This window comes from Limanda limanda, chromosome 2 (assembly GCF_963576545.1).
Source record: "Limanda limanda chromosome 2, fLimLim1.1, whole genome shotgun sequence".
Classification (NCBI taxonomy): Eukaryota; Metazoa; Chordata; class Actinopteri; order Pleuronectiformes; family Pleuronectidae; genus Limanda; species Limanda limanda.
In genome coordinates, this window is record NC_083637.1 from 20352496 (window position 1) to 20496674 (window position 144179).

General features: G+C 40.6%; 7 protein-coding genes across 7 annotated transcripts; 3 read left to right on the plus strand and 4 right to left on the minus strand.

Annotated features, from left to right (window-relative positions):
* The first annotated feature begins 2066 nt into the window (after positions 1 to 2066).
* On the plus strand, positions 2067 to 48921 carry LOC133024527 (cytoplasmic phosphatidylinositol transfer protein 1-like). Its single transcript, XM_061091671.1, has 10 exons — positions 2067 to 2187; positions 33279 to 33427; positions 37235 to 37323; positions 39610 to 39617; positions 40789 to 40860; positions 45022 to 45117; positions 46446 to 46601; positions 47107 to 47170; positions 48404 to 48543; positions 48854 to 48921. Exons 1-10 carry the CDS (start codon positions 2116 to 2118, stop codon positions 48857 to 48859), a joined length of 852 nt encoding a protein of 283 aa, XP_060947654.1. The 5' UTR covers positions 2067 to 2115; the 3' UTR covers positions 48860 to 48921.
* A 9014-nt stretch (positions 48922 to 57935) lies between these two features.
* Positions 57936 to 58886, minus strand: LOC133018649 (ecto-ADP-ribosyltransferase 4-like). The gene is made up of 2 exons (XM_061085066.1): positions 58780 to 58886; positions 57936 to 58668 (listed from the first exon to the last, which is right to left on the minus strand). The coding sequence occupies exons 1-2, from the start codon at positions 58884 to 58886 to the stop codon at positions 57936 to 57938; spliced, it is 840 nt and encodes a 279-aa protein (XP_060941049.1).
* Positions 58887 to 62642: 3756 nt separating this feature from the next.
* LOC133018658 (von Willebrand factor A domain-containing protein 7-like) lies at positions 62643 to 71214 on the plus strand. The gene is made up of 18 exons (XM_061085078.1): positions 62643 to 62831; positions 63133 to 63340; positions 63920 to 64005; positions 64441 to 64534; positions 64946 to 65074; positions 65174 to 65360; positions 66093 to 66262; positions 66438 to 66550; positions 66725 to 66841; positions 68240 to 68401; positions 68705 to 68840; positions 68953 to 69105; positions 69202 to 69294; positions 69394 to 69503; positions 69834 to 69998; positions 70205 to 70556; positions 70663 to 71096; positions 71143 to 71214. The coding sequence occupies exons 1-18, from the start codon at positions 62643 to 62645 to the stop codon at positions 71212 to 71214; spliced, it is 2970 nt and encodes a 989-aa protein (XP_060941061.1).
* A 4932-nt stretch (positions 71215 to 76146) lies between these two features.
* Positions 76147 to 79795, minus strand: ftr84 (finTRIM family, member 84). Its single transcript, XM_061092041.1, has 7 exons — positions 79223 to 79795; positions 78975 to 79070; positions 77991 to 78224; positions 77138 to 77294; positions 76977 to 77033; positions 76817 to 76870; positions 76147 to 76688 (listed from the first exon to the last, which is right to left on the minus strand). The coding sequence occupies exons 1-7, from the start codon at positions 79793 to 79795 to the stop codon at positions 76147 to 76149; spliced, it is 1713 nt and encodes a 570-aa protein (XP_060948024.1).
* A 4780-nt stretch (positions 79796 to 84575) lies between these two features.
* tppp2 (tubulin polymerization-promoting protein family member 2) lies at positions 84576 to 86358 on the plus strand. The gene is made up of 3 exons (XM_061094987.1): positions 84576 to 84766; positions 85245 to 85398; positions 86170 to 86358. The coding sequence occupies exons 1-3, from the start codon at positions 84576 to 84578 to the stop codon at positions 86356 to 86358; spliced, it is 534 nt and encodes a 177-aa protein (XP_060950970.1).
* A 2948-nt stretch (positions 86359 to 89306) lies between these two features.
* Positions 89307 to 90693, minus strand: LOC133018669 (ecto-ADP-ribosyltransferase 5-like). Its single transcript, XM_061085089.1, has 2 exons — positions 90688 to 90693; positions 89307 to 90095 (listed from the first exon to the last, which is right to left on the minus strand). Exons 1-2 carry the CDS (start codon positions 90691 to 90693, stop codon positions 89307 to 89309), a joined length of 795 nt encoding a protein of 264 aa, XP_060941072.1.
* Positions 90694 to 93813: 3120 nt separating this feature from the next.
* LOC133018680 (erythroblast NAD(P)(+)--arginine ADP-ribosyltransferase-like) lies at positions 93814 to 95480 on the minus strand. Its single transcript, XM_061085101.1, has 3 exons — positions 95457 to 95480; positions 95251 to 95327; positions 93814 to 94584 (listed from the first exon to the last, which is right to left on the minus strand). The coding sequence occupies exons 2-3, from the start codon at positions 95323 to 95325 to the stop codon at positions 93814 to 93816; spliced, it is 846 nt and encodes a 281-aa protein (XP_060941084.1). The 5' UTR covers positions 95326 to 95327; positions 95457 to 95480.
* Between the last annotated feature and the right edge of the window lie 48699 nt (positions 95481 to 144179).

Sequence of the window (144179 nt, forward strand, 5' to 3'; positions counted from 1 at the left end):
ATCGTTCTCTCCTGAGGACGTCCCCCTTTTCAAAAGGCATGTGCCACAAGGCCTCAGTTCCAGGTATCGAGAGGCACTCACAACATGGTAAATCTGTTTCATGTGCAATATTTAAATTTTTCTTCTCATCTTGACCTCTTAATTAAGATAGGCCGTCCTCTGTGCGGTTGTGTGTGTTTTTGTTTCTAACAATTACTCTACTGTTTGCTAAAGATACAGATGTCATGAAAGAAAATGTTAAAAAGAAACAAATACAGGAGCAAGAGATGTGATGGAGACACATCTCTGAAACAACACTTTTTGATGGTTACTGTGGGCTTTGTGGGCCACAGAGACACAAGCACAACGTCCAGCCAATGCGAGTAAACCCAATCTGAACCTGAATATATTTTCATTTCATCAGTGAGAAGCATCTGCTCGATTTCTGTTCAGCTAAGGTCGTCAAACGACCAGCAAACCACTCATGCTTGTAATAGAAAGGCAGCAACAGTGGCAGAATACAGATGGAGAGAAAACCACTAATGGACACTATTAGGCCTCCTTCACTGAGTCAAAGAGGGTGTATTTGAATTGCGTGCAATCAGCGCTTGTAATTTCTTTCATGAGAATTACACTCTGTGTGTAATTTGGCTGTCATAAGTGTGACTGGGGCCTTACAGCTGCAAAAGAGCCGGACTATAAATGCCCTATTTCACGGCTTTTACCTTTCTCTGACATTTTTAATACCGTTTTCAGACATGCACTGAACTCCTGACCTTCTCCTGAAACGTTTTGGAAGGGCTGTATGTGAAAATGCAAATGTCCTAGTCAGTTGCTCCGGACATTCTAGGAGCAATTGCAGGAGTTTTTCCTGCCAGCATCCCTAGTAAAATGTTCAAAGAATGTCTGAGTGAGCTCATGTGAGAATACAGCAAGGAAAGGTGATGAATTCACAGGGATACACGACAAAAACTGCAAAAGAAAATAAAGGATACAGTCCAGAAAACAACTCTTTTTAATGGAAATAATAATGAAATTCTGAAAGTGTTTGGTATAAAAAGAACACGTGTACAGTTGAGCCTTCATCAGTCTGACAGAGAAATGGAAAGAAAGAATTAAGCAGCAGTGAAACCGAGCCAAGCCAACATTTAACCTCTCTCTGAGGCAGGAATGTTTGGTCTGGTAATTAATATGATCTGGCTCTGTCTTGTCTCTGTGTAACTCCAAACATTTTCTCCTTCCAACTTTCTTGCCCTCTTCCCCCCTAGTGATGTCATCACACACACAACTACACACAGCTCCTCACACACATACGACCACTTCCACACGATCACACACACGATGACCCGGGATCAGCAGTGCAGATATTTTGGAAAAAGAGTGATTTCCTTGAAATAAAAATACATAATGGGGGCAGAGAGGAATTGCTGCTGGGCTGATTTGGCCTTAATAGGGCTTTGACGTCAGTGGGAGGAGAAACTGGACAGAGATGCATATTTTTGAAAGTTTCACTCGGGAGGAAGTAATGGAGCATTCCTTCCCTCAGCATTCCCTCTTGTTGCTGTTGCAGTGAAGTTGAGAACACTCAGCTCTCTGACTGAAGGTCCATAGGTGTGTGCTTGACAAATACTGTTATCAGTACATGGTGCTGTGAACCCAAACTGTAAAAACATCAAAGTTAATGGGATTTATTTGATTTTTCTCATGGAGTTTTGTGTGTGCAATAAAGCTGCCGAAGTTTTCTCTTACTCTTTTTTTTATCTTTTACATCCGTTTAAAACATTCAGGAATTCCTCAACTTGTCATTAAGTTTGATATCAGTTGATCATCCACAATGGCTCTAGTTTTGCCTTATCCTTCCGTGTATGCTGCGCTGATCGATTATTTAAGACCAAGTGTGTGTGTGTGTGAAAAAGTACATTTGCAGTGTGTTTGCAGACGGATGACGTAAGCAGCTGGTCAGGGAAATGGGAACAAGTCCAGAGGGCTGGGCCGTGTGCTGGGGCCGAACGCTGAGTTTCCTGCTCTGTTTGTTAACCTTCCCCCTTTCTTCACTGGGTGCCTTCTATGCTCTGAGAGGAGACGAGGGGAAAGAAATAAAGACATCAAGGCAGGAATACACAAGGAGACAGGAAGATGGGCTTAAAAAAAGAAAGACAAGAGAAGTTTGGGTTCAGCCGTCCGGACAACGTTGACAACTGGGGAGAGGTAACTTGTAGAAAACGGAGGGGATGCCTAACAGAAAGTTGGCCTCAAATACAGTAAAAATACACGTGGAGTACATTTCCACTCTGGTATGTTCAAGTAGCTGGAAAGCAATAGGATCCTTGTTTTCTAGGGAAACACGGGAAGGTTTTAAACCATGTTCTTCCTCTGTACAACAAATTTGCTCTTTCTTCTAATTAATAGAAGCAATATTTAGGAACATAACGAACTCTTAAAACTGTCTGATTTCAGATAGCTAAAGCCAGATGATGGATATGATGGTAATTTCATACATCATTTGCAGAACGACTCCACAGACCTTAGAAAGGGCAAGTGAAGCGGGAAAGTTCATAAAAAAACACTAATGAAGAAGAGCGAAATAAGATGCACTCCTGCAGAACATGTGGTTTAGGTGTGGCCTGTTTGTGGTCATCAGGCTGCAGTCATTACGCATCCTACTAAAACCAATGGTTTGAGGCTCTGTTTGCAATTATAATCAGAGTTATGAAGCCAGAAATTGGTTCAACGTCACGGAAAATCAGTTATGGGAACATATGGGTGTGGGCACATGGAGCTGCCTCCAGTGGTATGTATTTGAAGGCCGTGTGTGTGTGTGTGTGTATGTGTGAGAGAGTGCAAGTCTTTTATTAATTCACTGCAAACATTACGACTTTATTAACTATTAAAGTGACAACCGGAGACTTAGTTATTCGACAAATCTTACACATACCAGGAGAATTTACCCAAGGTTAATATTCTTACTTTGTAATTATTTTCACAGTTGATAACAAAGTGGTCTGATTGGGTGGGTGGGTGGGTGGTTGTTTACTGTTCAGTAAAGCCGAAGGCAATATGCGGGACATAGTGTTTGTTGTAAAAGAGTGCTTTCCTGTCACATCAGCACCTTTTTATTTAAGTCCAAATAAAGATACCCTTATTTTGTTTTCAGGGTGTTTTCTGAAATTCAGCGGTTTGTGTGTGACTGGCCTTACTGGGTCAAAGGTAAAAAATGTTAAGCTTGCTGGGTGTTTAGTGATCATCATCAGGTACTTTGAAAACTAAACATTATCTATGATGTGTTTTGTGATATAAAGTTCAGACCTGGTATTAACATCTGTCTCGGGTGATCCAATCACATGTGGACAGCTCTATAAGTGTGAACGCACCCAAGATGCCTTTATGACACATTTGAAATCGTATCACTGTGAGCCCAATAGATTGTTGGTGGCCAGTGCCGGTACAGATATTATATATTATATTTTTAAAATATGTAGCAATTATTCCTAAGAAATCCTTCAATCCAACCCTAAATGTAATTAGAGGCTTGACATCTTACATTTAACCATAAACTTAATTATAAATAACGTAAAATAAAAAGAAAATGCAAATACAGACAAATATATAAAGAACTGAAATATAACGTTTGCACTGATATATCTGGGACCACAACTTGTTCAGCCTCTTCTTGCAATGCTTGTTCTTTCTCTCCCTCCCTCTCTCTGCGACACAAACACATGACAACAGGCCCATCTGTCAGACTGGCTGAAAAAAACATAATTTGGTCTTTGTGAATAGAAATGATATGTCTGTTTATTTTCATTTAGAGAGGGGAAGTCAGATCCCATCACACGTGTTCGCAGGACGCACATGTGGAGACTCATTCGATTCCAGGTGTGAACTGATGCAATTGGAACTGTCCACTTACGACAACTGTTAAAACCGGGGTTTGAAACACTGTTGCTGCCTGTTCTTGCTCTTTTTAATATTGTTTTGACTACTCACCTGTCTGTTTCTGTTTTTCCTCTCTGCTGTGTGCGCTCGGCCTTGTATCAATGGACCCTGTTAGCGACACTGTTATGGAAACACTGTTAGTCTTCCTTTAGCCGCAGCCACATGGACAGACAGACAGACAGAAGGTCAAGGGCACTCAGACGGAAAGATGTGTTTTGGTTCATGTGGATACTGTGGCAGTGTTAGCTGCTAGCTTAGCAATCTTAGACCCTGTTCAGACCTGATATTAACATCTGTCCTGAGAGATCCGGTCACAAGTGGACTTTGTTAGGTACGTGTCTTCACACTTGTTATTACAATGTGTCCTGGACAGATTATCATTCTCACAATGAAAAGAATTTGGCCACATGTGTCCTGGACAACCTCTGAATGTGGCTTGAGTGATCGGATCCAAGGACATATCGAGGACGTACGTTAAGAACTGACTGTTTGTGAAGAAACACAATATTAATTTAAACAAAGTTGTGCATACACAAAAATAATAGTAAAGTAGTAAGATTTGAATGTAAGCCACGCCCATTTCAGGCTCATCACACACCCACAGACACAAATGTATATTTTCTGACGTACTCCGCTGTGGGGCCTCCTCTCAGATTGGGGCCTTGAAACTTGGTATAAAAATCTCCACATCTCCAAATATATAGTTTAAAAAAAAAGAAAGTCAAAGCCTTCTTTTCACCTGAAAGCTAGAGTTTCGTCTTGTAGAAATGATCCCAGGCTAACGCTGACTTTGAATGCACAGCCATCCATTAAGTAATAAAAGTCTCTCAAGTGATTTGCAAGGACTGAAATGTCTTGTCTTGGCTGCCTTTCTGACCACAGCACCTCATTCTTCCATCTCTATCTCAAACTAACACACAAACACACATACACACAAACACACACACACAGGTTCACAGGCACCAAATTGCTCTTCTCCAGAGCAAAAGAGACCTCTGCAAACCTTTAATGTAGTTATGTTTCGTTGCATAAGTCCATTGCAGTCCACTTCAATCCATTTATTCCAGTGAGTGTTTTGTTTCTCCCTCTCTCTCCTCGGTCTGTGAGCCTCCTATATGGGCCGTATCACAGCGGGACTGTTAAAACTTCATACCTTCAGTGGGTGAAATGTCACTCTTTGTGGAGGGTTACACTGCACCGGATGACCTTATATAGACAGAGAGGGGGAGAGAAGAGCTGTCGGCTTTATTTCAGTTGATTTTATATTATATATTATATTATTTGCTGCCTTTGATTTGAAATTATGTATTGTTTTGGAGGTTTTGTTCTCTTGTTCAATGGACATTTTTCTATTGTTACACAATTCATATCCTCATAACTTGGAACGCAGCGTCAGTGGCTCATCCCCCGTGAATCAATGGGGGAAACACTGGTCAACTTGGACTAGGGGCAGATGCACATAAAAAAATGTTCCTATTGTTCAGCTGTTTAAGTGAGTGTGTGTAGTTTTGTCGAGAAAGAAGTCCTCCTGCCGTGATCAAACATGGAGCTTGAAAAGACACCACAGAGAAACTGAGGTAACGTGAATATATTATATGTATGCATGTGAAACTTGAAACTTGACCTTACTTTAAAGACTCATTAGGTAAACGACTAAAGCCAGTGATGCAGCATCGTCTTATACAATCTCATAACAGGACATAGCTACATTGTTGAAAAGGCAGATTTAGTCCCATTGAAAGTTAGTAGCCAATTTGTTTAGCTTAAGACATGTTTTAAAGGGTGATGGGAGACATGGCTATGACACAATGTTGTACTACTTCAAATATTGGCAAGTCCTTATCTGTGGTATTCACTAAGTGTGGAACATGAAAATGGCAACAAGGTGGAACAATAGAGACCAATATCAACATGATCATTTATTGTTTTCATCCTATTCCTGCCTTTGACATTCAGGAAGCCTTTTTGCTTTTGCTGACATTTCAAATGTCATTTGTATAATGGAAATAGAGTCTGTGCGACTATAAGTTCACTTATTGTGAATGAAAGCTGCCAAGCCACTCTGATCCATAAAATGTTTCTCAAGTGCCAATGGGTGTTTGGAAAGAAAGTGGCAGATTCATCCAGATTCAGTATTTCTAGATAAATTTCATTTTTTCAGTCATGTTATCTGTGCATGCAGAGGATGAGTTAATACTCTTGACGCCATCAATACTTTCTTCCTGGATTTAAAGCATTTATACAAGAGGATTTGGATGTAATGTGGATTCATGTTCAAAACACACAGACAGACTCATTTATATGTGGCCCACAAGAGTAGAGGCAACAAACAAGGAGTCCAGTCAGGTCTGACTAATGTGGAGGACAGTGACTGGAGAGTAGTCGTGTGTTAAGATCATAAAATTATCTTGTTGCTCAACATTCCTGAAATACTGTCTCCCTGCTGACTGACATTATGTCGGACCCTGAAAGGTCTTTTTCTGTGTGTGTGCCTGCAGTAGTCGACACACTAATCTATTTGACCATTATATTGATTTATGGTTGTTAGTGTTTAATGTAGAGATCACAAAATAAAACCAAGTAAAAAACTACAGACTTGCTCTGCATGAACTTCGTCACCCCTGACATTTTCCCAGGACATTACCAAGGCAATCTCCATCAACCTCCAATTAACCAGTTCCTGGAAAATCCAGTAATTGTTTGCTTTCCAGAAAGCTCTGTAGCCTTCCAAAGACAGAATGAGGGGTGATTGGGGAGTGCTTTGGTTCCCATGTTGATGCACTGCCAGTGCCAACTGAAATCCTTTCAATGCTTCTGCGGCTCCTGAGACTTCAGACCTTTTATCCCTTACTCTGACTGTTTGTGCTGTTTAATGTGTTTGTGTGTCAGGGGGTTCGGAGCTGAAAAGTTTGGAATGGGACCAATTTGTTGTGTTTGAAAGTTGTAGAAGTGCACAAGTATTTCAGAAAAAAGGTGACACATTCAGATTGGTCATGATCATCGTTGAAGATTGTATTTGCAATTAGGCAATTTACTGGTGTCGTAAACAAACCAATGACTGGTATAGAATATCAGTATTCATCCCAGGTCTTTGTAGATACTGGCAGGATTGTTTTCAGTGACGATCACAACATCTTCACCCTGTGACTTTTGGTTTTACTAAGGATTTTGAATTAAACTAAACTCCAGTTAGCGTGAAATTACAGATTTTAAGAAGTACAAATACACTGAAAGTTAATGAGAGCAAATAACCCGCTGTCTTTTTCAGTGAAGCCCGAGGTTCACCCTCCCAATAGCAAGGCAGTCAGACTCTGTAAAGTAGAAACGGTTGTATTTATAGTTGACAGTGACGCATGAATATGGGTTCATGTACTGGTGATGAGAAGGTGATGCTGTGTCAACGCAGGTTGTAAATGACTGCACAGTTCCTCTCTCTAAGAAAACTTGGGGGGGGGGCGGCAAGAAACACATGATATCAATTTAAACAAAGATAATAGTAAAGTAGTAAGATTTCAATGTAAACCTCCACCATTTCAAGCTCATCAAACACACACACACGCACAGAAATGTATGTTTTCTGACGTACTCCGCTGGGGGGCCTCTCCCCCCCAGCACAAATCGCCTGCTCCCCCTGTTGCAACACCCCTGTGTGCACCTGTATAATCATTTAAACTTGGTTTAAACATCTCCACATCTCCATATATATAGTTACAAAGTCAAAGCCTTCTTTTCACCTGAAAGTCACAGTTTCCTCTTGTAGAAATGGTCCCAGGCTAACGCTGACTTTGAATGCACAGCCATCCATTAAGTAATAAAAGTTTCTCAAGTGATTTGCAAGGACTGAAATGTCTTGTCTTGATCACACTGTTAAAGTAATGAGAGTAAATGTAGCTCATTATTTCCAGAATCATGTTTATAAGGCAGTGCATGTGATAAGATTATAGGTCTGCAGGCTTGTTATACTTCAGTATTAATTCATCATAGCTTCAGATAAGTCAGTTTGGGTTAGAGAAGAGATTTTGAATTACATACCTTAAATTGTTTTACAAAATACATGTGTATCTGAGCATATGTCGACCATTTCCACACGTCTGTGCTTCTGTTTGTTGTTCTGTGTGTCATGGTTAGTGTAAACCTTATCTCCATTTGACCCATTGCCTCCCTGAGACCCCACCTGACACTTTTTCTCATCCTCTGAATGCCGATGACTGCTGACATCTCCTTGTTAAATTCCACGGGAAACATCGAAGCGTATGAGCCTGTAGCTAAAGAAAGACGTCCCTGTGTTTCTGCTGTTTATGCACAAGCCAGATTCCAATGCCCATGTTCATGTAGTTACACACGCAGGATGAAAGATTATTTTAACAACTGCGCTGTGATCACACACAGAGGCTAGACTATGGTTTAGCCCCCACGCCAATACTCACACACTTATAGATCCCATCAGTCGGCACAGTTCAGTTTATTTTGGGACTGATTTTGTGATGCTTAATGTGGCATAGTGTAAAAAAAATGCTCAGAACTTGTTGCATTTATAAAAGTATCTCATTAACACATTGCATTCTGGGGGAATCTAATGGGGAATGTAATATACCTATTTATGTATATTGAAGTTAACGCTTCATGTACTCAGTGAATCCATTATTTAAACTGCTTAGCTACACCTCACCCAGCCACGAGCTGTTTAGCTGCACTCTGCGCCAATTTAAACAGGATTAGATTCACAGTTGCGGGCTCTGTAATTTTAATTATTATCAATCCATCCACAGTTGCAATCCACTATGCATCTGCCATGTCAGATCTGAAGCAAATAACCCGCTGTTTTTTTCAGTGAAGCCCGAGGTTCACCCTCCCAATAGCAGGGCAGTCAGACTCTGTAAAGCAGAAACGGTTGTATTTATAGTTGACAGTGAAGCATGAATATTGGTTCATGTACTGGTGACAAGAAGGTGATGCTGTGTCAATGCAGGTTGTAAATGACTGCACCCAGTTCCTCTCTCTAAGAAAACTTGGGGGGAGGGGGGGCAAGAAACACATGATATCAATTTAAACAAAGATAATAGTAAAGTAGTAAGATTTCAATGTAAACCTCCACCATTTCAAGTAGGGATGCACCGATCCGCTTTTTTCACCTCCGATACCGATACCGATATCTGAGGTTTAGTATCGGCCGATACCGATCCGATACCGATACTAATTAAACAGTCGGATTCCCCTGGTCCGCACCAGTTCTAAGTCACCCGCGGGCGAGTTCACCACCATTGCAGCTCCGCCGGTTCCGTTCAAACTGAGCAGGGCGGGAGATCCGGACCGGGACCCGTCCGGCACCGGGCCGGCGGAGGGACCGGGAGCCGGACCGGGAGCGGGAGCCGGACCGGAACCCGGACCGGGAGCCGGACCGGGACCCGGAGAGGGACCCGGAGCGGGACCCGGACCGGGAGCCGGACCGGGAGCCGGACCCGGACCGGGGTTCACAGACGCCCGGGGGAAGCTAGTGGCGGCGGCGTGCGGAGTGGGCAAAGTTCCGGGTCCCGGTCCGGCTCCCGGTCCGGGTCCCGGTACCGGGGCAGCAGCACCAGCAGCCGGCAGCCCGGCTCCGGGGAGCACCGCGGCCCCGGTGGAGGCGGCTCGGCTCGCACCGGGAACCGGGGGAGAGGCGCCGGGCACTGTCGGCTCCGCACGGCGTGTTGCTTGCGTATGACGCCACTCACAGCGCACAGCATAGAATTACACAGAATAGATCAGCCGATATGGATCGGCCCATTGTCACCGATACCCGATCTAGAAATTTCTTCAATATCGGTACCGATACCGATACAAATATCGGATCGGTGCATCCCTAATTTCAAGCTCATCACACACACACGCACAGAAATGTATGTTTTCTGACGTACTCCGCTGGGGGGCCTCTCCCCCCCAGCGCAAATCGCCTATGTATAATCATTTAAACTTGGTTTAAACATCTCCACATCTCCATATATATAGTTACAAAGTCAAAGCCTTCTTTTCACCTGAAAGTCACAGTTTCCTCTTGTAAAAATGATCCCAGGCTAACGCTGACTTTGAATGCACAGCCATCCATTATGTAATAAAAGTTTCTCAAGTGATTTGCAAGGACTGAATGTCTTGTCTTGATCACAGCACCTCATTACTCCATCTCTCTCTCAAACTAACACACGCACGCACGCACACACACACACACACACAAACAAACAAAACTGCCCGTACAGTCAATCCTCTCAATATAATGTTCGGTTTAGTCTGTGCCATAAAGATGTTGATTTTATTCTGTAATGTTTTGGCCTTTGAAGTAGACTTGCAGTAGATTGTATTAAACAGTTTTATCAGTTTAAACAGTGATTATAATAGATTGCACACTAACCTTTAAATAAATATTTGGAACCTCTCTCCACACAAAGCAAGCTGAGTACAGATAGACAGATAACTGCTGCTAAGGAGAATGTATTCATGCCTCTGTACATTAGAATAATCAATCAATCTTTATTTATATAACCCATATTTACAATTCACAATTGGTCTCATAGGGCTTAACAAAGTATGATCATCTGTCCTTTACCCTCAACAAGAGTGAGGAACTACTAACCAATACAAGTCATAAACCTGCCCACAAACATCAAGAGCAAACTGATGTATCCAAAGAATAACCAAAAATATACTGTGTATGCATTAATTTGAGATCCTGTAAGGACCAATCAAATCTGTAAAGAATAATCTATGCCGCCTTTACTTACGAAAAGAGATATGTCCGTTTCAAACATCCATCCACTAGAGGGCAGCGCAGAGTCAAGAGTTTTTGACAACTACAAACATGTCGTCCGTGGGGGAGGTTATGATAATGTAGCTCTTAAGAAACAGAAATATCGACCAACTTACTGCTCAGCTTCATTTGTTTTATCGCTATCCGTAAGCTTTCAGAGGTCGTGCACAAATACCGATGAAATAAACGCACATTATAAACTCAAGCCTCTGTCAGACAAGCATGTATGAGCCTTAATACGTACATTTAAGTGAGAAATATGCTTTTGATCTGTCTGCCAATGATGTAAGCCTAAGTCCTGTTATCCTGCAAAACCCTTTTTGCAAGAGAATAACTTGATCCGTGCTTTCAGCTTCTTCTTATTCTATCTTCTCTGTGGCGAGCTTCATACCACAAACCACAGATCAGTGGGATGTCAGTGCAGTACCTGAGGGAATACTTCTTCAGAGTTCCATAGTAAATGACTTGTTGTTGAAATATACTTTCTGGCTGCTCATAAAAATCCTGAGATTAATGTTTGTTATGTCTGTTATGTGGTTTATTGGGCGTTGCATATCCTCCAGCATAGTTTTACAAAAGCTTCCTTCAAACTGAAATCTGAAGAAGGTCTTGATGTATCTTTCATCAGTAGACAAAGCAATGCTTAGATAGTAAAAGTCTGATGGTGGTGTTGTAAAAAGCAGGTTTCACTGATTACACAACAATAAAGGACACTTGTTAATTGAGTTTGAGAAATAAGTAGATTAATTACTGATGTAGTGAACTAAATCGAATGCACATATTTAACAGCAGAGGATGGAGTGACTTCAACCACAAAACCTTTTTCTTTTATAATACAAACACAAACAGGATGGTGTTGCATATCATGCCACTTCAGATTAATGGATGATACAATAATTATCGCAATAGCATTTCATCAATATTAATATAACAAAAGTCCAATATATGTGAATGTTATTTGCATTGTGTAGGCACAGTGACGAGGTATAACACATGACTGTCATACTTCAGATTTGTCATTCTCTGCGTTTAAACCCACAACCTTCCCTCTGGAGGAAAAATAGGTCTTTCAACTTAAAAGAAATAATAACATGCAATCTATCGTGATTATTAGCAATATCGACTGATATAAAAACCTTTTTCCCCTTGCTTCCAGGTTATTGGCAGACTTAAACTAAATTTGATGTGAACATGAAAAAGGTCTGATTAGAAAAGACACCAAGCGACTCCCTGGGAGGGGCCGTGGGTGGAGTGATTTTATTTTATTATCCCATTGTCAGCACTTGTCCCAGTTGTGCACGTGTTGGGATGGTGAATCAGGATTGTCACCAACAAGAAAACAAAAACATAAGGTGAGGCACACTTTCACTCATCCGTCCATGCATTCATTAAAACCTCCCCCAACACACACATACACCGAGTGTTTGTTAATTTTTACCTAATCAAGACACCCATTGAGATGAAACCCTTGTGGTTGTGGATTAATTGACAGCTCACTGAAGATAAATTACCCGGCTGCTCTTTGTGTTTGTCCATGTGAGTCTGCCTGAGTGTTAGTTTGTGGCCCAGAGTCGTCTCCAGCTACAACTATAATTAGCTGCTGTGTTTCGGTTGCCTTGGTAGCGCCACAAAGTCCTTGCCACTGTCACTCTGTGTGTGAGTGATATTGCCTTATAAAGTGCACAGTGGCATTTTCCCCTTATCTGTCAACTGCATGGCTCCACAGATGTGACATCTGGGACAAGTTACATGCAGACACAAAATGCTCAAACGGCTGCTCTTGGATCAGCACATGCCGCTTAGCTGAACAACAGCAAAAGCATAAAATAGATCCAAGGAGAGTTGTTTCCAGCAGAGCTTAATCAGTAGAGATGTCAAATTGATCAGGAATCATTCTTGCAGTCTTTTTAAAACTCCGTTCTTGCTTTAGATCAGCAGGAATGGTGCCGGTTTGGCACATCCTGGCAACATGGTGCCTGAGAATGTCACTCTAAGTCCTTATTCAAGTACGTCGCAGTGCATTCATTAAGAGCAAAACACTATTCAATCCAATACACTGGGATTTATGAGCGCCAATGTTCCAGCGTGTTCCCAAGGACTACAAAGCTTAGCACAGTAAAAATGTGGGCAGACTGCTCTTGGACGGATGTTCGTCTATGTCTTTGTGTCCCTACCTGGCATTAGCACTGATATAACATAAATAACAATTTGCAGACATAACAGTTCAGTGTGCTAAGTTTCAGCACCTGGGTCAGATTTATGAATCCCTTCTTCTGCTGCCAGACTCTCCAGCCTGTTAGAACAACAGACTTCCAATTTTCTGACTATGAATTAACTCCTTGCGAGTTTATGTGACATTACGTATAAATGCCTGTTTGCATTAACCAGGCAGTGTCACTGTAAAGTGAAATTCCTCTGTTGTCCAAGCCAGGATGAACTGAAATGAACCTCAGGCAACTAAACCCTCCACTTATCAGTTTGTTAGATATTGGTTTGAGGTAGTAAGGTTAAGGGATATCTCAAATTAAAGAAAATCTATTTGTGGAAATGAGCAGTTTCGAACAAGAACACATTGATTCATATGTGTTTAGGTCTCAAGATCTCCTATCAGTCTCCCATGCACACATACTTGCAGAGTCATACACTTAGCACCAGGTGAAGTTTAAAGGGTCAGTGCAAGTGTATCACAGTTAAGTTAAAGTGGAATATAAATTAGGTGGTAATTAATAGTAATGCTCTCAGCCAGTCTCATACCTTTCAAACATCTGAGCCAGTTGAAAGAGTGCCAGTGAAACTGAGTCAGAAAATGAAGACCATTCAGATGAGAAAAATAATGTTGTCCAGGAGGTTCAGCAGCAAATATGACTCATGTCGTCCCTGCACATTAACTTGAAATAGGCTGACCAGTTGTCCCTCTGCTCAGCATTTTCATCTTTTGTCCCATGTCTCATAAATTTTGATGATTTCCCACATTTTTTATTGGCTGTTTTCACACTGCAGTTTTCCGATGTCTGGCTTTTGTCCAATGGCAGTAAGGTAGAGAAGGCTGTCATCATGGGGCTGTGTTTGACGGGAGTTCAAATTGTGCAGATGTGAAAGCTAAAGATGACAGCTGAACTCCCATCAGTGGACTGTGGTAATTAGCTTTCATTGGCCATTTTTCCACGGTTTAAAATGACTTGTGGATGAAAACAAAGGCCGTGGCCAGGTTAAAGATGTGCTTTAGCCTGATTGGAGACTTTTTCGAGCGAATTAAAACAAATCATTGGTACAATTTCAACTTTATAAAAATGCGCACACCATTCTTTCTCCACTGGCCTCGGCTGCTCCAAAAAAAACGTTTATTGTTTTTGAGCCAGACTGATACAAAAAACTAAAATAATGGTCAAATTAGTATTTTATGACATATTGTACTTACAAGGCCCTCATTGATTTTCTCGGAGTCACTTCAGAGTTCCAATTAAAATACCAACCCCTCTAATCTAAGTGTGTTTGTGTGCTCTGCTGGGTACAGACGCACAGTGTCACATGGAGCAGTGCATTTCAAAGTCAGGAACATACCGTTGTCTTTGACCTACACTCATCTTTGTCCTGCCGTGAAAACTGAGCCCATAGTCTCCCTCATCACTCAGCAGCCCCCAGTGGAGCATTCGAGGAATAGATTCCTATCTGAAGTACTCAGGACTGGAATCTGTTCCTCCTCGTACGGATGCCTTTCCATCATCTCCACATCTCAGCTCACCTAACGCTGTCCAGTTCATGGAACTTTGAAATCTGCGTGTGCAGACGAGCAGCTGGATTTATTTTGCCTTGGCAGCTAACTGCTGCTTGTTGTGATAAAGAAATAATCATTGTTTCCTGTGTTTTTTTTTTACCTTCGTAAACAACCTCTGCAAACAACCTTCATTTGATTTCAATTTGTAATGGACTTTGTGAAGGTAGAACATGTTTTCAGAATAAATAATATGCAGTCTGATTGAGAGCTGAACATTTGTGATAGAAAATGGTTTAAATTATGGGTTTGTACCCTCATGGTTGAATGCACTTATTGTCAGTCGCTTTGGATAAAAGAGTCAGCTAAATGAAATGTAAGAATGTATGTCATTATTTATCATCTCAAATATTGTCTGTCTGATTCTGATAATACACTATTGATTGCTTGTCAATTCGGCAGACCATTTGTTGTGAACAGAACCTTTTCACCCCCGGGTTCACAAAGTTCACCATCTGAAATAAATCACTTATCGGATATCTGTATTGGTGCTGTTCTCTATTCAGAACGGACAGAGGTTTATAATTAAAAACACACTGAAGAGGTCGAAACCACTCATTTACATGATAATGATCTTTTCATTGCTCACACTCTTTTACTACAATCATGTGCTTGATGTGAGAGGGTGTGATGACCGAGAAAACGGCTGGTGAGAAAACCAGGCTCAGCTGACCGGCCGGGCCTGTCATCAGTGTGTGTGTAGAATTACACCGGCATGGACAGTAACACTATCTCAACTGTCATTATGCAATAGCCCATGCAGCGTGTGGCTCACAAACATATTTGCACCTGTAATGCACAGGTTATGAAAGAACGACAGAGACGTCAGTGGATAATTAAAGTAAGAGGGATAGAGATGGGGAGGGTAAGGAAGACAAATAGGAGATAGAGGGAATAAGGAGAAGTTTATGTTGTGCTCACCTGTTCATCAGTTATAGGCCTCATGTGATCTGATGTGAAAGCACCGGAGGACACAATTCAAATCTGATAATTCAGACCATATTCAGATATGGGACACGTGGCCACTTTCTCTTTACAGCATGAAAGGGAATACAGCACTTTCAAATTTGCTTTGCGCAGTGCATTGATTTTTTTCATCATTACTGTGAACTGATGTAGAGCTGACTGCTTGTGATCGGATCAGCCAGCTCACGTTATTGTTAGGTATGAACGGAGCAGGTGACGCGTGTTGAAATGTAAGCAGCTTTTTAAAAGAGTACCCTGCAAAGATAATGAGCCAAAGCTGAGCCCTATTGATACCCAAAGTCGTAACAGTCCGAATAGGACTTTTCCTTTTCTATCACGTAAAGCAAAGTTTGTCCATGCAGCCTGGTTCCGTACTTAAATAATTAGTTGCAAACCGGCTGACCCCCTCGGTGTTATACCTCCTAAATAAAGGCGACGTTTAAAGACTTGAGCCATAATATTTAAACCTTGAAAAAAATAGAAACACAAGTTTTTGGGAAAATACACAGAGAGAAAAAGGACTTAAAAACAGAGGACAAGAGTGGAGGAGGACGAAAGGAAAGGAAAGAAGAGGAGGCAGGCAAATTGACTGTCCTTGATAGAGTCTGACTTCAACCAGCGTGGCTAAAAATAGAACAACCCTGCTGCTAACACACACACAAGCACACGCACACACACACACACACACTAGGGATTCCCATCAAAGCTGCTCTCACCCATCCTGACCTTTTCATTTAAGGTATGTTCACTCACTCACCCTGACTTACTCATTCATAGCCTCCCTGCACCCCAGTCACCTGTGCTCCTGCATTCATAAACACTTATTAAAACACACACATACACTCACAAATACTTCTATTCATCTCCCTTCCCCACACATTCAGTACAGATAACCTGTCTTTAAACCACTCGTCTATGATTTATCCCTATGTATTATACTCCAACAACAACTGAGCAATGAAGTCAAGAAAAGGCTCATTAGAAAAGGACATGACCTGCTGTATGTGAGCACACAGCACAGACAGAGGAACATGCGGGAATAAAAGGCCCCATTGACAGTGTGTTAGTCATTTTGAACTAAATGCTTTGGTGGCGAGATGCCAAAAACCCACGACGGGAGAATACACTTTGAATAGACAAGCTTTAACCTTCTCAATTAACCTTTCGTAAAGTTTACTCTTGACCTGGTTAAAAGTAGTTGACAAAAACAATTTCACCTCAATTAGTTGCTCCATTTAGTTGCTGCTTTTGATTATTATTTAGACCTTAGAAGGGTGATGCTACACAAAGGCTGTTTGTGGGCCTCCCTCAGGATGCATGTGCTTTTCAGCGAGCTCTCAGCCTGAACGAGAGCTCAGAGCTAAGACCTGGTCTGATTCAGATGCAGCACCAGTGTGTCAAAAGTATCACAGCTCAACATTCTTGGAAATGTTCTCATTTGATTTCTTGCAAAATAACCAACACTATTTTGTTTACGTGTGGTCTTGTTGTCGCAATGAGGTTGCTGTCACCCAACCTGCAAACATGTACAAAACAAGTTAATTAGTGATGTTAAGCCAACATGTCAACAGTCCCAAAGGTAATGAGGGTGGAAAAGAACAGTGTTTGTTAGTATTTCAAAGGGAGGAAAAGGTGGTGGAGACGGATGCAAATGTACTCGGGTGAAACTGTGGTGCATAGACCCGCGTCTCTGTCTCCAAGCTGTCACTGTGCATTGTCTTTGTTTCCTGCTTGCGGTGTCCTCAGTGCACTAACGCTGCCTGTGTGTGTGTGTGTGTTGTGTGCATGGGTGTGAGCCCCTCAGAGCACTGACATAGAGAAGAGGAGGTGCTTGAAGTGACCACACAGTTGCTAAATCTATGCTACATTGTTTTCGTTTGAAAAGAGCATTCTTTAGCCTCAAGCCTTTTGGCTCCATATCAGTTTTAATCCCTATCCATACTAAAATGCTGGAAAACGCATATTATGTGACTACTCGCATATACACTGGGCATGCGTGTGTAGGTGTAAACAGGAAGTTATTGGCATCCTGCTGGACATGGGAATTGTCACAGATTGCTGAAATAATAGCTCTTGTCAGTACATAAATGCCATTATCTGACGCTTTTATCCACAGGGACCTCCAATTAGTCTATGTTGGGCAATTCAGGGGCTCAGCATCTTCCCAAGGACGCTTCGGCATGGACTGTTTTGAGGACGACCCTGCCCCCACCTTGTCCTTTGCATGTAAGGAGTAGTATCATTGTAAAATTAAGAATTTATTTTTACATCCGCTGTTGGAAAAGACAACAGGGTCAGCAACACTTGTGATTTATTATCAATGTTGCGTTTTGCACTAGCCGCCGAGGCATATGCCAGTTGTTTTCGTAGGGAACCGGGGGTCATGTGATAGGAGCATGACAAACCAGCAAAGGCAACATAATGACCAAAAAGACCAAATCAGCAAGCAGATGTTAGTGTCGTTTTCAAACTTCTCCATTTTGTAGTCTGGACACAAAGTGTATCCAGACCAGAGTTTAAGTGTTTTAAAAGGGAAACTATGTCGTATCACTGTAACCAAATGCTTTCACACCACAGACTTAGTTTTTACAACAACCCAACCAGATTCCAAACAGAAAAATTATAACGTGGTAAAATGTCACAGTGACAGAGGGAAAATAATTCCGCAAGGGTCTTAAAAAAATAAAAATACACCTTGACAATGAAAGACCGATTGAAGGGTCAAGAAGGAGAATAGCATGGAGGTGAAAGGAAAATTACATGATGAGAGAGGGGGGAAGTGAAAGGACATTAGAGAAGTGAAGGAAGTGGCAGACCACCACAGATGACACGATCACACTTAAAGAGAGAGAAGGGACAAAAAGACGCACACATGAAGTAAACAAAATGTGTCGAGTGGCATTTGGTCTTGTAAAAGCTCATAAAAGCCTTCAGCAAGCGAAGCTGCCTGAGTGCTCGGATGACACCGAGGGCACTCCGATCAGTGGACTCCTCTTCCTCATCTGCATCACTTGGCTTCAAGGCTCTCTAATGGTATTCAGTGTCCAATCATGAGATGTGTGTATATATATATATATCAAAGCTTTTGGCGCCCTGTTGCTTGAATTACATGAATACAGTTCAATCTACGTGTCAAGATATGCGGTGTTGATTGTGGTATGTGAAGCATTTCATGGCGATTTGATTGTATATATTGTTTTGGTTGGAATTTGGAAGTTGGGAAAGCTCATGTCTACATTTCCTTGACACCCTTTATTCATTATCTCCATTCTATTCTTGTTTTTCTTCATCGTAAGAGAATTATTTAAACAAGAATGAGTATATGAAGATGGATGATGGACTATTCAGAAATGTGGCCAAACTATCCTGTATCTGCCATCTTGACAATTTGGAGCCAGAGTCTGGACAGTCTCATCCCATTTTATTCCATCAAATGACAAATTAAAACCAAACTTTCTGGAAATATGAGCACTTATACATACACCAAGAACTACCTAAAATGCCAGAAAAATATATTGGATTTTTTCAAACAGGGCTGTTGAAGGTTTAAGATATTTTGAAGAAAGGGATCTCACATGTTTCCCAAGTCATATAACCCAAAAGGAAATGAAGCCAAAAGTTAAACGTGACCCTTTTCTTGTTGAAAATGAAGCCAATCAGAGTCCTTGTAATGTCTTGATACACGGGAAAAAGGTAGAAAATGACTCAAATGGGACTCAACAGGAAGTTTTGTAGGAGAGTGGATGAAGAAGGAGAGTGTGCCTGCTATGTGTGTTGTTGGCTGACGGGTAGACCCAGTGTCCTGAGGTGGTCACGATACTGTGTAACAGCACAAGTTGTGAGTCATTTGCTCCAGAGGAGATTGGACATCAGAAGGTTTTGTATAGTCTGTGTCCTCCCAGGAAAATGGCCCCGGTCCCATTTCCAAAGAGCACGAGAGAGTGGTGGTGGTGAAGGTGAGCTCTGTGTAGCTTTAGGATGTGTGTGTATATGCACTGTGTGTTCTTGTGTTTCTTTGCTCTTGAAACCTTGTCTGCATGTGTGTGTGTACCACCAAGGTTAGCATTTTCGCATGTTGGCACCTGTGTTTCAGTGTGCTGTGTTCCTGTGTGTGTGTGTGTAGGATGCCTTTCCCTTCGGCAGAACAGGGCTGATGGTTTGTTTACATCCTCTCAAGTTTCCGAGGGGGATTTACAGTCCCTGTGTCGGCGAGCGAGGACGTGCAGGGAGGATCTACTGTGTCAGGAGGAGCACTCCTCTTCCTCTGCGTCCTCTTCCTCGGTTCATGTTCTCCGCTGTGACATCCTCCTCATGATTTATCCGCTCACTTCCCTCCCCTGCTCTTCATCATTCACTCTCTCTCCTTTTTCACCTGCTCAATCTCTCTTCTTCACATACTTTCTTGTTCACTTTGTTTGCCAGCTTAATGTAGAGTAACCCGTCTTCATTATTCTACCCACATTCATTAACAAACCTTTTTTTCCCCTTTCTGACTGTCTTTCAAATTTCTCTTCCTCACTCCTGCCATTTGTCTTGGCCTTGGCCCTTTCTCTTACTCAGTCCCTCGTCCACTGTCTCCCTCTCCTCTTATCCTCTTTCTGTTTCAGCTACGTCCTGCCTTTGTCTTCATATCACCGCTCATATCCCTACATCTTTGAACCAATTTTTTCTTTTTCAATCATCAAGTCTCCCTTTGATATTAAAAACCTAGCTTAATTACAAATTGGTTCCCCCAATTTTCACACTGCACTTGAACAGAGCCTAAATCATAACCATTTGTCATTTTTATTGTTGCCCCAATTAAAATGTTTTCGGTAACAAGCTCTTGAGTGTTTGCCATCCAACTGTGACAGCACAATGTAGCTCTTGCAGGGGAAGATTGCAAAATTAAACAACATTGTCTAGTTTTGTCTGTGAGCTCAGCAAATATACTGTATTGTAATACAAAATGTTGAGCGGTGGTTAGGAACCTTTTTGGGTCAACTGGAAGCATATCTTGTTTCACCCGATAGCCACCAGCTGCAAAGGCCTTTTTTAACAAGCTCAACTAAATAATATAGTATATTATATAGCCCAGTATCGGGGATCACGCATGGATGTCTTTTCATAGTTTTATCATCGCATTTTCGTGCCTAGGAAAGTAAAATGTGATAAACAGGGGTTAAAATGTGTGCTGTGAAGCAAAGTGAAAATCCAGAGGTTAAGTCAGCTGGGAGTCATTTCTAATCATCAGACTTATGGTCAAGTCCACAGTAATATCTATGTTTACACCTGGCGAACACATTGCACATACATTTTGTTTTGAGTGTTTGCACACACACACACACTTCGTGGTGGCATGCTACATTCTCTTGCGACACACACATGCTGCAGCAGCTGTGAGCACCGATCTGCGATTCACAGCACTGGCCCGTGACCCTCACCTCAATGCCAACAGCTAACAGGGCTGTGGTGCAGCTCCGTCGAGGCTCATGGTTCGTCTTTCTCTGCCGTTACGAGCATTTCTCAGTCCAAGCAGGTGTGACATTATTCTGATGAGTCAGCATTTGTATTTGGCGACAAGGGAAATTGTATGTGTAAATATCTGTCGGGCACATCTTTACTGCTTCAGGTTCTGCTCCTGGGACAGCAGGTTTCCAGTAGCAGATTTGCTTTTGCACAGCAACCTGTATCCACGTGCACGTTGATATAGAGGGATGATGTGCACTTGAAAGTGATCCACACCCCTGGTTGCAAGAATCCAACACTTTCACATACAACAGATTTTGATGGCTGTGAATATTTCTTTTTTTTATGCATTTGATTACAGTTGATCTGTTAGTTTTGGTTTCACGTTGAAATGTAGGTAGTACTCTACTTGGTTTGTAGACAGGTTTGCGTCTTCGGTTGTCAGAGCGTTGTTGTTGGACCTATTGTATTTTCTATAAGTTAAGCACATAAAGACAAGTTTTCAAATCAAGAAAATGAAGGATTACTTTTACGGACTCTGGACTAAACTGAAAAGTCCGAAGGTCCGGACCAAAGGAAGTCAAAGCTTAAACATTTCTCACTACAACACTGTTTCTATTTTTATCCTGATGTAAAGACCAACAGGAAAACATCCATCTATCTAATCCGTCTGTCTGTGGCATTGGATTTCTATGTATAAATGTGTCTCCACGTGTGTTGATATGATGAATAATGATCGTTTGGGTGATTAATAGTTCTGTCAGAGGTGAGGCGTGTGTCCTGGGTGTATGCCTCAGCTGGCCAGCACTTTATCCCACATTAGCAGGAACTTGGAGCTGACAGGTATCGGGTTGAGTCACAGGTGGACACCTCAGCACATTTAGTTTCAGTGAAAGGTCAAGGGAGCCGCCATCAGAATCAATATGCAACAGAAATTGGATTTTGAAATGCAATTCACATTAAAATGAGACAGCAACGTTGTTTGACCTTAAAATGTAGTTGTGCATGTTTGTATTGACACTGACAAGTAATCAATATTCAGTGAGATTTAACTGGGCTCACTCTATTTTAAATTTCATCATATCTTCCCAGAGACAAAGTGAGGAAATTTAAGGATATCAGACCATATCTAGTAGAAACCTTTATTTGAAATACAAAGATTTAATGTGGGGACATTGGCAGGAAAGTTGTCATGATAATCACATGATCTCTGCAGCAGAGTTAATACATCACTTCCTGCCCCTGTCTGCTGCACCCGGCTGCTCCTCCTCTCGCCTGAATAACGTGAGGGATTTGATTCTGTTGTTAACGCGTCTGTGCAGAGAACCTTCTGCTGTTGTGACTTTGTGAAAAACAAACGGTGGGTTAAGTCTGTAGCCAATTCACTGGACTATACCAGCAGGTCACGTCGGAAATAGCAAATAGTGACTCCAAGTAAGGCTCAGTATTCAAAGTCGTATCCAAAATTATGGATATTTGTGTTGTACCGCTATGTATTCAATATTAAGAAGTTCTCCTCTGTGCAACTGCACAAGACACTGGTTTGTGATTAGATGCAAAGGTTTAGGGATAATACATTCAAACACCTGCAGGCACAGTAGAGACCCTTACAGTTAGGATTACTTTAGTTGGGCGGGGCAGTGGGTTGAGAAAGAGAAAACAAATGATTGGGTTCATGTACAATCCCAAGGGGTTTTGTTTGGCGTAAGGGTTAGCAAAGGATATTGTTGCATAAAAAAAAAAAAAAGACAGTTGCCGTCTTGTGTTTTAAAGTTACCACAATAAAAGTAGTTTTCTGCAAACAGAGAGCACATTTTCTGACTACCCCAAATAACAGCTTTGATTTGACAAAAACATTGGAGCAAAGGCTAATGCTTGTACAGCAAACCTGCATTGATTGGTAAAGCAACGACATGCGTCACAGTAACAGTTTCCTCATTTCTATCAGTTTCGTGTCATCAGCATCATCGTGTCGCTGGCTTGCTGGGAATTTACCAGAAATGTTCCTGCTGAATTCTCACTTGGGTTCACTTGGACATTTTATCAGGGGCCTGGCAGGAGAAGTTATGGAAAATGTCAAGAACAACATATAGCCCCGCAGGATAATTCCAGGAAAATTCCGAAAGTTAATTTACTTTACACATAATCTACACCTTGAAAAAGGCGCAGCCACAGACAACCAATGTCTTCTTTTACTGCACACTGTAAATTCCCCCTAAGACCACTCTGTGCAACCATGGAAAGGCGGCAGTGAAGGTGGGAGAAGCGAGCAGCTCCATGTGTAGGACAGGGCAGATAAGTACTGCAGAGGATTCTCCCTCCTGCAAGAACTGATTTCTCGTATTTATGGTGATTGGACAGATTGGGCAACATCGATAACTTGCTTATTGTGTTTTTCTCCCTCTCTCACTAACTTAATCACTATCTTCACTATCTTTCTCTGTCTTGGTCGTTTGCCCCCTTTCTCTCCCGGCTCTCCTTTGCCTTCGCACACACACTAATTACAGTCCTGCTATACCTATTGACTGTCAGGCCTACAGCTGAAGGATAATCTTATCTGGCGAGAGCAGCCCACTGCACACTGCCGCCCAGTTGATTAAATGTGCACAGAACAGGGGAGGAAGATTGTGTGCATCTGTGTTAGGCCTTTGCCATCATAGGTAATGAAATTGCAAAGTGGTATGCTCAGCAGTATGTGATTGTGTATGTATACATTTAAGTGTTGTGTTTTTGTATGTATGTATTTATGTTTATATGTTTGTGAAAACTGCAGATCTGTCTGGTAAAATAGCAATTTTCATATGTGCATTTTTTGTGTATATTTGTGAAGAGAATTTAAAACCTTTTGATTCACTTTAAAAAGGGTGTGAGCCGCAATTTTTAAAGTTCTGTTATTTTTTATTAAGGGTCCAACACTTTTCCTGTGTGGGCTACCACACGGTTTTCAATAGTAAAACTCTCCTCGTCTGATGTTTTTAAAATAGAGATTAATATACAAATAGCGCCCCCCCCCCACACTTTCACAGGTTCTTGGCGTGTGCAGCACTATGCACATACGTGTCTCCCACACAGGCTCATAGCACCCGGTAACCAAGGAGAGCACACTGAGCTCAATTATACAAGCTGTGAGTCCAGGATTATTCCTTTGCCTTCATTGTCATCTGGAGCAATTAAATTCACAATAACGTGACAATTTAAGAAGGGATGGAGTCAGTACCATGTGATACAAAAAGTGACTTATTTACTATCATGACTTACAGAATACAACAAACGGTTCTCAGAATGTGGTGGAGGAAGGGACAACGTGATTTAGTGGCAAATAAACTGAAATTAATATAAAACAAAACAAAGCCTAACTAAATACCACTAGAAACAAAAATGCAAACAAAAGGCAAGGAGTGGCGCCAACCAATCAACCTAGTGTTTCTTAACAAAAGCGATGAATGCAAAATGTAAAGAGAACCTCACAAACCTCCCACCACAATTACCTCATCAATTACTTTAACAAACTCTTACAAAACACAACAGGTCAGACCAACAGTCAGATCGCAAGTGGAAGACGTCTCAAGGTGTGCTCCTTATATTAAGGGACCCTGGATGTTGATTGGCTCGCCTCAGTCTGGGGAGCCAATCGGCAGCAAATGCTAGACTTAAGAGGTGGACTTCGTTCAGGCTTGTTAGCACCTGGAGAGAAAAGCGATGAGGGAAGAGAAACCCATAAACAAGCCTGGCATGTAACACCAACCGAGGCTGCTCATACAAGTCATCAGTGTTTCAGTTCCAGCCAAGCACAGAATGCTCTTTCTGTTGGGCTGGTTCCCTGAGGGCGTTAATGTGGCCCTCTACAAGTGGAACACAGTGATTAGCGGAGCTATTAGTGTAGCTATTACCTCCCATTGACATTCAAACAGAGAGTTGTGCTGACCTGGCAGTGCTGGTGGACTGGAGGTCAATTATGTCCTCACTGATTTTTATTTTCCACCAGAGTCTCCGGCTGATGTCGAGGACTTCTGAGTGCAGGGGGTCATTTGTTCTGGTCGTGTTTGCAAGGTGATCTATTATAGATTACTGGAATATAGTTACACAAAGTGAATCGAAATCTTGTTTCGTTATTTATTTGTTTGTATATCTAGGCTTAATGCTCATGACGGTTTCATATTCATATCGTTAATAGACGACTTCCTCAGCCCATGATGAATCACAGTGTGGCTCATTTGCAAAAGCAAATTTAATTTCCGCCCAGTCATATTAACCTATTAGCTGATTTTCCAAAAGCTGATTGTACTTGAAGCTACTAATACACGCAGCTTAATTGAATAATGGATTTCATGTTAATTGCTTTTCTCAGTAAAATGTGCATACATTACATTTCAGTCCCTAACATCCACCAAGTTGTGTGGTTACTGTTAATAAAACTAAAGCGTAGCCGTGCTGTTAGAAATTCTGAATGGTCTGAACAGTGTAACTTGTTGAATACAGTATTTATTTTTCTAGTTTTTACTACAAACTAACTAACTCTTCGTACATTAAAACTACACGTTTAAAAGGATGGTCATGGAAACATTCCCCCTATGGCCTTATGGTTTATATATAACTTGACACCATCCTTCCTCATTTGGTGAGTGGAATCTGTTAATATGCTAACATGGCCACGCCCCCGCACCCTGTTTTCCTACCCTCACAGCGCCACCTACAGTTGAGGAGCCTTTTCCAGCTATTGAGCTCCACTCACAATCAACAGGATTGGTTTCTTAGGTTTGTGACATCACAAATCCTGGCTGTTTGAATCCTTTATTTTTTTGTTTACGGTCTTAATTGGTTATTTTGTTCAAAATATGTCTTGTCATATTGTAGGCACAGAAGGGACATGTTTATGATTTTAGATTTTCAACAGAGGTAGCGAGAGGTAGAGATTGAGGGGGGATGGTGCTTTGACCTCAACATTCTCATAGTATCGGATGACGAATCAAATACATACAAGTCTCATACATATTTAGATATGATTTAAATACACATATATTATATTTTGAGTAATATAAATCAGTTATCACGTGAGCCTGTTTCAAGGCCAACCATAGAATTTGCATCGGCCTCTCCTGGGCCTTGGACCGGGGTCAGCTAAACCCCTTGACCCTCTCTGATGGTGGGCCTTCCTTTATCTATTACTGAGTGCAGTATTATTAAAACTGAACCTCTGCAACAATAGACTTGAATCAAGGCTACATACTGCACTCTATATGCTCAGCCAAGGTCCCACAGTCAATTAAAGCCATGGTGAAAAGCTTCCATCACTGTTGTTGTGCCAGTGAACTCAGAATACTTAAAGCCTCCATATCTCAATGAGAATCACAATGAGGAAGGAGATCATCTCCCAGTGAACAGGTTCTTCTCTGTTCCTCTGTGGTTTGTCGCTCTACCTCTTTTGATTTTCCTCTCCTCATCCTTTTTGAATTAAAACACAGTGATCTACAGCTACCTTTTAATCATTATTCCTCTTGTTTGACTGTTCCTCCCTTCTGTCTTCCTCCTGGCCAGTATTCTCTATCTACTCATTTCTGTCCCTCATCCCTTCTTTTTTTCACTTCCTCTTTTTTTTTCTCCTTCATCCTCTGACCTTCTCCTCCTTTGCTATACTCCACTTTCTTGATGATGCTACTGTAGCATTATTGACTGCTCAAGAAATGCTGAGGGATAGACCACATGCTGTATTGAGTGATCCATGCAGCCATGTCGTTTATTCATACCGTGTTTATCCGGTGCAGCAGTGTGCCTGGCCATTTGACAGCTAGTCTAGACCTGTTTAAGCCTTTATAAATGTGAGCAGTAGTAATACAGTTAATGAATTGAAGAATTAGTTTTCATGGTTTTATTGAGGATGCAGTAAAACCAACACTTTCTCCCACGATGGGCGAGACAAATGGCACAGGAACAATTCAGGTGAAAATTAATTGAGTTGAGGAATTGTAAAATGATAGAAGTGTGAATAATTAAAATGATGTTGGATGCAACTAATTGAGTGTGGTGTTGTGTTTTCCTGAGGGTGAACCCCAGACACTCAGTTCAAATAAGTTTCTCTCCACTTTATATGATTGGACAGAATTCAGGAAACCACAACCAGAGTTTTGGCAGGCGGACATGGTGCTGTAGTAGGTTGTGAATTTACCTGTGTGAACGCAGCCCTTTTAGTTTGTGGATTAAGGTTTCAACGACCCTAACCAGAGCACTGCAATAAGCGGTGATGATGACAACACACTTTAGTTTATTTGGGATTGATTGATGAGCAACAACAAACCAGAGGGCCTTGTCATCAGGCAAATCGAATAAAGACGAGCCAAGTACTGGCCTCTTTGTGGCGGCTGCGTCATGGAGCTAAATGATCGATCACGCTGTGAAGATTCCAGACAAGAGAGACGGAGTGAGTCGTACTTCATCGCTACAGTGTTCTCTGAAGTGATTGCCTGTTGTGCTTCAATGGGGAAAAATAATAGAGCTATTCAACCAGTCAGTACAAGCTTTTATTTGTTGTTGTGAAAACCTTCCCTAATATGGAACAGTCCGTTATGACCTGTTCATGGTCAAGCACATTCATCATGGGGTCCTCAAACAATTCTGATAATCGGCCCGGCCCCTCACAAGAGGCCTACTTCATTAATGCACATCCTTGTTTATTAGTTGATGACCACGACAGCTCACTGAGGATGAAGTGAATGGAAAAGGACATCTCTTGTCTAGTCAGGGGATTAATTAGGCTAATATCACACTTTACTGCCTCTGCAACCCTGTGTCCCAGGCATTAACTTCTGTACACCCGCACCTCCCTCTTATTTTCTGCAGCTTTGTTCTCACTAATAAACAAAGGACTTAGAAAAGCTCCCAGCTCACCTTCGTCTTCCTTTTCTCCCTCAGCCTGTCTTTCAATCCACACTTCTCACGTCTGTCATTTTGCATCTGACATGTGGTAGAAGGAATGAGAGTGCCTGCATTATTTACAGTAGCACTTAACCTGGCTCACCACAGCCCAGAGAGCTGTTTTTAGAAACGCTGCCTTAGCTTTCACCACTTGTAATGAAAAGGTAAACTTTCTTTGACATGCAGCAGGCTGCGGTTAAGGAGAGAAGATAATGAATATAGAGAAGATGATGCAAAAAGAGCATGTTATGCAATTAGCTCTGGCTGTTACCACGGAGGTGATTTAATATCTTACGCTTATTTATCTTTATATACCTGCTGTTTAGAAATGAACCCAGTTGACCATTTTAAAAGCATTGAAATACTGGATTACATAAGCATTTCTGACACAGCACCACCACGTTTGGAGTCGTACATATTTCAGAGCGTGTACGTCTTTTTCCGTGCCGATCTTTTTGACATTCTCTGTAACTAATTTATGCGAGGGACTCTGAACTGTCTCTGAAATTAAAATGTGGCTGCATGACGACTGAAACACAACCAGACCTCATCTATATTTAATAAACATACTACTGCAGATACATATAGCTGAATGGGGTTCAGTAATATAAAACACATGAAGATTAATTATCATTCTCATTTTTTTCAGAGCATCACACAGTGTATGGTCCATTTCAGTGCTGTGAGTGCAGGACATCACCCTTTGCATGATGTGTTTTATAATCTTGTAACACGGATCGCTGCAATTAAAGTGCACCCACTGAACTTTAAGTGAACTTTGAGAGGCTCTCTTCTATGCTGCTGCTCTATTTGGTTGAGGAAATTTCAATCAAGTGGCTCTCATGGCGGTTATAGCAAATTTTACCCTATATTTTGTAATGACAAGGCCCCAGCTTGTAGTGATGGATGAGCCTTTGAGAATTGCACCTTACTCTGCACTTTCCCCTACAACACGTGATATGCCAGTTTGTCTCGAGTGATCTGATCATAAGTGGACAGCTCTGATAGTACGTCAGTTGTCACCTTAATTCTCCACATGTGTCTCCTGTGACCACTTGTGATCAGATCTCACTTCACCGCCTCAAATGCAAATAAACATAAATGTCATTTCTGTTTGCAAAGGCCGAATGATGTGGTTTTAGCCAGTGTGACTATAAACAGATGGGCCTGTTGTCTGAGTGTTTGTGTTCATGTCAGCGTCAGCGTGAGAGGGAGAGAGAGAGAGAGAGAGCAGCCAAGTGTGACCGAGCGAATCAATGTGCTGTGTGCAGCTCTACTATGAAAATCAATATGTTGCAGTCATTGTTAATATTGTGGTGGTGGCGGCCTCAAATATATCGATGTGAAATGCTGAGAAATGTGAAAAATACTTTGGGTTTATTATGAAACTCTAGTGGGTCAGAGGATGTCAGCTGAGTAGGCGGTGCCTGAAAGTGGCCCAGCATGCATTTGGGTTTACACAGCTAAAAGAATGTGGCAACATGCCAAACAGACCACCTATGCATGTGGTCTGAGTGATTTCAAGTCCTTCTTGGACATGTTCACACTTGAGGTTGAAGCTGTCCACTTTTGATAAGCTCACTCAAGACAGATGTTAGTACCAGGTGTGAACAGAGCATCTTTCAGGTCAATGGTTTGGTTTTCTACACTGTTCTCATTGGCAAACACTCCACAAAGACCCGCTGTACACGATTTGCATTTCCATTGCTGGTTTACGATCACTTCAAGTGGTCGTTGAGTAACAATTCGAAGCATTTGGGGAAATGCACATTGATACCACTCTCATGTCTCTGTGTTGAGTATGGAACCAACGCTGGTTGGCGATGGTCTTGCTTAGCATAAAGACTGGAGGCAAGAGAAAACTGCTAGCCTGGTTCTAGCCTAAGTTTAGAAACATGTCTACAACAACAACTACAGGTCATATAGTGCATCATGTTGCTACTGCAGTTGTACACCTACACCACATAAAACCACAAATTGTGATCTGTACATTTTCAAAAACAAGATATAAGGCGTTAACTAGTGGGTCTTAGAAGTCTTGGTAAATTTATTTTGAACTTGTGAGAGTCAAGCTAGCTGTTCCCGCCTGCTTAAGCCAAGCTATTGACCTCTGCACGTAACGCATAGACATGAGAGTGGTGTCAAACTCCTCATATACTGCCTAGAAAGGGGAGCTTTAATCCAAAGTCTTGGAATCTGCCTTCAATGAATGATGATACACATTTGGGATTTCAGAGTTCATTGAGGTCAGTAAAATCTTTGGCATTTTGCCATGATTGTTGATCATTTTATCTCATCTTTTACATCTGTCGTTTTGTCCACAACACAAAAGAAAGTGCTGAAAAACGTGCGCCACCATTTCAGCCCAAGGTTACAGTATGTTGTGAAATTGCTTCTATGTCTCATCATCCATCAAAAACATTAACTTTACCCCGATATGAAACCAAACAAAAGCAACAAATCAAAAAGCCACAGACGTCAAGTGTTTTTTCTTTGAAGTTAAACAGCATTTAAATGCTCTTTAAAATTGTTGGACTCTATCAATTGATTAATCAACAAACTGACTAACTTAACCATCAAACTAGATGTCTCTTTAGCGATGTAGGTCTTTGTTGCTTCACTGTGTAATAAACTAAACATGCTTCACATTGGAGAAAATGTCAGAAAAGAAAAGGAAAGGACATTTTTATATAACACATCCTTGCTGTGGCAGAGGTCGGCAAAACACCATGTGCCTTAATGACTGTTCGCCTCTGATCGTAACCTGTTGCTATGTCTGGGAATTTTGTGTTCAGACTACCTCTTAAGACTTGGATATTGCGTGAAGTGTTTTTTTTTGTTGTTATTATGTGTGTCCTTTTCTGACACTGTAATCTCCTATATATACCATTGTCTAGAGACTGGGGGTCTTGCAGTGAACTCATATAGAGGAAGTGAGTCATAATGCTGCTGCCCTTTGAAAGTAATGCAGTGTGCTGTCACAGCAACCGCAGAGAACACAGAGCCAAGGTGCTGCAGCAGCTGGGTGTGGGACCTCTAAATTTGATGATGCATAAACGAGGGATGGAAACACAGTTTATAGGGTTAACGGTGGTATTTCGTGCACGATGCAATTGCGTATAGATGTTTATATACAAGAGCACTGCATAGGTGACTGGTTACCATGAAGTCTGGAAAATTGGGACCAGACATTTTCCAGAGTTTGCCTTTCAGATACGAAAAAATCAGCAGGAGATTTTCCGGGTCAGACGTGTTCACAATAACAGGAAAATGTCCTCACTCAGGCGAGGGGTGTCGAGAGTAGAGCATGCAGCAGGGAGGACATGACATAAAGATTCCACTGCAGAAATCACATGTTTTTATGGACAGCATATAGACTGCCCTTAACGCCCAAAGCTCTAAAATCTCGTTGTCTTTCCACGTTGACATATTTATCGGCGTCCTCTATGTGTTTGGTACCTCTTGTTCATCCTAAGATATTTGTGATATATGTGTCAGACCGACTGACGAGCAGAATGTACCCTGCCTCTCACCTTCACATGATGGGTGGTACACGATAGCTTATGGATGGATGGATACATTACGTACATACAAGACCTACATCTGGGTGAAATCAACCCTTTTGTTTACCATAAATATACCAACAGGTGGTTACTGTATATAAGGAAAGTATTTCCAGCTACCTTCTGACCCAGGTTTGTGTACCCACAACTAACTGTTGTATTTAATTTCCAACAATATTTCATCTGCAGAATCTCCCTTTCATTAAATTAAAAATGATGCAAAGGAGGACAATTAATCAGAATTATTCAAATCAATCTAAACCAACGCCCTTTTCCCACAGTTTGTTAAAACCTCTTTAGGCTGGTGGGAATGTCTTTCAGATTAAACTCTTGTCCTTGGGGTAGAATTGGACACTAAAAACAATGAGCATCACCACACCTCATGTAAACCATGACTTGTTTGAAACAGAGATTATATACAAGAGATGATTTTAAATGTTATGCTCTGATGTTGGTGTATGTATCTTGGGCGGCTGGGTCGTCTACTAACCCGAAGGTCAGTGGTTCAATCCCTGGTACCTCCAATCCGTCCTTCCGCAAGAAACTGAACCTGAACTTCCTCTTGCAGTGTGTGAATGATGTGATAGGAAAAGAGCTGGGAATAGAAGCGCTGTATAAATGTGTTTGCGAATGGATGAATGTGACTTGTGTAGTGCAAAGCGCTTTGAGTGATCGATTAGAGACTAGAAAATTGCTGCATAAATACAAACCATTTACAGTCAGCACACTGGACCCATCCACTGTGAAATAAGTATAGTATTCATATGCTATAAGTAGACCAGATAAGTGGTTTTATTATACTCTTGTTATTTTTTAGCCTAACTCAACTGGAAATAATCCTTTTTTACCTTTTTGTAGTTTCTGCATTTTCAATGTTTCATGGAGCATCAATCATTGTTATGCAAGTGTTAAAATAGGTTTACTGGAAGCTGCAGGTTAACTAATGGTTCAAATCCCCAAATGACAGGATCTGTTGTAGCTGCCTGACTCTTCCCACTACGCCTTTTGCATTTAAGCACACACCTGTAAAATACAAACCACATGTTACCACCTGAGATTTGCAACAGCAGCGAGGTCCTGACACCATTTTCAGCTAGGAGCTGTTTTGGGGTTTGCACTTTATGTTTGTTCCCTGACTGCGTTTCACAGCTCAGCTATGCGCAGCGAAAGGTAAAGGTCAGGGAGAGTGTGTGGGAATCCAGGGGAACAGAGTTGAATTCACTCCCCTTCATTACTGGGGCTGTGCTTTCAATTCTTAACTCAGGCTGAGTGATGGAGAAGAGTTGGGATGAAATGGTTTCCCGTAAACCGTGGTAAAGGTTCGGATGATAAGTCAATCTTTAATTACCATGATGACCATGGTGATTTGATTTGTGCTTGCTGTAACTTTGGTTGGGTTATGAAATCTGGCACAGTTTCTTAACAGGCCGGATCCAACCAGACCGGATCACAATGTCGATTTAGGTGCCTAATTTCAGTGTCCGAGCTCCGCACTGAAATGCCTGCATGTGTTGAGTTAACATTTCACTTAACTCTGATGAAAACAAACTGTCTAAATGAGACTGGCAGCATGTTAACCTACACTTAGCTTGTAGCTACCTCAAACTCGAGTCAACTCAACAAGAAAATTGCCTAAAACGTTAACGTTTGTACGAAGTGTGGCTTCATTTCATGTGAAAGGATTCCAACATCGGGAGGTGCAGCAGATGTCTGAGGAATAGCCGAAAGCAGAGTCCCGGCAGCGGCTTGTTTTGTGCTTATTTCTTAAGAAAAGTGTATTGGTTCTGTCACCAATAAGTCTCTGGTATATTCGATTTTTTTGAAATCATCTTACCACCCTCCTTGATGTTCTGTAACTGGGTTTTAAGCTCACCAGGTTTCCCAAGTCATATGTTAACTTCTCCTCTCTCCATGTTTTCTCCTCTAGTACCGGATTGGGCAGCTGTACATGATCAGCAAACACAGCCATGAGCAGAGTGATCGAGGTGAAGGGGTGGAGGTCGTCCAGAACGAGCCATACGAGGACCCGGCCCACGGCCAAGGACAGTTCACAGAGAAACGAGTCTACCTCAACAGGTCGGTGGAAGATGTCTCTGATTGTATATATTGTCTAGCTTGTGTTAACACCAAAAATATTGCGTGTGAGATCCTTTTTCACCCTGCTGCCAGTTGAGTGAGGCTGTAGTATTTACATTGAAGTTTAATGTTTTGCTTAGGTAGACTCCTCCGGCCCACAGGACGTGTTTTGTTTGTAGAAATAATAGAGGAGGGACTGAGGAGGTGGAAAAAACAACATTAGATTCTATGGTTCAACAGTTTATGAAGAGTACGACCCACAGAAACTGTAAATGCGCCCACGCTGGTTGGCTGACACGGTGCATATATAGTGCAGAACAGAAACTCTGCAGTAATTAGCTGAGTAATTTTTACTTCTTTAAATGTGTGTGTGTATATGTTTAATTTCTGTTAATTGGTTAAAACTACATTCAGTCATTTGAGGAGACACACACAGATATCGTCACACACACTGCCGACTGCAATATTTACTTGAGTTGCTCACTGATGCATCTCATGGTGTCACGTGAACATCTTTGTGCACCAGTGTGTGAATGTTCTCGTGCAGATGCATGTGTGACTCCTCCACCCACAGTTTTGTTACGATCCTCCTCTAAGAAATCTCTTAGGGTGGAGAATACGTGAAAAAGGAAAGAAAGAGAATAAGGGGCAAGAGAGAGAGAGGGAGAAGGGGAGGGGAGGGAGGGGGGATGCTGTGTGCCATTTGTTTGAGCACAAATACCTGTGTCAGCATTTTGCTATGCTGGGGAACTAATTATGTTGAGTCAGCACTGCTCTGCTCTGCAGAGGAGAACAAGAAAAGGGGCAGAGGGAGCAGACAGAGATTAGTTGGGCTTCAATGCAGGTATTTTACATTCTTGTTGCTCTGTAATAAATTGGTAAAGTTACTAAAACGGAGCATATTATTAAGAAGTTGCTGTAATTCACAAAAGCATTTTTTATGCTTGCTTCAAACTTTGTTTGGGCTGAGGAAATAATGGTTTGAATGGCTCAGTTGTTTTATAATGGAGGAGGCTCAGGCTGGCTCTGCACACCAACTCAAAAGTAGATACAACCATTGCCTGTATATGAAGGTGGACGACGCATGTTCACTTCCTCCACTGTCCAGAAACGGAGCCAAAATATCCAGGATACAAACGCTGGCGTCTTGCACGGATGAGGTCATTTGTAGCAGAGTCTGCACAGTAAGGATCAGGTAATGGAGCCATCCTGACCAATCCAGAGTCAGACTCAGCTGTCAATCATGACGTTTCTCCACGTTTTCATAGCATCAAATAAGAAATTATCACCAGACGTTAGGCAATTGAGATGCTTTGGCCTCAAAGCTTTGGCTTAGGAGCTGGCATGTCGTCCGTCTTTATACACAGTCTTGTTTTTGCGAAATCCGAAAACATCTAAGGGATGTTACTTCAGGCTAATTTATTTATTTAACAATCCCTTTTTTATGAGTTTAAGCTGCTATATGTCTTCACATGGAGGGAACTTTAGTGAAAATGGATGAAGAGAGAACAGGAGAGAATTTAATGAATCCAAATGCTCAGCGTAATCGTCCATTTACATCTGCAGCTCAGATGGGAAAAAAACCAAAGCACCGACTTTTCCAGAGTACCTGACATTTTATTAAGATAAAACCACATGCGTGTTTCGGCTTTTTCATTCTCTCGCTCACACACACACGCGCGCGCGCGCGCACACACACACACACACACACACACACACACACACACACACACACACACACACACACACACACACACACACACACACACACACACACACACACACACACACACACACACACACACACACACACACACACACACACACACACTGACAGTAACTTATAAGTTGTACCATGAAAAGGGAATTTATTATAGATTACTCTGCTTTCCTATCTGACGTTACCACTGATAAACACGTAATGAGACAGTCTAATGAGATCTTGTTGTTTATCCGTCTGTGCTGTAAATCAAAAGTACTCTCTCCTGAATGAAAAAGGAAGAAAAACACATAAATAAAAGGAAACAGAAAAAGGCAAACATCTGCAGCGTTACGACCACAGAATGAGCAAACTCTTAGGAATTTCATGTCAAAGAAGTTCAGTAAATTAAACTAATATTTGTCATGGTACATCGAGTGATGTTATATGACGATATGTTATGTTAAATTATGAAGCCGTATTTTACCTTAACAAACAACTAATTTTCTCCCATTCAAATGGCTTCCCATAGTTTTCTCTGCAACAACTAAGCATTTAGCTCTGACTGACCAGCAGGGAATTCAATCTGGACTCATTCTGTAAAGCTTCAACCGCCCAATTAACTCTCACTATCTGGGGAGAGGTTGTGAAGGAGATATGTTCAACCAAACAAGTATTTTCGTTTTCTCTTCTACTTGCAAATGGCGGCTTTGGCGTGAAAACTCAGAGCAGCCACCCACCGAGCGTGCAGGCTTGGCGATGTGGGCTCCATCACAGCAGCTATTGGCAAAGATATTTTGAAAGAAGGAGGGAATGGGAGAAATCAACAGATGGAGGTGTGGGAGTAGCAGTCTCTTTTGTTGGAAGAGAGTGATGGGGAACAAGAAAGAGAGGGAGAGAGAATGAACAAGCCTGCCAACATTCGCACAATGTGAGCGGCGAAGGCTGTTTTTATTCAAAACCGTCACGATGCAGTGGGCGCCATATTTTTTGTCCTCCTTTTAAAAACTGTTTTCTATGTCAATCAAAGCAAGTTGAGCTGAAGGCTTCATTAAAGCTGCTGCACGTCAGTGTTTGACTCATAAACACGTTCTCAGCGCAGCCTCAATTACTGTCTAACCAGAGTTCAAAGGTCACCATCAGAGAATGTCAAGCATCCGTACTGGCATACTAAGTCACCTGGGGGCAAAGTGAGCTTCAATTATATGAACACATATGGTAGACAATACATCAAAACTGTTTAATTTTAAACCCCCTGTAGTTAAGACTGTTTCCAGTCTTTGTGCTAAGCTTGAGCTAACCCACCACTGGCTGTAACTTTACATTGAAGTTTCATATTGAAGCCACAGGATCACTCAATCAAAGAATAAAATCTTATTCTTATAGCTACTTCACCTTATCTTCATCTAAGTCTGACTCCAATATTCCTTCTTTTCTGTATGTTTTGCATATAAGTCTTAAAATTCACTCATTATAGTCTTAAACAGGTCTTGAAATACTAAAATTGAAAATACAAAACGCAGCTCATGGATGGTAAAAAGTGAAAAAGTACCCCGTGCCTCTCCCTCATTACTGCCACTGAAGTGCCCTGGAGCAAAGGCCTGAACCTGCAACCACTCAAGTGAGGCTGCTCAGTGGCCAACAGAATAATCTGTGGTTGAACCTCATGGGAAACTTCCAGGAGTGACTGTCCTGTACGTGACCAGGGTGTTCTTAAAAAATGTTACCCTCTCAGCCAACACATCCGGAATGAATTGCATTTAGTACTGAGACAGACAAAATGTATGATTCTAAGATTTGTGTCATGATGTTGGGTTTGGTCTGCAGTTCCTGGAAGGTTTAAAAAGCCTTAATGGATGCACAGTGGTAAACCCTATGTGATAGGGCTTCTGTATCATCTTTCCTGAATTAAAGCTTTTCGGAGCAGATTTCCTTTTACAACATCCCTCAGTTTCTATCCTCCAGCAGATTTCCTTTCACAAATGGAACAAGTTTTTTATGATTGCTGCGATAACGGAAGCAATTTCACCCTCCAGCCCTGCTTTGCTACTTAATCCTCCCAGTGTCTCTCCTCTAATGTTTCTGCCCTCCTCAATGTGTCTCTGCAGTAAATTACCCACTTGGGCTCGAGCCGTGGTTCCAAAAATCTTCTACGTGACGGAGAAAGCATGGAATTACTACCCTTACACCATAACAGGTAATCTCGAGTAAATGTGTTTCCCTGGAAGGACCAAATTTGTCTAATGCAGTTTTATGATCTCTATCTGACCGGTACTGTATTAGCCAGTACCACACACATACACACTCACTCATATTATTGTTAAATCCAGTAAAGCCAAGTTCACACTGCATGACTTTCGAAGTTTTGTTGTGCAGTTCACACCACACAGCTTGCTGTCTAGTAATTGAGAGTCTTGCAGTTGTTGTGAGTTCAAACTACACGTCTGACTGGTTAGGGGGGGGGGGTCACACAACATGATCTTAACGGAGCAGTTTTCAGCCATGGACTACTGAGGATGTCCGGAAGATTTGGGGCCGGACTGCTGCATGGATCACGTGTTTTGGTTCTCATCTACACATTCCTTATCATGAGAAGCTCTCTTGACTTTGTCGTCGGTGTCCTCTACATGTATGGCTCTGCTTTTTCATCCTGAGATATTTCCTTTGTGCGTCTGTCCCATGTAACGTCATCAACACCCCCATACGCTCACTGTGAATTATGCAGAGTATGGTCGGCTGTGTTCTCACATGAGCTCCTCCGGACTTTCTGAGGAAGGTCCTGGGGCTCTCACCTGTGAGATTGGTACATTTAACTACAAACTACATTTAATCACAAAAACGCATGCGAGAACTTCTCCTGGAAGATCAGCTGGAGGAGGTGAAGCGCTTCCGTGGACGTCAGAGTTCGAGCGACATTTTTTCTGTCAGATCCTGTCCGAGTCCAACAGAAAGCTAACTGCATTCTCTTTATTCTGTCCCGTAGTGGACCTGATATAAAGCAGCACTGAATGTGTTACTCTGTCCCTCACACGCATGGTTATTGCTTCATTTACCCGATTACAAATGTAGGGGCACCACACTACATGTACCTTCACCACCTCCTCCCTGTCCTACCCTCTTACTGATTGGAGTTGGCTAGAGTTGTCGCTGACTCAACTAGATTTTCATAGTCGACGGTAAATAATTGGCGACAGCCGACCGAGCACGAATCGGGATCTTTTGTCGGCGACTCGCAAAACTAGTAGCTTACTAGCAAGTCAGACTGAAAATCATGAAGTGTGAACTAGGCTATAGCCGCTGTAACAGTAAGAGCCTCGCTGTAACTCGAATGTTTCCCTGGTGCAGAAATTGAGCCTCAGACCTTTGTAAATTTGCGCTGCAGTCACATGAAGCAGAATACCCTTTTAATTAAAGGTCAGCTTCTCAATTAGTTTTCTCATTCACATAAATTTGTCTTGTTAGTAAAAAGCATATTTTACTCGCCATTTGCTATTTTTACTGGGTGTTGAAGGGAGTTGGGGAAGTGTGAAAACATAGTACGAGTTCTACAAGAGCATTGTAAAGGAAAAATGCCTGTTTTACACAAGGATGCTCCTCTCCACTCCCTTTTTAATATATTAAAGACTAGCCTCCAGGAAAGTGTTTTTTCTACCTACGTCCCTGTACAACTTCAAACATGTGTTGCATAATGCGTTTTCAGAAACTTTGAAGGACATGTTATTGCCACATTAATGCTTAGAATGGACTCAGGGATGATGACACAGAAACATTGGAACTAGACAGTTTTATCGGCTTGTAAGCAAAAATGTAAATGTCAGGGACCTCTGAAGACAAACTGATTTTTCAATGTGTGGATGGAGCCACAGATTCACAAGGGCTCTCAACACCAGCACACATCATTCAAATAGATCTCAGTTCGAACGCGATGATGACAAACTGATCACCCTTCATCTGCAGCTCTCTGTTTGACACAGTGTCTGTTTGCCATGCGACGTGAGAAAGCATGTTATTGACATGGCAACATGCTAAAGGCGTCATGTATTTTTTATATGTTTACGTTGTTTTTTTCCGATGCACACTGACTCACTGTGGGGGCTGGACTGGAGTCAGCCTCACTCTGTGAACCGCCAACGTTCCAGACCACTGGAATCAGGAGTGGGGTGATCAGAGCTGTGGTTGCCATAACATGTTTCTATGATGCTCTAATGATGCTGATCTGAGGGAGAAGTGTTACAAGCAGAGGAATGCAGATAAAAGAGAATTTCTTTTTGATGAGAGCAAATTAGAGAAAGCAGAATAGAAAGTCACAGAGGAGGAGGAGGATGTGAGAGTCACGATTTTATGCAAACAGGTCCTATACTGTATGTCTCACACACTTGTTTTACAGTGTGGCCCCCTTGTTTCCTTTAATTCTAACCTTGTCTCTGTTGTCTTCTCTCTCTGCTCCAACCGGATGTCTGTCACCCTATGCTTCGGCCTGTAGAATATACTGTAAGTATCCTCTACATGTAAACTATTTCACTCTTATGCATTTGTGCTTCTTTGAAAAATCACTTCTTTGAGCTAGCTCTCTGTGGGATTGTCACTACGAGCGAACCCTTTCACATTACATATGGGCATTGCAAATATAACTCTAAAGGATCTCAGAAATCATTCGTCTAAATGTGCCTGTTTTTTTTGTGCCTGAATCAAGATTCATGAATTATTCTCTAGGAAATGTAAAAAAAAAACTCCAGGATCAGCACCAACCTCTAAACATTTCTTCTCCAAACTATACAATACTTTTAACAGAGTTTTGTGGAAATCTGATCTGTAGTTTTTTTGTAATTTTGCTTCTTGTGTAACAACCAACTAACAGACAGGGGTAAAAACATGATCTCCTTGGTGGAGGTAAAATAACTATAATAATAATAATGATAATAAACTTATCTTGATACATTAATGATAGTGTTACATATTTATTATTCATTTATTTATTATTTATTTATTTATTACTCCATTTAGAAGCTAGACGTTCTGTTTACAAAAGTGATTTTATGCAATGTGCCGCTGTTTGTATCTTTGAAGTATAGCTGCAGGATTCCATGTCGGTAATGATCAATATAACTCTGTCTAGTGTCACACACACACACACACACACACACACACACACACACACACACACACACACACACACACACACACACACACACACACACACACACACACACACACACACACACACACACACACACTGGTGGGTGTTGTCTTTGCTAATGAGCAGAACTGCCTATGTTAGATGAGATTAACCCTAGCAAACACATGAAGATTTAGCAGCAGTAGCGGACACATTTTTTTTGACAAGGCTTAGCTGTGGGGCTTCTGTTGAGCAGAGTGAGAAATGTCAGTGACGTGAGTCACGCCGCTTTAGGGTGAGGGGATAAGTGGTGAGCGAGGACAATGTTGTGAAAAGAGAAGAATGCTTAACATTGTCCCTGTTTATGTGTGGGAGCGTTTTTTGTTCATGTATGATTCAGTGTCGATACACTCATGTCAAGAATAGTTGTTTTCAGCCAGTGTCGGCCTTTGTCACTGTTTGACAAAGAGATAGAAATTTAAATGCTGTCACAGCCTGGTCACTTTTAATTATTTTAATTCTTTGTTTGCTCATCTTTATCCACAGTGCTCATTCCTGCCGAAGTTCTCCATCCACATAGAGACAAAATATGAAGATAATAAAGGATGCAACGACAATGTGAGTACTTTGTGTGTGTGTGTGAGAGCCCTTCTCTAATTCACCCACTTATTTCCTGTCCACACATTCACATATTTTTCTCCATTCCTTCTGTTTCCTTCCTTTTGTTAGTCATTCCAGTTTTCCTTCACCTTTTTTTTAATTTTAAAAACATTTATTTTTAAGCATTTTTTGACAGTGGGTGTAGACATCTAGCACAGGGCCTTGGGTCAGAATCGAACCTGGGCCGGGTGAGACACAGCCTCAGTGAGGCGGCAGCTCTACCAGGTGACCTATATGTCGCCCCAGCTTTTCTTTCTTTAATGGTCACACAGTGACAAACACCCTGAGCGGTGCAGATGTATCTCTGCTAATATCCACAGGCTCCTTAAACTGTCAACTGTCAGCGAAACGCAAACAAATGCATACAAACGCACGCTTATGCGACACAATTGTGTCATCTTTCAGTTTTCATCTCTGAAGCGTGGTCACTGAAGGAGACTTCTGCTCTCGGAATTTAATAACAACATCTCTGATCTGTCGCATCGCCAGTCAAACCCAAGAAGCATCCGTCTGAAATGTCACAACACGTCTGATGCACACTGACACTCCGGCAATTTCTGTCTCCCTCTAAACTTAACGGGTCAACGTAAACTTCTCTGACATCAACGAGACACAAGAGCCGACCGCAGCCTCCAATATACAACCGCTCACTTCCTGACGATCTGATGCAAAATATGATTAAAATAATAATATCATGATCACCCCCGCTCTGTATTTCATGCAATTTGTCTGTTGCACACCACTCTGCCATATTTCTCCATCATCAGCCTTTCATTTGATCTGCGCAATCTGAGAGTAAACTAGGGAAGTAAACTACAGAGAGATAAACAACGAGCAAGAAGAGAGCAACTGCCCAAACAGAGCTCGCTGTCCAACAAGTGGAGCACTTTTTGGCAGACTCTCGAGGATCATGTGTAGCTGGCCCTGAGATCAGCATTGAGCTGATTTTGGACTATGACTACAACAAGACTGCTTGTTATACAATACTCACATACTCATTGACACACTTCTCCATAATGTTACATACTATGTGTTATATTACACGCGGCATCTATTGCACGTTTGTCCTTCCTGGGAGAGGGATCCCTCACCTGTGGCTCTCTATGAGGTTTCTTTTTTTGGGGCAGTTTTTCCTCACTCTTGTTGAGGGGTAAGAACAATGGATGTCACTTTGTTAAGCCCTATTAGACAAATTGTACTATGTGAATAAGGGCTATACAAATACAATCTGATGGATTGATATGTCAGGGTTGCATGTGAGGGTTTGAGTAGCCAAATGTGCCTGGAGGACGTTAGTCATGTGGCCTTTTTAGAGGGCTTTTTTTCCATCGTATGTCCGCTATGTGACATGTTGTGCTTTCAATTGGCCTGTTTTGCTTTATATATATGTAATTCTGCACAAGAAGGAGAGGGGGCGGGCAGCAGTGCTCCGTTAAATTAAGAGATCTGTGTGGGAGTCAGTTAACTAGTCACAGCCTGACTGATTCTCTGACTGGAACTACAAGCTAATAACATGTATATGCATATGTATTTGTACATTTCTTCTCCTAGGGAGCAAGACACTGTAGCGCAGAAACAACAAAGACATGTCATGACAGTCATGTGCATTTGCGCTGCCAAAAATCACACATTTGCACCAGTGAATTTACACTCCTCAGAAACACACACACACACACACCAGTGTATACTCACTCATACACACATATTAAGCTTTAACGTGTCCTGAGGCATTTGTTGCTCTACTAATCTCTGAGGATTTGTGAGCTACCAAGGCAGGATGATGAGCAACTATTTACCTCTTCTCCCTTTGTCTTATTCTCTACTCTTTCATTATTTTCCTTTATATTCTTGTTAACTTGACATAACCCTAGCCCCGAAAAAACTGTTATGTTGCGTTCAAGTGCACCCTCCGGTATGACCACCTGTGGAATTGACGTGTTTTTTTTTCTTCTCTTTTTTTAATCACATCTTTTTTCCACTCTGTCACTCTGCCGGCCACTGTTAACATCATTAGGAAGCCTATAAATATCATTGGAAAAATCATTAAAGAATGTTTCCTCAGCTCTGACGCACACAAAATAGCTTTGCACCTTTTTTTCCCTCCTATTTCAATTTTGACTGTTATTAATGAACCAGACCAATAATCCTTCTAATTAATTTTTGCTCTCATCTAATTTTAAAAAGTGATGCAGACATCACTTGTCCTCCTCCTCTCTGCGTGCATTTTCATGTCTCCCTCCTTTTCTCCAACCCCCATCTCTTTTACAATGTTTAGCTCATCTATTTCTCCTCTCATCCATCTCTGCCTCTCTCCATCCCAGTCCCCGTCTCCTGTCGCTCGGTTGCTCTCATGCACGCTGACATATCGCCCTGTTTGTGCTGGCAGTGTTCATCCACAAAGACAGAATGTACTGACAGAGGGAAAGGAAAAGAAAAAAAGAGTGGTTTAATAAAAATGTTGTGTTTATCTGCAAAGAGGGAAAGTTCACGTGCAGTTGGGTGGCAGAGCTCTGAAATGATGGGAAGTCACATAATGTTAATGCGATAAATGATAAAAATGGAGGCTGCGTTCTAGTCAGGATGTTTATGTGAACTTCTTGCAGAGAATAGAATGACAACCTGTAGAGTCACATAATTACTTCAACGGCTCTCAATCAGCTGTCAGCTGCTGGAGACCAGCTCCTGCCTGCTGGGGAATTTTAATTTTGAGAAGCAAGAAAGAAATAGTGGTCTTTCCGATGACGGCTGAACCCTTCAACTTAAAGCCAGGGTTGGTCATCCTGGAAAAGCTAGAAAGAGCAGCCTACAACAGATACATCCCACCTCCTCCTAATGGATCTCTCATCAAAGCAACGCAATTGTGACCCACTCGCTAACTTCTGGCTAACTTCGGCGGCGTCTGTCTCTCCGGCTTGTGAAGACTCTGGTCATGTGCAGGAGGAGGACGAGCTCGGTGCGTGCATTCAGAATGAGATGTTTGGTCGTGTTTTTTACAGACCTGCGAGGGCCACAGATGACTTTATTTATTGATGATGATTTGGACCTGAAGAGGATTTCACCAAAGAGACAAATAGAAGAGAAAAGGTGTCAATAGAAGGCCTTCCCCGTATAAATAAGATTAAATAGACACAACTAGAACAGTCCCATTTATTTCAATAAAACAGCACTATATTACACACACTCATAGATCATTTGGGAGGATCAATGAATTATTCCCTGGAAAAACAAAGAACATTGTACATTTGTACAATCTGGACTAGGATTGCATCTCACACAGATCCATTTATTTCATACCCCAAAATGTCATAGGATCTTCTGGACTCATACTACATCCTTCCACCAAGTTTCCTGTTCATATTTTAAGTAATTTTTTAGTTTAGTTTAGTTTATCTAGTTTAGAACCAAACAAACCAACCAACAAACAAATGGACAAGGTGAAAACATTACCTCCTCTGCCGAGGTAATAGGATTAAATAGATTTCAATAAAACAACATCAAGTCCTTAATATGCAAGAATAAAATGTTAAAAAACACATTGCTTAACAAGCTTTTTCCCCCCCTTAGATCTCAGTTTTTTTTTTTTTATCACCACGTTTTATCTTCCAGTAACATGCCATTAGTTAGATTGAAAATAAATCTTTTAAATGAAGCACATGGCTTCTAACCTTCCACATCACATCAATTTCCCCTTCATCAATACGACAGCTACTGTAGTGGGCCACTCTGGAGAGATAGGGTGTGAGTGTGTGTGTTTGTGTGTGTGTGTGTGTACATTCTTATGAATAGATTTCATACTATTAATGGATTCATTAATAGATGCAATAGCATATAAGTATATACACTCATACTGGATTTATTGCAGTCGAAGGTTTTACACTACTGTATATCATTTGGCTCAGTAACCAACTGAAGACATGGGCAAAGAGCGCCTCCTAATGTTAGTGTAAATAATTACAGTATGTGTTTTTATAGCTGATGATGAGGATGGACTCTTAGTAGCAATCACTATTATTCACTTGTAGTTACTTAAAGTACGTTTTCTCACTACATCTGATGATGTAGCAGTGAGGGTGTGTTTTATGTGAGCGCTGGCAAACCGACTCTCTGTTTGGCCTTCAGATCTTCGACACCGAGCTGAAGGAGCAGGAGAGGGAGGTGTGCTCCGTCGACATCGCCTACGATGAGATCCCTGAGCGCTACTATAAAGACTCTGAGGTGAGCACGTGTGTGTGTGTGTGTGTGTGTGTGTGTGTGTGTGTGTGTGTGTGTGTGTGTGTGTGTGTGTGTGTGTGTGTGTGTGTGTGTGTGTGTGTGTGTGTGTGTGTGTGTGTGTGTGTGTGTGTGTGTGTGTGTGTGTGTGTGTGTGTGTGTGGATAGATACTTGTTTATCCGTAGGGAGCTAACACTAGCAGAGAGGTGTCAGTAACAGGATTGTTGAATCTGTGAAGGCCGTTGTGACAAGATGTAATTGAAGAACAAGAATGATGTCACTTTATGTAATGTCATGATCTTTCGTCTTTCACATTTCTGTCTGTGCTGTTAAGTAATTATCCAGTGATGAAGTTCCTCTGTCTTTATTTATTTATTTCACTGCCATATTTCATGTATTGAGAGACAGAGACCATGTACACAGATATTTTCTGTACACTGCTCAGATTAAACATAGGTCAGATATCCATACTCTGACATAAAACCAATTTGATATAATAATGATATATGACCAAATAATGAGAGCATAAATATTGTTTATTTATCAACTGAAGTGAAAAAGACAGTAAATGACACTAGAAACTATTGAAAACTGAAATTTACAGACACAGTGCAAAGGTTCTTTACTCTATTTGTTACAGTTCAGTTATTGAATAAAGATCACCAGAAAAATGAATGCAATATTAAAGCAAATGAAAAGAAAATTCCTGGATGGGCCCGCTTAATCGAGTCAATTTGAAAATTAAAACGTTCTTCCTCAGCCCATATCCCTCCCTTCTACCAAGTTTCAATAAAATCATTTGAATTATATTGCATAATCCTGTGAAAAGACGAAACAGCAATGAAAGTATAACCTCCCTGGCGGAGGTAATAATAATGCATGTGTATTATTATTGTTATCATCTGTTGAATTTGCTGTTGAAGCCCAATCACTCGCTCTTATACAAACTTCAGGGGACTTGAAAAGCTCAGTGTTGCAGCTGCACTCGCTTAATATGCCTCTCCCATCTCATCCAGCGTTCATCTGCAGTCTGTAAGCCTTTTCATACCTAAGAGTCTGCGAAGTGAGGGAGCTGGTAATTGTCTGCATAGCTGTTTGATAACAGATTGCCTCGGCTCTAATGAGCTTGGATAGAGATTCTCCGAGGACCAGAGGGGTAACTGCGAATGTTATTTAATAGTGGCGTTCAGCCATGCACCTAATTTTAGACAGTCCCTTAAGTCTGTCTCCACTGGGGTGTAGAAACATTGATGCCTGAAGGTTTGGGTTAATTATGGTAATATTGAAAGCGTGTGTGTCTGTGTGTGTGTGTTTTCATGCTCCCGTGTTGCAGGACTTGCGATATTTCAAGTCGGAGAAGACGTCGCGGGGGATGCTGCAGGAGGGCTGGAGGGACACCCAGGATCCCATCATGTGCTCGTACAAACTTGTCACTGTCAAGTTTGAGGTGTGGGGTCTGCAGACTCGGGTGGAGCAGTTCGTACACAAGGTGAGAGAAACGCTGCATCTCTATTTTTTGTCATAGCTGAATTTCTGTAAAATGACATACTATCCTTTATCCTGCTTTGCATGGCTGAGTTCATTACTCTTCAAACAGTTTACACATTTGAGTTTATGCAAAATAACAGTGGGCAGGGTGGTTAGCACTAACACCTTTCTGTGAGGAGTTTACATGTTCTGCCCGTGTTTCTGTGGGTTTCTCTCTACTCTACTACTGCTTCCGACCACATGCCAAAGACATGCAGGTTGGAGTTAGGCTAATAGGAAACTCTAATTTGACCAAAGGTGTGAGTGAGAATGTTCTTCTGTTCTGTATGTTGGTCCTGCGAGACACTGCCGACCTGTCCAGGGATTTCCCTGCATCTCTCCCTATGCCAGCTGGGATTGGCTCCAGCTCCCCCTGCACCCCAGGATTAATCAAAGATGATGACAACAGTCAAAAACAAGAAGCATAGAAGAGGACACACGAGTAACAGTTCATCTTTGTGTTACAGGTGGTCCGTGATGTGCTGCTGCTGGGACACAGACAGGCGTTTGCCTGGGTGGACGAGTGGATTGGTAAGAGTGTCTACACAGTAACTCACATCTAATGGCCGATTGAAATCTTTCAGTTCAGTCAGGTTAAACCATAGACACTTGTTTAAATGTATTATAGTCATTATTATTGAAGATTATTTCTTACATAAATGTTCACATACATAGTTCATAAAACTGTATTGTATAATCCTTCTGCCTCTGTTATATTACTGTAACTGTTAAATGTTTAAGCTTCACTGATTATTTAAATTGCTGTCGTGTGATTACTGTTTATTTACCAATCAGTGTGCAACTGTGCATGCCAAATCACTCCACCTGCATCTAAGTCCTGCAGCATGGATCCTGCTCTTGGTGTCAGCACTAACCCACTAATAACCAACACGCTGTTCTAGTTTCCAGGCATGGCCAGTGTTTGTTTCAAATGTAACCTTCATGATACGAACAACTCGTTACACCGTAACCTTTCATGTTTCATGATAGAGAATTCATACATATCATTTAAAAGTAGACACAGGGCTGATATTCATGTTGTTTTGCTCTATTCATCATATTCAATCATATTGAAGTTAAATACAATAGCAAGAAACATGTATGAATCAGACCTGTGTGTACGGTACGAACCTCGCTATTACATGAATAATTGGAAATGTACATCTGCAAAGAATATTGAAAGATGAAAGCCTCTGTGTGTGTCTCTGAGAGGCTGTGTGCACAAAAGGCAGCTTTGTTTGCATCCACAAGTGGCTGCAACACATTGACTCACTATACGCTGTTGAGTTTTTCCCCATAGCTGTAGGGCTCAAAGATAACAAACCCATTATCTTTGTCATGAAACATCTTCTTCTTCTCTCGCCTCTGTAACCGCTAACCCTTTTACCACAACACCCTCCAACCTGGGTGCTTTTTGTGGCGCTTCCTAAATCTTCTCACCTTGTGACATGATTTATTCTCTGGATTGAGTGAAACCTTGCTCTCTTGCACATCCAATGAGCCAACCATTCTTCGGGTGATTTTTTTCAATCTCTGAGCTCATCTCTCCTTTCCTCCCGCTGTAAATTCTCGGAGTCATGGGAAGCTTAAACCTGGAACGCTTGAACTTAAGCTTGTGCATTAAAAATAGCAACTCAGAATGCACGTTTTGCTGCCTAATCCTCCTCCTCCTCTTTCCTAACCTGTCTCTCAACTGGAGTGCCATTGTAGAGTAGTTACCGACATTTCGACCCTCGTTCCAACCACTTCCCCCCCTTCTTCCAGATATGACTTTGGATGACGTGCGGGATTACGAGTGTCAAATGCATGAGAAAACCAACATTAAAGTTTGCCTTGAGCAGCAAGAGCGTTCCACAACAAACCCATCTTCACTGGATGACATACAGATCCATGACAAAGCAAGTGTATGTGTTTTTTTCATTGTTTCCTTACGCCATTGTCCCTCCTCTGTCTCATATTTTACTTGTGAGGATCTGAAAGAGTAATTTTGTCATGATGATAACACAAAGAAACATGACAAACAATAATACGTGTTCTGGGTTTTTGAATCTGTTGGATGTACTGACCATGATACGTGTCTTTCTGTGTATGCCTGTGATTGTAATAACGACAGACAGAAATCTTCAGCTCCAGCCTTTCTTTCTCTTTAATTGTCAAAGCCACTTTTCCTGATTCCTGCTCTCACTGTTTTTAATCGATCTCTTTCCGATCCAGACATGACCATGGATGAGGTGAGAGAGTTTGAGCGCGCCATCCAGGAGGCCACCAATCAGAAGATCGGAATGTTTCCCCCGTCCATCTCAATCAGCAAGACATCCCTGTCCTCCTGCGCCCTCAACGGCCCTGCCAGCGCCCCCGCCACGCCCATGTGCACTGATGCGCCCGAGTCCCTCTCCGTCTCCAGGGACCGGCCGCGCAAAAAGTCTGCTCCGGAAACCCTGACCCTTCCAGACCCTGTCCCGAGTGATGACCCTCAGGAATCTACTTTGAGCCCAGTACCCACTTCAAACCACCTCGAGTCCTCCACACCGCCCGCCTCCAACTCTGATCTTGCGGAGATGGACAAATAGTCGAGGGAGCTTGGGATGTCATGCCCCTTGATTAACTAATTCCTAAAACCCCATTGTCTTAGTAGCCCAATGAAAATAGCCTAAACTACAAACCCCAGTGCCCAGACATCCAAGTTTGCTAACCATATCCAACAAATTTCCATTACCCTGGATGCGCAGCAATCGCTCTAGAAGTCTTCATCAGTATCACTGACAGCGTCCAGGCAGCTGTAGGCTCAGGCTGACGTGGCTGACTTGCTCTTGCTCTGAGTCGAGTCACCTACACGTCTCAGCTATTACATCAACCGCCGGTGTTGTCGAATCAAATCAGAGGGCATCCATAATTGCTTCAGTTGAGCAGCAGGTCCTTATGTTATATGAATAAATTATTCTCATTGTTTCCTCGGTTATGTTTTCTTCAATCAGACGAGCTGATTGCTTTCAAGCTATTGAACTATCAAGTAGTTGCCTTAGCACCACAGAGCCAGTGGTGTTTATGAGTTTTGACATAATGTGCAAATGAATGACAAATATTATCGAGTTAGGAATAAAATCAATGACACAACGTGGAGTAGCACAGTAGACCTAATATGTTAGACTAACACACACAGAGAACAAAAGCCAAGTGCCCTCATGAAACCACCATATGGAAACTGTGTCCCGAGCGTGGATCGGATTTCATCCTTTTCCATCTCCGTCTCCGAATATACGACAGATGCAAGATCCGTACAATCATAGAGTTTACGACTCAGGTCTCCCTGACTCCACCTGACTCCCACTCCAAAGGCAGGGATATTACTGAACCTTTCTCTCCCTGCTTATTGCCAAACAGCCACATTTTATACCTCCATAGATCTTACATTAAAACAACTATTGTATGTACTATACCCGCCTACTTAACCCTTAGATTGTTTACACATCAGAAACCTCGGAGCGTTTGCGTATTACAACATTTTAGGTCGAGCTGTTGTTACATATGCACTCGTGGTTTTAGCATGACACTTAAATCGAGTTTCTTCAAGTTTATTACTGCATATATCTTACTCAAGTTGACTGAGAGGTCAGTATATATATTAAAAAACTTACAAGTCAAATTTTGCCTGATGTTAATGCTGGAAATCTCATGTGACATAAATGTGATCCACTTTTATCAAATCAGAAAATTACTTTAATGTCACATGTAGGAACAAGGCCATCTCGAGGAGTGTTTTCAAAGCAGTGACCGATCTTTTTGCACAGGGGAGGGAACGAGAACCCGAAGGTTGATTTGAGAAAAGTGGCACGTGCATCAAGCTGACTTGAGTATGTGCTTGAGCTGCATAGCATTAGCAGGAGTGCTGATGCTTTTGCCGGGCCATCGCTGGCTGTGGCCGTAAAATGCGATATTAAGAACGGGAACGTCATTTGCAGTGACCTATTGTTTGGGCTTGGCAGTAAAGGAGAAACAAGTCCAGGGAAACATCAGAAAAGTCTTTCTTAGATGGAAAAAACTCTTTCCATTCAACGATACAATTCCAGGAAAGGCTTTTTATATGCTGCATGGAATGATCACAACATGTAAACATATTAAGTCAAGTATATGTGTGTAAATACTGTAAATGGCTGGATTGGTACAGTACATTTTGTCAATGCAACAGTATGAAAAAAGTGAATGCTAACTTTGGAAGCTCTGTACTAATTTTTTGTATCATAGAAAAAAGCAGGTTTTGAGTGAAAAGTAAGCATGTCCAGAGAACAGTCTGTAGGCCTATACAAACTCTTTCAACTTAGTGCCTCTGCATGCAACAGGTATATCGTCAACTCCATACTTGCAAACCAAAATCTCTTCTATATTTAATCTCTGGAAAAAACTTACATTTTGTTGCATTTCTTTGCCTGTTTTCTATCTCAAAATTAACCTTGATTAAAAATAGGCTCCAGCTGCACACACACACACACACACACACACACACACACTTCACACAGGTGAACTACAACACGATCAGATCAAATCATATCAAACATCAGACTTTATTGTAACAGGGCTAACTTGATGTTAGTTTTTGTTTTTTGGGAAATAAGTTAAACTATTTCCCCTGTTCATGCCCATTCCTTCTAACTTACACTCATTTTGCACTTTCCAGTCTTTGACACCTTATCTGACGAAGAAGGAATGTGTTGCATTACTGTCTGTTTGGGTTTGTCGGACCAAAGTCCTATAATACAGCGTATAGTAACTTGGAAGAGAGCAGGTCAGAGGGAGTGGCCTCAGTGGTCTTGCCATAAAGATGTTGTTAATATTGTGTACAGTTTCTCACTCGCTTTTGTTAAAAAAAAAAATCCAATATAACAAACTGTAGCTATTTATCTGTAGCTGTAGCTTTTGTCTTTGCCTTTTGAGCATACAAATGTTATTGTACACCAGTCAATGGCCCGTCTGTGTTGGTCTACAACTTATAGATCATACACACTGATGACTCAGTCTCTCTCCTGTCAGGAACACAGAGATCCAGGGATATGTGTGATCTCCCACGGGCTATTAAAGATAATGCAAGATATCCAATCGTGTAACATTAAGCTCTGCTCTGTTTAAAAGAGCAACATAGAAGTATTGTAAATACAGTTGTCAATGACTTACGGAGTCGGTTTCTTACATTTAGTCTGTTGCATCGCTGATGAAGTGAGATGAATGATAGAGGATATTATTTAGCGAGACATGAGTTACAGCTTTGTTTGACCTAGGAGTGATGTGTCTGTATCTATGAAGTCAGTGTCCTTAGGGAGGATAAGTTGACTCCTCCACTGGGTATCAAGGCTCCTCATTGTAGTGGCGTACCTTTGGCTCCGGTGGCTTTTCGTTGCCCCCTGCTGGGCAAAATAGTTTGTACAAGTTGTAAAACCAATCAAAGCTTTTCTTTTCTTTAGTGGGGTGGCAGCTTTGATGTTTACTTGCCATATTGATTAAGAGGTCACTGGCTGTTTCTTTCTGTTTGTAGTAAACCTGCTGTACTTTGATTTTAAGGTTGTTGTATCATATGAAGGAAAAATCTTAATTAGTTTATCTTTTCTTTTTTTTGATAAAAGGACCAAGCTCTTCACTCCTCCCCCTGATGCTGTTGCATTCGGCCAGGCTGTTGTGCTGTCTTCTGATAACTGGGACCTGTCTCATGGTCCAGGGTCACTGAGCTAGCTGGAGAACCGACTTGGTTTTTGATCCTCCAGCTTTCTTCATTAATCCTGTTTTGTGAAACAGCCTCCAGAAGTGCCATATTTGATCGGCTGCTGGAAGTCCCTCTCAGTTCTTCCTCTTCTACTATTATTGTACTTGGTATGTTTTTACTGCCCTTTGAGGTTCATTCTTTGTTGTAATTATCGTTTTACTTATTTTCTGAAATAGACAAATAAACTTTACTAGCTATTGCAACAGTGTGGTTTTTTCCTTGTTGATCTGCTCACAATATGTTTCATATAATCTCATGTGTATGTTTTATTTATGAAAACTGCATCTGGCAACAGTATCTTGCTAAAGTATATTTGACCCTGATGAAACCTAATCTTTTCCCCCTTTACAACCAACTAATGTTGATCTTCTGTCAACGTTGATGGGGAAAAATCCAGCAATGGAGATATTCACTTATAAACATACTTATAAAAGTCCTCTGTTCGAAATTTTTATGAAAGAACCCTGTGTTTAAAATTCAAATTAGTCATTTTGGAGAGAGATTATCGTATTTTTAATACTGATTCTATTCAATGTTTAGTAGTTTATTACTGAACAAGTCAAATGATTCATACAATACAAATCATATTTCAGAAGCTGATCATACACGTTTCAGCACATTTGTAAATTCTTAATCTGACAGATTAATGTAGTAAAGTAAAATAAATATTTTTCTCTCCAATCAAAAAACCGAGATAGAAGATGGAGAACGTCTCTCTATCGCTGCCACAATGTTAACTAGTGTTCATTATTATTAGGTACTTTCTCGGTTGTGTGGTTGAGAGAACTTCTTGTAAACTTGTAAACGTCAAGGCAAGTTGAAAGAAACAAAGCACTTTTGCAACTAGAAGTTAGGAGATGCTCAAGATAATGATGTAATATGCTATCCGGTAGATGAAATGATTTTATTTAATTCAGAAGAAGTTTTATCAAATTACACTCGATCAATGTGTTACAACGGTTTACAGGTTTACTCTGTAACTTTCACAGCAGCAAAACCACAACACTGATCCAGAGACCTTGTGAAAGGCTCAAAGGGGGCCCTCCTGTGGATACTGTGTGAACTGCATCTGCAGTCACAGAGGAGGGCAAGGGGAAGGCGTTGAAAATGCACTCACACATACTCACACTTCCTCTAATTTCATCCTTTGTCCACAGCCAGCTTGACATGCTTTTTTTCTCACCCTTCAAACACACATTTACCAGAGAAAGCGTCCTCTTACTGTGTTGCATCGGGCCTGTGAAGCAACCAGATCATTAAAAACAACTGCAGATAGATAAACATTCCCACCAATTAACGTCCCTTTCCCCCCAAGAAATAAAAAGGCAAACATGCACTGTAAACACAAGGAAATATAAAAACAGAGTGGAGGGATTATTTTCTGTGCGGAGTAGAGTCAATGTCTGAAATCTTCCTCAAAAGGCAGCACCCTGATCCAATAAACTCCTCCAGGAGCACAGGGCAGCCGCTGTTATGCATCAGCAGTGATGCACTGGGGCAAAAGAAACAAAAGTCAACCTCTGGGAATAACTTGCTACTTCTCCGAAGCTTAATGTGACTCAAAAGGAACTTTTAACACAGATCTTATCTCGTTTGGACTGACTAGTGAACAGTGAGGGGTTTATTCAGTAAGTATGTACTGTATGTACTGCATGGATAAGGGAGGAGCTGATCCAGGTGGTAGTGGCCCCATCTGATTGGCCTTTGAAGTGCCTCCGTCCTGTTACTAGTCTTTTACGACAATAAATATGAAAATTTGTTAAAAATGCTAATTTTCAAAGCACACAACACAGAGCAAAGAGCAAACCAGGTCTGAATTAAATGGGTTCTGCAAAAACACATAATGAGGGTCAGGACGCAGCAATCACGCTAAAGCAAGGCACCTAACAATATATACACTACCTTTGCAAAAGCTATAGAGATTCCATACATCGTTAGCAATGCAGCCCAAACTCCCATCATGGTCATTTATCTTCCTCCAGGAAAGAAAGCTCCTGTTGTGCAATAGGAGTAGACTTGACGTTGGCTAATTATTAATAATCATGAAATATGATTATTAAAATAATAAGATTATTTATTAAAAATAATTTAAAAAATGATAAGGCCATAACTTATCGTAGAGGGGCACCACCCTGGTTACAGGGACCAACGAGTCAAACTATAATTATCAGTCTCATAATGATAAATGTCCAATTAATAATCTCAATATTTTAATATTAATGATTATTTAATAAACAATGAAGGCTTTGAGTTCGAGCACAGGCGATCATAATCCAGCTGCAATCACATACATATGCACAAATAATCACAGACTACAGATACTTTAATTACAAAAGCATTTATTAAAAAGGGGAAATAAAGTTATAATGTTATTCAATGATCCATCATTTTAACAAGCTCCGATATTTCAAAGATGAACACAGCAGCAGCACTTATCACAATTCAGAAAATACATGTAAAACCTGCGGTCTACCTATGTATGTCTGTCTGTGTGTGTGTGTGTGTCAATGTGTCTCTCTATGTGTATGTGTGTATCTATGTGTGTGTATGTGTGAAATATAGTTAATGCTATTTAATGATTCATCATTTTAACAAACTCCCATATTTCAAAGATAACAACGGCAGCAGCTTATCACAATTTAGAACACACATGTATGCATCTATGTGTCTCTGTGCGTGTGTGTATCTGTCTGTGTCTATCAATGTGTCTCTGTGTCTGTGTGTGTGTGTGTGTGTGTGTGTGTGTGTGTGAGAGAGAGAAAAAGAAGGGGGCGTGGCGATGACGCAGTCACGTGGTGACGTCTAAGATGGCGGCCGATCATGATTCGTGGAATCAAGGCCTAAAAACTCTCAAAATGGTTGTGACTACAAAACAAGATGGCGGAGCCGTTATGAATTTAGAGCCAGAATGGAGGGCGGGTCTAGAGATGAATAATCTCCAATGGCCGCCGGACCACGTGTGAGACACAAGGAGGAGGCAGAACAAAAGGGTTCTTTGTTCTAGCTTAGTTTTGGCTTCAAAATGGCGGCAAGATGCATTAAGGCCCTCTAAATATAGATTTAACTATGTGACATGAACTGTATTATAAATACAGATCGGAACGTGTGTAACAGGTTCAGGAGAAGAGAGAGAGAGAGTGAAGAGAGAGAGAAAACATGCAAGGAGAGTTCAAAGAAGCTCTTAAAACACGCCGGAGATAGGTTAACAGTGATTTAATCACTGCAGACTAACCCGGACGTAAACAGCGCGGCCGGAGGCTTCCCTCGCGGCGCTTAAGCACTGTAAACACACGAAACCCGGAAATGAACCGGAAGTAGCCGGATCGTCGTGGCTAAACAATGAGACAGGGAGGTCCCGCAAACAAATATGCTAAAATATTAAACAATACGCTACGTATCTGCCCAGGCAATCAAGTCTCTTACTGTACAACCCTCGCGGTGTGCCTGTGCCTCGGCGCGTATGTGGCGGGGGCCAGTGAATCACGTGGTCTCTCTCTCGAGCGGAGCTCCGGAGCTCGCCGCTGGACCGGAAAAGGGAGCGAATTCCTCGTGCTCCTTGACGGAATGAAACTTCGTCTTTCTTCTGTAACAGCGGAGACCGTGCTGTTTTACAGGAACGGAGTGGATTGTCTCTTACTCCTCAGCGGGATGAACGTCGCGCTTCTGCAGGGAACGGCTTTGTGGAAGCCGTTTGTGGATCGTTGAAAAAGAAAAAGTCTGTGGAAGTGTCCGTCCAGCGGGTACACTTCCTGTTTCGGTCTTTCAAGTTAAAACAGCAAAAAGTCCTATCAAAATAAAACGTCGACTGAGATAAAAGAAGAAATGAAACGACTTCAAATAAAATGATATTAAACAAACGTCTAATCGCCTCCTTAGTTACTTTGTCGTGTGGTCGGCCACGGAAGGTCTGGTACAACTTGAGCAGTGGAGTTAAAAGAGACAAGATCTGAGGGGTCTCAGCTGTTTTGTAGTACCTGAGAGGTCCAGCCTCTTCAGGAAGTGGTCATGGTCCTCAGTTGGCTCTCAGCCAATGAGAATGTCAGGGTTCCGACGTTAGTGGGTGGGGATTCGACCTCAGTGGGCGTTTCAGAGTCTCATTTGGGTTTTTGCAGAGCGGCCTGCAACATCTCCCCACCAGGGCCTGCTGGGGGGGGGGCACAGTGGGGGTTCAGGAGATGCTTCCCCCACCAAGGCGAGGCTCCAGGCTGTCTAGAGAAGGTGTGAATTAAGAGTGAAAGTGGTTGAACTGGTTTCAGCTGGGCCTTGTAGGCCTCAAGTATTTATAACCCATTGTTTGACGGTCAGCACTCAGCACTCTCCCCCAACACTCCACAAACAAAATACTTATTTTTTGTTGTGATATCGGAACAGGGACAAAAGCAAATATTTCTCAGGCTTGTTTGGAGTAAAGACTAAGAATATCAGAGAAAGAAATTAAGACTTCTGTTCATATGCTGTAGGCCAGGGACACTTCACAGACTAAAGAGAGCACTGGCTTCTCTCTCACCTGCTGCAGGTTATTCCAATCAGGGTGAAACAAATCCCCCCTTCGTTGTCATGGTAAATAAAGGTCCTTTCATTTGATAATGAAGCAGTATCCAAAGTCTATGAAGAGGCAACATGAGGAGAATATCAGGGAGAGAAGTTTTCAGAGACTGTGAACAGTGAAATAAAGTATGACATTAGTCTTAGATAAGATACGAATAAGATAAGATAAGAATAAGTTGAGACAATCATTTATTAGTCCCACTACAGGGAAATTTGCTATATTGCAACAGCAAGGAGGACATTCAAAACATTACTAAAAGAGATAAATAAGAAAAACAACTATATATACACAAGAAAATTTACTAAAAATACATACATGTATATATATATATATATATATATATATATATACAAACATGCATGTATACACACACAAGGTAAACAGATACAGATTTACAGTGTGGCCAGAGTGGCACAGTTGAATGAGAAAGTGCATGGTCATTTCTCTACAATTGTTTCTGTGGCCTTTCTGCATCATTGATATGAAAATATTTTTAAAGGACACATATACAGAAAAAATTATAATAATTACAATGTCCCACAGTCAGCCTTGTTTCATACAATGAAGTTAATTAATTCGAGTAGCGTTCTTGAGCACTGACAAATAAATGTTTGAAACGCTAAAAATATTACTTTTAGCCTCTTATCTTATCTATTATATTATACTTTATTTGATATATTTTATACTTTTCATTCTCTTTGTTTTTATTTACAGTGCAGCACTTTGATCAAGTCTGTTTTTTTAAACGAGCTTTACAAAAAAAATTGACTCGACTAAATTGTTTGTTATTAATATTATTATTATCATTATTAATGATAAAAAGAATGCACTGGTAATATTATTGCTTTGTTGGATTTTGGGGAAGAATGTATCATATCAGTGCCAACATTGTTTCACTTACCATCAGCAACAGCAGAGCGCTGCAACCACAAAACACTTGAAGAAATAATAACCATCAGTATCACACATGCTCACATCGTTGCAGCTCTGCTCCAGTATCAGTTTGTTGAATCAAAAATCGTCCCTGTTAGTCTCTCATTTAGTTTGCAGTTGAGATCTCTCCGTGGCGTTTTGGTGCTTTGGAGCTTGTAGACGACGGAGCACCTCGGGTCATCCGTCAGGACGTCGGTGATCTTGAAAACCTCATAGGGAGGAATCAGTATCTGTCCTTCCATCCCCGTAGCAGAGTAATATGTCACATCAGCGCTGAAGCATGTAAAGATCTCAAAACAAGACACGTTGCCATTAGCATCAAATGACTGATCAGCTGAAGCTGCCAGAGTGAAAGCTCCGAACCGCATGTTGGTGTTAATGACATCGTGGCCGAACTGCCTCCACGTCCTATGATAAGCGCTTCTGCACAATGTCTGATCGCGATGCAGCACCTGGATGGCATCAGTCAGGTAAAAGTAGAAGTAATAGTACTTGAATCCATGAGTGCCGTACTTGTGTTTCCCTGTTCTCACTGCTGCGTTGAATTCCTGCTGTATGTGTTTCCCTTCCGTGAACATGTACAGAGCGACAGCGTGGCCTCTTTTCAGGCCCTTGTGTGCAGGCTCCTTTGCATGTCTTTCAGCTGAGGACCTGGCAGAACTGAAGCTTCTGTTTGCCTCCCACTCAAACGAGAAGTACAGGTTGACCAGGTAGGCCGCTTCAGATCGGCAGCCGCCGTACATGTCGTCAACGGAATCTGTCGCCATGTCCAGAGGTAAAGTCTTGGTGTTCTGCAGCAGGGGCGGATAGGAAACAACTGTGTGAGCACAATGAAAAGCTACAGATGGTTTGTGATGTGGGATTTCTGCTCTTAAACATAAATAAAATCAGAAATAATGTCATCCCACCTCGGCAGGTTGCTGAGGCCACCAGAGAATCAGACATGGGTCATTATACAACATGAGCACCAGCGCCAACAACACACAGAGAGGTGCCCACTTTCTCACTGATCTCATCTTCCACTGTGGCTTTTCAGTCAAACTTCACATCTAAGTGGGAAACAAGACAAATCAACTTTACTTTGATTTACATGCACACTTTGAATGATTAAATCTGCAAGTAAGAGGAGCCTTCTTATTCTCCTCTAACAACACATGAGAGACGTTTTCTCTTACCTCTCCTCTGCAAAGTGCTCTCAACAGCAGCATGGCGTTCTTGAGAGTAATCACACGGAGAGTGCGGATGCAGTGTCAGCAAGAAAGTCTCCTCTCACAGGATTTACTGGAACAACCACACAGCGCAGACGTTGCCTCGGCACCTTCACATAAAAGTGCAACAAGGGAATTCAGTTCTGATTTTGCATGTAATGTTTAATAACAGCTGCATAACAAACTGTTTAACCGACAAAAAATATCTTCACGAATGATGCTTTTTTAAATTTTTGGTTTGAGGCATTTTCCCATGTAGTATGTAGGTATTTGAGGGAGATTTTACAGTGGTTGCACTTGTAGATCCTGTTTGGCCGCTTTCTCAGAATCTCGGTCAAACATTAACAAAGGTTGAGTCTTTGAGCCACAAATAACTTGTATATGTCATGATGACGGCTCATCCACTTCACCATAGTGCTGCTCACGATGTCTTACATGCAGCCTGTATTCATGAAGTTATATCAGAATGCAGAGAAGAAAGTACTCTCCTTGTTTGTAGTCACCTCTTTGTTCACAGGGATTCATACCCCGCCCTTTGGTGAGTAGCATCTGAATGAACAATAACTGGTTTCACCCGTGGTTCCAAAGAAATTCATGCCTATTATTATCTCCTATCATGTGACTGCACTGCACAATAGTTGTCACTCAAACTTGTGTCATGAGTGACACAAGTTTATGTGACATTATCAGTGACATTTAACATGTCCTGATAGGAAAGTAAAAGCTGTGTTAAGTGTCCAAGATCAACATGAAAACAGTGTGATTACAACTAAACACAATAATTAATTTTGTTATTCAAAGCTCAGCTTTTACTACAGTGCGCATATGAAATGGCTCCACTGATGAATGTGGGAAAACTCACTCATAATAGAGAGAAAAACACACAAGCACGCTTACACACACCAAAAACAAAAACTCTCTTCACAGGAAAGAGCTCAACAAAGACGAAGTAGGGTGGAACGATTGGACAATTTATGTTACAAACATTCCCTTTTTCATGTCAAAACATTCAAATTTGCCATGCAGACACGGACAGGCCGTTTAATAAAAAAACACAAATTTCATGTTGTGTCATTATCAAGGTCTTGAGGCTTATCTGACCAAGTTTAAGTGGAATTTATAAATATGAAAAGATGACATTTCCTGTTGTGGGTGGCACTACGACAATAACTGAGCCAGGACTCTCAACCATGTTACATTTGGTAAAGATAAGACAATTCAAACGTGTCTCGACGTCTTGAGACAAGTATTTGAAAACTTATTTACTTATTTGCTGTCTCCCCTGTAATATATTGCATGGCATTCGGATAAAGCAGCCTATCAACCAAGAAAAACTCCCTTGCCAGCCATACTTCTGTCACCCAAGCCAATAAAACATAGACACAAAGCCGTACGATTAGCCACTTAGCATTAGCTCTTTAATTGGTGGAGAGTAGGATTTAATGGCAACTTTTTAACAGTAGAAGAGGTCAGAGCTGGAGACTGGTGTCACCTGTCAGAAGGCGAAGAAGATTCATGACGACACAGCCTCACTGACAAGCCAAATGACACATAAAGTATCATTTAGCTGGAATACTGGGCTTCGGATGCCCATGAAGGAAGTAGTCACTGTACAATTTAATCAGATTTACAGATTCTTTCACAATCGCCAATTGATGTAATCTGACGCTGTCAAAACATTCTTCCCCTTTTAAAGTGTCAACAATGTAGACTAGGTTTGTTTGTGTGTGTGTGTGTGTGTGTGTGTGTGTGTGCGTGTGTGTTTGTGTGTGTGTGTGTGTGTGTGTGTGTGTGTGTGTGTGTGTGGGGGGGGGGGGGGTTAATTAAAGTATGAGGAAATAGGGACAATTACAGTGCTGCTGCTCTGACTGTGCCAGAAAGAAAACTATTTTGTAGATAAATCCATGTCGTGGAATACCGGTTTCTTGTTTGTGTTAGTGTGAGTCACTCTGAAAGTTACACAATGGCAACAACTCAAGACACACGATCAAACATTGCAGGATATATGGATGAACAAGCTAGAAAGTACCACAACCATCTCTGACACAACTTAGCTATATATATCTTGGTGCATTCTTTTCTGCGGTTAGAATGAAAGTGTCAAAGTGACAAGTACCAATGTCATCAATGTTTAAGGGAGCGTCTTGGGTGAGGCCAGAGGAGGAGAAAGGTCCTTTGTATCATTGTATGAAGGTGACAATCAACAAAACATCACAATCTGTTAAACAATTGCTCTTATTTGGTAAAAGTTACTGGTGCTCAGTATTTTGATGGCTGAATCTATTGACCACACTACAGGGACATATTTCAGATTTCAGTTTTGTTTGTTGAGTTTGGTCTGATGAGAGCAGCGTTGTATTTCATGTTTAAATATTTTCCCTTTGTTTACGCTTGCAGGACGGTTTCCAGGCAATTGCTCAGCATTGTGGGAAATATGCTTTTTTGCTCTTTCTGATAGAAAATTGAAAAACAAATGTTGATCTCATGTCTCTGCATTAGTAAAAATAGCCAGGGGGTTGCTCAGCCCCTGACTCAAATGTACCAACACCAGAAATGACAAGACAACCAATTTTTCTTTCTATTGTGTCTGAAGTGGAGACAGATGTAAACCACAAACACGTACAAACAGAGACATGGAATGGATCCTTTCAATTGGAAACAATACTGTACTGTATCAAACTATCACACCCATGATCTCACTCAAACACATGTCACCTTGAAAAAACAATATAAGGGTGTGTGGAAGGTTTTCTGTGGAATACATTTTATCAGCATAATCAAAGACGGAAGTTAAGTATAAAAGGAAAGGAATGAGAGCGCACACTCAGACACACACACAAGAGTGGGGAGTTAACACACAGATGATCTACAAACAATATTATCTACCTGGTGTAATTCTGACATAGTGAAACTGAAGCGGTGGCAAACACCTGAATACGACTGGAAAGTTAAAGAGCTCACCAAGGTAAGACCATACGAATCATATATTGATATTTGTGATAATATGGATTTAAAGTCAATGTTTTTGAGGAAATATTGGCATTTATATATTCTAATAGAGAATTTTTCAGTTTTTCAAATGAGGTATTTTCTGGTATCTGAAAACATGAGATGCAGCTTAAGTTATTTTTGGGATACTTATTGTCTACAAATGTCATATTTGATTTTGAGTGATTATTGGGTGCATTATATTATAAAGAAAAAAAGTTTATTGCATTTAAAAATCCTTCAGAGTAATTGTCCTGTAGCACTTTTTTTTAATCATTAGTTTTATGTTATTATTTTCCTCTGCTTTTCTCTCTGTGGTTGCTCCTCACTTTGTGTTTTCCTTTGCCACTCGTTGTCTCGTCACCCCTGCCTGCTTCACCGCTCTCTGTGTTTCACCACATGCGGTTCTGCTCGTAGAAAACCCTCTGCGGAATTACTGCACACAGCGGAAGAGATGAACTAACTTCTGCTCATTTGGTTTGTGCCAATGTACATTAATAGGAACAGGTTTGACGACAGGATCGATCCACAGTTCTTCCTCTTTAAACTTGACCCTCCTCGACGTCCTCCTGCGTCATGACCGCCGGGCTGGGCGTCGTGCTCCTGATGGCGGCGGGCCTCTCAGGCCTCGTTCACTGCTTCCAACCTCTCTGCTCATCCAATTCCAGCACTCACTATGACATCACAATAAGGGCGGTTCTTAGAAAGACGTTTGAGGTCTGCCGAGATATCGCTGCCTCCGAGGGACGGGAATTCAACCTGACTGTGAGTTGAGAGGCTACACTGAAGCAGAGAGACTGTCGTGCATTCACATAGCTATTACACTTTTTATTTTTTTATTTAGCGACATGGATCAATGTCTCCTAGTTATGGTTTGGGCTCAATTAGTTGAGGACATGATGCTGAAAGATTAAAATAAATAGATCAATCAGAGCTGTGTTTTAAAAACAAAAAAAGAGACATTCCAGTGTCTCAGTAAGTTGCACTTTTCTTTCTGTGTTTGTGTTTGAAATCCATATTCTCATATTATCACGCAGTTGCTTATTTGCCAAGTCTTCCCCTCCAGCTGAAAGACGACCTGACAACGGACGATGTGCAAATGGCCTGTTCCTCCCCAGGGAATTCCACAGCTCTCCTTTCCAGTGTCATATTCCAAACGTCCCTGTTCGACATAGTCTTCGGCAACGCAATGGTGGATGTGGTGTATGCCCGTGGTCGGGAGCCCCATTTTGACAATGAAACCTTCCAGGGAGGACGTGATGTAATCACTGCAGGTGCACATCAAATATACCTTCTTTTAAAAAATATACGTGTATATATATATATATCTTCATGTTTGAAATGTTTAAATGGTTCAAATAACCTCAAGCAAAAGATTAGAGAAATTTGTTTTGGACATTTTAATTTATTGCCACAATACACACACAAAATGACATGACATTTTAAATACTGCACAAGACAGAAAGCACTATTGCACGGTACCAGGTTAAATTTCATCAATTGGGATTTATATTCTCTATTGAGTGACAGGTGTGTTTAAAACATGTTAAAGTGTGGATCAGTTCCTAAAATGATCTTTCACTTTAACTGGTAAACATACTAGACTCTAGAATAAATCTGGTCAAATGGAGACAATCCGCAATTCGAAGGATATAATGAAACATGGGACACTGTCACCTCCTGGCAAGAAGGTCTCTTCTTTCGAACCCTTGAATCTTACTGTGTTGAGTTTGCATATTGGGGTTAGGTTGATTGGGCCCTATGCATTGATCTAAGATGTGAATGAGAGTGTAAATTGCCTACTACAGCTCCGGTTCGTACTTAACCCTCTCTGTGTTGTTCTTCTCTCGAAGGTGTGGCTGCTGTTAATGCCAGTGTGACGCTGGAGAACTTTGTTGCAGGGAGATTGACTCTCGGACAAGTCTGTCACACCCTGCAGGTGAGATCTGTGATTACTTTGTCATCAATGTCTAGGGTGGACGGTGCCGTTTGGAAAGATGAATTAAAACAACTCAGTACAGCGCCTACCTCAGTGTCCAACAGTCCCATTATAAAACCTTGTTTAAATTTAGATTACTTGGATCTGCCCTGAATTTAGTGAATATCAGTCCCCTTAGCATGACTGATGTTTTACATTAAGATCCATGGATTATTATCATTAGGAGAAATCTATAGAAATATTGTAAAACGCCCCATCTTGCAACATTAAAGATACAGCAGTTAAAATATAATTCTTAGATCTGCCAGCTACCCTGCTAACAACCAAAGGAAACAAACAAACACAGATGAAAACATAACCTTGTTTGCGGAGGTAATAATTTGCACAGTGTTTCGTTATCTGTGCATAATGTTTAATAATGTGTTATATATTCAGGACTTCTACAGCCACAGTAACTGGGTGGAGCTGGGGAAGAAAGCACCTTACACTGCCCTGATCGTACCAGATCAGCCTCTTGAGAACCTAGCAGGTAGGACACTGCTGTCAGGGTGTGGTTATAGTTTTTAAATAGCTAGTCAATGGCAACTTTCACATCACTGAGAAATAACAAGGCTTATTGTCTCCTTATGTGTCAGCTTTCAGTGGAAAAACAGCTATAGCTGCACACACATTGCATTGTTGCACAATGTCTTATGCATATTTCTTTCCACACAAGAAAATAACATTAAAACATGATTTTTCACTGATTCAATTGATTAAGTGAAAGATCATTACATGATATTCGTACAGTAGACATATATCACTCTGTCTTAAAGTAGTGTAATGTGTAAAGTAATGAAGCATTTTCTCCAATTTTATATCAGATATGTTCAAATATATTTGCAAATGAACCGCTATGCTATAAATAATATTTCTACTATATTTATTAAATGTATTGCAGACAGGAGTACGCCAACCTGTAGAAGCTGTGACGGAGGGAACTGTGATAACAACATCCTGACTAATGTGCTGAACAAGGGGCTCCTCACCTCAGGCTACTTCAACATGACCTCCTCAGAAAAACCTGCTGGTAACTTTACTTCTACTTGTTGCACTATTTTTTTAGTTTTTTTATTTCATATTTTGTGAGTATTTATATCAGCAACATAACATTTCTATCTGCTCTCAGGTAAATGCAGCGATGGTGGTTCATTTGACATGACGAGCAAACAGGACCCTAAAGGGGGCATCAGTAAGGATGACATCAGATCCAGTCACGGCTCACTTCATAAAGCAGCGGCCGAATTGGCAGAGAATGCCACATTGGAGCTACTGGAGGCCATCAGAGTAGCTGTCGGGGACAAGAGCTTCCTGAGGTAGGAGCCGTCTTTAGTCACTCTGGCTCCCTCAGCGAGAGGAATATAAACATGACCAGTCTTAGATGGATGTTTAGCGGTTGGAGCTGTAACACCAAATTAAAGCAAAGAGAAAGAGCATCCCCATGTAAACAAGTTTCACCAAAAATAATCACTGATATGGTGCTGAAACAAAAGTCACACATTTGCTTACATCATGTCATTCATCTCATTTATCTCTGTAATTTCACCTCCTTTCCAAGATTTAACTTTTTGGCCGTCTTTCACTTCATAATGTGATCTGTTTTTAAGTATCTGATGGTTTCATTTTATTTGCACCTTCTTGTAAAGCCCTTTAAGATTTTTGTTTGTGTATTTGTAAATATATAATATAATGTAACAATAGTGTAAAAATATATAATCATGCATAACATTAACGTAATCAATTATATACAGAGACTACAAAAAGGCAGTTCTGCCAATAGTGCATGTTGCAGCTGAATACCCCTCACCTCACCCTACCCTTCTAAACATAAAGGAGAACCTGTGGTACCTTCAGTTGTCAGGTGTTTAGTTTGTCCAGTCTGGACTTCTGTAAAACAACCATATGCAACAAAGGATGAGTGATTTCAAAAAGAAACACAGAAATGAGTTCAAATGGGATAACTTACAAATGATCGCGAGACTAACCTACGTAAGTAATACTATAAGCATTGCATATGAACGTTTTGTTTGTCCCTCTTGTTCCTACAGACTGATGGGCCTCTCCCAGTCCCCTGCGCTGTGTTTTGTCATCGACACCACAGCCAGTATGAGTATCGACATCGCCGAAGCAAAGAGAGTTTCCTTCTCCATCATCGACAGTAAGAGGGGAACCCCGCAAGAGCCTTCTGCTTACATACTGGTGCCTTTCAATGATCCAGGTGGGTAACACACAAGGAGGAATTAGTAGTTCATTACAGAGGAGTGTACTGATCTGGATACTGCACCCCCGACTCCAGCTCCTGCCTATGAATTAAACTCTGTGAACCTGATTAGTTTTTAAATTGTGTCTAAAGTAAATGAGTGATTGAAACCAGTTATCTATGGTATATCCAGGATTTGGACCTCTGATCATGACAACGGATGCAGATGTATTTAAATCCAACCTCAACAAGCTGTCTGCAAATGGAGGAGGAGACATCCCAGAGCTAAGTTTGTCTGGACTTCAGGTGTTTACAATATCATGGGCATTTTTCTATTGTTAAGAAATAATTCCAATTAAATGATTTGTTTTGTAAAGCATCAACCTAATATCATCCCAATTTTACACAACCATTCGAATTATAGACAATAGAATGTAGTCATAGAATAACACTGTTTCCTGCACTGTTTATGACTGACAGCTCGCCCTGACTGGGGCGCCTCCCTCCTCTGAGATCTTTGTCTTCACTGATGCTCCAGCTAAAGATGCCCTCCTGAAAAGCACCATCATTGGTCTAATTCAGTACACCAAGTCTGTGGTAGGAATCTACCTTTATCAGCCTCAATCTTTAAACGTCAACTCCCTCCATTAGAAGAATCCAACACACTGTCCTGGACTTGCAAAAAAAACGTTATTGAAGGATCAGTGTGTAGAATTTAGGGATATCTAGTGGTGAATTTGCGTGTTGCAAGCTGAACACCCCTCACCTCACCCTCCCCTTCTACACTATAAAGGAGAACCTGTGGTACCTTCAATTGTCAGGTGTTTAGTTTATCCAGTCTGGACTTCTGTAAAAAACATGGCGGCCTCCTGAGAGAAAACCACTCCAAATGTAAATATAAAGGGTCCATTCTATGGTAAAATAAACAAGTCATACAATTTAGGTGAAACACATTAGTGAAAACATCACTAGGATTATTTTATATTCAGTTTCTGCCAATAGATCTTTTTCACCTAAATATTACACACTGAACCTCCATACAACGTCTGGGTTCTATGGACCTTCATCAGGTAAACAGTGAGACAAAAGACATTCAGAGACAAATATAGGCAACACGTCCTTGGAAATGACCAATCAGAGAGACGAAACTATCCAGCTCACAGACCCACTGTCTGTTTCCATTTAACTGATTAGAAAAGACTAAACCTGCCCAAATGTCGTCAACCCGAGGCTTCAATAACTGGATGAGTAGAAACATGAAAACATTAGTGGATTACCCTGAGAAGCGAATCTAAAACGTTGAGAGTTATCACACTATAATGTATAAAAAACACATAAGAAATAAGGTTAATACATTTTAGAAAAATATAAAGTCACTATAAAATCCATTAGATCTACTTAATAAGAAAGATCGACATGATAAGGGGGGAAAATCATACAAAAAGGAAAAAATTGACTTTAATAAATATGTCAAAACAACCAATGATCCTGACTGATCCTATACAGTGATGCTATTGACAACATAACATTTAGTTACAATTAATCATTAAGGCCTTTCTGAGACAGTGTCTGTAAGGAGTAGATCCAGAAGGCTTCTCGTCTCTTAAGTAATAGATTTTGGTCTCCACCTCAAGGTGCTGTCTTAACTCTCTATATACATAGAAATGTAGGGAAGAAATATTATGTTTCTGTTCATTAACGTGCACAGCAACAGGTCGAGGTCATGTCTGCGTAATGCACCCTTGAGTTCACTGATGTGTTGTTTCAACAATGTTTGAATGTCCTTTGTCTCACGGTTTAGCTGTTGAGGGGTCCACAAGTACAGGACTCTCGCCCACATGTGCCTTTTCCCTACGCACCTGTCCACTGTAGTTTTGAAGGTGTGCATTGGCCTTTTCCATGCAGTTTTGAGCTCAATCCATTATTAAATAAAAAAAAGATTGTGTAAGTGTGAGTTTATGTGTGCATTTCTAATGCAATCTTTTTTACGTCTAGGTTACTTTCATGGTGACCAGACGACGGCGTCCACTGAACGAAGCAGATGCTCAGCTGTACCGTGACCTAGCCCAAGCTTCTGGAGGTCTGGCCATTGAAGTCTTGAAGTCAGACTTCTCTAAGGTTACGAGTATTATAGAAGATTCAACAGCCAGCGCAGTGGTAAGACAGTAAACCAGAAAAGCATGTGTAGCTTGTGTATCACTGTGTTAAAATGTGTTCAAAATGTATGTGAATAAATATGCACAGTATGTGTATATAATGTCTAGAAATTTGTATAAATGGGTGCAATATATGAATATGTACAGGATGTGTACACTGTGTAGAGTATGTTTTTCAATTTGAAAAATGTGTACAGTATATGTATAAATGTGTATGTGCACAGTGTGTGTGTGTAAATGTGGACAATACGTGTGTACTTGTGCACCATGTGTGTATAAAGGTTTCTGTTCTTTTCTCTTTGAGGTGACAGTTGTTCAGGTGGTAAAGAATCCCGGGCTGCCTGATCGTTTTACATTTATTGTTGATGGTTCGTTGAGGAACGTGATTGTATACGTCACAGAAGCCTCATCTCTCACCTTCACTCTCACCAGCTCCTCAGGTGTCGTCACTGCTTAATTCAATTTATGCATGTTCCAACTCCCATCACAAATCTCTTAATCTTTCTGTTTGTGTTGGTTGTGTCGATTGAATCACATGTCTGTCTCCTCCAGGTTCATCTCAGACCTCCAGTCAGTCCAGTGGTCCTCTGGCATCCTCCATTACAGCAGGAAACCTACGTAGTCTGAGCCTCAACACTGATAATCAAACAGGATCATGGCAAATCAGTGTTGACTCTAATAGTCCTTATTCTGTTAAGGTCATAGGTCAGTAATATGATAAAGGATGATAATACAGTATAATAACTCACCTAGGCAGTGAGAGGAAGACCTAAATCTGCTTTCTCTGTGTGTGAACATCAGGTCAGAGTCCATTGGACTTCATTTTTTACCTCTTGGAAGCACATGAGGGAGCCCAAGGAGACTTAAACCTAAAGGAGAGACGTCCTCTTTCAGGTCAGACCACCTTTGTGCATGTCCAAGCCCCTCACTCTACATAATGTTAATTTCCTGGTAACACACATCTAATTTCCTCTGTCTTGTCACAACCTGCAGGTGGCAATCTCAGCATCTTGGTCTTTGTGGCAGGAAGCGACAAATTGAAAGTATCAGAGGTCATTATGTTTGACAGCTCTGGGCCGACGGAGGTCAATGGATCAATAGAGGCACGTCAGATGTTACACATAAAAAACTTAAAGGCTCATAGCTTTAGTATCTACCTAACCTAATTTATACTATCAAGTCCAAACACGGTTCCTCAGGCAGCATCAAAAAGTTTGGAGATCTTGTTTGGGATGTTTTTAATTTATTTGAAACATTACTTGTTGTTAGGATGTTATTATATGTGCCGTGTAATGATGCAAAAAGTGGGAATTATGGAGCTTTAATTTTTCAATCCCTAGATAACAAATCAGGGCTGCTTTAGGGAAACATTCAGCCCTCGTGCGACAGTCTTCTCTGTGACAAAGTGTTTCCTCTCTTTCTGTCCCCCACAGTTGAAAGGACGTGGTAATTTCCTGGTGACATACATCAGAATCCCAGCAGGGAACTACGTGGTTCGTTTGAAAGGAGAGGACAGCAGCGCCACCTCAATGTCCTCAAAGAGCAGTTTCCAGAGACAGTCCCCCACAACGATCACGACCTCCAGCATCTCTTTAACTGTGAGTGCTGTGCACATTTAGAAAGTAAAAGGTTTAATTGATTGTCACGACAACAAGCCTTAATTTGGGTAAATTAGGCAGTTAATTAACACAAAATACATAACCCATAATTACTTCCCTATAGATGCAAATATGGTATAGTATTTATAAGTATCTATTTTTAACTTGTGTTACTGTTTGATATTCCTCCTCCTCCACCTTTCAAGGCTCAAGCCAACAACACCAACGTAGAGCCGAACTCCAACATCTCCATCCACTTCACTGTCGCCACAACCAACGGCGGGGTTGTTGACACCTCTGCAACTGAGACCTTCACGGTCCGTGCAAACAACGACCGCAGCTACACTTCCTCTTCACCGAGCACGGTCACCGCAGCGGCAAGAAGCGGAGGCACAGCCAGCGGTACCGTGACCTTGACAGTACCGGGCAGCGCCGTGTCAGGAACAGATGTGACCCTCACAATTGTGGCAGAAAACGCAGCCGCCAGTGACTTCAACTTTGCTGTCCTCAGGTTTTCTGTGGTATTGAAGGTACGAGAGAAACCATTTTCTATGTGCAGTATTTTTCAACATTAATATATTATTGTCAAATACATATCGACATCAGAGGAGAGATGTTGGGTTTAGCTTCTGTCTCACAGCATCAATGTTCTTATTGTGCACAGGTGACTCAAACTGCGACTCCACCTGCGACTTCACCTGCGACTCCAACTACGACTCCACCTGCGGCTTCACCTGCGACTCCAACTGTGACTCCAACTGCAACTCGACCTGCGACTCCACCTGCGACTTCACCTGCGACTCCAACTGCGACTCGACCTGCGACTTCACCTGCGACTTCACCTGCGACTCCAACTACGACTCCACCTGCGGCTTCACCTGCAACTCCAACTGCGACTCCAACTGTGACTCCAACTACGACTCCACCTGCGACTCCACCTGCGACTTCACCTTCAACTCCAACTTCGACTCCAACTGTGACTCCAACTGCGACTCCACCTGCGACTCCAACTGTGACTCCAACTACGACTCAACCTGCGACTTCACCTGCGACTTCACCTGCGATTCCCCCTGCGACTCCACCTGGGACTCTAACTGCGTCTCCACCTGCGACTCCAACTGCGACTCCAACTACAACTCAATCCACAGGGGGGCACACTTTGAGCATGTCTCGCTGTCTATGGATCACTGCTGCAGTTTGTCTCCTGTGGAAGTAGCAATTACATTACTCTGTAATTATAGCTGGGAGTCTTTAATATAAGCCTGACAATATATCAGTCAGTCGAGTTTATTGGCCTCTAACATTTATATTGATATCCACATTTATTTACTACCAAAAAACTCCAAACATCCAGTTTGAGTCTGGTTCTATTCTTTCATTGGATCAAAATTAATCTTTTGAATCAGCACTGACTGTGAATGTATACAAATATTCAAAAGTAAGAGTTATATATATATTTTTAATAGTTTTTATATTTGTTGGGGTCATCATAGGTGTGTGGTGAAGTTAATGAAACTAAACTCAAAGTCATCCAACTTACCTCTTATTATAATATATTTAATAATAAGAGTGTTATTGCTTCATCTACTGTGAATCTTGTTGGGTTTTCTGAGTAACATATTAAAAGGATATTCACAGACGAACTTCCTGACAGAAACCTGTGCCTGATGTCAGACATACATTATTACTGGCAGGAAATCATGTTGCCACATCAGCCACAGCATTGAAACCAATTATTACTTATCATTGTGGCTTATCAGTGCATGTTTACACTATTATATACCACTGATCTTAGGTGGATGGGGAGAAGTGAAGGAAACAAATTTTTTTTTTTCGTGCAATGTCATTTTTCTGGTGTACCCACAGTTTCTCGATTTCACTCAAGTTAACTTAAAGATTTTATTTTATTAATAACAGCAACAACAACATGAGCACTGAGTGGTAATAACAGTGATAATATACAGTGGTGGCCAAAATTATTAGAACACTAGATGTTTCAGTTGTTTTTGTTGAATTGGCCATTAAAATACCCATTAAACGAAAAAAATATCTACAAAGTCATCAATTATGCTCTATAAACCATAGAATAGAGCCATCATAAGGAGATTTAGGTCATTTTCCTTACAAAATACAAGCTAGGCCTATTTCACTGTCAATGTTAAGACCGCCATGATGCCACCAATTCACGCCAGAACTGAAAGGGTAGAGGTAGAAAAAATAAACTTTCTGAAAGACAAGTGAAGCATCTCAAAATTCTCAGTCTTAAGGATCGAAGAAAGACCTCACGAGAACTGCGTGATGAGATCAACACCACAATGACTGATGGTGCAACTGTCCGACGGAAACTGGGAGAAGCAGGACTTGTTGGCAGAATAGCAGCAAAGAAATCATTACTGAGAGAGAAAAATAGAGTGAAACGCCTGAAATTTGCGAAAGAACACAATAAATGGGCAAAGGAAGATTGGTATAAAGTGTTATGGACTAATGAGTCCAAGTTTGAAATTTTGGCAACAAGCGAAGAGTTTATGGTCGACGGAGGCTAGGGGAAAGATATCAAAATTAGTGTCTCTTGCCAACAGTTAAACAGTGAGGGGGTAGTATTATGGTGTGCGGTGCCATTTCAGCCTCAGGAACAGGTGACTTAGTGACCCTAAACATTCTTCTAACTATTGCCGGAACTGCCAGGGACAGAACGAATCTGCTGGAACATTGAATATGATGGACACGCCCCCTCAAAGTCCGGACCTGAACCCCATCGAGCAAATTTGGGGCGAGTTGGAAAAAAAACTTGACAGATCTATTGTACATTCAAAGGAAAGCCTTTGGCTTGAGTTGCAGAAGGCATGGGATAAAATTTGTGTTGAAGTTCTCAGGAAATATATTGACACTATGCCAAAGAGATGTGCTGCTGTAATTGCTGCAAAAGGTGAACAAACCAAATATTAATGTTAAAAGTGGATAAAAACAGTAGGACTCACTTCATCTGTTATTTGTTTGTGCTCAGAGCAACCATCTGCATGTTTCATGAACATAAATCAACATACATATGAAATTAAATCATGTTTTGGAGGCAAAAAAAGGTAAATTTAGTCAGATCCTAAAGGTATCCTAATAATTTTGGCCACCACTGTATATTTATAGTAATGTGCCAAATTGATTCAGAACTCATCTGAGCCAACTGTGACTATAAGATGATTTATCAGACAACTTAACCGTAATGAGTGAGTCTGCCCCTCGAACCCCCTGAAGCCTGGTAGCTGAAGGTTCCAACACCCATTCTTTAATTTGAGAGTGAAGTAATCTATTGCTTTGTATGTTAGAAAAAAGACAACTCGTCATGTCGTATCTCATCTTATTTTATTGTATCTTATCATATCGAAACTCATTGTATCCTATTGCTTTGTATCATTCACACAACCATTGCATCCCATATTGTACATCATATGTCAAGCCTCAAAATAAACCTCTAATAAAATAATGCAGTGCAACAAGCAGTCTGCCTATGTGCAGTGAGGCAACGTTAAGGTTTTGCAGGTTGGATTTGTGGATGGAAAGACATCAAACTTAAGTCCTTCACCATAACCATGCACACAGACAGAATTAAAAACAACAGATGGAATACGGTTCAAAATCTATTTCAATCCATTGAGATGTGACTCACCTCTAAATGTTACAAAAAGTAATTTTTACAACAGGACTGTTATAATGTCTCCAGTTTTAAAAACTCAGCGAGAACCATCCACTCCCAAAAATCTGTCACACTAATTCAATTTAGTCAACACATTATTGAGCAAATATTATATTAAATAACAATAAAATATCAAAGTAGTGCAGTGCAATGTTGTTAATGATTGCAAAATTACATTGCCTAAGCGTGTTCATCTACCACAAAGTAAAAAAAAGAAACATTATGAATTGCTGATTGACATGACAGCAGTTTTAATCCGAAAGAATAAAACAGAACATTAAAACAAAAACCTGTGCTCCGTTATGAATAAATATAAACCACTTGAAACTATAGAAAGCAATGCAACGTGATGAACTATAGCACAATATAAAGTAAACCTACACAATCATATACACATGGTTTATTGACAATGATGTTGATGATTAGAAATCCCCTGAGCACACCAGTTTTCCAGCCCTGTGGAGGTAGAGGAGGGGCTGAATAAACCCAGTTGTCAAAGCAAAGCTTGTGCAGATGGTTAAGGCAGTGTTAAAATCCATAAAACTAAGGCAACACTGCAGTGGAATGGCAACAAAATACATAAAGAAATGAAACACCTGGGAAGTTGTGATTATCAAAATGATTTTGAAGGCTTTTCTCTTCATTGGACTGCTCTTCTTCTTCTTCCCTGTGCCTTTTGCCCCTGGCCCAGGGCGTTTTAGAGCCCAGAGCACTGAGAGACAGCAGGAGAGCATTACAAAGAAGAGGAACAAATCCTGAATGAAATACCAATACAGATACAGAGGATTTAAAAATGTGTACATGGAGAAGATACAGGAAATCAAGATAATCATCCAGGCAACACAAGCGCAGGCCAGCTTGTATCTCAGGGGTTTACACCGGAGAAAGAACACCGGGTGGATGACACCAAGGTAGCACTCGACACAGATGCAGCACGGGAACAGAGGTCGAGCGGTGAAGAGAAGACCGCGTGAAAACATGAAGACTTCAAACCAGAGAAAATAACAGAGCTGATTATAAACAATATAGGTCACGTTAAATAAGATGAAAAAGAGCTCACATATAGCCAGGTTGAGAGAAAAGAAGTCTGAGGTCAGAGTGCCTGAGGCTCCTGCCAAAATCAACCACATGACGTAACCATTCAGAGGAAGACCCAGGACGCCGTTGATAGAAATAGAGGCCAAGGCCAAACCCACATGATGGGATTGATGACTGGAGGTGGTGTTCATTTTGTTTCTGTAAAGAAGAGGTCATGACATAAGGAAACAAATACTTATTGATATATAACATCATAAATACCCTTTGAATGTAAAGCTACAGTTGTGGATTCTAACCAGGTGTGACGCTCAGCTGTGATCCTCTGCAGTTCTGGTCCAGCAGCAGTGAAGCGACGATCTGAGCTGACATACAAATACTGTTGATATAATCAAACACACTTCAAAAAAAACAGTAGGCAAAGAGGCTTCGGTGGTGGACATGTTATCAAATTACTCAGGGTGGTGTGAAACAGCAGGGCCCATTGGCTTGGAAATATGTGTTTCCAAGATATGCCCTGCCCTTTACCCATCGTTTACTGGGATACACACAGAAAAATAAAGGTGTTAACTGGAACCAAAAAATGGTTCTTCAGAGTGATGCCATGGAATAAATGACGACTATTACTATCTTTATTAGTTTAAAGTGTCAGCTCATCGTACTTAGATAAATATCCTATATTCTTTACCTTATCTGGAATATTTTATGTTTTATGTTAAAAGTATACTTCCAACGATTACCAGATTTGTTGTGTTTAATTTACACAGCATGTAGGATGGTAGTAATGGATATTAATTTCATTATACTATTCTCTTTTATACTACAACATAGCAGTAGCTTATATTTCTGTTTAGTAGCTGGTTGACTGCGCCCAACACCTGTACATTTGCATTTCCAATGATGGCTGTGCTTTGTTTTTGTTAAGGGGAAATCATGTAAAGCAGTGTTGTACCTCAGTGTCATTTCTTTCGCAAATCGTGTGAAGTCAAAGAAGGACTTATGGGAAAAACTATGGTCACTATGATAGTAATGCATCGTAAAATCACAACGTTTTTCATATAACTTCATAAAACAAAAGCTTGAAAATGTGTGTAGCATGTAGCTTTTATTTTTCATTATACATACAGATTTAACCTGCTTAAAATATAAACAGCATTTAGCTACAGAATAATGGTCTTGTAGTCATTCTCTCACACACACACACAAACACACACACTATGTACAGTTTTTATATTTGAGTTATTTTTATCTTATATTTTTTACATATTGCTGATCTATCCATCTATCCTAAAAAAAATGTCATTGTTGTGTTGACACAACAATGAAAATCAGTGCAGAAAACAACTTTAACCTGAAGTGTACACTAAGTATTTACAACAAACAACACTCACAATGGGCTTCCACAACTTCTCTAGTTTGTAATTCTTAGTAAGATGTGGGCTTCTGCCTGAGTTGGCAGAGAGTCACTGAGGAGCCCACCCCAAAGCCAGCATACAGAGGTTCACTGAACTGAGCTTTGAAACGGTGGATGAGCTTCATGGTCTCTGACACTGAGTAAAAGGCCAGAGTGTTGCCTGCGTGGTCCAGGTAGACACCGATCCTCGAAGCCCGGGGAGCTTCAGGAAGGTCTTGGTCTGCTTTGTTGTGCCAGGCGGAGTAGCCCGAGTCCGAGCACAGGAGACTCCAGGACTTGTCGTTGTAGCCTAGCAGGCTGTGCGAATTCTTCCCTTTGCGACTGATGCTCTTGTAGGCCACCCCGATGGAAAACTCTCCGCCCCACTCCGCCTCCCAGTAAAATCTGAAACCTGTCAGAGGCTCCTTGCACATCACCTGGGAGAAGCCGTCAAAGCGCTCCGGATGATCCGGGTGGAACTGAACTGTTTTCTTCCGCATGACCCTCTGATTCCCGTCGGACAAAACCAGCTCTTTATAGACCGTGTTTGGATCGAAGGACATCTTACAGGAATCTGACAAAAAACAGCCACAGCACATATTTCCAGAGAGAAAAGGTCATTCATTCATTCACTATCTTGCTGAAGGTTATTAATAAATACGTAAGTGTTCACAATGATTTACACATATAAGGTTTACTCACATCTCAAGAAGTCCGATCTTGCTTTTGGCTCCTGAAAATCTACTCTTCCAGGAACTGTTTGGATATAAAATTATTTTTTTGATCCTTGTTCTCTTCCAAAAGATAAAATAAATCTATCCCACCAAAATTCACACATTCATTCCAGTTGATAGACACGTACCTTTCAGTCGTTTTTCTCCATTTCTTGGTAAAAGTATGTACACAGGAGTCTCACTAACTGTAAAGATGAAGCAACGTTAGGTCGTCTGGTTACTGGCAAACTATTTGTTTTTGTTTTCACAATGAAAAGATATTTTGTGAATATTATCAATGAGTGCAAACCTGTCTTGGATATTTTGCTCAGTTCCTTCTTGCAGATGTCATCCAGATGTTCCTTCATCTCTGTGGCTGTCTTGCTCATCTCCCCAAAGGAGAACTGAGGATTGATGAGCACTTTGGGCACCATGGCCTCAGGGGGAACACAGAGGGTTGGGAAATTCTGTCCGACAACAAGATAGGAGTTTAATAATCAACAAGTTCAATCTGAGAAGTGGCCTCACCTCACCATCAGAACATTAACAGGCTGTTTGATGCCAAACCAATACAAATTCTTTGGTGCTGATATGAGTTTTTATCTATTTATATAATGATAATTGATTTTTAACCAGAAACTTTATCAGCAATTTCTACAAAAAGAAAACACAAAAATATCAAACATATTACTTGAATTTAGAAAGTGTTTTTTGCATTTTGCGGCAAACATTGTATTGATCACTTTAAAAATCTACATAATAAATAATAATAATAATAATAATAATAATAATAATAATAATAATAATAATAATAATAATAATTTATAATTGTAATGTGATGTCCAGATTGACTGAAATACTCACTGAGCACATGGATGGGAGGCTAATATTACAGTATACGAAAAGTCAGCTTCATAGATTTGGTGACTACTGTGTAAACACCTCTTTCTGTAGCTACACAACAAGTGACAAATTAATATACAATAATATAATAATCTTCTGCCTGAAAAAGCTTGAGTAACGTTTGATAAGGTCTGTTGCTTCTGTTAACATCTTTTAATGTGCAGCAGACTTGCAAGGTTTGAGCGAATTTTCAAAGAGATCATTTTAGAATTCAGACTTTATGCAGATAATTCCTGCAGCTCTGTAAGATCTTCCAGCACCTGCAGAAAGTGAATGTTGTCCTCTGTCTCGAGGATCTGCCGCAACTCTGCCTCTCTGCGCTGCAGCTCCAGTATCTCCTGCTCCAGACGATCCAAGTAGCCCTCAGCCTGCGACATGGCTGACTGCATGTTGGCCGTTATCATCTGGTGGATTTCAGCCTTCCAGCGCTCCACCGCCTGGAGCATTTCGTGAAAGGTCTTGTCGCTTTCTGCCTGTGCTCGCTGGGCACAACTCTAAAATGCATAAACAGAGTTTATGTGGAACTGTGAGATACAATAGCACCCACTCTCAGCACTAAACTATAACAGTGTATTAGGGCCACATTGAAGAAAGAAAAAATTTGGACATTTAGAAAATACAGTTGTGATATATTGCGAATAAAGTCATAATATTACCACAATAAAGTTGTAAATTCAGGAGAATAAACTCGGTATTTTAGGCTGTATGTTATTTAAGAATCAGCAGCCTGTGCTAAAATGAGCATCTAACATCTTGTGAAACTATACTTCAGTATGTTTTTTTTTTTTTTACAAATAACGAAATACTGAATCTTTGGCACATTGGCACCACATCATCTTAAGTATCCATTAAGTTTATTCAGAAGACAGAACCACACTCCCTTCAAATTTTACGAATTCATGCTTATAATATTATGATTTATTTACATAATATTGCAACTTTACCATCAAATTTATTAATCATAAAACCATGAATTTATTCTTGTAAAATGTACGACCTTATTCTCGTAATATTATGTATTAATTCTCTAAATGTCTGCATTGTTTTTTTTCTTCAATGTGGCCCTAACACGCCATCATACTTTACTACTGGATTGTGTCAAATTGAAATATTTACAAATCTTATTTATAAAAGCATTGATGTGGACATTTTTTTTAAATGTTGCACAATATATTGTATCTTGTCCCATACAGAATATGACAGTATCTTAACATGCAGAAATCCATGCATTTATCTGATCTTACTTTGAGAACATCCACATTATGCTTGAGCTCCTGCAGCTCCTTCATCCTCTCCTGAATTATGTACTGGACTTCAGACTGAGTGACCACCAGGACTTTCTGACGGAGGAAACAAGAGAATCTTTTATAAATTATCCACGAGAACAAGATGAACTTTGCAGCTGCAGCTGATCAGCTTCTTCTGAATTGAATTCACAACTGAAGCAAGATTTCATTGCAAAAGGAAATCTGTCACGTTGAGTCAGACTCACTTGTTTCTCGATGCGCTCTTCCTCTGCTGAGGTGATGTTGTGGCCTCGGTGCTCTCTGACGGTACACAGCACGCAGACACACATCTGGTCAGAGCGACAGAACAGCTCCAGGCCCTTCTCGTGCTGGGGGCAGATCTTCCTGTCCAGGTGGCCCGTCTCGTCCACCAGCTTGTGTCTCTTGAACGTGGACGACTCATAATGAGGCTTGACGTGCGTTTCGCAGTAGTAAGCCAGGCACATGAGGCATGACTTCACGGCCTTGCTGCGGCGGCCCACGCAGAAATCGCAAAAAGATTCACGCTTCATGTAGGGGAACGGCGTGAGCTCCGGGAGCTGGCGCCGGGGCTCGTGACTTACATCGGGGAGGTTACGTCTCAGCACAGGCCGCGGCGTGAAGGTAGCGCGGCACTGCGGGCAGCTGTACACACCCATGTGGTCGAACTGGTCCCAGTAGATTTTGATGCACTCCAGGCAATAGGTATCACCACAGGGGATGGTGACCGGGTCTCTCATCTCGTCCTGACACAGCGGACAGTAGGCCTCAGGTGGTAAAGGGAAATCAGAGTCGGCCATGATGTTGCTGGATGATATAAATGTCAGAAACACTCTAAATCAGAACAGATTTGAGTTAATTTGTGCTACTTCTCCAAGGAAGTCAATGAAAAAAAACTAATGGTAAGTCAAGTGCTGCCTGTCTGTCCAGAGAGAGTCCAACCACGGGCTCCTGATCCTGCACCTTCTTATCAAACCAGACACCACTCTGTTTTCTGTTGACATTTCAAGGGAAGGTTTTGTTTCTACTGTAAACAGACAGGTGATGTGTTTCCACAGAGCTCCTTTTCCCCACGCCTGAGTGAAAGTACTGAGGTCTGCAACCAGTACTGCTTACAAAGCAGGAAATTCAGCTCATCTCACACAGCAAGGTCAAGTCGTCACATAACAGGCAATGTTGATGACCCAGAACAATAGATGAATGAGTCTCATTCAAAGACCTGTCAACTTGATGGGGCTGATGTTGAGCTGATACTGTGACATCACGTCTGTATTTGCATTATTTTATTTTTGTACAGAACAAGTTTCACCGTGACGTGTAATGTGAACAACACGCAGGACTCTGAAATCAGTCAGAGCTGTTCGATGTTGCTTTGCATTGATATCAACCTCAAACCATCACTTGTCCTGGCAGAGCACTGGAGTGTTGATTGTATCAGTTGCGTAAAGTCCTGTAGTTTTCCATTAGACTGAGCAGTGAGTCTCATGATGGTGCATGGTGTCAAAACAACTTCTGTTTATCCTGTGAACAAATTGCAGCGCAGCCGTTACAGCATGTGGGTTCCCACAGGAGAGCATTTGACACCTGAAAAACAATAAAAGGTAAAAGAATGCAGTGGACCATTTATAAAAGCATTTCCTTCAATGGTATCACAAATGTGCTGTTTAATGATTACAAATTAAAAGAAAGAGTTTGGGATTTGTTATGACTCAAATTGACTTATTTAAATGTCTTTTTATCAAACACTAACATTACAAAATGACTAGATCCCAGTTATTTGAATCTGTGGAAGCTTTAACAGTAAACAGGTTTTTAATCACTGTTTGTAGCTCATGTCTTTAAAGTACAGTATTCATTAAATTTGGCAAAAATTTGTAAATTAGTAGTATGTAGTGACACAGCTAAAATTGATTTTGGAAATAGTTTCTGATTGAAATCATGAATACAATATTTTAAAGTCTTAGTTTTATTTGCATGTAGCTCAAAAGTGGTTGCACACACAAGTAATATAACAAATGCAAGAGGCACCAAGGAAATACATGTTCTGATCCTGTAGGTTGAGATTTAATCTGCCTTTGAAATTATTCTCCATGTTTTGCATACTGATGATTAAAGAACTCTATGGTTTTGTTCCAAAAAATATTTACTTGACGTCATCCTCCCCACCCTCCCTGTCTTTATTCCTGCCTCCATCCCGCTCGTCTTAATCGACATTGCAATCGCAGTCGTGTTCTTCTATCGGACTAATTACCACAGCGCAATATTAAACTGCAGTACTCTGAGCTGTACCTAATAAAGTGGTAACTAAGTGCGTAGACTGTGTATGTCAGAAGTGCAGCTTTCACTGTATGAAGAGATTAAACACACTTTAATTGGCACAGGCTGAGTTTATGTGGAGCCTTGTGTTATGTGTTTCTGTAACAAATCAGGATCTTCTTCTTCTTCTACATTTGGTTTGTTGGCGGTTGGTATTCATCGTCCAGGTGAATTACCGCCACCTACTATTAAATCATGATAAGATTTATTTAAAAACATTAAAGACATTAATGACAGTTTTGATGTTTTTGATATAAAATGTGACTAATATGACTTTTATCAAATTGGACATCAGAGCTACATGATAAAAAGGGATTAAAGAATTTTAGATTAAAGTCACTGTGAGAGGTATATAAACACACGTAAGGATCTACAGAGATTAAAACTTTGTTTTGAAAGATTTTAACTTCTCCCCGAAACGAATTTCACCTTCCCTGAATCAACCATCTGGTGAGTTGAATATTTTCCACCTGACACTTGTTGAATTAAGCAGATTAAATATGTTATAACAAACTGTTATATAATGAGTTTGGTGGGAGTAAAAGATTGAGAAAATATATTTTGATGTGTCATTGGCAGTTTTATCTTCATATATATTTACTAAGTATACAATGTGGGCTCATCTTTGATTGCGTACGATAAATATGTATATATAGTCATAGGAGTAGTTTTAGTGATAGAAGTAATGGTCTGTAATGTATCTTTATTTACTTTTTTTTCAGGCAAATTAATTGGCTTTTTCATGGCCTAGACATGATCAAATTCTTACCAAACTTTGCAGAAAAGAAAAGAACATTTCAAAGGATTCATTAAGCAAAAAATTATTTGTCGTCAGTTGACTTTAATGTCACAGTGTCAGTGATGTTTTAATTCTTTATTGTCTTAGATGCAAAGACGAAAGCTTTTAGACAAAAGATTGTTTTTACCTGAACAGATCTATTAGTCTAGTATAGTGATAGCGATAGCACCAACTACTGCTAAAAGGAGGTAAGCCTCGTTTTAAAACTAAATCTGATTTAGATAAAGTTTTCACTATGGGGTCGAACTTGATGGGGTGAACAGTAATGCGTGATTAGTGAGTGTGGTCCAGCGGAGCATGACAGACACAGGAAGTGAAGCATTTGGCCTTGCCGCAGTGCGCAAAACACATGCAATGCGGAGACGTGCGCTTGGTCATCGATCGCTCCTTCCACTAACCGCAACAGGCTTCAAAATGCTTTTGCTCGGGCCGTCAGTGCTACAACGTAGTCCTAGTTAAAGTTGCAATTTGTGACTTCATCAAATGTCAGTCAGTCTTAAATTTGGTACACAATTATCTACGATATGTTTGACCCCTATGATTGCTGCTCCACACACATGATCTCATCAGTCTAAAAATTCAGTGTGTAGAATTAATGACACCTAGTGGTGAAGTTGCATGTTACAGCTGAAGACCCCTCACCTCACCCTTCCCTTCCAACATGAAAGAGGACCTGTGATAGCCTCCAGTGTGTTGAGTTTGTCAAGTCTGGGCTACTGCTAAAATACGTGGCAGTCTCCGTAGAGAGGACCTGCTCCTGATGTAAATATAAAGTATTAACAAATAAAGTATTTCAATATAAAGGGCCATATTTGAAAGACACAAGTAAAAACATCACAGGGATTATTTTGTATCCATATTCTGCCAACAGATCCCTTTCTCCTAAATCTTACACACTGGACCTTTAAAGTGTGATTATATAGCTTGTTCCATGATATTCAGTTTGAATGATAAGAAACTGTGACATGGGATTATATTTCCAGTAATGTGTCAGCCTCGTATTGTTAACTCTCTTTGTACTTTGAAGGGCGCACTCTCCTCTTTGTCCAGACAACAGTGCTTTTGTGACAGTGACACTCAGAAAGATAAAGAGAGAAAGTGAGTGGCTGGGAGACTGATAGAGAGGGGGAACGGCAAATAGCTGTGAGCTGAGTTTAGTGTTGCAGAGGATACAAAAAGATGAGAAACTGAAAATAAATGAACTGAAATTAAACAATATAAATATGAAATAAGTAATGTTTCCACAGAGGTGAGTATTTACAGGCAAGAAGCTGAAAAGACACAAGAGAGGCTGAGTATAACCATGATGTCATTGACTGTGCCAGTTGGTACCCTCTCCCCCCTCCCTCTCTAATCCTCTCTCTCCTCCTGCCTCTCTGTGTCTCTCTGTCATTGGATGGAAATAGTCTGGGAGTGGCCGGAAGAAGGAGAGCCAGAACAGAGCGAAGAAGAAAGAGGAGGAGGAGTAGGACGAAAGAGGTCGACCAGCTCTACACGAATCAGGATTTTCCTCATTATCTCCACAGCATCCTTCCATTTACGGCAGCAGGTACATTTTACTTTCTGGGGATTTTTGGCATCGCTGTTCTCGAGTCTCCAATACTGACGAATAATTTGAAATATTTATGAGCACACTTTTAAATTCACCAGTACACTTTGATATCTTGAACAGATTCACTATTATTGCATCACTGTTGCATGCGTTTATCTGCTGTTCTATTCGTTTTTTATGGTTCAAAGCATTTGACGGTACCAGAGGAATAAGAAAGTTAATGCAATCTGGTACCTGTACTGTGCATGAAAAGTCTACTTAGATGCTCTCTGTGGAATTACTGAAAGCACAGTATTTTAAACATGAAACGACTTGAAGGGTTAAATTTGAATTTCTTTGCATAAATCACATTCTTATTACCCAACCTTACTGAATGATCAACCCCAGAGAGAGAGAGATTGAGTAAAGAAAAAAGGAGGAGAAGGAGGAGAGAAGGAGCCTGTTTCTTCATTCACTTAACAGCAGAGCAGCCATTTGTAAACTGAGTTGATTGAATTACATTGGCCTCAGAATAGCTTGGATAACACTAACACAACAGGGAGGGATGTGAAAGTGTGTATCTGTAGCTCTATATGCCTGTGTGTGTGTATGGGTGTGGGTTACGCTGACCATCACGAAAGTCATTTCTTGGCAGACCGGACATCAATCAGCTAATGGAGTCATTATGAATTAGAACATTCTTCCATTTCACAAAGTGTCCTCACGGGGATAGAGAGTAAATCACCAAAAGTCCTCTAAGCACGTCATCACTTTCGAATGGCAGTTTTTAGTTTAAGGACAATGGAACCGAGTGCAGCTATAATGCTGCTATATTAACATCATCAATTGGTTTGTGTGAGCCTGTCAACACAATCTCTTTGTGTGATTGCACACTGAAGTTAAATGCATGTTTACTGTACGTGAATCTCTCAGCATGGCCGAGGGCTCAGTGAGTGCAGCGCAGGTGGAGACCGCCTTCCAGAAGTTTGCGGTCCACGGGGACACCAAGGCCACGGGGAAGGAGATGAACGGCAAGAACTTTGCAAAGCTTTGCAAAGACTGCAACGTCACTGACGGGAAGAAAGTCACCACCATAGACGTGGACATAGTTTTCAGCAAAGTCAAGTAAGAGTTCACTCAGACTCCACCTTCAAAGGCTAAGATGTCACAGCAACCGTATCACAGTAAAACACACAGCTGGTACAAACGTATACATCAGCAGTCCAGTTCAATGCCTTTGATTTTGTATTTCTCCAAAGTATTTATCTTGGTGCATAATGACGAGTACGGCAGGCACACACGCAGGAAGTCTTTTACCATGGCCAGGACTGTATTCAACTTTGTGCATTACTGTGACATAATGTTTAAAATGTTTGAGAGGTTTATTTTACTTTTTCTAGTTGAATTCATTGTTGAAAAACATTCTCAGCTAATTGCATTGTATTTTCTATGGAAAATCTAATAATCATAGAGTAGTACCAACAGAGAGTAGCACCTTGAGTGCACTAGACATCTCATTATATTAATATGCAAAGACACTCGTGACATTACTTGGATCATTCTCTTATTTTCTGTCATTTGGCAACATACTCTGTTTCCTCAGGGCAAAGTCAGCTCGTGTAATCACATTTGAGCAATTCAACCAGGCCCTGACTGAACTGGCTGCCAAGCGTTTTAAAGGCAAAAGCAAGGAGGAGGCGCAGCAACAGATCTATGGTCTCATTGTTGGGAAGGAGCCGGCCAATGCCGGAACCACTGTGAGTGTTTCACTAATCATAACCTCCTCACCATTCACTCGCCTCAATAAGGTAACATCGAGGCAGTGTATTTATGGATTCCTCCAAATTATATCAAAGTTCTCGGATTAAAACACACCACAACACAACTGATAATTCTCAATGTTTAAACTTTTAATTGGATAAGATTTGGCAGGAAATGAAGAAAATGCATCAGATTGTGTTAATATATCAAAGTTAATTATGGCTAAGGAGGAATGTGGAGGGACTTTAATCTCTGTTTAAGTGAGATTCATAATATTGTGTTCACTGGTCTATATACTATGGTCACTGTTGAGCCCAAAACTTTGCCTGTAGGTTTTTTGTCAGCTGCAGTGTCATTTTTAATTTTACCAGCAGATGGCGAGAAAGAAGTTTCATATCCAGCACATTTTTTCAGTTTTTCTCATCCAGCACAGGCTTAACAGTGACACATTGTTGTACAGTAATCACTTTATCTTGTTTTTTTACCAGGATGATATTTATAGAATGAAAAAAGTATTCAGATGAGTACTCACTAATGTTGTGGGGACCTCAACCCGTTTCCACAATCACATTATCGGGACTTGACCCACAATGCCTGTGCATCCTTGTGGGGATGAAGAGCACAAGTCGGAGTGAAGACTTGTTGAGAAAGCCTTTAAAAAAATATAATTCAATGTAATGACACAATAACTTGACTGTGTGTGAAGATGTGCTCCTATCTGCACCTTGTTTATTTCAGTTTTTTTTTTAATCTTTCATTGTATTTAGAAAGTAACGAACGCAGCAGCCGTGGACAGACTGACTGATAGCACCAAGTACACTGGAGCGCACAAGGGGCGGTTCGATGAGACTGGCAAAGGAAAAGGGAAGGCCGGGCGTGAGGACATCGCAGACACTAGCGGCTACGTGTCAGGGTACAAGGGCAGCGGCACTCACGAAGACAAAGTTAAAGAATAATAATTTTGTTGAAAGTTGAGGAAAACATGAACAATACATAATTGGCAAATTTATTTCAAAAGATAAATCTACACATTCTATGTACTATGGGCCAATTCAAGACTCTCTACACAAAAAGGAAAGTTAAATTAGAGCTTCAAGGTTTTCGTAAGTGACAACCAGGATGGGAAACCTGGAGAAGATATTTCCTAAATTAATATTTAAAAGAAATTAATATATTAACCGGCCGTAAAAACTGAGGAGTGTTCTGAGATTAAACTGCACTCTGCTTTATATTGTAGCTTACACTGTGCCTTTAAATTGCTTCATCTGCTTGCATGAATGCTCTGAAATAATGTGCTGCTATTCCCAGCTAAATTGATGCAATGGCTAAAAATGTAGCAGGTTTCAAGAAATGACGCTGTCTGTAGTCTGTGCTTCACTTGCTAAGCTTTATATTTTACTGCCTTTTGCTACATGGTCAATCAGAGCCCTTTCTTGTTATACTCACAGGATTCATTTCTATAATCCAAATGTTCTGCTTACCTTTGTCCACATAACATGTGGACAAAGGTAAGCAGAAGTGAAGAAGACAGATTTGATTCTATAAAAAATAAAGATTTAGGACTCTTGGATCATTTTTCGTTTCTTATCTTTTCAGTATTGATCAAATCCAACATATCATTTAAATGAAAAAATTTAAGATAATTATTTTGTTGCTTTAATGACAGGCCTAGACAAATATATTTAAAAGCTTAAATAAATATTTGAAAATGCACCAACACAATTGTCTTATATCCATATTGTTTACATGTTTACAATTCAGTTTACATCTTTAATTCACATTTTAGTATTGGAGTATAGTATGGAGGTATAAGGCACTGCAATCCATTACTGCATATGACATAAGCAGAAATAACAAGGACCTTCTGCTGATAGGATTATACTGTAAAACATTTTTTTATTTCAGGGGCACCATAAATATCTCATGTATATGTTTTCAATGAATAGCTACAGAAAATGCTGGTTACATCATCTGACATGAGTATAACCCTCACATAAGCTCCGTCCATTTCCAGATATACCCGGATGCAGTTTCACAACAAAGAGTACATGTAGAATAATTAACACACTAGATATTTTAATAAGTGTAAAACTACATTTAGTAACTTCAGTGTGTAAACAAGACAGAGCTTTGGGTTTGCATCCTGATTCCCAACTGTGTGTTAGGTTTTGACGACTAAAAGAACGTTGGGTATATGGAAAGATAGTAGTTTTGGTAAAATGTTAACAAAAAAGTTATGTTTGAAACCTCCAAGAACTTTTTCTGCATGAAACCAGACCAGATTTTTAATAATACTATCACTGCAAGATCAGATATTCCATCAGACTTAAAATAAGACATTGTCAATAAAAATGTTACTACTATGATGAATAATACATCCAGTTGCATTATCTTTTATTGAAATTATTATTTGTGTTGCACATCAGTTGTGTGTAAGTATACATTCAAAGAGACAATGTGGGTCCCACAAAACAAAAATCAACTGCATCATATCAGTAATACGGATATGTTTAAATACCTGAAACGATAAACTCAAACTCTTTCTCTGTTCTCAAAGGTTTTACTCATCAGTCTGCAGGACGTTGGCCACTGAACCTCTTGTTTGTGGTGCAGTGGTTTTGATGAGACACCCAGTTCCCAGAATGTGTTTCAGTTTCTCACGATTAACTCTATACTTGTTTTTGAGGTCAAACAGGTCTTCAGACCTCACACGAATGTGGAGGTGAAAGCAAACAGCCTGACAGGTGAAGCCAAGGAACAAAATCACATGTGCACAAATCAAGGTTAGAGAAGATTTAAATGCTTTTATTGTTTATTTCAATTTGTTACATTGTTTGACACAAATATCGGATTAACCACAACTTGAATCAGAGGTGTCAAAAAGTAAAAGACTCACATTTTTTCTTTACAAAATGTAAAGATTAATCGTCAAAAATGTCCCATCATGTTTCTATAATGTTATCAGAGCATTTATTCTCTAGGCTTGGAAGATTCAAAATATATTTTGGTCAAGCACTAGGCAGAGACTGAGATGTCTGTGAAATGATCTAATTTTGATTAATCTGGTCTTCTCTTTTTCAAGATGCATATGGTAGAAGGAGATCCTGAAGATCCAGTTCATAGCACCGCTACATGGCAGCACCACCACTATCCCACACAAGTTCATGATTTATGGGTCCTTTATATGTCCATCTTTCTTGAACTTACTTGTGAGTTTAATATACTAATTAAACAAATGGCCCAACATGCAACCTTCTGCAACCTAGTTGAATTGCAAGACAGAAGGCTTAATTGGGTGGAAGTCCTGAAACTGCAGCCTCTGGTATTGGAGGGACGTATCACTGGTTATAGTGTCAGTATCAAAGGTCCAAGTCCAATACTAAATCTTGCGACCTCTCTAGTGGTGTCAATAAAGCCCTCTATCTTTGTATGACTTATGACAAGATTCTTATGCTTGAAGTATATCTCGGATCAAGGATGTTCAGAAACTTTTATTGATGTGTGCTTTCAGAAGGCAGAAAAACAAAGCTTTTCAAATTTAAGAAACAAAGTATAAACCTAAGCAGTGGTTTAAACATTCAAACATTCATTTCCCTTTTTCTTTTACACCCTGACCACGCGGACGATGTTCTTCAACTCGACTACCTCCTTTACGGTCACAAAAGATGATCTGGAACATGTTGATATTATTTTCATCCGTCCATGTGAGAAAATATGAAGTACTTTCACAGTGCAGTTATTAAAGGTACCAATGACTGTCTAAAATACAAAGGGGAAATATTAGGTCAAAGCTGCACAGTGTAATATCTGAATATATTGTGAGCATGAAAATACTTGTTAACTGATAGTTTCAAGTTTCAAATTTCTCAATCAAAAATTTGAGAACCAAGCGACTACTGGACTTTTATCCGTTCACAACTTTGCAGTTTAGATTGCTCTTAAACCCTGCACTCTCCAAGACGTACACAACCTTGCATGACTTTAGACCCATATTTTGTATTTTCTTATTAACATCAACTATCTCAGTTATATTGAACATCTCATAAGGAGGGATGAGCACCTCTAATTCTTCTTCAGAATCATAATATGTATAATGTTTCAAAGGAGCACCTGAACAGGTCTTGATTTTGAAGCAAGTTTCAGTACCAAATCGTACCAGGGTTTTATGGTAGGAGCTAGAGGCAAAGGACCCAAATCTAATTATATTGTTGATTTGACCAGTAAATCTCTCTGAGTTTCGTCTATAAGTAGTATGGCACTGGTTTTTGTTATTCAGAATCTGTACAGCAGATGTCAGCATGAAATGTAAATAGTGGTACTGGAATGAGGACCTATAGTTGTTCCTTTCGATGCGGACAGCATTATTGAACTCTGAGTAAATCGTATCAGATGTGTAAACACAGATGGCACGCAGGTGATGTTTGGTTAGACCCTTATCCTCCAGACGGGCTATTCTCTCTTCTGCACACTTTTCGGCCTCATTCCAGGCCTTTTCAGATGCTTTGTTCAAGAACTTTTCATCAAAGTATTTGTTCTTGACCATTCTCATCATTAGTTCACTGCAGCCAAAGTACATGTCATCAACCGACTCTTCAACCAGGTTTAATGGGATGTTACTGCTCTGGTCAACCTCCTTTAGAATGATGGTGTCACGGCGCTGGTTGACCTCCATTGATAAAGACTTGAAATGGATCTAAAGGAAAACAAATGAAAAAGGGAAAGGTCATTTAACAGAGTCAAAATACACTTTATTATTCTAAGTGTCCATATAAAAACCTGGTTTATATGGTGAATGTAATTTCCTGAATTACAGTGGAGGCCAGGCATATCACTTTAAAAAAAAATAACACTGCAGCTATAGTATATAGGCTAACTTTTGCAGAGTGCAACTATTGTTTCTTCACTGGTTAGATCATTTTCACCAGTAATACATGTTTATATAACAGTAACACCATTATCTTCATTATAGAAATCAGACAGGTGTGGCACCAGGGCCTTGGGTCTTCATCCTGATTCCCAACTGTGAACTATGAAACCAGACCATAGTCTTTCACAAACTTACCTGTGTCTATGCATGTAATTATTTTATAATGACATTGTTAATGAGCACTTTACTGATATATTCATCATCAACATTTACTAGCAAATTGCCAAATACATTATTTAACCATCATTTACTCATTGTTTTGATAGATAATCTGGTTGCGTCAAGTTTTCTTCACTTTGTGCTGCATGTCAGTTGTATATAAATGTAAATTCTATGAGATAGCATTAGTTCCACTCACCGTCATGGAGTCTACATGGTTCCAGCAAAGCAGCCCACACAGTGACGCAAAGATCAGCATGTTACCCTTCATCATTGTGGTCAGTAGAAGCCTTGCAAAATTACAGACAGACACAAATCAAGTCAACAACTATCAACTGCATCATATTGTGCACCATCACGGCCAATGTATTTTTACATCTGCCAAGGACGTTTTTTGTCCGTTAGCAGGATTACGCAAAAATAACAAAATAGATTTTATTGAAACTTGGTAGATGTTGGGTGAAGGACAAGTCTTTAACTTTTGGAGCAGATTCATTCCACTTTCTCTGACATCCTAATCCTAAGTGTTACCTTTGGCTGAGGTATGCATCCGCATTATAAATGAATTTAAATGGTTAATGGAAAAACATTGAAAATCTTTCAGCAATTAACAAGGTAAGTGTTCTCAGAAGTTGATTTCAACTCACCAGTCTGCAGGATGTTGAGCACTAAGTGAGCCCCTCAGGTACCCAGCCCTCAGCTTGTGCTTTAGCTGTGCATGTTCCACCTTATATATGCATTGCCATAGAGACCAAGACCTAACACATATTAACATGAGCTTTGTGGTTTGTGGTTGAAAAGAATGAATATGTGTTTGTGGTTGTGCTTCTTTTACCAAAGAAGGGAAAACGTTTAGTCAGTGTCAAAAACATCCTGAAAGATGAAGCCAAGAAACAGAATCACATGTCCACAAATTATTATGCATTTTTATTGCATTCTAGAAAAACTACTGGTTAAAAGAGAATTGTAAGAATTTTGTTTGATTCTGTGAGTCACACTCAACCTTTTTTTTGTCGAACTATAGCATCCCTGTGGCTCATCCTGTTTTATTGAATCTTTAGTTAACCAAGCTGTCACATAGATCTTTAGGGTAATGTTGTTGTTTTAAAATTGCATTTTGTACGTTATAGACTCAGAGGCCCAAGTCCTAAAATAATAACCGGAATTCATTGTGACCTCTCACCTAAAAGTCATGTTTTGTGAGTCTACTTCAAATGTATGGGACACAAATTTGTGAGAGGTAAGAAAGAAAATAACCTGAAACCACTGAGTGCTTCACACAGTCTCTTTCCTACCCTGACCACACAGACGAGTTTCTTCAAATTGCCGCCCCCCTTTGTGGTCACAAAAAAAAGGTGTGAAACATTTTAAGATGTTCCTATTGTACTTTATTTGAACTTGTGAGAAAGTTTATCCCACCACTTTGCAAGGGGAGAGTTTGCCTTTTGTAATTCATTTGTTCAGTTGCCATAATTGATTGCAATTATGATTTATGAGGTTGAATAAAAACCTACAATGAAGTCATTAGTTATATATCACTCTTCACAGTGTAATATGCATGCAGTATGTGCTCATCCTATCTGGTATATCTTATATATTTTTCTTTGAAGACGAATTGCTTAAGAGGACGTGAGTCAATGACGAGGATGTTGAAGAAGACATGTGTAACTCAGGCTGCAGAATGACTGTTTGCACCCCCCCCCCCCCCCCCCCCCCATTTTTTTGTTTTCAGTTTGCACCAAACTCTGCACCACACTTCCTAGGGCCATTAACAAGAGAACTCAGAAGGTTCTTCAGGCAGGTGTTCCACATACATACAGACAGACAGACAGACAGACAGACCCCAACCACAAAGGCGTGAACACAGTGAAGAAAAGATCAGCAGTAAAACACCTTCTGAATTTACACTGATACATAAACACAAAATACACTTTTACACCAGGATCAATCATTTCTGTCGTGTTATTTCCTTTCATTACATACATATCAAATATTTGACTTGATGTTAGCCTGCATGTCAGTGCAATGCTTGCATGCATGTCCCTGAGAGGGTGGGTTTCAATGTGAGTTGTCTGTGGCTGTTCAGTGGAAATATGGTGGTTTTTTACAAGAACAACTATACCACCTCTTCACTCAGTTGACTAACTGTCAACTTATCAAATGCACTCATTGACCACAGCGTTATAAACAATTTTCCAGTTGATGCAGTTTGCAGCTGCCGAAATATTCACACACATGCATTCTTTACTATTACAATATGTAAAGCTTACAAAGTTTAGCCCTTAAACAATAAAGCTTATATAATTTATTACATTATAAAACACAATATTATTTGTAAAGTTGCTCATACACATGCCAGCTTTTCAGAACCAAACAAAGACAACCAAAATAAAGTGTTTAATGCCAGCCAGCAGTCTTTGTAAGTCTTTAACTAGGTAGGACAGTCTGAACTGTAGATTTAGCTGCATGAGCCTGAATTAAGGCGACTTTAAACAAAGACCAAATTCCCAGACTTTATCACAGTCTAGACTCAGATACTCTGATATCCACAGCAACATTTCAAAGAACGATTATCGTGGTTTCATACGATCGTTGACCCGTTGTGGAGGATTTAGTTTTATGGTGGACAAAAAAAAAAGAAAACAATCAATGTGTTTTCTCTTTGATCTTGTCACTGGTTTAAAATTTGAAAAACTGCAGCTTTTGACTTTGAGTAAAGGCTCATTCAGGCCAGAGAGGGCTATTCAAAGCACCTCATTCAAATATGTACACGTAGCTTTTTCATTGGATATGCAAAGATAATAGACCAACATCTGTTCATTCATCGTTTTCAGTATTCCAAGTTTGATTTAATTCTATAACTCAGTAATTCAAGTGTGTTATTCCTATTTACTGTTAATTATGCATTAGTTTCTCATGTATTCCTTGGTAAATGGAATTGGCAACCAATATAGTATAAATGTACCCATTCATTTTGATTAAGACAAACCAAGATTGTAATAACCCCACTATAATACTGAAATAGCCCCGATGACATTACATAAAAAACACCTCTTCCAACTTAATGGTAGATAAAGCTCTGCTGGTCACAAAGGAAAAAACAAAACACACATTGCTCTTTCACCAATTTATTGTATTCATGTAAAAAAATACAAATGTTGAAATGCTGATAAAAACGAAACACGTTGATGCACATTCATGTGGCGGAACAAATTGTTGTGGAAGCATGCAAACTCAAGCATGAAGTAAGCGGTTGAGGTAAATGCATAGACATATTGTTAATGAGCTTGGATTTTTGAAGAATCACTCGGTTTGCTAGACAGGACTAAATGATGCTCACACTGCTCCACCTGGTCTTTCTTGTCTCTTTGCAGTTCAGATTGCTGAGAACTCCTGCACTCTCTAGGATATACACACTCTTACAGTCGCTCAGATTTTCTGGAATTTTTTTCTTTATTTTCTTGATGATTTTAAAGCGCTCATAAGGGGGGATAAGCACTTCTTCCTCATTAGGCAATTTTGAATAGTTCTTCAAGGGAGCACCCAAACAGGTCTTGATTTTAAAGCAAGTCTTGTTACCAAAGATTTTCTGGTCTGGTTTGGCAGAGGAGGAGCTAAAAGAGCCAAAGCGAATTATCTGGTCAACTTTACCACTGAACTCACCCTTTGTTCGGCGGTAAGTGGTCTTACAGTCTGTATTCTGACCGAGAATCTGTACGGCAGATGTCAGCCAGAAATGTAAGAAGTGGAACTGAAAGGAGGTGCCATATTGTTTTCTGCTTGTTCGGACTGCAGCATTGAACGTCTGATAGAACTCTTGAACATTAGATGTAAAAGCACAGATAGCTTGTGTGTGATTCTTGGTCAAAGCTTCATCTTTTTTATCTTTATTTCGGAATTTCTCAATTGCACATTTATTAGCCTGTTTCCAGACAACTGCAAATGTCCCATTGTCCTCCTTTTTGAAGTACTTGTTATTGACGAATTGTGCCATCGCGTTGCAGCCCAAGTACATGTCATCAACAGAATCTTCTGCCAAGTTCAATGGGATGGGCTTCTTGGTCTTTATGGCATCTTGTGAAGCGACGATTCTGATCTTCAGGGGGAAAAAAGAGATGAGAAGAAAAGCTTTGAGTCAGATGTAATTTAAACCATTGGACTGTGTTGTAAGAAGTATACAGATGGCTTACCTAAGTTAAAATAAGATTTCCACACTAAGTCCTCAGTTACAACAATAAAGTTCAGTCAAACGTGTAAAAGTAAAGTTTTATCTCTCAAAATGTTCTTAAAGCAAGTATCCTCATGATCAACAGTGCCTGTCACTGTTATATTACTGTATTTGTGGATCATTATCATTAATGCACCACATATAATAAATTAGAGCTGATCTAATTCATTACTGGGTAGATATATGACAGTGCATTGTATTTCATAAAATAATCATGAACCCAATCTATTTGTAGAAGAGGAATGATTGAAATTGAAAATACTATAGTACATGTACCTCATGATTGTATCTCTTAAACGTATGACTTTCCGCACTGCGTTTGTGGACGAGTGTCTTGAAATCTGGCATAATTTTGACCTTTTAATGGGGGACAGACGTATTGAAGTACATCATCTCCAAATCATTCTGTTACTCGAGTTATGCATGCGCAAAACTACAGCAGCAAAAAAAGTAAGACCCGGTACTATTTAGTAGTAAGTAATTTAACTCAGCTCACAGTATGTTGCTGACCAACCTGTGGTATGAACCACTTACTGTCTTGGAGCCAACAGGAAGCATCCAGCAAAGGAGCAAACACAGTGGAACAAGAGTAAGCATTTTACTCGCCATCACTGCAATCAGACAAAAAATTGATCATGATGTAGTGAAAATGTACAGGTACAGATTAATGCATACTGTGTCTAGACATAAGTTTTATTAAATATTTATATATATGATCTAGAAAAATGTAATCAACTCACCGTATTTTCAGAGGAGAAGGTGTCTGATCAAAGGTTATGATGGAACAATGCACAATGCTTTGAGATCTCCTGGACACATAGACAAACAGCCCTGTGACACGTTTCACACGTTTGTTGCGTTATGGTGGGTTTTTGGCTTGACGTCTGCTGTGTCGTCTCAAAGGACTTGAGGTTTAGTTTCAGATCTGCTAGAATGAACGGAAGCTCAACATGTGACAATAACACTGATCGACTGCAGGCAGTTTACACAACCGGTCATTTAGATCAGTTTGATCAGAGGCAAATCTGACAGCCTGTAAACCAGGTTCATTTTATTGCAAGTGTCCTTTTTGTGTTTTAAAACAGTTTGTTAATTTTTTTTTTCTCTCTCATAAACAAAAGGAACAAGAGGGATCCAAAAGTTCCTCCAGGTAAAACTGTAGCACATGTAACTTAGAATCATAGACTGAGACTGTATATAAAGATGGATGATGCCTCTCCACCTTAATGCTGTTATCTTGTGCATTTGGAACCGGAGTCTGTACAGTAGAGATTGGGAGCCATGGTGACGAGGTCCCGCTGATTGACCAATCACAAGTCAGTGATTGGTCCGCTGTCTATCATGACAACTCAACCCATTGTTATATCAAATTGGAAAAATGTGCACTTGAACAAACATTAGTGTGGGTTAGAAACCATCTCTGAGATTTTGCACCAAAATGTTTAGTTTCGGTGCATGTCCAATACACCAACATAGAAGAGGCAGGGTTTATGACCTTTGTTGCAGTCAGCCACCAGGTGGCCATCCAGAAGCTTTGGCCTCACTTTCGGGGAGCTGTCATGTCGTCCATCTTCATCACTGCGGGTATTTTAACGTTTCACTGTAGGGAAAAGCAGGTATCACAGACATAACAAAGGCTCTGTTCTTGTCAAGAGAGCCAGAACCATGACAGAGTGATATTCATCCCACAACCCTGAAAGTGAAGAAGCCACTGTAAATGCAATTCAATCTCCATTTATTTATCTATTTACAACTGCGCTATTCCCACTTTTGTAAAATATGTCAAAGAAATATATTTTGTGAAATAAGTCTGATGTTTCAATAGCTCTCCAGCAGATGGCAGCATTATGCAACCGTTTGGTCCCTGTCATTGCCTGTTCTGTTCCCATCATGATGTGTGTGTGTGTGTGTGTGTGTGTGTGTGTGTGTGTGTGTGTGTGTGTGTGTGTGTGTGTGTGTGTGTGTGTGTGTGTGTGTGTGTGTGTGCGTGTGTGCGTGTGTGCGTGCGTGCGTGCGTGCGTGCGTGTGTTTGTGTGAAAAGAAGGGAGTGGAGACCCAACATGCTTTGAGAGCTGATCAAATACCGGAGGGCAGAGGTTGATCTTTCAGGACGTCAGGATAAAAAAAGAAATGAAGATAGGAAGGAACAGACAATAGCTATCAGTCTCCTGCAGGCCCAGTGGAGAGATCAGAGCCAAGTTTGGAGTTAGTGAGAAGACAGTAGCGCAGGAATAAAAAAGAGTGCAAGCAAACAGGGAATGTGAAGCCTGTGAGAGGTTGAGGGATTGGCTGAGGATAGATATTTGGCTTAGCTGTAGCATACCTTGGAGAGCAAGAGAGGAACACAGGACTACAGCCAAGAGAGAGAGGTAGAATAAGAGTAGACCCAGCGGAAAATGGGAGCTGTGCAAACACAGCAAGGTAGGAGTGTGTATGTGTGTGGGTGTAGTGTTCAGCTGAGAAAAGAAAATAAATGAATGCAGGTAAAAAACACAGAGTGAAGGGTTTGAACACTAAGGATGGAGAGGAACAGAAGGGAAAATCCGAACGCAGGATTATGTATATACAGCATATGAGCTAGCACTACCATTGAAAGTGGGTTGAGCAATCCTGCAGAACGAATGTTGATGAACTCAAGACCCGAAAAAAAATACTCCCCTCCTTTCACAGCTCCTTCAGGAGTTCAACCCCCCCACATTAATGTTGGAAACGCTGATCTCAACAAGTTGGAATTAGCCACCACAAACATTAGCATCAGCTATAGACTAAACTCTCCCCCTGTATTTACACTTGCTACATGTTCACAGACCTGAATTAGCTGTGACAGTGAGTATCTTAAAGAAGCAATCAGACACTGCTGTACAGTTACAACCTCTTCATCTGTTACCTTTCAACCCTCGTGGTCTTTTCACTCTGTAAACGGCTCAGCAATGTTCACATGGGTCTTTGCCCTTTTGTTATTTCATTATCTTCTTTGGGTTTGGATTTAGAGCGCTACTGTGAACATAATTGTGGATACAAGGTCATGTGCGTACGTTATCCAGGTCTTCTTCCCATGCCTTGATGGTAGAGGGCAGATCTTGTTTGAGATTGACAGAATCAAGGGGGCGGAAAAGAAATGGGACTGAATGAGCATAGAAATTAAGAGGGACTTGAGAAAGGGGAGGACTAATGAGGATTTGGTGTGCGTAATGAGGAAAAAGTGTGAAAGATGAAGGGGAGTTATATAGGGAGGTGAATAAATAGTGTTTCAGGGAAAGTGAGAGTTGGAGGGCAGGAAAGAAGGGATGGAGACTGCAAAGAAAAGAGTATGTCAGGGAAAGGACAAGTGATTCAAGACATCAGTATGAGGTGTAAGGGGAGATGGGAAAAAGAGGATAAACATTATAAAGGGGTATAATCACCTGAAACACTTTATTATGAAACGATTGTGGTGATACTTAGCATAAACGTGACTCTTTGTTAAAAGCCTGCAGCAGGTTGCAAACTCTTGTTGTCTTCTGCACTGGCACTGAATTCTGGCTTTAGACCAAAATTACAATGTGTGAAATCATCCAATATGGTCACTAATCCTAAAATATTGGACTGAAATTCCAATCAGACAGGTCTGTATTATCCGAAGTAATACTAATTCACGGAACTCACTTTTTCTGAAGGAGATATTTCTCTGAGTTAGCTCTGGTGGATAAAGCCGGGATGGGAAAGGACATCCTGCCATAGAAAGTCACAGTCAAGGTCAAAGCCGAACACACACAGAAATACAACCTTGGCAAGTAAAGAGATGGAAGCAGCGTCATCATCATGACTGAAACAAAGTTGTTTACTGATTGTTTTCACCTCTTATTGGAAACATGCACAAACTGAAAGAGATGATGGTACGGGAAGAGGGCCAGAGATACTGTGGAGGGAATGCAGTGCTGGGTGAATCAAGAAGAGTGCAAACAAACCAACACATTACTTAGGAGATGTGTATGGAAGAGATGAGTGTGAGTTGCCATCTGCTGAGGATGACTGGAGGAGGCAGGAAGATGGATATTTTTAAATATATCTGTAATGGATGTGCCCCAGCTGATATCAGCCAGGATTAAAAGCGGGGGAGCACAGGGGGATGTATAGTGGAGAAAGAAAGATGCAGACATGCGGATGTAAGGCAAGATTCAGTTTATAGATATACTGTTGTTTTGTTATGCCTCTGATTGTAACAGCTATTGACCAGAGCCACTGTGTTTTCAGGTTGTCTGCTCAGAAATTTGGTAAAAACATTCACTCGAATTCAAGAATGAACTGATTTGAGTTATATAGCCAAAGGTCAAAGGTCAAGGTGGCCTCATAAAATATGTCTGTGTTGGTCTTGAACATGGTATCTTAAGATCAGGTTGAGGGAATGTTTTCATTTTTGTACAAAGATTCATTAGGACTCAAAGATGAACTGATTAGATTTTGGTGGTAGCAGGTCCAAAGGTCAAGGTCATGTGACCTCATGTTGTGAATGCAATATATCAGGAATGCCCGAATGGGAATTTTATCACAGACATTCACTTGGACTTAGAGATGATGATGATGATGACAAGAAAATGACAGTCAAAGGTCAAGGTGACGTGACGATATATCAATATGAAAAATAGTACATAGATGGAAAACTGCAGCAGCTAAGCAACTAACACATGTTTTGCTGTGTAGAGATATTTTTATATAAAAGTTGCAGTGCATTCCGACTAGATTTTGACATAGCTATGAATAGATGGAAAGTTTCAGTGAATTTCCTGGAGACAACATAGGGGGCAATGCATAGGCCTGGGGCTGGAGCCAAAACAAGGTCGGGACAGACATAAAAAGGGATGTTGGGAAGGACAGGAGATCTGATGATGGAGGGAAGAAAAATAAAAAAAAACAGTGGAAGCAAGTGTTTCACTGTCAGTGGATCAGATCCAGCAGATGAATTGAGAATAGGGGGATGACTGGGTGGAGGGAAGGGAGGTGGAGAAAGAGGGCAATGAAAGAGGAGGCAAAGGAGGCCTTTAGGTAATATGTTTTAGTGAGTTAGAGCAGCAGAAGGGATCCTCGTCAAGTGGGTCACAGAGGCTGTAGAAACAGACATTAATCATACCTGGCAGCACGGCTTTGTATATGTGTGTGAGTGTGTACATTACTCTCCATTGTTTCCCTCTCTTTAACATAGTTTGAGTGGTGTGTGTGTGTGTGTGTGTGTGTGTGTGTGTGTGTGTGTGTGTGTGTGTGTGTGTGTGTGTGTGTGTGTGCATAAGTCAAGCAGCGTTGACAGCACACAGATGCTGCAGCAGGTGAGGACAGATTGTTCCTTCTCCTTCTGTAATTCTTTTTCTTTTCATCAGTGCAACCACTTCCCTCTATCTTCTCCTCCTACCCACACTTCTTCATGCTCTATTGGAATATGACTCATGCTATTTTGCAACCTTAAGGAAAATGAAATTAACCCTAAATTATAAATGCACATATTTATTACCACGGATACAACTGTGCAATGACAAGCTCTCACTCGCACGCATTTAAAAGAATGAGGATGCATTTCTTTCCAATCAGGGCTGAAGACAATCTGGAACATTTTGCAACCTTAACCGCTATGTTCCAGAGAAAAATCTGGAACATAGCGGTTGTTTGTTTGTTTCAAATTTTTAATCAATGAATTTTATTTAAACATAAATAAATTGGATTATTAATTATCCCACAATCTTTGGGTCAAATTGTGGTCTTTCCTATGTACATACCAAGGAGTCCCCTTAGATTCCATCAAGCTGCATCAAAATACACACACTATAATTATCTGTCCCTAAATATGCTTGATTCTTTTAATCAATATCTTTTTATTATTACCTCAGTCAGAGAGGTTATTTCTTAATCTGTGTTTGTTTGTTATATTATATATATATGCCAAAACATGATGGAAGGATGTGGAAGTGGTCACCAGTGAGCCCAATTTGGTGCTGATCAGAATAACGGGCTCAATGAGATGATGGAGTTTTTTGGCATTTCCACTGATTTCTATGAGTGCATTTGTGTACAATTTGGTGTGGCCTGATTAAATTCAAGGGGACACTGGGCCTTGGCTGAGGTTTACTCTACTGGGTGATATATACTTCCAGTTTCTGGCAACATTATAGAAAGATAAACAAAATCCTGTATCTATCCCTACATCTGGATCAGCACCAACAGTTAATGGGTTCTTCCCTGACACCTACCACAACCATCCATCATGTTCAGTGGAAATCCATTCAATAGTTTTTGTGTAATGCTGCTAACAAACAAACAAATACTGAGTGATAACCTCCTTGGCAGCGCTAATAATAATTCACCCTTAAAATTGAAGTTAAAAGTAGTTGTCCTTCTCCTGAAAACCCCACACCTCCCCATCCAAGCACCTTGAAGACTTATCACAGTTGACGTCCAAGGTGAGAGTGACTGGGACATCTGCATCACATTAACCCCTTTTCCTCCTCTGCTTTTCGACCTCTTTCCCTCTGGCTCTTTGCCCTTGTTTTCCTCTCACTACTTTACTATCAGGTAGCAAACAGCGTCAGCAGCAGCGGCAGGAGTCCCCAGTGCCGTGCTATCACTCTCACTTCCTGCTGCACTTCAAATGAACTGCTCTGAAGGTAGCAGTGGTCGGGAGTCAGCAGTCACACTGAAGTTTCCCGAAATAATAATCAAGACACTGTCACACTGGAGTGTGCGTGTGTCTGTGTGTGTTTGTGTCCATCCATCCTTGCGTGTGTATTTTTCCAAACACACAGATACGGATTGATAGAGCTGCAAGTGGAAGCAGAAAAATACAGGTATAGTGCCTGATGAACAAGGACACGAGGACATGCCACAGACAGATGATGATTGACAGAACAAATAGATGAGACATGGTTGCAATCAATTTCAAAACTCCTGAAAAAGCATGGGGTGGTTTGCTCCCACCTATAAAAGCCTGGTGGTGCCTGGCTGACATATGACATAAGCTATATGGCGCAATCTGCAACAGGCAAGAGTGTAAAAAAAAACCCAACCTGAAATACATTTTATAATCTTGAAAGTGAGATTCAGCGGAAAACAGCATTCCATCCCCAGTAATGCAGACCCAGTAGATTTGGCCTATTTACCCAAATGTAATTTCTCTGCTGGGAACAGACTCTGTGGGGAAATATTCTGAACCAGCAGGAAGTGGCAAATCCTCCTAAACAGTCCTGACTCCTAAAATGGTTTGTGAGCACTCTGTCCAGGGAATGCATGGACTCAGTGTACATAAAACCTGAGTCTCTCTCCCCCTTTGTATTCAGTGAGTCATCAGGCTGGCGTACAGTATTTGGGTGTTGCAATGAGTTCACCTTCTTCCTGGTGCATCTTTACATTTTACAAACATTTGTGATTATATATTTATATATACATACTGGGTCAAGTCTTCTTGACTTGAGTGGTTGGGATTAATTCATCTCTGTGACTCAGAAACATCAAGAACAAACCTCAAAAGAAGACAGAGGCAAGAGCAGAACTTAAAAAAAAAAAAGAGTGGGGAGTCGAGGGAGTGAAATTATTATTGATGTGATATTGATGTTTTCTTTGTGTGGATTTGTAGCTTCATCATTTCCACATATCTTAAGGCGCAATTTACTTCAAAGCAGAGATTTTTCTAAATCAGGGGCCATGAAGGGGCCACAATTCACACGAGGTCCAATTATTTGTCCTCCATCCATGCACGATTCCTGATTCAGTAAGGTGCATATTGAAGTCATTCCTTGTTTACTGTCAGCTTTATATTATGCACAGCCACATATCATTGAATATATTTTTGAATGTCTTTCCTTGTGTCTTCCAAAAAGCCTGGAAAATAATGTATTGAAAAAAATATATATTTAAGACCACTGACAGGACAGATGCACTTCATGCAGATTTCAGCTGGGATCAGCGCCCCCATGGCCCTGCCCCTTGATCCACCCCTCCCTCCATCTGTGCACATCTTCTGAAAGCTTACGGATACAGACGAAACAAAATGAAAAATATGACCGGAAATCATGGGGAGGCTGTGTAGCCCATAGTTCAGTCGACATTTCAACAGAGGCAAAACTTGGTAAATTGGACCACCGCTGCTCAGTTACTTTGGCCTCTTTCAACCCATTATCATTATTCAGCAGCTGGAAAAGAAAAAATAAACCATAACAAATGAACAAAACTCTTCAACCCCATCCATTTTTAACGGAAACCAAAGCCTAACCCTTTGACATAAAGTGTTGATGTGTTTGTGAAAGACAATAGCATTGACTATGAAAGATCTTTTTTAATGATGTTTTTTTTATTTCCATCATTAACAAATCAACTAAACTTTTTGAACATTATGGGTCTGTTACAGTCCATTACTTTCTGACTACTGTGCTTGTTTATAGTTTCATATCTTTAATCTGCTGTAATTAATCTAAATTACATTGGTTTTCTCAGCTCTCTGTCTTAATTTTGATGTATAAATAGTCCTCAGGTCATGACAGTACAGAGCTACTCTGCTTTCTGAAACTGGCACTGACCTTTCTGTCACACTGTTTTTTACATTTGTGTTTTTGCATGTATGCATACATTATAAATGTGCTTCTGTGTGTGCATCTACTCTGTGATATGCTTTGGTTTTGTATTAAACTGGGAGCTCCTCTCAGGGGGAGTGTGTTACAGGCTCATACCCAGCTGGAAGTAGATTCTCACCACGTACGACAAAAGCACAGCCAAAATGTTTATGTTCCTCATTGCTGTCTGTTTAAATCTTTAAAGTTTAACTACAAAATTAGTTGCTGTAATTACAGCAATATGCTTTTGATCGAAGACATGGTCCATCGAATAAAGAGCTTTGAGCACTTGTGCTATTAAAAAAAGCTTATTTTGGTTTACAGAAATAACAGATTCTTCTCATGGCCCCTTTGCTCCAAACCAGTGGTTTGGAGCAAAGTGTGCAGCATACAGATGTGGGCCACTTCAGGCAATGATGCAGCACTTCTGGCCTTCTTGCGCCCTGGAGAAATTGGGTGTGAGCCTAAAGTTGCCCAATTGTTAAATATCAAATGTTGCCCAAATAGCCTAAAACAAATATTGCTAAACATGTGGTGCTCTAAGGTGGAATCTGTATGTGAACCTTAAGTGGCCAGTGTGGAAAATGATGATTATGGCCCAAATAACACAAAACTAATTCTGGCCACCTTTGGTTGATGTGTAGTATTGTTATGGATTACTTGTGGCTCTGATCTGGCAAACAGGAGCAGACCCAAGTGCCACCATTATTCCATTCATATGTGGGCATGTATGTCAACCAGCAGGAGTGTGTTGGTCTGTTTCTGATCACTGGCTCAGGAGCTTTGATCTAAAGTGATGTGCTTTACTCAATAATAATATGATCCATAATATTAATAATAATAATAAAACCATAAAGTTCACCATTTAATTCCTCTGAATTCGGAGGGTTGTTTGCAGCAGCACAGTGAGCACAGAGGAGGCTGAAAGTAAAGAGGTAAAGTGCTTCTTTTTTTTTTACAATTTAGTTGTATTGACTTGCTTTTAATTTGAAATGTGTCCGACCGCCGGCAGACTTTTCTCGACAGTGACCTCCTCTGGGATTTGTAGTTTCATTTAAAGGAGTCCCGAGGATTGACTCTGAATTGGTTTTTAGTTTAGTTTCCCAGCCGATAGCCTCCACTGGAATGTGCTGATGCATCTCTCAAGCAACTCAAACTTTATGGAAATAGTAAAATAGGGAACAATCTAGCATTCAACAGAGCAATGGTTAATATAGTGTTTTTATAATATCAATGCCCCATCAGTCTGGGCAGCAGTTGTCATGTGTTAGGATTGTTTCTGCTATATCTACCAGTGGTGTTTGTTTCCACATCATTAAAAAGGACTCGTGAGTGGCAGGTTGTATCTGCTTGTTGTTCTTGTGGAGGCGGAAGGAGTGGGACAAGTTCCAGAATGCTTTCAATTATTTATTCACAGGAAATTTAATGTCTCTAACATTTACATGGTTATCTAATTAGGGGGAGAAAATCCGTTTTGATTGTCATAAAAAGGCCACATCTCTGCCAAAAAACAGTTATAAATAAAGTAATGTGTCTGCTGGATGCAGGCAAGTCTACATCTTGGCCGTGTTGGAACATGATCTGTAATGTTTGTCTCTCCTTGAAAGAGAGTGTAATGCTGGGTTTGGAACGGGTCCCAATGTGTGTAAAATTTGCTGACAGTCATCTTGTATAGTGCTGAGGCGTCGGCTTCCAGCAAAATCCCTGACATCACCTCTCATCGCTCTCAGCCGACACATCTTTCTCTATTTTCTCCAACGACAGACGCTCTCTTTTTCATCCTTTTTGTTAATTTCACACAGTCTCTCGCTTTCTATCTCTCTCTCTCTCTCTTTCCCTCAAGTAAAGAGGTATTGAAACCCCTTTAGCCAGTGAAGGGGAATTAATACCAGCACAGTTCTCCATTCTAGGAGAAAAGTAGTAGAGAGTGAAGGCTATTTGCATGAATGTTGAACAAAAAACTCAGAGAGATTTGACTGAGAGTCAAATAGATTATTGTTTAATTTATACTGATATAATATTTTTTACAACTGCTGCAGTTGTCCCCATACAATGAAGAAGCTTGAAACATAAACTGCTGCTCTGTCATCTGCCGATGTGTCGGAGTGAAGGAGTCCCAAGATGGACACAGTCCAAAATGGGTCCAGTTGGAGAGGAGCAAAAAGTCTGCTGGGATATATTTGAATGAGTGAAACAAGGCGCCATGTTCCTTATTCTCCAATTCAGGAATTTACTCTCATAATTCAGAAATATATTAAATTCCTTTATCATCACTAAAGCTTGTGTCATGTAAGAGAGGAAATTAATACGAATGCAATTTTCAAAGTTACTATATTGAGATTCATGTTGTTGACTGCACCTACACTGGTGGACGACGGCTGCTTTGGAGTCACAGAGTTTCCAACCATTGGAGGAAGACTACAGTCGTAATTAGTATAACATCTATTTCAACATTCAGGACTAATCAGTGTAAGAACTTTTTCTTTCTGTGGTAAACAATTTTCAACTTTTCAAAACCTATTACTCACAAAATAACAAGATATATAAACAAGACAAGAGAAGACGACCAATTAATAATTGATGTTGTGACTCAAAATAACCACCAGACAGCCAACAATCACCACTTAGTTTTCTGAGCTTATAATTAAAAATAATTAATAGGGAAGGCAGTGCTGGACTGGAGTCATTATTCAGAAGTGTTGTAAATGGGTATCACCAAAGGTTTCCATGTCCTATGTGAGAATCATTACTTTGCTCAGTGTGTCTTAATTTCTTTTTTTTTCTCAAATTTCTCTGCATTCCACAGTATTGGAAAAAAAATGCTAAAAGACTTTAACATGTTATTGGTCATCGACAGTAGTAAAATGTATCAATATTCACGATTGAACTACTAGTAGAGGGGGCAGGAAAGTTTGGAATAACAGGCTTTTTAGCAAGGATGGCTGCTGCATCTGTGCTCACTTGCATGTATGTATGGCATGTTTGCACCCCCAATCATTTAAAGATGGACTAACACACTTCGATATTGCTCACTACTTTCTGGCAGGAGACTTTAATCAGATGTGACATAATGACAGAAAGATCATGTGTTCATGTGATCGTGTGCTTTTCGCTGGGTGTGCCTGGGTCAGGCCTCTGAGAACCTTTAAAGTGGTGTGATTACAGGTGTAGTCACAGCAATCACCTCCTACTCCTTTCCAAAGTGTTCAAAGCTCGTGTGTGTGTTTGTGTGTGCACGCACGTGTGTGCATTTTTTTATGTGAATTGATGAAATGGGCACAGAGGCTTCCATTAACCTGCCCTCTCACAGTCCACAAAGTGCAACAATCAGAAGAACACACACACTCACACGTAGACAAGGCAAACAAGGATCAGAATTGAAAGAAGAGTTTTCATGATGATGGGAGAAAAGGAAAACACACAACTATACACACATCGCACACTCATGTGATGGATGAGGACGACCTCAGGGTCTAAGGTACAGTTTTTATACAGGGTTCAACACAGTGAGACCCTTTTACCAGACAATAACGTCAAGGATCTCTTCACCCACACACACACACAGACAAATACACACACAGGAAGAGATTTTAGCTACAGCTGGTATATGTTACTAGCTAGCTTACAGCATATGATAATACAGTCGGCACAGGGAAAGGGAGATATTATATAAATATAATAATTATTATTATTATAACAACCAGTCTGACAGTATTTAAATACAGCAGTTACACATATGTTCCTCTCCTCCCCATCTACTCCTCCTCTCCTCCTCCTCTCCTCTCATGACAGAAAATGAGTCAGGTCGAGGCCGCCCGCCCTCAATCTGATTCTGACAAAGACATCTCTTATTTGTATTTTTCTTTCACTGTCGCCAGGTTCTTGCAAATTGGTGGAACTGTTGGGTTTCTCTATTATTTTGTGAGATTTGCCCTGAGATGATGTATGTGGCGGTTTGAATTGAATCATTAGGCTCTTGATGATGACTGAGTGTTTCAGATAATCTTTAATGGATTGTTTTATGTGAGGAGCTGATTTGGTTCTTTCCTTGTAGTGCTGCACGTAGCGATAAATAAGAAAAAAATGCCCTCACTTACAGTAAGGAGTTCTACTTACCTCTAAGCTTAGCAGTAAGATGAAATGGCTCAGGGATCATTTTTGAACACTTCTCATTAGATTAATATGAATGCGTCAACATTCTTATGATCTATTTTTAATGTGCGTCACTGGCTGTATTTTTTGTTTCTTCTTCCCTTTATATTTATTTTGCTTCCACTACACTTTCTTAACACATCATTGATCCCTGACATGGATTAGATTACTTAATTAAATAAAGGTTACATAATATGCTCAGGGCAATGCACTTGTATGTAAATATCACATTTAGTTATCAAGATCTTTTGCTGTACACAGGTATCAAATATGCCAGTATATAAAGACTTAAAATGTGGCTGTTCCTGTGCACATCTATGAAAATCACATTAGAAAATATTTTAATACTAGGATATTCATGCAAGTCGTCATTAATAATCGGTGAATCCTCCGGAGAATCCTCTGCAGTGTTCTCACATCAGTCTTTACTTGAAGTTTGCCTTCACTGATACACCTCCTCTGGAGAAGGTCTGGAGGATCTCCAGAGTTCACTGCATGCCTGAAAGAAGCTTATCCCTCCATCCTTATTCTTTCTGTCTTATTGTTTCTTCTCTTTCTGCTGCTTATCTTCACTCCCTCCCTTGTTCTCAGTTTGTGGGTGATTAGTCAGACAGCAGCACCGCCGGCTATTGGTCTGACTATCCTCAGAGGATGATGTGATCAGTAGAGAGGAGGTGTCCTTCTTTGACGTTCCACTGTGTGTGTGTACGTGTGGTGTGTGTGTTTGTGTGTGTGTGTCTATCCTGTAGATGCCTCATTGTGTGGGCAGACAGCAGCAGTGTGAAGCGTGCTTATGGTAATGAAGGCGGTAGGACCAGGGAAGAGGTGGAGAGGAGGTCAAGTAGACCACAGTGACACACAGCAGCGAGAGAACGAATGGTGAATCTGCATAGTACAGCTTGTGGGAACACATTGTGTTTTTCCCCATACACCCACACACACATACAAACACACGTACACACCTTTATAGCGCCACCCTGCTGACTTAGAGGTCAATGTAAATTTAGTCTGGGATGAGTAATAACACTGCAGATACACACATTTTCCTACACGTGCACGCAACCACATTTGCTTGTGCTCATTTCGCTGCTTCTAATTTCTGACAAAGCAACACCAGTGTAGACCTCAGGCTCATAATAAGCAGCATGTAAAAATAGAAGCACTGGGTATGCACAAAGCCCAGATGCTCGGCTTCCAGAAAATGCTAATTCTATTACAGGGCCACACAGTGAGGGAAGCATGACTGTAACAGTTTTCTTGAAAAGCAGAAATCCATGAAGGATGTTTCTGGACATAGTTTAACAGACATATCAGCACTAAATGTCTCATAACTGCATTGGAGTAACATGTTAATCGAATTTATTGGTGAATGTTTTGAGGTTTTCCTGCAATTTCCAGATTGAGAATTAATGAAAGATCAAACAACGTGGCATAAATATAAGATAATTAACTGATGTCCGGAAGATGGTAATGTATGAAGGCCACAGATGGCCATGTACTGTTATTCGATAGCAGAGAAACACATTTGTCTTTGGGCGATTTTGTTTGTTGTGCTCCCATGAGTGTCACTAACAAAACCTCCTCCTGGTCTTCATCACTCCGACTGATTCTGCTGCATGAGCTTGAAAATCTTAACAAGATTGATCCCATTGATCAAACAGTAATGAGCCCCAAGACCAAATCAGTCAAATACAATAGCAAACCAGAATGGCAGAGATTGTCTATCTAGAGTTGTACTGTCCCCTTATCATTCAAATTAACTTGATTCATATTTCCATATTTCTTTTTCATCAAGATCCCTGACGTGTTCCTTCAGATATCAAGAAAAAGTGTTGCAAAATGCATATCTCGCAATGTGAAAGAAAGGGAATGAAAAACAATAAATTCATCCACCCTCTGATCCAGATCCACACAAAATAACTTGCTGTTGTCAGATTGAAACAGTCTGTGGTGACTTTTGTGAGTCATGGACAAGTTGACCAAGCGTGATCAGTGTTCACATGCAGTGCTTCCACAGGCGTATGCATGTTTTCAATGGTGTAGAAAATAAGCAGTCCAGATTGTTGCATTGGTGTCTGCTACCATATGACATTAGAATACAGAGTTAAATATAGGGTTGGTCTGAAAACCCGTTTTATGCCCTTTGTAAATAAATCCTCTTAATTTCCCCGATAGCGATCAATAAATTAAGACGATCACAGCACCTGTGATCGTCACGGGATTGTAATTAACATGACCAATCATTTCATTGAGTCCTTATGAAATGATTGGCTAGCGTACCTGTCTTTCATTAACCAATCTGGTTCTGGCTGCACACACCCTGCCTGTGCTCTCACTGCACACGAGTCTCCAGCCGGAGACATGTACACCGCTGAAGCAGAGACGATAGCCAGAAGAATTTATGTCTGGTAGTTTTCAGTCAGTGCTCTTTCATGTGTTTTGGGGGTGAAGTTTTGACGAGAGGGTTGATGGGAGGTATCAGTTGCATTAGTCCAAGGTGAAGCCTAATCTTGCTAGTTGTTCCAAGATTACCAACCCTAGCTTTAACTTAGACATCCACAAAGAGCAGTCTGTTTTAAGCTAACAAACTGCTTTCTGTTTTCTTTAGCATTCCGGTAAAAAAAAGCTAGTGAAGTGATGTGGAGGCTGGTTGGATCCTTGTTGATACTGGTAAGAATCCTCTAGCACTGGGGCCTTCCCTCGACTGGGGTCAGTAGCAGAGTTAGCAGTCAGCCATCTCTGGATCATCCCAGCAACTCAGACTCAGCATTGCCTGGTTATATCTAAGGGGTTTGCATCATCCGTCAATCAAATTGCAAAACTATCCCCATCGCTAAGTCTGTGTTTAGATGTGATCTTTGAAGTTTGCATTGAAATATTATAATTACTAAATAATGTAACTATGCTAAAATATGAAGCATTTTAATCTAATGTGGATTGTGGGGACGTCTGGAGACTGAAATTGAGTTGAAGTTGGGAACACATGAATAAAAAATGACTTCTCAGTGGCTCGTGAAGAATTCAAAACAATATGCCTTGTTAAAGAACCCATGAAATGGAGATTGGAACTGACTTTATGACAAGCAGACCTGATAAAAAAAAGGAAATAGGCTGGGGTTTTGCAAGTTGACGAGCAGCGGAGCTCATCACATCAGACCTTCACACTACATTTCCCAGACTGCTGAAGAATGTGATTTTCTTTAAGTGCAAATTTCTAACAGGTAAACTTTTAGTGAAACTTTCACCCTGTACCATCTCCTTGGAGATGCCGAGGGGGATGTGAGTGGTTTCACTCCTACAGAAATCCTTTTTCACTTCACAGGGTCTTTACTAGTCAATGCTCATCACATTATAAGAACATTAGAGCCGACTCCTCTCTCTGCCCCAGATTTGGCTGACGTGTGGGAGGACGGGACCGACGGGGATTCTGTCCAGGAGAGAGAGGAACAAACTCCTGACTAAGTTTGTCATGCACATAATGATGCACCTGTCCATTAAAGCCAAATGAGAACATTAAGTCATACATAAAAAAATAAAACCTCAGACATGCTCATTTGTAAGATTTGCTCGTTTACCCGATCCCTCGATCCTTCACCTCTCCTCAGCTCACTTCTTGTAGAGTTAATTACTTTGTGCGTTCATCACACCTGGTAGAGGGAGCGAGACAGAGCGAGAGATCCTTCTCAAATGATGAATTAACGCAGCTCAGCATGTTATGAGGTTTTCTTCTCCCCACCAAGAACTCAAAAGTTTAATTACACCCACTTCACCTGGATGATTGTTTAGTTTAAAAAAAGGTTAAGGTGAATAAATGTTTAAAAAAAAAGTTAAGACTTCAAGGGGAAAAAAGTTTTGCAAAAAAAGTCATATTGCAAGAATAAAATCATAATATTATTACAATAATTAAATCTTAATATTATGAGAAAAAGTCATACATTTACAATGATAAAATTGTTATATTACAAGTTGTAAAAAATAACTTATATTAAGACAATATAGTTGTTGTATATTGAGAAAAAATGCTTCAAAAATAAAGTTTGGAATATGATAATTAATTACGTATTTATGTATTTTAGGCTACGTGTCATTTTAGAAGGGGAGTATCAGAAGAGAAAATGAGACCTGTAGAGCATCTTGTTAACCAGGCTTTGGCAAAAGTTTAATAAGTAAAAGCTTCTCAGCACAACACTACCATAAGTATTGAGACTTTGAAAAGATTGATTAAGAAACTGTGTCTCTTCCGAAGAAAGAATCATAGACTTGCAGGAAGAAATGTTTGGTAGCAGTTAACTACGAGACTGTCACACAACATCTGCGTGATATTCAAACAGATCCAGAACCTGGTGAACACAGGTTCTCCTTCCTGCTTATTTTGTGTCTGTAATTTTTTTTCTTTATTTTTCGTAATGTGACTTTTTTTTAATTTTCTGTCATAATGTTTTTCGCAATATAATTTGGAAATTCCCCCAAAAATTCTTCAATTTGGCCCCAAAACTTGCATTTACCTCGACGTTAAAAATTCCATTGGATTGTGATTTAAAGATTTAAAGGGTCTAACAGGCATAATTACACAACAACAAAGATGAACAGCTTCAGGTCAGCAAGATGCTGTGTGTGAGTGGATGAGCGTCCATATGTGCTTTGTTTTCAGCTAACTGTGAGTTAATGAGAGCGACTGCTGAGGGGCTCCAACGTGGTGGACATCTGCCCTTCCCTCTGTTTTTCTGTCCCCGTCGCTCTCTCCCTCATTTCCCCTTTTGAACTCTCGGCCCCTCTCTGTGACAACCTTGCAGTGTCTTTCGCCTCCGTCTGCGAGCTCCGTGTTGGACGTTGGGAAATGTCAAACAAAGTACAGTCATTTCACAGGCTTTCATCGTGAATAAAAGATCAGAGAGGAGAAAATGCTGACAACATAATAGGCTTGAATCAGTCCCTCAACCTTCATCCTTCCTGTCAGCTCCTGTCAAGTGTCTTTGAATATTAACTTTTAAAGTCATGATTGTAACAGAGACAGCGGCACGTAGCAGACCACAGCCCAGAGCTACGTGAACGATAGTGAACAGCCAGCTGAGCAGATGGTAGAATTAACACTTCTCTCCTTTAGTTGATGGAACAAGCAATCAACTCAGGGCCCAGCTCCAACTGAAGAGAAACATGTATCTCAATGATTTCTTTGGTTTGTTTTCTGTCTGACACAAGCTGGGAAGCTCATTCTACAGCGAGACACAGGTATTGACTGGCCATTCTCAGATATTCAGGGTGGGGAGGTCAGACACTTCAGGTGTTTGTTTTTTACTGTGTGACTGTGTGTCCAGCTCATCCTCAAAGCAGATGCAGGAGCTGTGGTACCTTTCACTTCAGAGGCCCTCCAGAGCCCCTCTCCCCCGTGAGAGAGGGTGAGTCCCGAGACCAGGGACCAAAATGACATGATCACAAAACACACATACAAACACTTGCACTGTTGTCTCAATAAAGGCAAATAGCTCCAAATAGATATCTAGATATTTAGATATTTAAATAGATTAAAAAAAAAATTAAAACCATAGTAAAACTTACTTCAGTAGTGATGTTAGATTCATCTATGTGATTGATAATTGACATTTATATACATTATCTAATTGAATTTCTTTTGTGTGCAGAATTTGTTTTTCTATTGTCCTATTTATATAATACTACATTTTAAAGTTTTTAAAATTATTTTTGCCCTATGAACTAAATGACTGATGATCTCTCCCAGGTTTGAAAAGGAGGACGGCAGATATGATGATGATTTACGTGAACACTGGTGTTATTAGATAGATAAATATATAGTTTCCTTTCATTACATAAGAAAATAAATATAAGTTAAAATGATAAGCCTATATATGCTGATATTCAGACACATACACGATCCATAAATACATATACATTTACAAATTAATATTCGTAGATACGTGCCCATACATTCATATATTCCCATAAAGAAAAATCCAATAAATAATCAGCAGACTCCTATAAGTAACCTTTTTATCAATATTATTGATAGCCACAGCTGTCTGAAGTGAATGCACTGCTCCAGCATTATCGAGGGACTTTGCCGGAGACACATAATATCTGTGAAACTGCACACTAGCTATTAATATGCAAACAGCTGACTAACAGCACACCTACATCCATCTGCAGTCGACTGTAGGAGAAGTAGTGAGCCTTGTGCACACACCGTCGTGAATCAGATGCAAAGAGTGCATGTGAACCCTAAGCTGTCTGCATACGTGGTACATGTGGTGGAAATACAGCGAAATGAGAACCCACCTATAATTGTTTTTAAATTCTATGACGTTAATGTCTGAAACGTTACAAATAGGGTTATTGTGCGTGATGAGACGCATCCCATCGCCTCCAGATTTAATCTGCTGGCATTTAGAGCTATTTGCCTTTAGAAACACAACAAATATATCCTTTACTCCACAAGCTGTTTAGTTTTCAGATATTGTCTGCCTCTGTCGATCCAGAGCCGCTTAAGATGTAATTAAATTGTAAGTGTTGTGTCTGTTGGTGTTTGGGAAATGCCGCAGTGGTTGTTGCTGCAAATCAATTTCCCAACAGTAAACACATAAAGAATCTGTCTATCTAAAAACTATTTAGTCACTTACCTGTATATTGGTCCGTCGTTAGTCTTCAACAGGGATGTGGTCCTGCTCAGTGTCAGCAGAGGGCGCTCCATAATAGGGCATCGGTTCTGACCCAAGGTGTTGGTATGTGATGAGTGAGTTCAAGAATACACATGACAGAGAGTGCATGAATCTGAACAGAATATTTTTTATACAGAAATTAAATTTGTTGCACCAGACTGATCTCATCACTCTTGCCTGGGTGATGCACAAACACACACACACGTTTTATAAATGTGGCCCCGCAGCAGAGTCATTAACACATATTGGAAAAAGAAAAAGTGGAAACAGAAAGGCTTTTGCTGGTTGGTTTGAAAACAATATACTAATTAAAAAGGATGACATTGTGTTGAGGTAAGAAGACGGAGCCTGTTCCAGTCCAACTGTAACTACACGCTCGCTCCCTGTTCCCTTTTATCAGACATGCTGTACTCTCATACTGTGATTGATTTCACATTGCTGAGGCGTTGCTGCTGTCAATCAAGCAGCCCACGGCAACGGTCGTCACGGAGATGTAGTGCTGCTAGACCACACTCACAGACACCTGCATGCACCCAACTACACATCTACACAACTAAAATGACAGGGGCTCATGGCTCAGCAGGGATACATTCGCTGTCCTGCTACCTGTCATGTCATGGAGTGTGACACAGACACACACAGACACAGGTTGTGTAGCGTTCATACCAGAGAACCCTCAATGTTTGCAGTATATATATTCATAGTAAGGATGTTTTGAAATTCTTTATAAATTGTATTTGCATTGGGTGATAAGGTGGCAGGGGAAAAAGATGTCCCTCTTTAACCTTGATAGCCGCAAGTAATGAAGGGAGACTTACATAATGGTATTTTTAAACCACTGAGTCTAAAGAGGACGAGCAGAAATAAGTTAAAACCGCCAAAAAAGAAAAATGATGTAAGAATGGCAGGCTATGTGCAGTTATTTTCCGCATTACCTCAGTGTTGACACTCCCTTGGCGAACACACAGGTCCATTTCCCATGTTGAGCTCCTGTAGCTCAACTCTAAAGCATAGGACGTGAGACTCAGGTGTGGTGTGTTATGATACTGAGAATAAGCCGATGTCTGCCAAAACACAAAACTGATCTTTGGAGACCAAGTCTTGCTTTGTTGGATCTGAATTTGTGCAGTTTCAACAATGAGGAGTGACAGAAAATCACCGGACATCGAGCGGAGGAGCAAGGTTTCCAGGTCCGTCACTAGCAGTCAGGCTGTATTCTCTGTATTCTCAGCAGGAGGACTGGATATTTCAGAGGTGGCGCAAGAAGAAGTCATATGTTCTTACTGCTTGCCGCTGAGTTCTAAGACCAGAAAAGGCCCAACTGTGGAGTCTTTGTGTGTCAATGAAACACCCTCAAGGTGGAAACACAAGGCAATGAACAGGCCAACCTACATCCTGAAGGAAGACAGTGTTCATAGTAATTTGCAAATAATATATATTTTTTGTTATTTCAATGTTAATATTGGGCAATCATGTGAGCAGCATAAATCCACAGTACTGCTGCACCCCCCCTGAGTGCTCCATAGGGAGGAGTGGATGAAGTTTTTTGCAGACGATGTGGTTCTATTCTGTTGGTGTCATCAAACTGTGACCTCCGGCATGAGGAGGGTTCAGGCGCATTGTTGGTGTTCTGCTATCGTAAGGCAAGGGAAAATCAATTGCTCTTCTGACCAACAACAACCTGCTCTCAAGTCAGTGGCGCAGTATTTCTCTAGTAGATTTTCAAGACAATATTATGCGTCTACATAGGTGGTTGCACAACACACACAGACACATGCAAAGTGAAAACATTTTCTCTGCAGATAAGCATTCTCTTTTACTACCTGGTATATCCACTCTTATAAAAGCAAACCACCAAGGTGCAAATACATGTGACTTTTAAAGAGAATTGGAGAAGACAATCTGTACAACCTGTTGAAAAATGAGCCTGCACTTTTTCCATGAAACTAGATAAACTTAACTTGAACACACCCTTACACTTGTCGTTATACTTGTGTTATGCACTTATCCCACAAACTTACATTGGAACAGAGCCCGACATGTCACACCCGACCTGGGGAGACCTCGTGGTTCCCTGTAGTGGAACTGGAAAGTGTTCCAGGGGAGCAGGACGTCAGAACCACCTTGCTCAACCTGCTGCCACAGTGACCCATCTCTGGATAAACAGCAGCAAACTAAACAGAGTTACAAAGTTCAGAAAATGGAGTATTGATTTCCATCGAAGAGCAGTATGTAGCATGACTCTCACTTTGGAACAAGAGCCGATGAAGAAGCCGGTCTATAGAGATAGACGATAAGAAAGTGGAAAGCCTCCACCAATCTGCTGGCTCGTGCTCCCAATCCATACCCCCCCCCCAACACTCAAGTACATACCAGCACAGTGACACAGAGACAATAACACACACAGTAACAAACATTAATGCACAGACCCGAGCACAGGCTCACTCTCTCTCTAATTGACTTTGAGATGACTCCGCCACTTTTGGCTCAAATCTCCGGGAGGATGAATGTTGATTGCCGAGCGTTACTTTTGAAAGCGATACTCATGAGTGCATATATTAAAAAACATTACCCAGCATCACCCACAAATGCCCTTGCACACCAACCTGCACCCACTTGCAAACCTATTCTGGTGAACCATTCCGAGCCTGCTCACACAAACACGAACACACACTTGCAGATGTAATGTGGATTAATGATATTCATATGTGAAGGATTGCAAATGTCTTTCTCCCAGGACAGGAGTGTGAAGCAAGGGAGGGAAGAGGATAGTTTTTTCTCTTTATATTACCATGGTTAAATGGTAAATGGTCAAATGGTATAAAGGGAGAATAAGGGGGCTTAAAGGTTGATGACATTATTTAAATTTTTTATCCAAACTAGAAAAACGGTATGTTTTAAATTTTCAATTCAGTTATTCATTGCTTGTGTAACACGTTCTTTCATCAAAGATCAGGGACAGTGTCACAAAACAGAATTTGATCCAAGGGAACTTTTAGTCCCATAGTAAATTTGTCTTAAATAAAGCTTAATTTCCGGCTTCTCTGGTGGCTTCTACATTTTCACATCACTGGTAAATAACATAACAAATAGAATATTTCATTTGACAGAAAATTGGCATTTCATTAATTTCTGAAGAATGTACATGAATTGAAATGGAAATGAAAACTGCGATCCGCCGGACGAGAGCAGAGAAATGGAAAAGGAGATGGACATTGCAAAACCCATTTTGCCAGGAAAGTATTCTAATAATGTAATTACTTTCTTATTCTGAGCAATAACAATGAAAATCTATATTTCCAAAAAATATATTAGCTGAGGCCCTGCAGCAGAGTGTATTCCTCCTTTACTACTGATTCACAACTGAAACGGTTTCACTGTTTGCCCCGTGACGAGTCTTTCAAGCAATTAACTGAAGAACATATCAGTTGGGATGGATGTCCGATGAAGTTAAATGAAAGAGCAGAGTGAAGGGGAGCAGCAGGACCATGATAAAACACTTTAGAGAGGGACTAAATGAGAGACACGGGGGAATCAATGGGGAAAATCAGGTGTGGAAGACGAGATGGGGGAGTGAGATTAAGAGCGAAGGATGAAGTAGCTCGTCACGGTGAAAGTGCAGAGGAGACGCCATCGATGTGATGACCAACATTAACTGTGAGTCTCTTTTATAGTAACATTCGTTGTGTGCGTGTGTTTGTCAATAATATAAATGAGCTTATTTCAGATTTGTTTGTGGGACCAACAGTTCCATTTCATACAAACACATGATTGTCACATAGAAACAAACAAAGTGTGTGTGTGTGAATTGCCTATATCAATACATTATATACACACTGACACTGACAGTGTCCTGATGAATGTTATTACCTGCTGCATGTGTGTCCTCTCATCATCTTCTCCCCTGCAAGTCAACCTTGTACCTGATATATAGCCTGAACACACACACACACACACACACACACACACAAACATCAGTATAAAATACAGCAGTTCTTTTGCTGACGACGCACTATTATGAAGTTTCCTCCATTTTTACCTCCTCTTTCTTTCGGTCAATCTTCCTCTAATCCTGGTCAATTTAATGCTTTTTCACACACTGTGAGGTTCAAAAGTGCAGGCGATTCATAATACATTTTTATCACCTCCCTCATAAGAGTTGCATTAATTTGCCACTTGAAAAGCTGGAAGAAAAGAGGTAAAATTGAAGGAAGGAAAGAAAGAAATGAAGAAAAAATACTTGACATGGAGCAAAACACTGCACCTCTCCAACCACCTCTTCACGAAGGGATTTTCATTAATTTAGTAAACGACTCTTACATTTCAGAAAAGTTAGAAAGAAGGCCCACGGTGTCTTAGTGCCATTAACTGCGAGTCCAATATTTTGAGGAAATTGTTCATATAAATCCAATCTGCATAAGAAATGATGGAATACATTTTTTTTCCATCAAGGATGAAGTTAGTAATTTTGCTTTGAGTGTTCTTTATTCCTTGGTCAATTCATTTCATATGCATTACATTTTCTCTGTCAAGAATTCATCAAATTGATGTCAATTGACACATCTCTCTCAGTGAGGGCTCTGAAATGACATCGGCATTGCATTAATTTTTGTGAAACATTTTAAATCTACACTGGAATAATAATAGGTGAAAGGTTGACACGGTGACAGGCGAAGACCAAAGGATCCTCAACACATTTTTGAAAAAACAGTTCAATATTGAATTAAACCTGTTGCTTTCATTCAGCAGTTGAAGTCAATGCAATTCTTTGGATAGTGACACAGGATTATTCCTAACTGTGAAAAGAGAGTGAGCATTGTGTTGTGAATTCCCCTCGTATTTCTCCCTTTGCTAAGGACGACAATGTCATTAAAGCTCCTTGGCTACATGCAGTGTACTCTTACTCATACTGAGCAATATTTGAGTCATGAGTTACAGCACTTGCTTAATAAAAACTAGAATGAATGCAGGATAAAAGAAAACAAGGGAGGGTTGTTTGTGAGAAGCAAGCAAATATAGTCACTTGTGTGGTGATTCTCTCTGAGCCTGTGTGATGTCAATCAATCCATCCATTACCAATACCGATTATCCTTTGAGGGTCATCGGGGGGTAGGAGCCAATCTCAGCTGACATATGGTGAGTGGCAGGGGGAGGGGGGGGGGGTGGACAGGTTGAATCACAGGGCCCGACAAACAACCACACAGAGTCAGATTCACTATTAAAGGTGATTAAGATTCTTCAAGTAACCTAAGCTGCATGTATTTGCACTGTGGGAGTAGACCCTGAGAGAAAACCCACATAGACACAGGGAGAACTGCATACAGAGAGACTTTCAGGTTCAAACAACCCCCCCCCCTTGCTGCACAGTGACATGTGTGACGTGAATGTTGTTATCCTGTACAGGAGGGTCTGCATGGATCCCTGTGTGGACGTCTGGGTGCAGTCCAAAGCTTGAGGCAGTGGAAACTGAAAGCATAACAAACGGACAGGCTATTAAATCACCAGATAACAATAAGGATTCTTGTTTTGATGTTAATTTGGTTTGTTAGTTTCACTGACCTCTTCTGCCAGTTGCCTCTTCCATGGTAAACGGTGGGTTGTTGGGTGCAGCCTGTGTTGCTTGCACAGCAGTGGACAGATCTGTCTCCAACAGCTTCTTCTTCTCTTACCTCGTGATTTTTATGACAGTTGACAAACAACGTTGTGGTTTTACCACCCCCAACTGGAATGGGGTGCGGACCTGGAAGTGTCCATGTGTGGAACTGAGACCCTCAGTTGCAGCATAAATGGAACTGTGGGCACATCTGTGTGACTGAAGACAAGATCGCAGCTGGTCCACTGATGTAGAAAGTAAGTCTGAGCTTTAACAAGTTGGCCGAGGCAACCCCTGATATAAACTGCCTGAGCTCTGAAAAGTTTAGTAAACCCAACCCTTGTTGATGAAAGGTGGAACGTTCCAATGAAGCCCAATATGCTGGCAAGACTAGGGGGTGTTTGTGAATCAACCCAAATGATCAGATAGGTCATTCGCTGCTAACACATCGCCTCAATTAGCAGAACTATGATATTCTGAAGATACACTTTTAAAATTAACTGTTGAAGAATACCCAACCATTTTATGATGTGTTGATGCCAGTAAGCTTATTAACGTGTTGGCAAAAAACTCAAAACTGTCTCTTGGTATAAGTGACAACACGGCAGCACGGAGAGAAAAAGAAAGATGAGAAAAAGACCCTGAGCACAGTAGAGAACACCCATTACCTGAGTCATATACAGTATATGATCCTGTCATTATAAAAGGCCACTTAAAGGTCAACTCACCCGCTAATGGGATTATTAAAACAATACTGTAGACCTCTCTGCTATACTAATACTGTCCGGTCAGTCACTGCTGTGTGTTTATCCAAAGGTTAATTCAGCTATTATACATTTTTTAAAGCAACTATTCATATTGACGTGTCCACATGATTTGCAGATTATTTTGTTTTAATTTTTTTATGTATTATATAGTAATTTGATATAGTCCACCAAGTTATCCGTCCTGTAGATTTTATAGAATCTTGCTCATATACAAACCAAACCACAAACCAATGGACAAAAGTGAAAACATAACCTCCTGGCCAGAGGTCACGATCACAGCACTTTTCGGTCAACAATACAATATATTTACCATATATATATAATAAATGTTAAACATCATTACTTCATAACATATGTTATAAACCAGTAGGTACGTGGAGCAGTTCTTGTGTAGGAACCTGATTTGCTCCAATACAACATACCGTCAAACCCCAGGCTTTCACTTCGATGTCACAAGCATGTGGGCCGACAGGATCTTTTCCATGGTGTATTCTCCCAAGTAATTCTACCATAATGGATTAGTATTTCTAAGGCTACGAACGTTGCTGTTTGATCTTTCTAATCTATTCTGTTGATGCATGTCCATAACAAAGGACTTGAGAGGGCATGCACACTCATATACCTACCACAATACCTTTTTCGGGTCCTTAACTCTACATTACACTGATTGATCCACATGTCTGTTCATCATACTGGTGCTTTGAGTGGCTTCTTTTCCTTCTGAAAATTGGTCAAAATGACAGTATATGCAAGCATGGTCTGGGATATTTATTCTAATAATTGATTGTAATAACCCTAACCCTAACCCTAACCCTAATAGGTCCTGATTATAAAAACTAAAAAATGATTATTATGACTGAATAAAGATTGGAATTGCAACATTGATAGCATACTCTAACATAGAGAATCATTTAATTCTGATAAGAGATTATTGTAATTTAGCACAGGAAATCCAAATCTGAGACAACCACAGCAAATGGGTTGTAATAATGGAAACAAACCATCATCACACTGGTGCTTGTGGTTCTAGTCACTCAGTGAATATTCACCACAGGAGGGATTTTTTTTTGCCTTTTATTCAATTTGAATTTGTAGCTCTTTAATTAAACTAACAATGGAGGAACTCTTTAACTAATTTATCCACAGTCCTTGAATGTGCACTCAACACAACCATATATTTGACTGGCATAAACATTTGACCATGGCAGCAGAAAATATTAATTTCTGTTTGGCTGCCACGCATCTATCAAAACCATCTGTTCTTCAGCAGAAAGCCATTGTATAAAGTATGCATTAGTGCATTAGTGAAACAAGAGCTATAAATGGAAATCAAACTGTTTAACTTTCTTTTCCCCCCCGATGATCCACTGATGCATCATCTCTTCATTCTGCTCTGCAGCCACAGAAACTAATTTGATGCTTCCTTGGCACAGACTCTTCTGTGACTCAGCCCATCTCCAATCGTTATTACAAGTCGAATATGTGGGGGCAAGTTCATTAACTATAACAAAAAAACTCCAATACCTAATAATGACACGCATGACAGCTGCTCACTTACCAAACCAACTCAATTTCTCACCCTGTCTTCCTCTTCCTTCACTTCTCACCCTCACACTCTCTCTCCCCGTCTGCAGGTACACCGTGATGGATGCAGCATTATTTAAAGATAAAATATTTTTGATATTTGTAAAAATACATGTCATGTCGCTGCTTGTTTACTTTGGCAAACCTCCCGGAAACTTCAGTAATAAATAATAACACCTAGCCGATGCTTTATGTAACACTGTGATATTTAATGTGTTCCTCTACATTTTCTTCACTCCCTCGTTCTGGGTCCAGATAAAAATGTGTGAGACTTCTTTAATTCTTTAATCCTTGAATAAAGTTCAGCATTGTACCTTGTGATTAATATCTAGAATAATATTACCCACTTTTTTTTCTTAATTAAGATAATGAAGAAGATATAACCTGTGCAAAAGTTTTAGTATCACTCAAGGACATCAAGGACATTAAAATAATCACCTAGTACTTCCTGTATGAGGTGATTGATGAGGTGGGGAAGTACATTTACTTGAGTACTGTGCTTATGTACAAGCGTGAGGTATTTGAACATCCAAAGTCTTTCCATTTTGTACTGCTGTTAATTTAAACTCCATGCCCTTTTACTGATGTCTATACTTACATAAATGCTGTTGTTTTACCAATGAAGTTATGCAAAAATAACTGATTGCATATCAACAACACTTGGTTGTATACACACTACTGAGTGTTATTTCAGTTAATTATAAATGTGTTATGAACAATTTTAATTAATTGTTAAACCTGTCCAGTAATTGTTTGTATTTTCTACAACCCCATTTATTCATTCTTGATTTATTATTGAACATAATTTGATCACATGATTAGCTTAAGTACTTTAAATATTTGTATTAGTAATACTTGCTTTCACCTTGTAGGGAGGAGAGATCCCAACACGCACACACTGAAGTTGCCATCAAGTCAGTATATCAAAGTAACATTTGGTTCACTGCAGATCTTTATCGGACAATAATTTTCATCATAATGTGTTTTCAAGTTTTCAGTTCTGTCTCCTGCAATTCGTTACCCTGCGTAATCACACTGCCTCACCAACATCGATCCCTTCCAATTCAGCCCGAAAGGATAATTCTGTTTATTTATACATGAATGAGGGCGTGATGTTGTTTCCCTTACGGCCCTGCTCATTCCTCCATGTGCTATTTATAGCAGTGATGGTAATAATAATACCCATAATAATAACTTTCATTTTTATGGCTCCCTTCAAGGGACCCAAGGACGCTTTACATATTCAAGGGACAAGGGCATATTCAAGGTGACAAAGACAAGGACAAGGTAGGGCACAGAAGCGGGAGTTTTGAATAATTTTTTTGAATGTCCAGATGGATGTAGCTTTGCAAATATCTGTTATCTGAGCATTCCAGAGAGTGGGGGCTGCCATGCTGAAAGCTCTGTCCCCAAAAGTCTGCAATCTGGTGTTGGGGATGGTGAGAAGATTCCGGGTGGAGGATGGCAGATTCCTGGATGGGATGTAATGTTGAAATAGATATGTACTGTAGAGCGAGGCCATGGAGGAATTGATATGTGGGGAGGAGCAGTTTTTAGGTGATACGAGATTTAACAGGGAGCCAGTGAAGCTGGATGAGGGTCAGGATGATCTGGTGCCAGGGCTTGGAATGGGTAAGAACCTTTCCTGAGTTCTGCACATGCTTGGGCTAGTCCACAGCTTTGTTAGGCACCACATACAGGAATCCACTGCTGTTCTCCAGGCAGGAGGTCATGAAGACATGGATGCTTGGGTCAGCCGCAGAGTCTGAAGGTGTGGGTCAGGGTCTGGGGTAGATTTTGAGGTGATGGAAGGTCGTTTATGTTCACAGACTTGATGTGGGATTTAAATTACATGGTGGAGTCGAGGCTAAAGGCCAGGCTGTGGAGTTCAGAGGATGGAGAGAAAGTACAGCCCAGTACCATGTTATTCCGTATCTTTAACAGGCTGCCTATGTTCTCCTTGATCTGATATTACAATAACAATTCATGCTCAATCTTTGAATCCCCATGGTTGGAACCTGTCAGATGTTATGTAATTTAACTATTATACGTAATTATACCAAATGTTCCAAAAACAGTGCGTTTCAGTCTTGGAAAAGTTGCCATGTAATCTGAAAGAGTTCCCAATAAAACGAAAACAAATCAACACTTACAGACAACAGTTTCACTAAGGCGTGTGGTCACCTTGGCAGGTAGTCATCTTTCTGAACTAGCTCATTTCCCTACTTTCATTGCCACTGTAAAATAATTATGGTATCGATACGAGCATCTTCAAGTTCAGGCCTTTTAATCTAAATCCTTGTCATTCAAACATATTGTCGAAGGAGATATCATTGGAGGCAAAGACTACAAGCAAGCCTGCTTCTTCTTCTGTTGTTTAAAATGGTCTCAACATCCTGCAACTGATCCAAAAGTCCTAACTACCTAACTTTATACAAACCGAACCATGGTTGAGTTTGATCTAGACAGAGACATCGTCTAATGGTCGATCTGAAGTTTGGGCCACTGATCTGGAGCATGGTCGGAGACACCTTTCACACCTGCTATTTTGGTTGGAATGAAACTGAAAAATGTCTGGTCTGGTTGAAACAAGGCAGGTGTGAAAGCGCACTTAAAGGAGTTCCAACCTTTCTCATCCACTACTGATTCAACAGCTGGAATAGACTCTGCTAGATCAGAGGAATAGCAGCATCAGAGTGGGAGAGGGGGAGAGTGGGAGAGGGGGGAAGGGGGAGAGGGGGAGAGGGGGATAACACACAGAGGTGTTAAGAGCAGAAAAACAGCAAACACTTATTCCTGAGATGTGAAAAATACACAGTGCTCAAGGCAAGAAATGCCATCAAGTATGATTAATGACGGCCCGAGACGAGAGGAAGCTGTGAAGGTGGAGGGAGACATCAGGATAATCAGTAACAGCAGCGTGAGGCAGCAAACAGTATCAGCCAGTAACAGAGTGACATCAAGGATGAAGGGGCTGAAAGAGAACACATCAGATACTAAAGAGCATCACTGACTCGTTCTAATTATTAGTCATTCTCACAGGATTTAGGCGATACAGCTCAGCTGCTGGGGTCGCTCGCTATGAGCCATTTATGATGAATAGAAGGTACCTGCATGGTGCATTGTAATTAGCTTGTTACTCAGTAATTATGCTCATTTGGAGAGTTAAAAATAGGGCATAAATGAAAGATACTCACTGTGTGTGTGTGTGTGGTTGGGCTAGGCTGTCAACAATGCATGGAAGTCGATATCATAATATGAATATCTGTGCAAACTTTAGTGTGTTTTAAGGGGTAAATGTTGAGGGATAGACGTTCGCATATGAATTAGTTTGGTTAGTTAATATTCTTTTTTTAGCAGATAAGGTCCCAAGGAGGTAACAAAAAGCCTTCATATTAGTGCTCGCAAACACACACACACATTTCACACACATTTCGGGAACACAACTGCAGCTGAGAAAGCATTTACCCCCCGCAGAGTAATGGATTGGAGTGAGAAAGTTTAAGTGTACATGTATGAGTTTGTGTGTGTGTCTATGTGTGTGAACAATTTTGGTACCTCATCGGGACCTTTTCTGGTAAAAGCACCAACCTGATGCACTAAAACCTGGTACTAATGAGGCAAAACATCATATCTGCACACACTTGTGTATGTGAACTTTATGTGTGTGTGTGTGTGTGTGTGTGTACTTTCCCTTCAGGTAAAACTCATAGTAGCAGTTACGATGCCTACAAGGCAGCCAAAGATTCATCAAAGTCCAGCAGACTTGCTGTTTATACAGAAGTAGAAGAAAAGGCAACTGCGGAGATCAAACCAGAGCGAGTGATAGATCTACCTGAATCAATGAGAAGGATGAATTGAGTGAATGTTTCATCTCTGACAGAAGAACACGGAGAAGGAATGAACTTGTGTCTGATTCTGTTCTGATCACCCACTAAGGTACTGCGGGTGGATTCAGGGCAGGTTTTAGAGGCAGACTGGACCTCTTTGCATCATGCCCTGGTGTGCTGTGAGGCCACATTACGACTGGGTAATTTCTCTGCAAACTGTGTGTGTGTGTGTGAGTATTGCATGTAAAGGGGTGGTACAGAGGGTGAGCCATATGCCAGCCCATATGGGTCTGCAGGGGTTCTGCTCTGTCTGCCCGGAGGAAAGTAAACATGTCTCAGACCCACAAACACCCGAGTAAACACTGCGCCTGACGCTTCTGTAGATGACACCATTTGATTAATCCTCTCTACGCCCAGAGAGGCAGGCAGGGGAGAGATGGCAAGAGGCTAACCATGTAGTGTCCTGCAGTTACAAGTATGTCCCGCTGCACTGTTCAGCACATGAGCAAAATCATCACTCTGTAGAGTTATAAAACGGAATCAATAGTTAACACTAATAGCTGCAGTGGGGTAAGGATTAAATCATACAGTAGCAGAATAACATTAACTATCAGATAATTAATCAAGAACAAATTTAAAAGTGTGTTCATTGATTTCTGGCCACTCACCGGCAGTGGAACAAGCTGCACTCACTACACTGTAATATCTTCACCTTATGACTTTGTTATTGGAACTGTTGCTTATTTACACATCCAGCACAAACTGATCAACAACAACATTCTCTCTGACTGTGATGGATCCCAGGACCGGTATTTGCCAGAAATCCACACCCAACCTATTTCCGGTTTCACAGGTAATGTCAACCTGGAAACTGGAAAAAAGAATTGTTACACTCTTAACATAAACCAAATGGACTGACAGGTACAATAACATTGTGCATTACTCTTAATCTGAAATGATCTCTTTTCACACAGGCGTGTTGGCTCCTTATCAGTTTTAATCCCCGTCTATACAAACACGCCTGAAACCGCATATCAAATTACCGCTAACACCAACACACATGCTGGTTTACACCATAAGCATTTGGCTGTTGGTTGCAGAATTGTTGCAGATTGCTTCGAGCTTGTCTCCTATACATGTAAGCGGTGAAAATGCTGAATTTAACTGCACAACAGCTGCTATTAAAAACAGGGTCAGCAATACTAGTAACTGATTGTCGATGTTGCCCATTCCTCATGTATTTCACCTGTGTCTAATTGCCCCTGCCTTCCTCCTTTGTATTTAAGCCTCTGTGTTCCCCTTGGTCCCTTGTCGGGTTGTACTCGTGTTTACACGTCGTCATTCAATGGTTAGTTCTTGTCTGCTGTTTCGTCGAGCTTCCCCTGCTTGTTTCCTTGTTCTCTGTGCGCCTTGTCGCCAGTGCTTTACTGCCAGTGTTCCTGTGTTTTGTTTGTTTCTTGTTAAAAGAACTTTTGTTATATTAAATTTCCTTTATCTTGATACCTCTGCATCCTGGGACCATCTCTCCCTCATCTAACCTTGATAGTTTTGACATTCACAAACAATTTCCCAGAATTCCTTGAACAGGGGGTTGAATACTGTTTGCTGGAAACAGTAGAGCAGTAAGAGGATAAAACTGCAGATCTGAGTGGTAATTCTCAAGACTCTAACATTAAGTTAATAATAGTTCTCATAGTTCTTATAGTTATCACACTTTTTTTAAATTGAAAATCTCATTTAGAGCAGCTTTAATAGTTTTTCTTTAGCTGTGATTAAGGGATCTGATCTGTGTGTTGACCCTGTAACGCAACCTCAGATAAATGTAGTGTAGCAGTGTAGCACACATCCAACACCACAAACACAAGTCACCATAGACCTGGATACACAATGCCATAGGATCCTTCATTACCTGATGTTTTACTCCTTTTACCCATTGTAGCCGTGTGTTTCTGCTGAGTGAAGAGGAAGTTCAGCAAGAAACCTGGCGGCCGACCACATTTCTGTCAGGGCACGACAAGCCGCAGATTCCTCCATGGTTTTTTTTATAATCAATGTTGTGGTGGCCTGCCAGCTGACATCTGTTGCTTGGCACAATTTGTGCCAGCTTGCTTTTGCCTCTTTCATCACAGAGCTGTTTCCAGTCTTTGGCTTGTCAGTGTCTGTATGAGCAGGGGGTTGAAGGATTCTTAGGAAATAACATGCAGCTCCGGTGCGTCTCAGACCTACTTTACCAATTTACGATAACGTGTTGTCACAGCTCCCATCTGTGACAATGATCTGCAGCGCTGAATGGATGTTGGCTGATACCTGCGGCTCCTCAGGTTGAAGTTTGAAATCTTTACGGCCCTGTCCCAAGTCCTCTCCCTTGGCCCCACCCCTAGATATGAAGTGCCCTTCGCTGGGGAGTGTCACCCTCCAAACGGAGCCACAGGGGACACTTGTCCCAGCGATTGAATTACATTTAATTTGCTACTGGATTAAACTAAGATACTCTGGATTTCAAAGAAAATGTCATGGTTATTTTGAGAGATTTCATGCTCACATTAATGTGCATTTTACCCGCAGCGGTCACCATCTTGATTTGCTTCGTCCAATCTGAACCCTCTAGGAATTTCCGTCTATCCCTTCTTTTTTACGGGGGTCCTGAATACACTACAGTTGAAGGGGTGTTTGAAGGGCTAGGTGGCCACTACCCTGACATCACATAGAGAAATGGCACACCTGCAAAATGAAGGGGTATCGCCAAGTGGTAGAGCTGATGGGTGAATAGGGACAGGGCATAAATATCGAGCCATTAGGGGTGTAACAGTACATGTATCCGATTTTCGGTCCGGTACGCACTCAAACTCCGAGGGACAACTTTAGCAAAGGACCAGATGTGCCGTAGGCTCGTGGTCATGGCAACCGCAGACAGGAGTGGGAAGACCCTCCCTCATCACTTAAGTCCGCTGTGTGGGAGCACTTCAGTTTCACATTCACTGTAATGACAACGGACAAAGACAAGATGATCTTACAAAAGCTGGTTGCCGACATTGCACAACTGCTATCGGACATGTAGCTGGTAGCACATCGGACATGCTGACTCGGTTGAAACGGCCTCACCAGAGTGATGTCCACTAACATTGGGAATCACATTACCATTAGCGAGACAAGGAAAAAACGAGTTCAGTGCATATCCAGCTCCCCACGGCATTAAAGCTGCCTCTTGCAAATAATTCAGACCGTCTCAAAGCAATAACGAGCAGCATAGGTATTTTTATAGCAGCGGATTTGCAACACCTCTGTCTGGGTTCAAACACAAGCGGAAAGTAATCGAGCCCTGTTACAAAGTTCACTCTCGTCCGCATTTCAGCCCTTTATTAACCTCTGACCCTAGCATGAGAGTGTTCCCCACAGCAGGAGACATTGTTGGTGCCAGCAGGGCATCAAACCCTCTCTGCAAACAATGTGTACTAGTACAAAAAGTTGAATATAAAAATGAAAATACACATATTTAATAATGATAATCATACAAGACAATAACGATGCAGTTTAAGTACAGTTAATGTTTTACATGCTTCATTTGTTTATGAGAGTGTTTATTTTGTTATTTTACTTTCGTACAAATGACTTAGGTGAGAAAGACACAGCGATAGTTAACCTTGGTTGACATAAAATAAATAAAAAATCAGTTTAAAGTTTTGTGTTACTTGTTTCTACTGTACAGAAAAGGTACCGAGTCGATCTCAAAACCGACTACGTGACGAATCGTGATATTTGTGTATCTACAACCCATCCTGCTAAGCCTTTGATGATGCCTAAAATATGCTCACAATTAGCCAAATGCCTACATCATCCATACTCAATGGGTAAATTGTTCAAATGTAACGTCTGAAATTAAAGCCTAATTTCTTCTAGATTTTCAGTGACAACAAACAGCTCATCCTCTTGTTCCAATATACTTGTTTACCAAGCACCCCCCTTACATTTGTTCTAACTCATATGTTTCAATCAAGCGCTCCATTTTTCTCCACTTCTGGCTCTGGGAGAAAATGAATGACTTTGTGATAACGCAGAGGCTGCCAGCACCGAATGTCATATCTCCACATCGAATGAAATAACATTCCTAACCAATCAGAGCCTTCCATGCAAGACCACGTGATGTTGACACATTGGTTTGGATAGTGGCATGCCACAACATTGTGATCGATCACAATGGGTATGCAGCGTGGTTTTCCTGTCTGTGGTGTGTTTGTGCATGAACGCATAGATACGCTCACAATAAATCCATCTGTATTTGATGTATAACTTTAAACAGACGCTCTCGGCTTTTGCTGTAGCTGTCAATGCATGCAGTATGTGTGTGGTTGTGTGTTTACCATTATTTCATCGATTTTAATGAAAGTATTTTCTCCAGTATGAATACATTCAGGACTTTAGCAACAAAAAATGTGTGAAACAGGTGTGTCAGGACGTGCAAGCTAACTTTTCCTGCTCTGAAGCTACTATGATGGATTATCTAGGCAAACTTGTGTGTGTGTTTGCATGCTTACGTGCAAGTGAAAAGAAACTATTTCTACTATGTGGTCATGACAAGTGCAGGATGACAGATTCTGATATTAGACTTATCTACCCACCGCACAGTCGTGCACACACAACTCGAAACCTTTTTCTCTCCCCGGACAGGAAACAGCCAATCATCTGATCATTTCCTTTCACATATCACCAACCAGATACCTGCATGCCTTCTGAATCCCAGCACTTGTCCAATCTCCTTTAGGGTTACTTTAATATCAAGCTCTCACTCCCATCTCCAGTGATAACAATTCATCACATCCCGACCTCTCTCTCTGGTTACAGCAGATACATTTTGCTGAGGGTGTTTCAGCACATTTTGGATTTGAGCTCTGGTGCTGACTCGTCTGCCTCACCAGGGGAGAACACGTGGAGCTGTTCCTTTTTGCTGCACTGTACCTCATATACTAATTTCCCTTTTTGGGAGGCAGAGCTGCTCTGGAGACAGAATTAATGTCAGTCATGGGATTTTGCCTCAATGGCTCAGGAGAAAGACACAATTTTTCACACCACTGACATGTTGTAATTGGCCAACAGAGTTCACTGCATTATTAACCTACATATAGCATTTCATTAGACTGAGGTTTCCAAGGCTGATGACTTCTATTTTTCATTTTTAGTAGATTAAGGGTGTAGCTACCACACCTACTCCTCTGTGTGACACATGTGAACCTGTCAGGTCAGCGAAACTTACCAGCTTTCACTTCAACCAATGACGTTTGACAAACAACAGGTTTCAGCTCCAAGAGAAACACATTGAGCTTTGGAAACTATATCTCCAGTGTTCATTCTTGTAACTCACACACAGTTTTAATGTGGAAGTAACCTAAGAAGGTACAATTTTAACTCTATGACCTTATGAATGGGGTCATTGTGTTTTTAAAAAAGTGGCCCATTTATACATCCAGCAAGTACAGAACAACAATACAATACAGTTGAAGCTGTATTTTACAACTAGATTGAAGTCCAATCAAAGTTCTTATTTTTTGTTCCATTTTGGTCTGTACCAGTTCATGAAGAAAACATGTAGCTCTTCAGTGGCTTGATAACCTTCACTAAGGAACCAGTCCCTCGGTTTGATTCTATGCAGGGTTACGTTTTCAACGAAACTGAAAGGATGAAATATATCCTAAATTTCAGGGCAAACATTTTTACCATTTTGCAGGGGAATAATGAATGGAATTTTGATGATTTTTTAAATTTGGTGCAACTTGATTGCATTTAAGGGGGACTCTAGTTTTATGTTGGCCTGGAAGTGAAGCTGGTTTTTGCTGAAGATAGCTGCGTGATGTGGTCAGGCAGCTGAGCACGGTGCCTTCAAGGCCATTTCAGTCTGCTGAAATAAACATACACGTGACCACTGATCCCAGTGTCTCTCATATTGTATCTTATCGTTTGCTTCCCAGTTTTACACTGCGAGTGAGGATTTGAAGAGTGTGGCTGTGTGTGTTGAGAGTGGAGCTTCAATTACCAAAAATTTTAAAATTGAGATTAGGTTGTTAAGGCTGTTAATGGCACACGTGTGCTCCACATCCAGCTGTAACACACACACACACACACACACACACATTACAGTGTTTCCAAGCTGTTTAACAGATGAATGATGATATATCCTACTGGTTTTCTGCCTCACACCCCATGCTGTGAATGGATGGTTCGGAGCTGGTCCGTGGCTGATACCTGAGGTGTTGGTAAGCCATGTGAAGCATTTTTCATGATTATCCAGAGAATGTTACAGCTTCTGAGTTAATACAAAAGTTGCAGAGAATCTGGAAGAGCGAAAGGCCGTCCTAGGTGCAAATGAAATCTTTACATTTGTTCATCTATCTCGCCCCTCCTTCATCACAGTCAGGTCTGGATTTGACAGCTGAGGATAAAGTGCCTCCTCTCCCTCAGGGTGACAGACTCTCAGGCTACACCCCCACTAATATGTTCTAGTTTTAAAAGGCGTCACATTTGTTACATTTACACATGTATCACTGGAGATTTCAAGCTCCTAAAGCAGAGAATTGTGGAAACGATAATGGTCAAGTAAAAGAAGAAAAACTGAGACATTAGGAGGCAGTGTTTTTTGTGTTTTTCAATTTATATTGAGGCAATGGAGGTTTGTTTTTAGTAAAAAATATGTCTAATTAACTTATTATGGCTTCTTAGTTGGACATACTGCCACATTTGAAATGAATAAAATTGACTTATTTGTATTTTTTCACAAATGTTATGCATTAATGCATTATCTCAAGGTTCTAATGGGAAACTTAACATTTTATTAAATGAAAGCCAACTGTTCCTGCAATGTGCAAACACTTGGCAACATCCACTGAAAGTAGGATTTCTTTATATGGCCATACCAAAATATATTGTCAGGTCAAAGACTAGGTTGTACTAGCTTAGCTCAGCTTTAATTATAAGCATTTTCAACCACGCTGTTGGTGAAATACTGAGATGACCGTATGGCTCCAAACATTTGGGGACAATGTTGGTTTTAACATTCAAATGTGACTCAATTTTAAATGGGTTGCTGCATAAGGTCTGAAACATCTGAGACCCTTAGGTGCTTCAAGGACCATTTTCATTGGACGGAGGTGCACACTTGTGTTTCCAGAAATAGGATCGACATGGTGAAAGACATCGCTAATAGATTTCTAGTGGTGCTGTGAACCAGAAGGGATTACATGATTACACATCAAGATGCGTCCTGATGTTTAGACTTTTGTTGAACACTTGTGTGGTTTTGCTATTCATGCTCTTATGGGGCCACATACACCACCATCATCACTGAACCGTGAAGGACCAAAGCAGAAAAACAAACCGTAATGGAGTGTGTTGGATTTGTCAGTGCAAATGCCCATATATTTTGGAACTTGTGTTGAATTGAAAAGTTTCTTTTTTTTATTGACAGCCTATGCAATTGCCTGAAACCCTGTTTTTCTGGTATTAAATCAGTAGCTAACATGGGACTAAAGCAAGGCTCCGTTTTTACTTGACATGTTAACGAGTTAACTGCTGTTATATTAAGAGTGATGGAGCAGTTAGAAGATACCATGAGGCAAATACCATGCCATGAGGCAAATACTGATATCGACAGTCTGACTGATCTTATAATTGAAAATGCAGGAAACCTGCATTTCTAATTGCATTTATTCACAGTTGGTATACATTTATAACTAACTGATTTTGCAGAACAACCCTGTATTGTTCAGTACTTTTCAGGCCTCTAAATGTATTCACATAGAAATAGTAAAAAAATATTAATTGGTCATAAACCACTGACATATGGCATGGCTGATGGTGTGTGTATAAGTGGGTATGGATTGTATTTTAAGGGTTGCAAGCCTCCAAGGTTAAGGGACCACTAATCTATGAAAGTGTTTGAGGAGCTGTTGGAAATATTCATGTACCTCCCAGTGAAATACACCCACATACACTCCATGTCTTTCACTGTGGGAAAAAATCTTATTGTACATAACAGCTTGTAGTGAACAAGATGTGACAAAATAAACATCTTGTTTATGCTCTACTGGTCGAGCCAAGCACACCTCTCACAAACACTGTCATTCCTGCGATACTTCATAGAAAATATGAACTCCACCATTACCCACTTCAAGGGATGCTGCAGTCCAAGCTTGACCTCAAAACCTCATCATTAGTGCACCTATAGGGAGAGAGCACGCTCCCCAGCCAGCTTCAGAGGGGAGGCAGTGCAGGCTGAGGCTTTAAAGTACTTTGGCACCACACAACATTATAACGTCAGTTTCAACCACCACATCACAGATGTTTATGCAATGTCTTGTAGTCTAATGGTCCTTTTTAGAGATGATTTTTCCATCCTGAAAAGAAGAAAATCTGCTGGCTTGGTAAAGGAGTGAAAACATTCTGAGATAAAGACAAAACTTTTCATCTTTTTAAGTTTAATGCCACATGACATTAGAATTGCTCTTGTGTCCACTCTGGGTCCCCCTACAGGTGGGGGGCATAATTCACGTTTTTTATCAGTGTCGTAAAAAAAAATAAGTAACCTACTCTCAGTTTGAGCCTCAACATGGATAAGATTCACATGTATTTGTTAACAAGCTGATGGAAAAATAACAGGAACTAGGACACACAACGCCAATCCATTAAAACATTCATAACGTTTTTAACCTCCTCTGCAACCAGTCAGGATTCTAAATATTTGTGTCTTCCCCTGGCACGATCATCTCCAGATGATTACCCAGGTCAACGTCTGTCCTACATCCTTTTCACTCTTTAACGCTTACCAATGAGTAAAGCCTGTCTGATATTCACCCTGGTCTAGTTTCTTACAGGGCCGGGTCTAGACAGGCATGTATGAGGGGGCAGCCACAAATCTTGAGGGGGCATTGTGCTTTATTATATTATTATTATTATAAATTGGGATTTAGTTTGAGGGGGCACAACATTTATTTGAGGGGGCCAGGCCCCCTCTTGCCCCTGCCTAGACCCGGCCCTGGTTTCTTAGTCACTTTCTCTTTTCCTTTTCTTCCTTTTCTCCAACAATGCACTCTTTGGTGTCTTCACCGGCTCTGCCATGATGCACATACTGAAAACCAAGCTCACATCTCCGAGTCTGGTTTTTGCGGATGTTGTTGTGTGACGTTTACCGTTTAGCATATTGCAAATGTTCCGGCACAGTAGTGGAGGGTTATTGCAATTTCAAGTGTTGTGGCAATGGCCTCTATGACATTCTCCCCATTACAGGTTTGTGTTCCACCAGCAAAATGATGTTAGTTGAGGTAAATACTACATTGTATCGGTTTGAAACTATAGCGTTTCAACTCTTAGCGTTTATATGTCCTTAAATTACCTCAATGGCCCATTTCTAACACTACATGGGATTCTAAACAATTGATAACGTATTGTTTTGGAGCCGCTTCCATCTTTCGCTCTGCATCATAAGCTTCACTATCTCTTCTATTGTAAATTGACCCTTGGCATGAAGCAAAGAGAGGCAAATCTTTCACCAACTGATTGACTGTAACACTCAGTCAGCAGCAGAGACAGAGGCGGCACAGCCAGGGAGCTTTTACAGCTCATTACAGGCTGGAGTCCTACAGTTTCTTATGTAACTCCCCTTCCATGTTTCTGCGGCTCTGTTTATACCATATGGGAGACAGGAAGAAACAGAGAGCAACAAAAAGTGAAATATCTGCAAAACAACAATGAATCTTGCAGCCAATTAAGCTTGCAATTTTTCCCCCAAATGCTTTATTTATTCAATAGTCGTGTCCCCCCCCCCCCGCATTTGATTTACCTGTTTACCCTTAGAAACTCTATTAAAACAGAAAATGAAAAAAGGAACTTGTCTGAAGCTCATTGCCGTGACTGCACCTCACAGAGAGTGGCCCGAAATCAATGCAATCCTGTTAAGTCTCTCACCATGAAACTTTGGGGATAAGAGAGGCTGTTCTTCTTTTTGTTGTCTAAAACAAACATAATATATACATAATGTTCTTTTCTATTTTTCTCGATACATGAAAAGGTGATCTGCTCCTTGGGGGGTGGGGAGTTGTGACGATTTGCGATGCCCACTCCAAAATGGTGTTACGATAGCTAGCATGCACAAGTGGGGCTCTTTCACAACATGATTTTCATGGTCGTCGACTCACAGAACTGTCATTTTATCTCCTGTTTACTTATCTCACCGCCTTAATACTTACATAAAGTTTTTGCTGATGAATTCAAAACCACAAAGTCCCCCTCACTTTGCATTCAGCCAGAGATGTAAATACCATTTAACCAGCAGTTTGAAGCAACAACCAGCTCATTTAGCATGGCTTTTAGAAGACAGCCATTAGGATCGCCCGAATAAGCTCAACTGATAAATGAGAGCTTTATAAAAACATTCAGTTATCATTGGCTTAGGTCATTAAGCTTAAAAGGCCATTAGTCCAGCACCCCTGAGTGCACTGCCCAGGCCTCAATGCGATACACATCAGGTGACATTAAGTTTGGTTGGCTTATCCCTATTAAAGAGCCACCAAGGATGATGGAAACGTTTTCAAAAAGCTGTTGTTTAATGTTTGGGTAACACTAATAATAACAAAGTACTCCAATTTCATCTGGCATGTATAAAGAGATTAATAAAAGCATATATATATATATATGTGTGTGTATGATTTATTTTGCTATTGTATATGTGTGATTAAAAAGCACCTTGTTGCCCTTTGGGCTACAATATCTGGGCTCTTTAAAGCTCTGTCTTTTCCCAGGTTGCACCTATGTAAATATGCATCTGTATTTCGCATCATGATTCCATTGAGTGACTTCTGCACCCCAAGGTTAAGATCAGGGAAACACTAGTGTGACTCACAGCGATCAACTGCCTCTCTGAATTAACAAATTGGTTTTATTGAGACAGTTTGTGTGATTCAATAAAGTTAATTTGTCTGACTCACTGTTAATGGTGTTGGCTGAGAACACAAGCAAAAGGCATTTACAAGCTTAATTTCTGTTCAAAGTAACGTTGGATTGTGAAGTGAACTCAAGAGTTGTGCTGGTTAGGGACCAAAGCAAGATCCTCTGCTTCATTTCATTTGGCCTTGATAAAAGTGTTTAATCACACATGGAAATAAGCTTAAACTTGTATATAAAACTGTAAGGTTTCGATAACATAAGTAAATAACCTGTTTACTCCTGTGCTGTAAATCTTTAACTATGACAAAGATTGCGGTCGCCATAATATCTTGCAGAGTTTGACCTTAAAACTGCACTAGATCTGCTATCGGGCTACTAATCTCAGACAGTATTCATTTTAAATGTGGTCTTTTATGCTTTTTACATGATAACACATGTAACAAATGTCTTTTTATTATCTAATTATTGTCTTTTTATTGCTATTTATTTTAACTCATTAATCTTCATCTTGATGCCCTTCACCAACCTCCATTTGTTTGTTGACCTGTGCTATTTGGCACGTACCATGTTGGATGTTGTTTGTGTGATAGTGAAAAGGGTAGGATGCAAATTAATTTTCCGACTTCGGGCAAAATTATTTTCAATCAGTGGATCAAGACTGTAGGTAAAAGAGAGCAGTGAAAAGTCTGTTAGTCACCTGCACAGCACAAATCACCAGACAGACTAGGTAAACTGACTACTGGGTGAACATAGTGAAGCATTTGGCATTAAGAACCAGATATTTCTCTCAAAAGCTGGTGGTCAAAGCAGAGCTAAAACAAGTGTGAATATAATTATACAGTATATTACTACATAGTTATTTGGTCAGATGACCAGGTGAGTTTTAATATCACTCTATGTCTGCTGAATGTGTAATAACCAGCTGCAGTGATTATGTCAATCTTGTGTTTACACAACACCGACATATTAACAAGTAACTTGTGTTTGTACGTTTATTATATGCATTTATAACATCTATTTAATCTTGTATCTTTTATGCTTCAATAAATTTGGATTAGTTAAAAAATGAATTTGCTATAACTACTTCATGTTCAGTGGTAATTTAGTTTCAGGTATCAAACAATAGAAATACTATAGTGTGGATACGAGTCTGGTTCAAAATTTTGAAAAGATATTACACATAAGGCATCACATTTGTTACATTTACATATATCATATATATATTTTTCCCACTGAATGTGGCTGCAATCAGCAAAATCATTGAGTTTAGACACAACACACAGAATGCCTGTCAATTTCGGGGTTGGGCTCGTTTAGTTTTCTGTGACTGACGGGTTAAGACAGAAAATTACAGCCTGAACCACATTCTAACTAACAAAACTTCATCCATGCAGTAGCTGTACCTCTTATCCTCTGAGGGTCAGGTGACATTAGATGAAAGGCCGTTGTTGCTAATTCGCCAAACATATTTAGTTAATTCACCTGTTCCTGTAAAATAAGCTATAGCAAAAGTCATACACTCAAGTTTGAACACACACCCTGACACCGATCCACGGAGAGTTATTAAACTTCGAAGAGCAAGACCATGAGTGTGTGGGATATTAAGTTTTGATGACTCCCATCAACTGGCCTGAGACAATTACACCTCTATGAAAGTGTTGATATTCCACAGTGTGTGCACATCTTTATGTGAGAATGTTAGAAGTTGAGTGTCTGATTACCCTCACAATGTCATGCATGATTATGGTAATTAGAAAATTGCAGGATAAGATCAAGATAACTATTCCACACACAGCTGTTGAGGAAAAAAAAGACAGGACACACACACACACACACAGATTTAAAATACAGGCCAAATGAAGGGGTGAGAGGATGCAAGACCAATATATCAATGTAAATGCCAATGTCCATCTCTTAATGTCGTCATGAATATGAGGCAGTGGGTTTGAACCGTCCATCCACAGTGTATAAATCAGCACTTAACGAGCCCTGACGAGCCTTAATGATCCTATAAGCCCTTGATTAGAGGTTGATCATCAGGACGACCAGCCAATGCAAATGGTTGTTTACCACTGGCCTTTGCCTGCTTGTGTGAAGCAGGAAGGTGAAGTAGGAAGTGTGTGTGTGTGTGAGTAAAAGTGTCAAGTGAATTTCTGTCTGTCCATGTGTGTCTGTGTGTGCGTGTGTCTCAGCCTCTGTGTGAGGGTGTGTGTTTGTGTGTGAGCTTTCAGGGACGAGGTGCTGACTTTGGGTTGAAAATGGGTTTCCGGTCCACCAGGCTTTAAGCAGGAAACAAAGAGGGGGACCGCAGTCACCCGTGAAACTAAACAGACACTTACTTCCTCTTCCTCTCTTTCTCTATTCACTCGCTCTATCTGTTTCTCCACCTTGCTGCTATTTGCTAAAGACAGTGATCCATTGCCGTGTCTGGGATAAGAGTGTACAGGTTCGATAATGGGACTCCTCAATAAAAACAGATCTGGAATTGATCGTCACTAACTCAATGTTTTGTGTCTTTTAATTAGTATTAATACAGTTATTTATTCAAAAGCATCTTTTGACTGCTAATTGCGGCTACACTGAAAAATGATTAACAACTGTCAATAGCTTAGTTTGGTCCATGTCCAATCCACTAACATGGAATAGGCAGGATATATGGCCTATATGTATACTGCAGCCATACACAAGGTGGTGATCAAAACGCTGTGGATTCAACTCTGGGGATCCGAGATATCGTCCATCTTCATTTACAGTCTATGGTTTGCCTACAATAACAATGCTAATATGCCGGTGTTTACCTGGCAATGTCTTAATTTAGGATATTAATCATAGATACAAGGTGCATCTCAGGCTTACCGTTATTTTGACTCCATGACGGCATTATAGAGGATCATTGGATCGTATAATAGTACAACCTGAAATTGGCATGGACTTGTGGTAATCAGTCCCCAGTCCCATTTTATTCAAAACCACAAATTTCAACCTCACAGTGGAACTCAATGAATAGTCAGACCACTTGTATGAACAAAATCAGATAGATACACTTAGTTTAAGCGAAAGTGTATTATCAGGTGCACTACTTTTTAAGACAGGTGGGTTGCGGGCTTGCAACAACACAAACAGGAGACACACTTTGATTCAACATAAACACTAAATCCTCTTCAGCTACATTTGAACCAGCAAAGGATTTTGTTCGCTTCAAAGTACCGTGCGCAATTGGGAACTAGAACTCTGCAGGCCTGCAAGCTTTGTGCTGCCATCTTGTTACTAGCGTCACTGTGAGGCCACTTTGGCGAAACACTCCCACAACAGATCCCAATGTTGGTGTAGCTAACTGGCCCAAATTACTACCAGCGCTGGCAGAAAACACAAACCGCACCCTCCTTTATTCAGAGCTTATAGCTTCACCGTGGTCTTTAAAGTTGTTTTTCACAGCATTAAATACTGAAACAACCCAAATGTTTACCCAGCTTGATTGCCATTGGCTAAATGCATTCATAACACAAGCTTGTTTTCTCCAATTAAATACATGTTGTCCATGGATTTCCTGTAATTATCCAGAGCCCTTCAACAACCTGAGTTTAATCACTGAGTCAACGTGGTGTTTGTGAAGGGAGGTAAGTGGAAAACAGAAGCTGTCTCCCAAAAGGAAGACATCTGTAAAATGAATCTGTTTATCACTAATATCCTGCAGTAATTAACAGGGTATAATTTCAGCATAATTGAATCGACCATCTTACCTTGCAGCTTCCTAACTATATTATAATTGAAGATGCAAACGAATAAGGCAGCACACAGCCGGTCGTATTCTACTTTTAAATATCAGTGGCCAATGCAGCATTAAAAAGTCAAATTAAAGCGCCCTGTTGACCAATGATGCGTCATTCTCCATCTGTGTATCTCAAAACAAAAAACAACTCATTTTTTGTTTCCCCCTTCTTCTGAAAGGCCAATGTAGTGATTGATTTTTGTGGTTCCACAAAACAAGGCAAAAAACTGAATTATTTCCCCCACATGAGTGGCATATTTCTAGTTTTTAGTTGAACAACATTCGTGCCTCAAGCTGTGACAAATATATGAAGCTGTGATTGTGCTGTACTGGGGATACTTCTCATGTAGCATCTGGTGAAGGCACTGGAGAACCACGGGAATGTTGATGAGGTGAGACCCTGCCAGAAAAAGCGACATGTCAAACAGAAGCGCGACGCACTGATGTCAAGCGCATACGCCAAAAGAGCTATTGTAAGGTACAGTCGATTCAGATCAAACCACTGTCTTGTTACTGCAGTGGGATGAAGTGACAGGAAGTGGTCTGCAGGGAAGGACAAAGACATTTTGAATAATCTTATGGGAGAAGAAGAATTGACAGGTAATCGTTCCTCTGCATGACAGAGAGATGGGAAGGTAGAGGAGGAGAGAGGCAGTGGGACATACATTCAAAGCCTACCTCGAAAATAAATGTTTAACCGCACCCGTTAACGCCAATGCATGTCCTCAATAAGGAACCTCAGAAGGAACTGATCGTATTTGTTATCCATAGAATGAGTTTCCGGAATCCCTGAGCCTTTTCCAGCAGAATCTAGTAAAACCAACATTTATGTAAAATGTAATGAGCCTTTTCATGGTCCTCTGAAGATGAATACAATACAAACAACCTTTCTACTTCGAATACATTACTAATCTGGCCTACATGGTTATTCTGTTTTAATAAGATGTCATGTTTTATTATTGGAGTATGGTGGTAAGTTATATGCATGTGTTCGGGTTGAGAGGTATTATTTCAATGAAAACTGCTTACAATCGTACAAAGGTGAAAAAAAATCTTCGTAACTTTGCAAATTTTCTTTATCAACGTTAACTTAATTTGCATTGACGCTTCCCTGAAACATGCTCTTTGCTTTTGAGAATCAGGTTGAGGTTTCAATTAATGATTAATTGTTAATGTCATTATAAAGTACATGTTTTGTTCTTTCCACCAATTTTCCAACATTTGTGAGGCATATTGAATATTTAGACCTCTTTTGAGGTCTCAAAAAATCTAACCATATCACCCCTGTTTTGGCATCCTTGATGTCTATTTTGTTAATTTTAGGATTGATTTGAAAACTCCTTGAATCACCTTTAAATCCAGGCATGGGCTGGCCCCTCCCTATATTCCAGACCATGTATCGTCCTACGAGCCAGGACACAGCCTGAGATTCTCTGGTAGGGCGTTACAAGCAATTCCTAAATCTAAGGTAAAAACCAAAAGAGACAATCGGAACAATCTGCCGGAAGAGAATAGACTTGCAGTATAGGTTTTCTGTTTAATCTCACTTCTTAAAACACGTCTTTACAAAAAAAGCTTTTCTCATATGATGTCCATTGCTTTTAATTTCTGTATCTTTACTATGAATATTATGTTTATTCTGATTGTTTGTGAGTTTCATATTGTTTGTTGCAAAGCACCTTCTTATATATATTAAAAGTGCTATACAAATAGGATGTTACTGTTATTATAATCATTATTATGATACCTCATTCTTTGCTGCATCACACAACCACCCTTAATGTCTGTGTATTGTTCTTTCAACAACAGGTTGCTGCCACATTTCCTGTACACTCTGACTGTATTATCTCACAGGACAGATAAGCCAAATTGATGTAGTCGTCAAGCTTCCCCTATTTAATTTCCATTGGTAATGAGATTTCATACCCAAACGATTTGTTGTGCAATTACAAATGGAAAAGGTCATGGGACCACAATCAAGGTGTTGAAAGGAAATGATACCAATGATTTTTTCTTTATAATCAAAGGAGCACACTATTCCATTTCCTTCAAGGCTGAGTGAATTATGTAGCTTGAGATACCTCTCAGAGAAGCACTGGTGTATAAAAGAGGCTGTGCGCATATTTGTGTTGATGATGCACTTTAGCTCTCTGGTTGCTCTCATCAAACCGCTGACACTGCCAAATGGCCTTTTTCTAAAATGCTGAAATGTGTCTGTCTGCCACCGCTCATTCGATAATGAACTTACCCAGTGAGTGTTGACTAAGGATTAAACATCTTTTTCTGAGGAAGCATGAGGAGTGAATGCAGATGGAGGGGAAACAGTGACAGATAGGACAGAGGGAGATGGACAGGGATCCAGACAGATTAATGGCCCACGAAAGGCCCGACACAGAACACTGTCAGCATGAGGAACCCAAACACCTGTGACTGACTGTGTCTGACATCATTTGACAGCCCAACAGGGGACATTGTGACAGTAACAACACAAATGAACGATCAGCTATTCCATAGAGATGGGAGACTAATTCAAGCGTGTGCACACACACACACACACACACACACACACACACACACACACACACACACACACACACACACACACACACACACACACACACACACACACACACACACACACACACAGTGTGCAAGGCCTGGACATGTCAGTGTTATAATTGGCAATGATGCCTCAGTAATGTGACTATAATAATACTAATGCTGCCTCACTACCCACAAAAGGCTGCAGAAGATATTAAACTGACGTGGCACTTGCTAACTGCAGTTAGTCTGCTTGTGAGTTGCCAAGCAGAGTTTGTGTGTGTCTTTGTAAGCACGACTGCCTGCATGTTTATCTTGGTGTGTGTGTGTGTGTGTGTTTGTGATGTGGAGGACAGTGTCTGAGCAATCGATGCCTCCTCGTTCACAAAACCAAGACTGTAAAAGTTGCCGGGAGGAAGGAAAACAAGATGTATAAAAGTTATTATACTTCAATTGGGCGTCCCTACTCCTCCGTTCCTCCACCCCTCCCTCTTCCCTCCTCTTATCTTTTGTTTTTTAGCCGTTAGATTATTTTCTCCATCTCCTCCCCCTCCATCTTCCCACTTCAGAAAATAAATGAGAGAAAACAAGTACATTTTGGCCTGGCTTTTAGTGGCTCTCTCAAGTTGGAGCAATTCAACGGGCCACACACACACACACATGCACACACACACATATTCCCACTTAAGCACATACATTTTCATACATACACAACCCCTTCATACACATCCACACAATCTGCAACTTGGACGGCGCTATAAACACATTGATAAAACCATTTATATAATAAGCCGTGTTTATCAAAATGTCATCCCTGGGCCCTGCAGCCATTATCACTGCTTCAACATTTATAGAGGCAGTTTAAATAAACGGCCACAGCCTTCATAGCCTACAGTGATACTGAACACCCACATACACACACAGACACACATTCCATCTTCCCATTGCATCTGTGACCATTAAACTGAGACTCACGTCCGTGAAGATTCTCAGTCATCCCGGTCATTGTGTTTCTAAGTGCTATTCGCAGGCAACTGGACCCGCCTGAGGATTTTCTAAGACC

Coding starts and splice junctions, on each gene's coding strand:
- LOC133018649 (XM_061085066.1), bottom strand. CDS start 58,886: ATGAGATCAGTGAGAAAGTGGGCACCTCTCTGTGTGTTGTTGGCGCTG. Junction 58,669..58,779: donor TGGCCTCAGCAACCTGCCGA/GGTGGGATGACA, acceptor CTATCCGCCCCT/GCTGCAGAACACCAAGACTT.
- LOC133024527 (XM_061091671.1), top strand. CDS start 2,116: ATGGGCTTAAAAAAAGAAAGACAAGAGAAGTTTGGGTTCAGCCGTCCG. Junction 40,861..45,021: donor ATAAAGGATGCAACGACAAT/GTGAGTACTTTG, acceptor TTTGGCCTTCAG/ATCTTCGACACCGAGCTGAA. Junction 45,118..46,445: donor GCTACTATAAAGACTCTGAG/GTGAGCACGTGT, acceptor CCCGTGTTGCAG/GACTTGCGATATTTCAAGTC.
- LOC133018680 (XM_061085101.1), bottom strand. CDS start 95,325: ATGGCGAGTAAAATGCTTACTCTTGTTCCACTGTGTTTGCTCCTTTGC. Junction 94,585..95,250: donor TTCCTGTTGGCTCCAAGACA/GTAAGTGGTTCA, acceptor TTCCCCCTGAAG/ATCAGAATCGTCGCTTCACA.
- ftr84 (XM_061092041.1), bottom strand. CDS start 79,795: ATGGCCGACTCTGATTTCCCTTTACCACCTGAGGCCTACTGTCCGCTG. Junction 77,295..77,990: donor ACAACATTCACTTTCTGCAG/GTGCTGGAAGAT, acceptor GTTGTCGGACAG/AATTTCCCAACCCTCTGTGT. Junction 77,034..77,137: donor GAGCAAAATATCCAAGACAG/GTTTGCACTCAT, acceptor TCATCTTTACAG/TTAGTGAGACTCCTGTGTAC.
- tppp2 (XM_061094987.1), top strand. CDS start 84,576: ATGGCCGAGGGCTCAGTGAGTGCAGCGCAGGTGGAGACCGCCTTCCAG. Junction 84,767..85,244: donor ATAGTTTTCAGCAAAGTCAA/GTAAGAGTTCAC, acceptor CTGTTTCCTCAG/GGCAAAGTCAGCTCGTGTAA. Junction 85,399..86,169: donor CGGCCAATGCCGGAACCACT/GTGAGTGTTTCA, acceptor CATTGTATTTAG/AAAGTAACGAACGCAGCAGC.
- LOC133018658 (XM_061085078.1), top strand. CDS start 62,643: ATGACCGCCGGGCTGGGCGTCGTGCTCCTGATGGCGGCGGGCCTCTCA. Junction 63,341..63,919: donor ACGTGATGTAATCACTGCAG/GTGCACATCAAA, acceptor CTTCTCTCGAAG/GTGTGGCTGCTGTTAATGCC. Junction 65,361..66,092: donor GGGGACAAGAGCTTCCTGAG/GTAGGAGCCGTC, acceptor TTGTTCCTACAG/ACTGATGGGCCTCTCCCAGT.